Consider the following 144,179-nt stretch of genomic DNA (forward strand, 5'->3'; position numbering starts at 1 on the left):
GCTTATAAATACAACATATTGAAGATCAAACAAGAGCTTTTGAAGAGGATTCAAAGCATGGGCAGTTAGCATAAAGAAATCAGCTAGTTGAGAGCACAAGCCCTTGTGTGAGGTTACATGTGAGATGTACACTGTAAATGATAAATTCTTCACATACAATCACTCACATATATACAAGAGAGTTGAACTTCAAAGTTTAGTTGAGTGAATCTTGCACAAAGACAATAAACTTGTGTATGTAGTATTTGCATATGAGACATTAAACAATAAGCTGATTGTGAAGTGCTGCCTACAATCTTGAGTGCTAGGAGTTCAGTTTAGGCAGTGAGTAAGTCCTAGCTGAATGGGTTTGTACAAAGTGTTGTATAAATCAAAGTCTTCTAGTGAATCATTCCCAAGGGGAAGAAGGGATGACGTGGGAATATTTAAATCTCCGAACATCCATAAACAAATTCGTGTCTATTTGTGTATTGCATTTACTTATCATTTCCATAGTTTTAAAGATGCATTGTTGAAGCATTTTATGTGTTCTTCAAATTCCTAAATATTGTATACCAAATGTTTGATAAAATGCTTCAACTAAAATATTTTTTTCTCGTTCAACTTGCATATATTTTAAATGCTTTACAAAATATTTAATCGGTTTCTACGAAGGATTATTTCGAGTATCTTCCGCTTGATTTTTAACCAAACTCGATTTAATTCATCGGTGTTCAATATTTCAAGAACCGAGCTATTGTAGCTCAAAGATTATCCCCCTAGTCGATCCCAACATTAACATTCTTAGAACACATGCCAGTACACGATCTTTCAAAACTGAAATTAAAGGACACAAGATTTGTGAATGTGCGGAGATTTAAATGCTCCTACATCACCCTTCTATATCGAAGATAAGATATTTAATAAAAGGCTTTGACCTATAGAGCACTTTGTACAAGCCCACTTCATTTTGGACTTACACTGCCAAAATTGAACCTCTTAGTTTCAATAAATTTTTTATCAGTACTCAACTTATGTAATTTTTTAGCACAACTAATTTATAAAAGATCGAATATTACAACAATAATTGTTTGTGCTTTAGCTTAAAAAATAGCCTGAAAGCTATGAATAAATCTAATAGGCGATAGCTTCTTGTAAATGATAATAGTTTGTTGTGTGTTCTTTGATAGCTTGTGAATAACTTGGTAACTGGGTTAACTTAGTATTAGCTGATCTTCTCGGCTATTTATAAGCTCTGCTTCCAACCGTAACATTGAATGCGTTTGAATCTTTATATATGTTAGACACGTCAAAATTCTTCTGACAATCGTACATTGTAGCTTTTTTGAAATGTAGCGTTCCCACCACAAGTTGCAGTCTGTTTATGTACAAATTTTCACTTGATAGCTACATTCCTTAACTGATGATGTGACAAGCTGATTTATCAGTTGACTCTTTATAGCCGATATGAATTGCTGATTGTTGTGTAACTGATCAGTCTTAACTTATCATCTAGTTGACTACACAACTTCAATTACTTTGAACAATTCAATTGCCTTTAATAAATTGTGCATTTTGTCTTCAGTTCGGGCAACCATCAGTTACACATCTTCAGTTCAGTTGTCTTGATGAGTTCTTCAATCTTTTCACGCTCAACTTGTCAAACTACAAAATTATGATTCCAACAATAACATAATATATTTATCTAATAAACAAATTTCACGTAATTTAAGACTATACAGAGCTTGAGTATATTTATTTTTCTTCACAATGTCTTAACCGATAAAATAGTCTATCTTCTATAAATTGAGCTTGAAATAAGGTAGCCAATCTAACAGCTATCTCTCCAAGTGTTTTTCCGGCTAGGAGTGACTATTTTGTTTTTGCCGAGTCATGTCCCAATCGATTTAATTGATATCCCAACCGACTAGGAGCCATAATTTTGTACGATATTTTGAATATCTCTAATATTTCTCGAAAGTTTAGAGCAATCCGAGACTATTTTTAGGAATATGTTAGTTTGAATCATAATTTTACCTCCGTAATATGATCCTTTTATTTAGCTCCTGATATCTTATGTAAGGCATGAGATTTTATTACCGTAATCTGAAATTAATCTGAAATGATTTAGTGATTAATTGATGTGATTATAGACGGAAAAAATTAGACCGGAAAAGACGGAAGAAAACACGGAATATGTGCGAGAACAGAACACCTCGCGCATATGCGCGACAAGGAGCCGCGCATATGCATGTGGGTGGCAGAAGACCTCGCGCATATGCGCGAGACGTGTGCGCGCATATGGTCAGTTATGCAGAAGCTAATGGCCGAGTCCAGAGAGTTGGGTGCACATGCGCGGCGTGGAGGCGCGCATTTGCGCGAGTGTGCGTGTGCACGAGACAGTAGGTCTCGCGCATATGCGGGGCGACGGGGCGCGCATATGCGCGAGCCTTCGAGACACACGCGCCGAGATATTGTGTCTCGCGCATATGCGCCGATGTGAGTCGCGCATATGCGCGAGACGTGCAGCTTGAAGAAGTGAGCCACGTTCTTCTTGCATGCATGAGGTATATATATATATTGCCTCAATTTAATCAAAATGGTAGAGGAAGTAGAGGATAGCTCCAGAGAAAGCTTCAACTTCCTTCGACGTGAAGAATTCTGATTTTACAAAGATCCGTCCGTATGATTTGAAATCCGAGTACAACACCGAGTTCCTAGCGACAACAGCTACAACTGGACGTAAGTTTTGTTATATTCTGCTATCGTCTGAAATTATGCTATTGAAGAAATCTGATAGAATTTATATATAGCGTTCTTGAGGTAATAGACATTGTATAATCGAAGTCAGATCGAAGAACAGACTGTGTATGCAATTGTTATGATTTTCTGAAGCGATATGACTGAGATTGTACCGATTTAAGATTATGATCTGTTATTGCTGAGATTATGATTGTATTGATATTGATTATGAGTCTGATATTATATCTGAGATATTGAAACTGACGGGATTACCGAGACTGTATTATTATGCCGTTGAAACATCCGTAGATTGATTTTAATCAGATTCAGTATTGATTATGATTGTATCATTCTGTCGTGACATTGATCAGATTAGGTTTGATTTGAGTATTGATCAAAACAGGTTCTGGATTGAGTTGTATATTGATACGATATATTCGATATATCATTTCCAGATTGATATTGACAGGCAGTGAGTTTGAGAATTGGACAGAGTCAGATCGACAGGACAGAACGAAAGGTATAAATTGATGTTGATGCGGGATTGCACAACTCGAGTCCGATTGACTGGAGTTTCCCAAAATCACATACTTTATGTTATTGCATTGTTATTTGCAATTGAGTGTGAATGATATCTGTGGTCTATGGATTTATAGACAATGTATGTATTGAGTCATAGGCGGATGTGCCTAGTTGTATACATTTGATCTCGTGACATATGTGCCTGATTGTGATGGAATCGTCACTGGCCCATTGCACATTGTCACCGAGGTTTGCCTATATCGAAGTGGATAGAATTGGAGTTTCTTCTATTACTGATGTTCGATATAGACACCAGGGTCGATAGGCCCAGTCTGTGGCTGATTCGCCAAGACACCGGACGTTTGGCTATATCGGAGTGGATAGAATTGGAGTCACGGAGTGTGATTTTGAGTTTGTATTGAGTTATGTTTCTGATTTGATACATATTCAGAGTATGATTTACAGTTTGATATTGATTCATGTTTCTGATTTTGATACATGTTCTGAATATCTATTTCATGCTTTATGTTATTTATATGAAATGCATGTATACATGATTTATACTGGGAGTATAATTTTCACCGGAGTTATTCGGCTGTTGTCGTGTTCGTATGTGTGTATGGCAACATGTGGAACAAGATCGGATCAGGGTCGAAGAGATGGAAAGAGAGAGAGATCATGACTAGGGTGGAGACTACGGACTTGGACTAAAGATAGGGTTGAATACTTGACATGTAGTTGTCAAACCTTAGTTTTAAATGAATGTCATATATCTTGTACAGAGTTTGTAATTTTATACTGATATGTATATATTAGATTAATTCCATTACGTTCCGCATGTTAAAAAAATATTTAGACCCTGTTTACTATAATGAATTAAATTGTCCCAATGATGATTAGGATTGTGATTAGTGTCCGGGTCCCCACAACAGGTGGTATCGGAGCAATAGGTCCAGAATTGTAGGTTTTTGAGACTGAGATAGAAGCTAGTGAGAGGGGTAGAATAAATTTTCTTTCCTTGCATGTGAGTGCTAGCATGGTTTACTGCTTTGTTGATACATGTTACTTGATTTATTTGATTTGATATAGTAATATGTGTTACTGAGGTTGGACTAGAACCGACTCTTGATCAGCTGTAAAATGATCAGAGGAGGACTGAAACTTGAAACAGGTTGCGGTATCTGGTTACTAACCTTTGTGATAATCAGATTAGCTGCTCGAAGAATCCTAGAACCAGGGAAGTATCTTGATTGATCAGATGGATGTGTCAAGAACTCCGCTGGAAATACAGTTGAGGATGTTTCAGTCATTCCAACCGCCAATTTTGAAGGGTACTGAGACGATTGTTGATTGTGAGAATTGGCAGGATGATATAGAGATACTGTTTGATTCACTTGAGTACACAGATGAACGTAGAGTTAAACTGATTGGACATCAGTTACAGGAGGTCGCAAAGAGTTGGTGGATTACAACCAAAGGAGTCTTGGAACAGTGTGGTACGGTGATTACGTGGAAGATCTTCAAAATTGAGTTATATCGAAGATTTTTCCCAAGTTCGTACCGAGAGGATAAGAAAACAGAGTTTGAAAATTTGAAACAGGGTCAGTTAAATATTGAAGAATATGTTGCTCAATTTTCTACCTTGCTACGTTTTGCGCCTCACGTGGCTGAGAGTGATGAAGCTATGACTGATCAGTTTGTGAAAGGATTGAATCCTGAGATAATGACATTGGTGAACACAGGCCGACCCTATAGTTTTGTTGATGCTCTGTATAGGGCCAAGAGAGCCGAAGTCAGTCTGACAAGACAGAAAGGAGCTTCGTTTTTTCATCTAGTATCGAGACCACAGCAACCATCTCTCGGACCTGAGACTGGTAGTAGTAGTGGTGAAAAGAAAGACTATTTGAAAGCTCGAAAGAAGCAGTTTAAGAAGTTAGGCAGCAGTCTTTGTAGCTCCAGCAGTCTTTCTGGAGTGTATTGCAGCACCTGCGGAGGGAGACATCCCACTGAGCAATGCCAAGGAGTATTTGGTAGTTGCCGTATCTGCCGACAGTCAGGACATTTTGCGAGAGTATGTCCACAGCAAGGTTCCCGAAGATTCCAGGGAGCAGAGGCATCTGGTGATAGTGACCGAGGAACAGATCCAGGATGCACTTGATGATGTAGTGACATGTATCTGTTCTTTTATGATTTTGTTCCATATGTATTGGAAGATTCTCGTACATCTTCTACATGGTTTTTGAACGAATTGCATTGATGTATGCTTTATCTGTTGAGTCTGTATTTGCGGTAGTTGTTATCTCTTTACCCTTTTGGGAAGAGTCTTTATATCAGTGAATTCAGTGAGACATCGTATACTGCAGTAAGATGAGAATGAATTTGAATTAGCTTATGTGTACTTGTATTGTCTGATTGTGACTACATTTTGAATAATGAGATACTGACCAAGTATAGAGCTATTACAGACCGATCCCAGAAGATGGTAAGATTCGGATCTGATATGGCCGAAGGATTAATATGATAAGGTAAGGGTTCTGGATTTAGAATTCCTTTGATACCCGTACACTCTATGACTCGATGATTATCGAAGGGAGCAGAGGGACTCCTTATGTACTCAGTTGATTTACTGGAATCGAGTCTATTCTTGGCGTATTTACCAATGGCATGAGTGTTGCTACTGTTTTCAGAGGATATTTCAGGTTTGCCTTCAGTCAGGGAGATTGATGTCCACCTTGACTTGATACCAGAAACTGTGGTGATGTGAATCTGGAATGAGACAGATTATATTCAGAGTATGTGGCATCCAGAGACGATATATTTGTTGAGCTGAGTACAGTGAGGCTGCGATCAGTTGACCAAGATTGACGACAGTATCAGATATTTGCAGTTCTATGAGTTTAGCAAGCTATTATCTATGACTGGTGTTTTGGATTTAATTTGAAAGTTCGGTTGTTCTAAATGAATAATTGGGACAGATTGTAAACCATTGACATTTGATATTGTACCGGTCGAATCATAACGGATTTTCAGAATTAAAGCAGTTCAGAAAGTTGACCAGAATGTTCAGAGTTTGATATCGATAGTCAGAACAGTGTGTCAATCAGAATATCAGATAAGATTGGTTATGGCAGAATTTGTACTGAGGTGTCTATATTGGCCACCAATAGGAGAAAACGAGAGGAACCAGGAGGTTGGTTATATAAATAATTGATTCTTAAATAGAATTGGAGGTACATTTCTAATTTTGTAATGGAACTATTGAAATATTTCCAAGATTGTGATGTGATATGATTTTGATTGACAGATGCTCGAATCTATATATGTTATGTTGTACAGGAAGATGTATAAACATGATCAGATGACTGAGATGTATGTCAGAAAAGTGGGCAAATTGCACCGAAAGCCAAAGTTGATTTTATCATATCCTCGATTTTCGGTTAATTTTGTACTTTTCGCAGAATATACAACAAGATCTTTCACCTTTGTTTATAGATCAATGGATAGTCGGAGTGAACTATCCTAATACTGGAGGATATCCAGGAACTGTAGTGTAACGAACCGTACTCTTACTACTTAAAATTTGCGAAAAAATTTAAAATTTTCTTTTAAACTATAAGGAATGCGGAAATGAAATCAAATACGGTCGTCACTACATCCTTCATCAATAAAAATGTTTGAAATCGACATCACCAATAAAATTTGCTAAAAAGAAACACTTGCTCCAAAATTCTTGAAATGAAACATAACATCAGAGTATTTTGAACTTGCATAAAAATCGTAAAATAACATGGGCGGTCCTCGGGTTTAGCCTGCCGCTCAGTCCAAGCCTGCCCCTTGGTCGCCACCTCCCGTCTCTCCATCAACATACTCACCTGCATCGATCAAGTCAAGTGAGTCTAAAGACTCAACACGTATAAACTGGGAAGTAACAAGTACTAAATAATAAAGCCACATACAACTTTAAAATAGAACATACATAACTTGAAACTTGAACTAGCATAATAAACTTGAACATAAGTACGTACATAACTAGACGTGCTATCAACATAAACTTTCATAAACATACTGCATACTTAAACATACGTAACTTCATCATTTTGCGTAGAGGATGTTTCAAAGCAAGTGACCCATAACGTAATAAATGCCTGATCAGACAAACCACAGTACTGGGCTGACAGGGACGTATCCACTGCCACATACATAAGATCCCCGTTCATAATTTAACGGACTGGTTGGTCCCCGTTCATAATTTAACGCTTTCCAACCATGATCTAACCCGTTCATAATTTAACGGGCGGATTGGTCCCCGTTCATAGTTTAACGCTTTCCAATCCTAAACATACTTCGGTCACAAGACATTTAGCATACCTCAAAAACTTAAAATATTTTCTTTGCACGTCAACATACTTACTTGGCGTTGAGGGATTCGTTGGAACTTTGATCGAGGCCGTTGCTGCACACTAACATGAATTTGCATAACTTAAACGTAGAAATCATACTTACTCTCAAGTTCAATCATTACTTAGGGCATTCTAAAATTTCCCATAGCACGACCCTGGATAATCCTTGCACTAAACCATGACATCAAACCCCGAAAATAACTTACAAATCTTTCCCAAACAGTGAGTACACGGACCCCTACCCCGGGTCCGTGTACGGGTCCGTCTAGGTGCGGTGAAGTGATACTCAGAAGGAAGGAGGGACACGGACCCCGTGCTTACCTCCGTGTAGGGGTCCGTGTAGACTCGGGTGAAAGACTCCAGGAAAAAAGGTGGACACGGACCCCGTGCCAGGGTCCGTGTAAGGGTCCGTGCAGACTCTGGAAAGAAAACACTCCGGAAGAACAAAGGCACGGACCCCGTGTCAGGGTCCGTCCCCGGGTCCGTGTACCTGCGGGACCTCGAAGTTACGTAAAATTTTGTACATGTTTTGCTCAACTTTCTAGACTCGGTTGCACGGACTATGCAACGACACCCCGAGACCCATCCTAGCACGCTATGACATCAAAACAGTATTGTATCAGTTGCCAAAGCGACGACGCTCGCCCTATGACACATACCATTCAAAACGTGGCATTTGACATTAAAACGTTACCTACGACTTCTAGAGTGTACGAGTACCTATCGACACGAAACGACATGTCAAATAACAACCCAACGTCATAATAATCATACCTAGGTGCAACAACGATCGCCCGTCGATCTCCAACGAAGCCTGCAACAAATAAACTCGAGAACACATATTTTCATACAAGTCGCAGTTTGAGCAGTCCCACGAAAAACGCCATAACTCACTCAAATTTCGTCCAAAAATTTCGAATCATATATCAAATCGAAGGTATCGAAAAGTTATACAATTGTGTAATTGAAAGTTTTCTCAAAATCTCGACGGAAAAATCGCAGTTTTAAGAAGAACAGCAAAAACGAGTTTTGGATCTAAAAATCTTTCTTCAAAATCGATCCAAACGAATAACCGCTCAAAATACTACACTTCATACATGGTTTTACGAATAAAAATAACGCAACACATATTATGACATGATCGATGCATCAAGAACAGAATATATGTGCCTTTTTGATATTAAAAATACCGTGACGATGATACCGAAGCGAGAAGGAAGCGAGGCTTGATCCGGGACGAACGTGGCACCGATTTCTTGCAATAAAATCCACCGAAACATGCAGGGAAAAATAATAGGGGAGGGGCGGCTGCTCGAAGGAGAAGAACCCTAAACTTTTCTATCTTTTCAAATCTGAAAAATAACTAGTGTGTGTGTTGTGTGTGTTATACGTGAGTTTTAGTGTGTGTGTAAACATGTGTGTGTGTGTGCGTTTAGAAGGTAATTAAGGGGAGATAATTTAGAGTAATTAATAATTAGCACTAATAATAAAAAAGAAAATATACTAACTCTCCCTTAACTTAACAACACCTCTAATAAAATTAAAAGGGTACATAATCTAGACTTTAAAAGTTTTTAAAATTCAAAACTCACCTAACAATTAAATTAGACTTTTAAAATACCAAAACTTAATAAGTCATTCAAAATGCCCCCTCCTTAACTTAAAAATAAAATACCACATTTAAAAAAAATTGCCACCAATCGTCGCCGGTCTCTTTTCCTCAATCTCGCCTCGAATAATCGCCTGAAACATGAAACTAGAAAGACATTTTAACGTGCATCACATATACATAAATAATTTAAAATAATGCATTTAAATAAATCATGCATCGCTAACACTCATTTAAAATTAATTTAAGTGATTTAATAATTAAATAAATGCATGGGTTTATACGTGTATTAAATTTGGACACTACATGTAGTGCTAGATTTTATCACTAGTTGACATGATTTATTGTCATTTGTAAATTATCGTATAAAGATAGCTATCAAATGAGTATTAAGATAGATCATTCGAAGCATTGTACCGTGAGAACTGCAAATTTCCTTGTATGGGATTATATCTCGGTGATACCTGAAATTGGATTTGATGGGATCAGAGATATGAAAAAGAAATTGAAACTGATTCAGAAGAGAATAAAGACATCTCAGAATAAATAGACTGAATATGTCAACGTCGGATGATGAATGTTGATATTTGAGGTTCAATATTGAATATAACCTTGATTGAAATTATCAGATTGATGGGAGATGATAGCATTGATTTATTACGAGCTGTTAATTGGTATATACGGATGTTGTATCGCCAGTATTGTGAGATTGATTCTATCATCAGTTATTCAAGTGGTATTATGAGATTATACTTCGTGAAGCGTTGTTCCAGATTGAAATCAGAATCAGTAAAAGAAAGATGATTCAGAACGAAGATTATCCCGTTTGTGAAGGTTCAATGAAATCATTATGATACTGAAGAAACTACTTAGAAAACAGAATAGGAGATGAGACGAAGATTTCATAATTGATTATTGAGGCGGGTTTTCTGAATAACTTTTGTTATACATTTCTTCCTGGTTTGATATGATTACTTGTGATATAATTTGATTGCCTATGATTTCGGGGACGAAATCATATCTTAGGGGGGGAGAAATGTAAGACCCGAGATTTTATTACCGTAATCTGAAATTAATCTGAAATGATTTAGTGATTAATTGAGATGATTATAGACGGAAAAGAATTAAACCGGAAAAGACGGAAGAAGACACGGAATATGTGCGAGGACAGAACACCTCGCGCATATGCGCGACAAGGAGCCGCGCATATGCGCGTGGGTGGCAGAAGACCTCGCGCATATGCGCGAGACGTGTGCGCGCATATGCGCAAGTTATGCAGAAGCTAATGGCCGAGTCCAGAGAGTTGGGTGCACATGCGCGGCGTGGAGGCGCGCATTTGCGCGAGTGTGCGTGTGCACGAGACAGTAGGTCTCGCGCATATGCGCGGCGACAGGGGCGCGCATATGCGCGAGCCTTCGAGACACACGCGCCGAGATATTGTGTCTCGCGCATATGCGCCGATGTGAGTCGCGCATATGCGCGAGACGTGCAACTTGAAGAAGTGAGCCACGTTCTTCTTGCATGCATGAGGTATATATATATATTGCCTCAATTTAATCAAAATGGTAGAGGAAGTAGAGGATAGCTCCAGAGAAAGCTTCAACTTCCTTCGACGTGAAGAATTCTGATTTTACAAAGATCCGTCCGTATGATTTGAAATCCGTACAACACCGAGTTCCTAGCGACAACAGCTACAACTGGACGTAAGTTTTGTTATATTCTGCTATCGTCTGAAATTATGCAATCGAAGAAATCTGATAGAGTTCATATATAGCGTTCTTGAGGTAATAGACATTGTATAATCGAAGTCAGATCGAAGAACAGACTGTGTATGCAATTGTTATGATTTTCTGAAGCTATATGACTGATATTGTACCGATTTAAGATTATGATCTGTTATTGCTGAGATTATGATTTTATTGATATAGATTATGAGTCTGATATTATATCTGAGATATTGAAACTGACGGGATTACCGAGACTGTATTATTATGCCGTCGAAACATCAGTAGATTGATTTTAATCAGAGTCAGTATTGATTATGATTGTATCATTCTGTCGTGACATTGATCAGATTAGGTTTGATTTGAGCATTGATCAGAACAGGTTATGGATTGAGTTGTATATTGATACGATATATTCGATATATCATTGCCAGATTGATATTGACAGGCAGTGAGTTCGAGAATTGGACAGAGTCAGATCGACATGACAGAACGAAAGGTATAAATTGATGTTGATGCGGGATTGCACAACTCGAGTCCGATTGACTTGAGTTTCCCAAAATCACATACTTTATGTTATTGCATTGTTATTTGCAATTGAGTGTGATTGATATCTGTGGTCTATGGATTTATTGAAAATGTATGTATTGAGTCATAGGCAGATGTGTCTATTCGTATACATTTGATCTCGTGACATAGGTGCCTAATTGTGATGGAATCGTCACTGGCCCATTGCACATTGTCACCGAGGTTTGCCTGTATCGAAGTGGATAGAATTGGAGTTTCTTCTATTACTGATGTTCGATATAGACACCAGGGTCGATAGGCCCAGTCTGTGGCCGATTCGCCAAGACACCGGACGTTTGGCTATATCTAAGTGGATAAAATTGGAGTTTCTTCTATTACTGATGTTCGATATGGAAAGAGCCAAAGTTCGTAAATAAGAACATGCCACCACCCCGATCGGGAGTGTAGGTGGGTGTATGTTCTTATTCCGAACGGGATCCCTAGATTAGGATTGAGTCGAGTCAGAGTCGAAGAGTTACGGAGTGTGATTCGGAGTTTGTATTGAGTTATGTTTCTGATTTGATACATATTCAGAGTATGATTTACGGTTTGATATTGATTCATGTTTCTGATTTTGATACATGTTCTGAATATCTATTTCATGCTTTATGTTTTATTTATATGAAATGCATGTATACATGATTTATACTAGGAATATAATTCTCATCGGAGTTATTCGGCTGTTGTCGTGTTCGTATGTGTGCATGACAACAGGTGAGACAGGATCGGATCAGGGTCGAAGAGATGGAAAGAGAGAGATCATGACTAGGGTGGAGACTACGTACTTGGACTAAAGATAGGATTGAACACTTGACATGTAGTTGTCAAACCTTAGTTTTAAATGAATGTCATATATCTTGTACAGAGTTTGTACTTTTATACTGATATGTATATATTAGATTAATTCCATTACGTTCCGCATGTTAAAAAAAAATTTAGACCCTGTTTACTATAATGAATTAAATTGTCCCAATGATGATTAGGATTATGATTAGTGTCCGGGTCCCCACATCTTATCTTGATTAGATTTATTTGTTTGAAATACTCTAAAATATTATAATAAAACATGAAAATAATAAATCTCGAAAGTAGAATTAGTGTATAATGGGTCTTAAGGACTCAATCTTAAGGACAACATTGAGTCATGATCGAAAGTAGAAAGACATTTTTAACCAATCGATAAAAAAAGTGACGTAATTAAGAATCAACATAAACTATAAGGGTATTTTAAAATATTATTTTCTTATAAATGCATTACAACTATATAAATTGGAAATGAAATCAATTAAAATAATATAATACAAATAAAGAAGAAAAATAGCACCAATGCTACGTACGCCACCCTAAACTACAGACTGGTGCGGGCCTACAAAATTATGGCTGATTGCCAAGCACTAATCAGCCATGGCCAATATTTGGTGTAAATGTGCAGTGAGATGTACAGTTGTCTATACAAGACGTGGAGTTGTTATGGCAAATTTAATAACATAGCTGTCACACACATAATAAATACTAGCTACGAGAATTCCATTTTATAATTTATGAGGCCTAAACTTAAAAATTTGATCTGCTAAAATGGTATACATTAATGAGTGTGTCTCATGTGAGACCGTCTCACGGATCATAATCTGTGAGACGGGTCAACCCTATACATATTCATAATGAAAAGTAATACTCTTTGCATAAAAAGTAATACTTTTTCATGGGTGATCCAAATAAGAGATCCGTCTCACAAATACTACTTGTAAGACCGTCTCACACAAGTTTTTGTCTACATTAATATAGAAATAAATCATAAATATTTTAAATTTTATTTATATTATTAAAGAATCACTGGGTTTTATACTTTTGGAGGCCCCGGCAATGACAGCAAGAAAGTGCTTTTATTATTTACAAAATAAGTGGTTAATTAATGCCCACGTTGACGTGTTGGCCTCGGTATTTATTTTTGATCACATTCAAAATAATATCGAAAATCAAGAGTAAGCCTAAAATATCCTTACCATGACATGCCTTTTAGCAAATATTATGTAAGTTTGATACGTTTGTTACGAGGCCCGATGTTATCTTAGTGAAATATAGTTTAATTATAATATATATATATATATCTTAGTGAAATATAGTTTAATTATAATATATATATATATATATATGGGCCTCATAAGATACGTATATATATAGGGCTGGCTATGGGCGGTTGAGTGTAGAGAGGTGATTAAACAGGGATGGGGCACCAGAGATCAGTATCCGCCAATCCTTGAGCGCACTGCATCTTGCATAGGAGCATTGATTAATTGGGATGCAAATAGTCTTCGAGTATTCCAAAGAGACTTAAATCTAAACGGTCTCAACTAAAGAAGATGAAGACAAGTGCTCAGTGGATTGATAACATGTCGCGGATTAAAATACTCGAAAGTGAGATAGAGGATCTAGCAACCCAAGAGGAGATGTACTGGAGGCAAAGAAGCAGGATTTCTTGGCTTAAAGATGGGGATCGTAATACCAGGTACTTTCATTCAAAAGCCTCTGTTCTTCGCAATCATAATTCTATTACTGGTTTGGTTTCTAGTCATGGTGATTGGTGTTCAGAGAATCGAGGTATTTCAAAAATTGTGCTAGAATATTTTGAGACAATATTCACATCATCTAAACCAACAGAAGCCGAGATTGGGCATGTTTTGGAAACAATGAACCAATAGTTGACGATCAGATGAACCAAATTCTTTGTGCTCCTTTCACAACATTAGAAATCAGACGTGCTCTATTTGATATGCATCCTGACAAAGCCCCTGGTCCGGATGGGTTATCTACTTTATTCTATCAAAAGTTTTAGGATATAGTTGGCAATGATGTAACAGAGACAGTATTCAAGGTGCTTAATGATGGAGCCTGTAGTGACCCGTTCCAGAATCACCTACTAATCAAGAACTAAGCATGCAATTACCTTAGTTAACAATAATCAGAGATAACAGCGGAAATATGACCAACAACAATAGTTATACAACCCAATCGAAATCGAAGTCTAGACTAACTCAAATGACATATCCAGTACAACCATATCGAATCAAATGGAAAACACTGAAAACTAAACCAACCAGCTACTCAACGTCCTCCTCCTGCTCCTCCTGAGCCATCCAACCTGAGGCCTGCCCCGTGGGAATGGGGTGTCCAAGAATAAACAAAACCGAGGACGTGAGCGATAAGAACGCCCAGCACAAAAGTATGAGTATACAAACCTATATGAAATGCACATGCTATGATATGATACCAGGGTAGTCAAGAAACAGGAGTCACAAAGGATCTCAAAATGCTCAGTCTAGAGGCGCCAAGTGGATAGTGCCGCGCGGTCCAACCTCTGGGTCACTGCATCCACTACAAGACAGACGTGGACCTAAAATGTCCCGGACCACCGAAGCCCTCCCGACCCGTCGGCCACTGTGTACTCTCGGTGTCCTTGCGTCCACAAGATAGGGCTGAGCGGCCCCAAGATATATAGCTTATCTCGAAAGAGATACAGCTCAACAGTAAAGGCTATCTCGAAGGAGATACGGCTCAACGTGCAATGCAACATGCATCATAAAACGTGACATAATAGCATGCATCATTTGACATATAACAATGCACCACATAATCATGCAACACATATATGAATGTATACTCAACCAGGATATCTCGGATAGTACTTTCGTACCTCTATCACAGCAAGCCTAGCCTTAAGCAAACACCGCTAATCAGGTCTAGAACAAGCCTACGCATCAAAAGCATACTCAATGAACAATACTACCATGCTCGACTAGCAAAACCAGTACTCCCTAGTACTACCAAAGGTTTAGGGTTTACCTTCGTCCGTCGACAGCCCTTTGATGTCGATTGCCTCGAAACTCCGGCGTCGCTACACTACCAAATCCTGGCAGCTCTTGGCTATCGCTCGAACAACAACTAGCCCTAAAATCCTTCCAAAACTCTCAAAGAGGAGACTCAACTCAAGGAATGGCAAGTCACAAATGAGAAATCCGAGCACTATTTATAGGCCATGTTCGGATCCACCGAACCACACTTCGGAACGTCCGAACACTTACGTGTCCATTGGCTCTTGACAGCTCATGTTCGGATCCTCCGAACCTAGACTTCGGACCGTCCGAACTTGCATGCAAACTGACGTGTCGATCAACACTTGACACCTCATGATCGGATCCTTCGAACTACCTTCGGACCGTCCGAGCTCTTCGGTGCTTCCGAACCCTCTTCGGTCCGACCGATCATGACCATAGCCAAAATTACATCTTAAACCTTCTTAATCACCATTACTCCGTTAATTACCCAATTTGGAATTCGGGCTACTACATTCTCCCCCCCTTAAAAGATTTCGTCCTCGAAATCAGACTTAGAGAATGAACAAAACGAAATAACAACATCATTAATACATCTCAATTGTTGTTGAATACAACTGATACTATGATTACAACTGAAAACACAAACGTATACAAAGCACAACTCAAAAGAGCTCTGGATGCTCCGAACGCATACGACTCTCTAGCTCCCAAGTGGCTTCTTCAGTGCCTCTGCGCTGCCACTGAACTAAGACAAGAGGAATGATCTTATTCCGCAACACCTTGTCTTTGCGATCGAGAATCTGAACTGGTCGCTCTACGTAAGACAAATCCGAATTTAGTTGAACTTCAGAGGGATGCAAGATGTGAGACTCATCTGCTACGTATCGTCTCAACAAAGATACGTGGAACACGTCGTGAATACTGGATAGGTACGGCGGTAATGCAAGTCTGTAAGCCAAATCTCCCACACTTTCCAATATTTCAAATGGACCAATAAATCTCGGAGACAGCTTACCCTTGAGACCAAATCTCAAAATCCTGCGAAAAGGTGAAACTCGGAGAAATACTTTCTCCCCTGGCTGAAAATGAAGAGGTCGACGCTTGGTATTCGCATAACTAGCCTGTCGATCCTGGGCAATCTTAATCCGCTTCTTGATTACTGCAACCTTATCAATAGCCTGCTGGACTAACTCCGGTCCCTCAACATGTCGTTCCCCGACTTCATCCCAGAATAATGGAGTACGACAACGTCGCCCGTACAACGCCTCAAATGGTGCCATACCAATACTACGATGATAGCTGTTGTTGTACGCGAACTCAATCAAAGGCAAATGATCCTGCCAAGCGGTTCCGAAATCCATAACACAGGCTCGCAACATATCCTCAAGCGTACGGATAGTCCTCTCTGATTGACCGTCAGTCTCCGGATGATAAGCAGTACTCAGACTCAGTGTAGTACCCAAAGCTGACTGGAAACTACCCCAAAACCGTGAGGTAAAACGAGGATCTCTGTCACTAACAATACTGACAGGCACTCCATGCAAACGTACAATCTCCTGAATGTACAATCGAGCCATACGATCGAAAGTGAAGTCACGGTTGTAAGGCAGAAAATGAGCAGACTTGGTGAGTCGATCCACCATTACCCAGATAGCATCGCTGTTCCTCGACGATAATGGCAAGTGAGTAATGAAATCCATCGTAATATGCTCCCACTTCCATTCTGGAATAGGTAAGTTCAACAACAATCCTCCCGGTCGACGGTGCTCTGCCTTAACCTGCTGGCAAACTAGACACTTGGAAACAAACTGATAAACACTGCGCTTCATCCCTTTCCACCAAAATCGTGTCCTCAAATCTTTATACATCTTGTTGCTTCCTGGATGAACACTTAACTTGCTTCGATGCGCCTGAGACAATATCTCGTCCCTCAAAGTGTCATCCTCTGGTACTACAACCCGATTAGATAAACACAGAAGACCATTAGACTGATAATGGAAATTACTATCTCCACCTGCCAACCGAGCTAATCTCTGAATCTTGAGATCAGACATCTGAGCATCTCGAATCCGAGCGAACAAAGCTGGCTCAGATAAAATGGTAGCAACACGAATGCTCTCCATACCTTTCCGATGTTTGAAATTAAATCCCAACGAACAACAATCCTGGATAGTACTAATCATAGCACTGGTCTGAAGTGCAGAGGCTCTCACCTTGCGACTAAGAGCATCGGCTGTGAGATTCGCAGAGCCTGGATGGTACTTGATCTCGCAGTCATAATCTTTCAATAGATCCATCCAACGACGTTGCCTCATGTTCAACTCAGCCTGAGTGAACAGATACTTCAGACTCTTATGATCAGTAAAGATTTCAAACTTAACCCCGTACAAATAATGACGCCAGATCTTCAGTGCGAATACAATAGCTGCCAACTCTAGATCATGAATAGGGTACTTCTCCTCGTGAGATTTCAGCTGCCTGGAAGCGTAAGCGATCACATGACCATTCTGCGTCAACACACACCCTAAGCCTTGAAAAGAGGCATCGGTGTAAACACTGAAACCATCAGATCCTGACGGTAACGCCAAAACAGGTGCAGAAGTCAGAAGTCGACGAAGCTCTCTGAAACTATCTTCGCACTCAGATGACCACTCAAATGGAACATCCTTCCGAGTAAGTTGCGTCAAAGGTCTAGCTACCTGGGAGAAATTCACGATGAAGCGACGATAATATCCTGCCAGACCTAGGAAACTACGGATCTCGGCCACCGTCGTAGGACGTGACCAATTCAGCACTGCTTCAATCTTGCTGGGATCCACAGAAATTCCTTCCTTGGAAATCACATGACCAAGGAATACTACATGATCAATCCAGAACTCGCACTTACTCAGCTTAGCATACAATTGCTTCTCACGAAGAATCTGCAACACAATCCTCAAGTGCTGGACATGCTCCTCCACACTGTGAGAATAAATCAAGATATCGTCGATGAAAACCACAACAAACTGATCCAGAAAATCACGAAAGACTCGGTTCATCAAATCCATGAACACCGCTGGCGCATTCGTCAATCCGAATGGCATAACTAGAAACTCGTAATGCCCGTAACGAGTACGAAATGCAGTCTTGGAAATATCATCATCTCTGACTCTCATCTGATGATAACCCGATCGCAAGTCAATCTTGGAGTAAACAGAAGTACCCTGAAGCTGATCGAACAAGTCATCGATACGAGGTAATGGGTACTTGTTTTTGATCGTCACACGATTCAGCTGGCGATAGTCAATACACAATCGCATCGATCCATCCTTCTTCTTGACAAACAAGACTGGAGCTCCCCAAGGTGAAACACTCGGGCGAATATAACCTTTATCAAGAAGATCCTGCAATTGCTGCTTTAGTTCTCTCATCTCTGACGGCGCAAGACGATAGGGGGCACGAGAAATCGGTGCAGTCCCTGGTATTAACTCAATGCCAAACTCCACCTCTCTAACCGGAGGAAAACCAGGAATCTCATCTGGAAACACATCAGGAAATTTGCAAACCACTGGAATATCCTCTATACCAACACTACCTGTGGACGTATCAATCGCATAGATGAGGTAGCCTTCCCCGCCCGCCTCTAAAGCACGACAGGCTTTCAGAGCAGATACCACTGGCATCGGAGGTCGCGCTCCCTCACCATAGAAAAACCAACTAGAATTCTCAGTCGTACGGAACTGAACAAGCTTCTGGTAACAATCCACAGTAGCTCGGTAGGTAGTCAAAATGTCTATACCCAAAATACAATCAAAATCTTCCATTTCCAGAATCATAAGATTCGCAGTCAACTCGTTACCCTCAAAATCTAAAGGACAACCCATCACTAGACGCTTGGCTAAAACCGAATGACCCATCGGGGTAGAAACAGAAAGAATGACGTCTAGAGAAATATACGGTAACTTATGACGCTTAACGAATCGTGAAGAAATGAATGAATGAGATGCTCCGGTATCTATAAGAACAAAAGCAGGAATACCGCATAAATAAAAAGTACCTGCTATGACTCTCTCCGTCTCATCTGCAGCCTGATCCTGGTTCAGCGCAAAAACCTGACCTTGGGCACGAGGTCGAAGATTCGAACTACCCACTGCCTGACCCTGCCTCCTCTGCTGAACAGTCGCCTGAGATCCAGAACCAGATCCTGCTCCACCTCGCAACTGAGGACAATTCTTCTTAATATGCCCCATCTCTCCGCACTGATAACAAGCTCCTGCGGCTGCTCGGCATCGCTCCGATGGATGGTTCTTCCCACAATGCGCACAAGACTCCTTCTTACCAAAACGGAAAACACCGCTAGATCGAGATCCAGATCCAGAAGAAGACGAACCAGATTTCTTGAACGACTGAGATCGAGGCCTCAAAGTACTCGGAGGTCTGGAAGAAAGAATAGCCCTACCACGCTGGAGACCGATCTCTGCTTGGCGACACCGGTTCACTAATCCATCATACGAAGTAGGATTATCACAGACAGTGACTCGGTCAAAGATCTCCTGGTTAAGACCCTGGAGGAAATGATCATACTTGGCCTCAGAACTGCCACTGATATGAGGAGCAAAGGGTAACAACTCGAAGAATTTCTGCTGATACTCATCAACAGACATACTCCCCTGCTTAAGATTCAGGAGCTCAATTGTCTTCGCCTGGCGAAGGGCTGGAGGAAAATACAGCTGCATGAAAGCTGCACGGAAATCAGCCCAAGTCACCCTACCCTGGGACTGGACTATCGGCGCAGAAGTCGATCGCCACCACCTGCGAGCACGGCCCTCGAGAAGAAAACTAAGGGTCTCCATCTTCTGCTCATCGGTGCACTGGAATGCGCGGAAACAACTCTCCATGCGCTCTAACCAATCCTCCGCATCATCGGGAGTCTCACCGCCAACTAAAGGCTTAGGCCCCATCTGCATGAAACGATGCATATCGAAACGCCTAGGACCATCCCGACAATGACGATGCTCACGATGACGCCTATAATCATCCTGGTCGCCCCAACGACCTACACTCCCCTGACTACTCTCGTCATCAAAGTGGTCAGCCATCACTACAAGATAGAATGGGGAAAAATGGTAAAATGGTCAACGAAAATCCCAAAACAGAAATCTATATCCCAAAATCATAAGCATGCTCTGATACCATAAATGTAGTGACCCGTTCCAGAATCACCTACTAATCAAGAACTAAGCATGCAATTACCTTAGTTAACAATAATCAGAGATAACAGCGGAAATATGACCAACAACAATAGTTATACAACCCAATCGAAATCGAAGTCTAGACTAACTCAAATGACATATCCAGTACAACCATATCGAATCAAATGGAAAACACTGAAAACTAAACCAACCAGCTACTCAACGTCCTCCTCCTGCTCCTCCTGAGCCATCCAACCTGAGGCCTGCCCCGTGGGAATGGGGTGTCCAAGAATAAACAAAACCGAGGACGTGAGCGATAAGAACGCCCAGCACAAAAGTATGAGTATACAAACCTATATGAAATGCACATGCTATGATATGATACCAGGGTAGTCAAGAAACAGGAGTCACAAAGGATCTCAAAATGCTCAGTCTAGAGGCGCCAAGTGGATAGTGCCGCGCGGTCCAACCTCTGGGTCACTGCATCCACTACAAGACAGACGTGGACCTAAAATGTCCCGGACCACCGAAGCCCTCCCGACCCGTCGGCCACTGTGTACTCTCGGTGTCCTTGCGTCCACAAGATAGGGCTGAGCGGCCCCAAGATATATAGCTTATCTCGAAAGAGATACAGCTCAACAGTAAAGGCTATCTCGAAGGAGATACGGCTCAACGTGCAATGCAACATGCATCATAAAACGTGACATAATAGCATGCATCATTTGACATATAACAATGCACCACATAATCATGCAACACATATATGAATGTATACTCAACCAGGATATCTCGGATAGTACTTTCGTACCTCTATCACAGCAAGCCTAGCCTTAAGCAAACACCGCTAATCAGGTCTAGAACAAGCCTACGCATCAAAAGCATACTCAATGAACAATACTACCATGCTCGACTAGCAAAACCAGTACTCCCTAGTACTACCAAAGGTTTAGGGTTTACCTTCGTCCGTCGACAGCCCTTTGATGTCGATTGCCTCGAAACTCCGGCGTCGCTACACTACCAAATCCTGGCAGCTCTTGGCTATCGCTCGAACAACAACTAGCCCTAAAATCCTTCCAAAACTCTCAAAGAGGAGACTCAACTCAAGGAATGGCAAGTCACAAATGAGAAATCCGAGCACTATTTATAGGCCATGTTCGGATCCACCGAACCACACTTCGGAACGTCCGAACACTTACGTGTCCATTGGCTCTTGACAGCTCATGTTCGGATCCTCCGAACCTAGACTTCGGACCGTCCGAACTTGCATGCAAACTGACGTGTCGATCAACACTTGACACCTCATGATCGGATCCTCCGAACTACCTTCGGACCGTCCGAGCTCTTCGGTGCTTCCGAACCCTCTTCGGTCCGACCGATCATGACCATAGCCAAAATTACATCTTAAACCTTCTTAATCACCATTACTCCGTTAATTACCCAATTTGGAATTCGGGCTACTACAGAGCCTCTCTCGAGAATTGGAATGATACCCTTGTCACGCTCATACCCAAGACAAAAGATCTGATGCTAGTGAAAGACTATAGACCGATCGGTCTATGTAATGTATTCTACAAAATTGTATCTCGGTCCCTCACCAGTCGTTTCGAAAAATTTCTCTCGAAACTTATAGAGGATTCTCAGAGTGCCTTTATTCCAGGACGCCTAATTGCAGATAACATTATTGTGGGTTTTGAGGTATTGCATTGGTTGAGAAACAGAAAATCTGGTAGAAGTGGATACGCTGCCCTTAAATTGGATATGAGCAAGACATATGATAGAGTGGAGTGGGATTTTCTGCATATGATGATGATACGAATGGGCTTTCAACAAAATTGGATTGCGAAGGTGATGAATTGTGCTAAATCTGTCTCGTATTACTTCAGAATCAACCAAGAAGTGGCATGTCCTATTATACCGAGCCGAGGATTGCGACAAGGCGACCCCCTCTCACCCTATCTCTTTGTACTGTGTGCCCATGATCTCTCTTCTCTATTTAATTCGATTGAATCCAGAGGTTTATTCAGAGGTGTTAAGATTGCACCTACTAGCCCTTCAGCGTCTCACTTATTCTTTGCAGATGACAGTTTGGTATTCTTTAAAGCGACTATGGAAGAAGGAGCAAGGGTGAAAGATTGTCTTTCTTTATATGGGAAGGCTTCAGGGCAAATCATCAACTATGATAAGTTAGCTCTTTCATTCAGCCCTAATACTCATATGCTTCTTATGGATACGATAAAGAATATTTTTACTATTCCTGTCGTGCAAAAACATGATTTATACCTGGGTTTACCTACAGTATCTTTGAGAAGTAAAAGACTTCAATTTAAATATCTGGTAGACAGAGTGGTTCAACGTATCCAAGGGTGGGGTAATAAGTGGTTCTCCACAGGCGGCAAGGAATTTCTTATCAAATCAATACTTCAGGTAGTTCCCACTTTTGCCATGTCTTGTTTTAAACTACCATTATTGGTTTGTGACGATATTGAAAGTGAATGTGCAAATTTTTGGTGGGGAGTAGAGAATGGACGCAGGAAAATGCACTGGCAAACCTGGGACACTCTTTGCCAACCGAAAGGCAGGGGAGGCCTTGGTTTCAGAAAATTGGTTGAATTTAATAAAGCTCTTCTTGCTAAACAGCTTTGGCGTCTCATCCGCAATCCTGAATCTCTTGCTGGTCGAGTATTGAAGGATAGATATTTCAGACATGGATCGGTTCTAAAAGCGGGCTTGGGAAGTAATCCTTCCTACATTTGGAGATCGTTGGTATGGATTAAAGATCTTCTCCAAAAAGGACTATTATGGAGAGTTGGAGATGGTAAATCAATAAAAATCTTTGTGGAAAAATGGATACCTAGCAGGGATTCCATTCTGGGTTCACCATTAGTCCCTTGGGATCGTGAGTAAGAACTTTAATCAGGGAAGGAAAATGGGATACTGAATTAATATACGCCAGTTTTAACCCATATGTTGCTGGTGAAATCATTAAGATCCCAATTTCTGCAGCTAATGTGTGTGATTCTTTATTCTGGAGATATGATACCAAAGGCAAGTATACTGTGAGAGATGGATGTCGACTTCAACGAGGGCTTTTCTCAACACCGGAACACGAATCAGAACATCCTAATGAAGAATGATGGTCCTTTATTTGGATTCTTTCTGTTCCCCCAAAGATCTGCCTATTCTGGTGGCATATTACCCATGATTGTATTCCGACTAACCAGAAACTACTTCGGCATCATGTTCCGGTTACTGAATCTTGCAGCCTGTGCAACTTCCCCATGGATTCAACTTGCCATGCATTATTCTCTTGTGCAGCAATAAAACATTTATGGAAGAATACACCGTTTGCTTTCGTTCTACGGGGAGCCTCAAAATCGTGCACATTGGAGTTTTGTTTATGGCTGAAAAAACAACTATCTACGGCAGAATTTGAGGGATTTGCAATACACACGTGGGCGGTTTGGAGAGAAAAGCAAAATTTCCTTCATAGCGATATGAAGAAACCGTTAGCAGAGAACGTCTCCTGGAGTTCAGTGATACTTCCTAACTTCCAAAAAGCTCGGGCCAAGGAGAAGATAGAGGAAGCTACACCGAGGAATAAATCGAAAAGGTATGGAAACCACCAGTATCATGTACTTTAAAACTTAATGTGGATGCGGCTGTGAACGAGGATAGACATCAATTTGGCATTGGTGGAGCAGTTCGAGACAACCAAGGTCGTTTGATGCTAGCGTGTGGTAAACAGATTAATCAGCCCATATCAGGAGTACATGGTGAACTTCTGGCGATCCGGGAAGGCATTATTCTCCTATACGACAGAGGCTTTTCGGATGTTCAAGTAGCTACCGATTCCCAATTGGCAGTGCTGGCAGTCACTACTAATCAAGATGATCTTGGATATAATGGAATTTGTGCAGCAGATATTAGAGAGCGATTGAAGACCCCTGTGATATCAGAGATCATACATGTTAGTAGCTCGGCGAATAAAGTTGCTCATAATCTTGCTCGTTTTTCTTTTTCTTCTCCTTCACCTTTTGTTTGGGTGAATGGTGAATTTTCTTCTTGGTTGGTTCAACTTGTAATGGATGATTTTTAATCAATATATTTACGAGTATTTACCTTCAAAAAAAAAAGATACATATATATATATATATATAATATATACAACGAAAACAACCCCATATTATCTAAGTGATGTATAGTTTAATTAGCATATATAGGATTTATTTAGTATAAACAACAAAAACATGTAATTTTTTTTTATATAACCAAAAAATTTCTTCGGGTTAGGTTGGTGAGCAAGTTTTTACATGTGAGTGCTTGGGTCGGAAACAAAGGTTTGGATGGATCTACACAGACGAACAAAAGTTGAGGGTAACGAGAGTGTTTTCGCAATGGATTTTTCGATGCCTAAGTCAGTACTCAGATAAAGAGTATGAGAGCAAAGAGTACAATCGTCGAAATATTGGTTATGAGAGCGAAGAACTTGCAATCAAGCCACATGTGACCGTATCAAATCTCGACATATTTGTTCCTATCTCGAGTCATCGAAATTTTTTCCGTATCAATGGAGATTCTTACGTTTGTTCCACATTTATCAAAATTTTGTAGATTTTATTACCGATGTTATTCGGATAGTTCTCTGGTATGGCTTTGATAGGGGTCTGCTAGGCACGTGGTACTTCATAACCCCAGTTTAGGGGCTAGGCAGGAGATACTTCCCGACCCAAGGCTAGGATCTGCTAGGACAAGGTACTTCCCGACCTAAATCTTGGGTCTGCAAGGAACGAGGTACATCCCGACCTGAGGCTAGGATCTACTAGGATAATATGAATGTGGTTCTGTTATGTTTGGTCATGGTATGTCCAAAAATATGCTTGGGAATGTCAACAGTTCAGGAAGATGGTCTGGTTAATGAACGCGTGAGTCGAAACTGGTAAGGAATTGGACTGTGTAGGGAAAAGATAGGTTATGCTCCACATTACTTATATCTGTAGATGCTGATCTTCCTTGACCGGTATGAGTATGCATAGGAAAAGCAAGAATTTTTCTCGGGGAAATACCACACCCATTTACTTGGTCATCAATAGCATCGTCCTCTATTTGATCTAAACGAGTTTTGAAGTTTAATAGACCAAGTTCATAGAATATTATGTATGGTGATGATGGCGATCCTTGTTATGTGTATTCCCTAACCAAGTAAGGTTCTCAACACAAATAGGTCTTGATCATAAATAAACATGTTTAAATTTTTCTAAGTAGAAGGTTCTCACCAGAGTAGATCTACAACCGAATGGTGGCCGATCATAAATAAAAAAAAATAAATTTCAAGTGAAGAGCTTTTATACAAGAATGTTTACTATTCGAGTAGGGTGGTGATACCCCCCTAATAACCCGGGTCATAGATGACCCGATAAATTAATGGGATAGCCCACAAACCATAGTCAATATGCATAGTATTTTCCTCAGTAGCCGGGCGTGGAGATACCCGGAACATTCTTGTTAGAAACTGAATTCCGGTGTTTGACAAAAAGATAAACCAACTGAACTACACAACTGAATTTAGCTAACTGATCGACGCAACTGAATTATAACTGAACAACTAGCTACTCTTTCAGCTGGACAACTCCTTAGTCATTCTCGTCAACTAACTCTTTACCAGCTGATCTTTCAGCTGTACACATCATTAGTTGAAAGCAACAACCGACAAATAGTACAACTACCTGCAACTTATAGTGGAACGCCGCATTTCAGAAAAAGCAGTGTACGACTGACAGAGTATATCGACGTGGCAATCAACAGTTAGAATATTCAAATATCCTTTAATGTTACCGTTGAGAGAGAAGCCTATAAATAATCGAAGATAACAGCCGAAGAAACAACGACTGATTTCAGCTATTACATTCTACTTGCTGTTACGCTGAAAAAATATCTACTCACATTCAGAAGTTAAAAGCTCACGTTTACCAGTTATATCAGTAGCATTCAAGGCTACATTCTCGAGCTTAAATAGCATTGTGTAATATTTGATAAGCTTTTCTAAGTTGTGCGAATATCAGTTACCATCTGTAAAAGTATTATATACTAAGAGTTTCAGTTGTGGCAAAGTGATAAGTCCAAACTGAAGTGGGTCAGTGCAGTATCTTGTATTTGATCAAAGTCTTTTAGTGGATATCCTATCTTTGTGATAGAAGGGGTGACGTAGGAGTTATTCAAATCTCCGAACATCCAGAAACAAATTGTGTTATCTTTACTTCAGTCATTATTTTCTTTGTTAGATACTCTATCTTTCAGTCAGTTTATTTTCCGCAACTGTTTCATTCAGTTTAACTGATTGTCATTGACCGACATGATACCTAGTATCAGTTTTTAACAAAACTGAACTCAAATTGTCGAAGAATATTTAAATTTGAGGAGTGTTTATTCAACCCCCCCTTCTAAACACTCTTTATTCGTTTAACCGATCCTTTCAAGTGGTAACAGAGCAGTTGTATCTCTTCTCAGAATATCTATACTCAAATTTCTCATTATGTCTTCACTCAATAAGATTCCTATGTTCTCTAGAGAAGACTTCGATGATTGGAAGATCAGGATGCAGGCTCATCTAGCTGCACAAGATGATGATATGTGGTACGTTATAACTGATGGACCCATGAAGATTTTGAAAGCGAACACAGTTGTTGCCATTACTGATGGGACACCTCATCGTATAGAAAAGCCTAGAGAAGAATGGACCGCAGAGGATAAAAGAAAAGCCAACCTGGATAATGTGGCAAAGTATATACTATACAAGACGCTGGATAAAGTAACTTTCAGCAAAATCAAAATGTGCAAGACAACCAAAGAGATTTGAGAGAAGCTGATCCAGCTTTGCGAAGGGAACGAACAAACCAAAGAAAACAATCTTTCTGTTGCTGTTCAGAAGTTTGACAATATCAAAATGAGAGTTGGTGAAACGATGCATTATTATGATGAAAGAACCAGCTGCATCATAAATGAATTAAATGCACTTGGAAAAGTGTACACAAACAAAGAAGTTGCATTGAAGATAATCAGAGGTCTTCCCAAGGAGTGGGATGTGAAGACCATGACAATGAGGGAATCCAAGGATCTGAACAAAGTTGAGCTTCATGATCTATTTGCTGATTTGAAAGCCTATGAGTTTGAGTTGCAAACTCGAGAAGGAGAATCGTCTACTCCAGCAGCCACGACTGCCTTAGCTGACTGTACCAAACCAAAGAAAGACAGTCAAGGCTCAACTGAAAGAAGAAAGAAACCATATGAGCACAAAAAGAGATCCAAAGATGATAAGAAGTTCTCGAGGAAGAAGCATGAAGTGCTCTTGGCTGAAGAGAGCAAATCAAAGTGGGCAGACAGTGACAGCGAGGAGTCAGAACCAGAAACTTCATGCAGTTCTAGTGACAATGAAGAGGAAGTGAAAAGTCTGATGGCTGGTGACACAGAACTATAATCCAGCAGTCAACATGTATTTGTCTTTAGCTCAACTGATTTTACGAAAGAAGAATTTATTTCAACATTGCATGACATGGTCAGTGAGTATCATAAGCTTGCCTTATTATTTGAAAAGGCCAGAGCAAAGCAAAATGATCCTATTGACAATAAGACTAAAACTGATGTATCAGTTGACATGTTGAGTCTGAAAAAGAGATTGCTGAACTCAATACTGAAAGAAGCAAGGATCAGTTAATGATTCAAAAGTTGATGCTTGAAAATTCAAAGCAAACTGAGCTTATTCAGGCTTGGAACAAATCATCTGTTGCATTGACTGATATACAGAACTCACAAAAATCAGTTACTGATAAAACTGGTTTAGGGTTCAGTAACCAAGATGAAATGTCTCTCAAAGATACTCGACCAAAACTGAATATGGATAAAGGGAAATACATTCACTTTGTCAAATCAGTTATGGTACAAGAACAATCTCAGCCAAGTAAACTGATTGAACAGCCAACTATAAGTACGAACAAGGGCAAAAGATATGGTATTGGTTATAGCCCAAAAGTTGTGACTGACTCACGAAGTCAGCCACCAAAAATTTTCAGCAAAAATTACTCAAATAACTACTCAAATTACTATAACAGGAAGCCAGTTCAGAAGAGATACTAGCTGAACAATCGGTTGAAAAAGGGCAAATCACATGTTGTTTCTTCTGCACACCTTACACCAAGCACACACAGATCGGGAAAGACCATCTGGAATACAGCAACTGGACGGTCAGTTAGACTAATCCAAGTCTGGATTCCTAAAGGACTAATCAACTTTGGACTCAAGTAGAAAAAGGTACCAGAATCTTATCTTGTGTGTGATTGCAGGTAACAGGTACAAGCATTGAATAAATATGGTACTTGGATAGTGGATGTTCACGCCACATGACAGGAGAATCAGACCTATTATCTCAACTAATTAAGTACACTGGACCAAACATCAGTTTGAAGATAATTCTAAAGGTAAAATTGTGGGTAAGGGTAAGCTTATCAATGATAACTTCATCATTAATGACGTTTTATTAGTTGAGAATCTCAAGTATAATCTGATCAGCATCAGTCAATTATGCGATAATGGATTCTCAGTTCAGTTTGACAAACATTCTTTTTCAGTAAAAAACTCAACTGAAGAGATCATTCTAACTGGAAAAAGGTATGGAAACACTTACAAAGTCAGTTGGAATAATCAACCTTATGCACCAGTTTGTTTTGTTGCTTCAAATTCCACTAAAAACTGGTTGTGGCATAAGAGATTAAATCACCTAAACTTCAAATCTATTGCATATTTGAGTAACCACGATCTTGTTACTGGATTGCCCAAAATGGATTTTACCAAAAATAAAATTTGCTCAGCATGTCAGTTTGGTAAACAAATCAAATCTTCTTTTAAGAACAAGGGTCGTAAATATTCTTCCCGATGCTTAGAGCTGTTACATATGGATCTATTTGGTCCAATACCAGTCCTGAGCTTAGGGGGAATGGAATACACCTTGGTGGTTGTAGATGATTTTTCAAGATTCACTTGGGTTATATTTCTCAAGTCCAAAGACCAAACTGCTGCTCAACTGATTAAGCTTTTCAAAAGATTATTAAATGAAAAATCAGTGGGAATTGACAGAATCAGGTCCGATCGAGGAACTGAATTTATCAATCAAATTCTTTCAAATTATTTAGAAAATGCCGGAATTAAGCATGAGCTCTCAGCAGCTAGAACTCCTCAGCAAAATAGTGTAGTTGAAAGGAGAAATCGGACCCTCAAAGAGGCTGCTAGAACAATGCTTGTTGATTCCAGTATCTCTCAAAGGTTTTGGGCAGAGGCAGTGAACACTGCGTGTTACACTCAAAACAGATCAATGATTAATAAGAATCATATGAAAACACCTTATGAGATCTGGCATGGAAGAAAAAGTGTGGTTTCCTACTTCAAAATATTCGGCTGCAGATGTTTTATACTTGTCAATGGTAAAACTCATTTAAAAGCCTTTGATGCTAAATCTGCAGAAGGAATATTTCTTGGTTATTCTTCAGTGAGTAAAGCTTATAGAGTCTTCAACAAAAATACTTTAAATGTTGAGGAATCTATCCATGTTGTTTTTTATGAAATTGTACTAACTGATAAGCCAATTGATCAAGTTGAGCTAGCTGATAGATTTACTGATATAAGCTTGGATGATGATGATGAAGAAGACATCCATATCAATCAAAGCAACCTCCAAACACCTGAACCAGAAGTATTAGATCAACTAGAAGAACCAGAAGCTGTTCCTAATGATCAGTTAATAGAGCAACCAAATGGAATCAGTTGCCAACTGAATTAGCGTCAACAGAAACTGAAGACACTCAGTTACCTACTAAAGAAATTGCTGATATAGAAACAACAAATGCTGAACTTAGATGGAAGAAATAACACCCTCCAGAGTTGGTAATAGGTAATCCATCTGATCCAGTAAGAACAAGAAATCAGATGCTCAATCTATTCATTCATTCAGCTTTCGTATCACAACTAGAACCCAAGATGACTAATGAAGCTCTTGTTGATCCAAACTGGATAAATGCAATGCAAGAGGAGCTAAATCAGTTTATCCATAACAATGTCTAGAACTTAGTTCCAAGACCAATTTCAAAAACTGCTATAGGTACAAAATGGGTGTACAGGAACAAACTGAAAGAAGATGGTTCAGTTGTGCGTAACAAAGCAAGGCTAGTAGCACAAGGATATAGGCAGGAAGAAGGAATTGATTACGATGAGACATATGCACCAGTTGCAAGACTGGAGGCAATCAGAATTTTCCTTGCCTATGCTTCATTCAAAAACTTCAAATTCTATCAAATGAATGTAAAGAGTGCATTTCTAAATGGCCAGTTGCAGGAAGAAGTCTACGTTGAACAACCTCCAGGTTTTATCAATCATCACCTTCCTAATCATGTCTACCATTTGAACAAAGCCTTATATGGGCTTAAGCAAGCTCCAAGAGCTTGGTATGAAACCCTTTCGAAATTTCTAACTGATCACGATTTTTCTGTTGGATCAGTTGATAAGACATTGTTCAAATTCTCCAAGAATGATCATATTATACTCGTTCAAATTTATGTTGATGGCATTATTTTTGGGTCAAATAACCCCAATTTATGCGAGAAGTTTGCTAAGTTAATGCAGGAGAAATTTGAAATGAGCATGATGGGTGAACTGACCTTCTTTCTTGGATTACAAGTGAAGAAACTGGAGTCGGGAACTTTCATTAGTCAAACTAAATACACGAAGGAATTACTGAAGAAGTTTGGTATGGAATCGTGTTCAGCTGCAAGTACTCCCATGAGCTCATCAGTAAAACTGGATACTGATCAAGGGGGAATATCAGTTGAGACGACACTTTACAGAGGTTTAATAGGTTCATTAATGTACCTAACTGCTAGTCGTCCTGATATTGTATTTGTTTTATGTATGTGTGCTAGATTTCAATCAAATCCTATGCAATCACACTTTGCAGCTGCCAAGCGTATTTTAAAATATCTTAAGGGCACACAAAATGTTGGGTTATGGTATTCTAAAGATTCATCTTTCAATTTAGTTGGATATTCAGATGCAGATTATGCAGGATGTAAGTTTGATCGTAAAAGTACTAGTGGATCATGTCAATTTCTAGAGGACAGACTGATCTCCTGGTTCAGCAAGAAGCAAACATCCATAGCAACTTCCACAATTGAAGCAGAATATCTTGCTACCGGAGGTTGTTGTGCTCAACTGCTCTGGATTCAGCAACAACTGAGAGATTATGGAATTGATGCTAAAGAATCGCCCATATTCTGTGATAATACAAGTACGATTGCTATCACCTACAATTTAGTTCTTCACTCCAGGACCAAACATATAGATGTCATACATCACTTCATTAGAGATCATGCCTTGAAGAATAACATCAGACTGGAATATGTCTCAACTGAGCAGCAAGCAGCTGATATCTTCACCAAAACACTGGCTGAGACTAAGTTTTCTCATTTTCGCAATATACTTGGATTAATTGATTTATCCTAATCAGTTGTTATTGTTGTCTTGGTTCTTAATTCATCTTTCAGCTTTACTGTCATTTACTGATTCTTCAGTTAGTTGTTTATTCATATGACTCTCAACTGATGAAAGAAAAACAAAGTTTTCATTGAACAATAAATATTCGCTTGGATTACATTTTCATATTTTTCCTCTACATCGTCTATCCACATTCTCAACCAAACTGATAGAGCTGAGGAAGATGTCTTGCAAAAGCTGTGAGAAAAAGCTATGCGATTAAGAATCTCCAGTTCCTTTTGAAGTATCAGCTGATAGATATGACCATCTTTAAAGACGTCCACCCACACAGCTATATTCAAGTGCTCCCGCACTTCTGTCAACTGTGCCACCAGCCTGGGAGTGGTAGCCTCTCCAGAATTATACAGGAACACAAGCTCCTGTAACTTTTCCCAGTAGGGAAGACTAGTGTAGAAGACTTCATCTTCGATAGCAGCCTTCCTAGCTTCCAGAGAAAATGCCGAAACACTCGAGCAACTCGCATCTGCCATTTTTTTTTCTTGTATATTTTCTCTTTCTTTCACCAATATGACTGGAACTAACAATGTTATTTCTATTTATAGCAGACTATCAAGGAAGCTGAAGGGTCGTCAACGTTTCAGCAACAAATAATATCTCTGATATTTATTTATTCGCTTTAATTATTTTATGCACCAATTAAGGGGGAATAATGGTTTTAAGAGGTTAACTGAGAAGACAATTGTTAGTAAATTCTCAACTGAAAGGACACAGTTTTACAAACTGATCGTTCAGTTGAATATTTCACTAATCTTCTCATATAAGTTAACTAATTATTCATATTATATTCCAAATCTAGTGACGTGACTGACTGATATCTCATGATGAATCTCATTTTAAAACGTGGACACATATTAACCATTTAAATTTTACAGACGCTTATAGCACACGTACACACATTGTCATTCAAAATTTCTATGGACTAACACGTGTCCAGAATTTGAATCGTCACGTACATATGTACCATTCCCCGCTCCATTTCAGTTTTCTTTTCATCTACAAACTCCTGGGCGCAAAAACAAATTTCATCCTTCTATCCTTTTCTCCAGGAAATCATTCAGTTCCAAATGGCGAATCAAACTCCCGCTTATATGATGAATGCAATGGCTATCAATTTCGGATCAATTCTATCCTTCGGTGATGCTGATGTCAAGAAAGTTTTTCAAAAACTTGAAACTGCTGGATTAAGGAAATTATTGGAAAAATCATCACAAGAGATCTACTCCAAAGAGCTTCAAGAATTCTACTCTAGCGGTATGATCGATTCTGATGGAAACATCACTTCTACTATCAATGGTCATTTGCTGACCATCACTGAAGATTCCTTTGGAGAAATATTTTCTTTACCTTCTGATGGATTGGCACACCTATCGGATGTTAAAGCTTCTGATATTGAAGAAATGCAAACCTCACTTTCTGCTGATGGACGGAAAATCAAAGTTTCTGATCCAAAGAAAGAGCTGAAGCACGAGGTTCAGTTACTTGCTGATGTAGTCGCCAAATGGATTTTGGCGAAGGCTGGATCTTTTGTTGCACTCACGTTGGAGAAATTTCAAGCCATTTCAATCATTATGGCTGAGCGTAAACTCAACTGGAAAGCATATTACATTCAATATTTTGAAGAATATGTTTCTGTCTTCCAAACAGTCCAAAGGCTTCGCAGTGCAACTGAGCTATCTACTGAAAATAAAGGGGTTAGTGGCTGATGATTCAGAAAGATCATCAAAATTCAAAGTCTTCAATGCAAAGAATACTATGCCACTCAAGACCAAATTAGACATCTCTCCTGCTCAGTTTGTAAAGATAAAGTAGGAGATTGGAACTCAACAGGCGGCCCCTAAATCAGTGAAAAAGACCAAGACATTGGCTCAACTGAAGTCAACAAAAAAGGAAATTAGTTGTGGATGCATCAGATTCAGAGAAAACTCCTTCCCCAAAGATCGCCAAGAAACCAAGGACCCAAAGAATTAAGCCAAAAACTACAGAAGAATCTATTCCTACTGACAAGCCAATTTCTTCAAATGTTCAGCAGCCAATTGAAGCAGTTCCTCTGAAGATCATCCCACCAGAAAAATCAGCTGGTGCAAAGAAAGAAACAGTTAGTATCAAAGCTCCTCTGATTAATATTGCTCGTCCTACTGTTCTGGCACCTGCCCGACCCAAAGGCATCACTATTTTAAAACTGGTGGATGCTACTCGAACTGGTCTGGAAATCCACACATCCTCAGTTCTGAGAAAGGCAAGGACAAATTGATTGAAGAGCCTAGGCCTTCCAATGCCATTCAGACCCACATTGACCTTGTTTGGGATAGGGTTAACAATTTTGCAGCATCAAAACTTCAACTATATGATGCTTGAACAGCTTATCGTACTCATATTTTTGCCAAGAAACTGAAAAAGAAATCCCAGCTGAACAAGTTCATCAAACTGGAAGCCTTTGTCCTCAAGATGGTCAAAGCGGCAACAATTGTTCAAAATCTGGGGAGAAAAACTTATTTGTTTGATCAGATGAGAGCAAAGAAGTTAGCACAAATTCTTGACAAACTGAAGGCTAACTACGTTCCAACAAATCCTACTGCCTATGCTGATCATGCGGTGATAACTCAGCTAGACACCGATCTGATTGGTTTGCTTTCTCAGATAAAGTTTTGGGAAATGGATCAAGAATTGGTCCTTCATCAAGAAGATCCAGACGATGATGAAGAGGAAATAGTTGAAGAACCTTCCTCTCAACAGAAAGAGTCACCCTCAGAGCAGGCCATTATTCCAACTGAAGAGCCAGTTCAGGATTTGCCTCAATCATCTACGGGTGAGCTTCAAATGTACACTGAAGCCGAATTATCTTTCGCAAACATTGATGAAATTATCCAAGCAGTGGTGCAAGAATCCAAATTGAGTGAACTTATTTCTAATCCAGTTGATCACCCCGTTGATCAAATACATCCAGAGGTTCCTATCTCTTTAGAAGCACCAGTTCAGCAAGATCTATCTGCTGAGCAAGCTATTCCAACTGTTATGCCAACTGATTCCCAAGATCACTCTCTAGAAGCGCCAGTTTTGGCTCCATCACATTCTATTACTCTTCTAAGAAGCTCACCTACTGATCAGAATCCACCTTCTCCACCTCCAATTCCAGAAGAAGTTGCTGTAATCACGTCAGCTCAGAATGTTGCTGAAACAGTAGCAACTAATCAAGAGTTGATTGTTTTTTATCAAACTACAAGAGGACCGGAAACCTCTCATCAGTCTCCTCCTCCATCCTCATCAGATTTTGATCTTGTTCTCGAAGAAATTCAGAATATGCAAGATAGTATGAATCAGATGCTTTCAGCCATCACGAAGATTCAGCATACGCAACTGCCTCACACTCTAAAATTGGAAGACTCTCAACAGTTAAATTCCGAAAAGCTGAAAGCTATCCAAACTGCTGTTACCTCTCTCTCATTTGCAATTGAAGAAATCCAGAAGAATAAGGGGATAGCCTTGAGTCTCACTGCAACTCAAAATTCCATTAACAAACGAGTTGACAGTGTCGAGACACTCGTCTCCAGGAAGATAGATTTGCTGCAAGTCACAACGACCTTTGCTATTGAAAACATTTCCACCTCTGTCCGGCTTCTAGCTACTGACGTTCGGAAATTATCTGTCAAGATGGAGCTGTTTGACAAAAAGAGGGAAGAGCTCAAAGAGATTCTAGAACAACAGAAGAAATCTCTATAAGCAGCAGTCTTTCTTGTATTTGTGAAGCATATGAGTTCAGTTATTCTACCACTTATTTTATCTACTATGAAGCACAGTTATTCGATTACTCTAGTTTTGTCAAAACACCATAAAGGGGGAAATTGTTAGAAACTGAATTCCGGTGTTTGACAAAAAGATAAACCAACTGAACTACGCAACTGAATTTAGCTAACTGATCGACGCAACTGAATTATAACTGAACAGCTAGCTGCTCTTTCAGCTGGACAACTCCTTAGTCATTCTCGTCAACTGACTCTTTACCAGCTGATATTTCAGCTGTACACGTCATTAGTTGAAAGCAACAACCGACAAATAGTACAAATACCTGCAACTTATAGTGGAATGCCGCATTTCAGAAAAAGCAGTGTACGACTGGCAGAGTATATCGACGTGGCAATCAACGGTTAGAATATTCAAATATCCTTAAATGTTACCGTTGAGACAGAAGCCTATAAATAATCGAAGATAGCAGCCGAAGAAAAAACGACTGATTTCAGCTATTACATTCTACTTGCTGTTACACTGCAAAAATATCTACTCACATTCAGAAGTTAAAAGCTCACGTTTACCAGTTATATCAGTAGCATTCAAGGCTACATTCTCGAGCTTAAATAGTACTGTTTAATCTTTGATAAGCTTTTCTAAGTTGTGCTAAGATCAGCTACCATCTGTAAAAGTATTATATACTAAGAGTTTCAGTTGTGGCAAAGTGATAAGTCCAAACTGAAGTGGGTCAGTGCAGTATCTTGTATTTGATCAAAGTCTTTTAGTGGATATCCTATCTTTGTGATAGAAGAGGTGACGTAGGAGTTATTCAAATCTCCGAACATCCAGAAACAAATTGTGTTATCTTTACTTCATTCATTATTTTCTTTGTTAGATACTCTATCTTTCAGTCAGTTTATTTTCCGCAACTGTTTCATTCAGTATAACTGATTGTCATTGACCGACGTGATACCTAGTATCAGTTTGTAACAAAACTGAACTCAAATTGTCGAAGAATATTTAAATTTGAGGAGTGTTTATTCAACCCCCCTTCTAAACACTCTTTATTCGTTTAACCGATTCTTTCAATTCTCTTCCCGGGCAATCAATAGCCCGGGCTCTCGTGCAAGTACTCGGGAACTTTCTACCCGGCTGCCTCGAGATGCGCTATTGGTATGGGCAATTTTATCTGTCAGAACAAAAAATTCAGAACACACCTCACGCTCAGAAGAAAATAAAAGAAACACACCCCACACTCAGAAGCTTGAATTGAGCGCGAAATTGGAGATCTCGGTCGTGCTCTTTCTGGTCATCTTCGGAAGATGATTCTTAAATCAGAAGATGTGTGTCATATGATTATGAAATTCCAAGAAAATTTTTGGTTTCTAGATTTCTAGATTTACTCCCAGCTTGTATGGTTAAAAGAAATATTTATGAATTTAACTTTCGCATTTATTCTAACACAAAAATAGGTGGAGCAAATAGTTGGAATATGCATATAGTTACGTCTCTTGCTAGCAAGCTGTGAGATATATGTATTGAATTTAATCAGGAAAAATTAAAATGGAAAATAAATAAATGTTTCATAAGTAAAAAAAATTAAAGGAATTGCAGGAATAATATTTTTGTAATATTTTTTTGAAAGGGTTGGTATGACTACTGCAAGGGGCTACTCGATTCAATTTTTTGTTTGTGCCTCTGTGCAATAAGTAGTATGTGTAGAAATTTTAATTTTGTTATTTTCATATTTATAGAATGGAAGAAAACAGCGGCGATGAACTTTTATACATTCCCCAAGTTGGAGACAATAAAAAGCCAAAAATAGGGATGAAATTCGAATCTTTAGAAGAGGCGTTTTCGTTATTCAACCAATATGCACGAGAATCTGGTTTTAGTGCGAGAATGAGCAGTAGCAAAAAAAGTAAGAAAACAAATGAAGTTATCTGGAAAAAATTTGTATGCTTTAAAGAAGGACATACAGATGCAATGATGGAGTAAACAATCAGAAAGTGATGAACCAATAAAGGAAAGAGCTCGTGGTGAGATTAGAACTGGATGTAAGTCAAATATTTCAGTTGTGAAGGAACAAACTGGTCTTAGTCGGGTTGTTAGTGAAAGGGATCGATTTTAGGTGACTGAAAGCGCAACGGAAGCAACAAAAATTTCGGAAATCATATTTTAGCATGAAAATTTCGTCCACCTTGTGTACTAGGTGTAGCATATACAAAAACACAAAAATGACATTCATAGTGTGTTTAGAAATGTACCTATCAATCTCGTAAGATTGATGATGACTCCAACTAAGGTATAAACACCTTAGCTCTTGAATGGCAAGACAATCTTCTAGCTTCCCTTTGAGCCCATCTTGCTAGAATATTAAGCCCACCACCAACAAGATAGAACCACTTTAATTTTGCACTAGAAAAATTAGAGCATTTCTCTATGAGAAGTGTATTGTTTCCTCAACCAAAAATGGAGAGAAAATTGGAGAGAATTGTGTGTCGAACTCCTTGAAATTTCCGGTCATATCAAGTCTTGAATGGGGGAAAGGGAGACTAGCCTAGGAAGTGTAAAAAGTTGTGTTGGCATGTGTGACACATGTCTTGATTATTGAGAAAGTTGTCTCCCAACTCTTCACCTCCCCCATGCATGCTATTTATTTGATTTTTAACAATTAAAAATTCATGGACTTATTTTAATTATCTCAAACATATTTGAGACTAATTAAACACTACTTGAATTCAATCAAGTCACTAGTTGAATAATTATTTTACTATTGGGGCTCTACAAGACCCAATATGATTTAATTAATTAAACACTTGAATTAATTTAATTATTTGGACTTTACTAGACCCACTAGTGTTAAATTAATTCAACACTTGAATTAATTTAATTTAGTCCATAATAATGTTTATGAAAATCACAATTGTCAAAAACATTATTTATTTGGCCAACTTTTAATTTAGGAACACATTCATAAATTAAAATTTTATTTCCCTCATAGAAGTCATATTTCTATTTTTTCTTACGCTTATAAACTCCTTTATAAGCCATTCAACTCATTGAACTATTTTACTTCTCAACAGGATCTAAAAAGCTAGTACTTGTGTGGCCCTCAATGGTTCATTGATACAACTAGCCGTTGGTTCACATCTCTATGTGATTCGGACTAAACATGTCCTTATATGAGCAAACCCCAATTGCTCAATTCTTACTTATTAACTACTTGATAACAAGAACGTCAGAACTCAAGTCTGATAGTACACAACCAATCATGTTAAACGCCTAGCAGCATCGCTTACATGATTCCCTAGGTATCAAATGATAGTGACTGCAAGAACCATTCAATTATGGTTAGCGTACAGTACGGTCCCTTCAACTCATATATCCCAACCGATTCGACAACCATTGGTTTATCGAGAGTTGTCAATGAATCGATACTATGTGTCATGTAGTAGTTGCATCGATGGTGTAATCTAAGAAACCCCTTTCTTAATTACCACCATACTCTGATCAGAGATTACAACCTACATACACATGAGAACACATAGGATATCCATACCCAAAGGCAAGCGGTGAATCCCCGACTACAATGCATCGACTCCTATATGTTTCGACAGAACACCCAACCTTGCCACCTGATGACCCCATGAGAGTCGGTAAAAAAGTGAAAGTGTAATTCTAGCACATAGAGTCTCAATGTTGTCTCGGGTCATAAGGACTAATGGTGTACAACCATAAACTAGGACTTTTCCACTCGATAAGTGAGAACCACTTGGAAAGTCCTTTATGGAGGGTTGTTCAGTGCATTCTACAAAGAGCACCTATCTGCATGTTCGGACATCACAATATCCCCTACCAATGAAACATGGTACTCACATCGCAGATACTAGTCTCTAACTCGAGCGGCCTATATCCTTCTTAGTGGCGGCTGAATCGACTAGGAACTGTATAGAATATACAGTATTCCAAATATGAGTTTCACGATACTCATCATATGAGCATCTCATATTCTTTCTACTATTTGTATATTCAAGGACTTTATCTATGCAACTAGCATGGGTATACAGATAAAGAAGTGCCAAAACAATAAATTCAAATATTATTAAAATAAATATTGTTTTTACATAGAGTTTAAACATGAACCCTCGGCCAAAACTTGGCTCGACGGGTACCTACTCTAACAGTTAGTACCTTCATGGAAAGTCATAATCATCCACTATCAACTCCTTCGAAGGTGCATTTGTTACGCTCACATCGTACTGTTTATGCATCAAAGAAAGCACTGAGTCAACAGTTTGCAGAAGCGAATGTACCTACTTGTCAACAAATGCGATTGTTTGAAATAGAGTCTGGAGAGCCTGAACATGTAGGTGGCATAGAAAGAGGTATAAGAAAATATGAGAAAATGCTTAGGGATGAGCACAAGGGTATCGATGCCGAAACATTGGTTGATTTCTTTCTGTCTGAGAAAGACAAGAGTTCAAATTTCTTTTTTGATTACGAGACTGATTCATACAATAGATTTACTCGGTGTTTTTGGGCGGATCCTGTATCAAGGAGGCATACACTGCATTTGGTGATGTAGTAGTGTTTGATACAACGTATAACACCTACAAATATGGGATGATTTTCGCACCATTTGTCGGAGTTAATCATCATCATCAGTTGTGGATTTTTGAGTGATGAGAAAACTGATTCTTTTGTTTGGTTGCTTAATAAGTTTCTAGAAGCAGTTCGTAAAGGTGCACCAAACTTGATCATAACTAACCAGGATCCTGCTATGACGAAAGTCATAGCTGAAGTTTTCCCTAAAACAATACATCGATATTGTTTGTGGCACATTCTAAACAAATTCCCAGATAAATTGAACCCAGTGACTTTTCGTGACCACTATCAAAGCATAAAAAAATGTCATTGTACATTCTACGACATCTATTGAATTTGAGAGATCATGAGAATAGGTTATGAATTGTTCTAACTTGGTAGAAAATGATTGGCTGTCATTGATGTATGAGTTGCGACATAAGTGGGTGCTGGCTTATTTCAACCATGTATTTTCTGCAGGAATGTCAAGTAGTCAGATCTGAAAGTTCACATGCATTTTTAAAGAGGTACGTCTGTAGCAAGAACTCATTGATGTATTTTATAATTCGTTTCAATAAGGCACTTCGACACCAAAGACACAATGAGTTAATTGTCGATCATACTGATATGAACGAGCGGCCAAAGTTTAAATCGAGCTGGCCAATGGAATTGCAAATGGTGAATGTGTACACGAAAACAAATGGTTGGAGTTTCCAAATGAAATTAGTCTGAGTCATGGTTATTATGTGCAACAAGCATCTATCAGAATTGAGTTTGCGGTTTACATTGTCATTAATTTTCAAGGTTATTCTTCTGCCAAACATAGGCTGCTTACGCATGACATACAAAGAGACGATATATCATGTAGTTGCATGAAATTTCAATTGAGGGTATTCCGTACAGGCATATGTTAGCATTTTTTTGTATCAACCAAGTGTTCCACTTACCTGATAAGTATATACTCAAACGGTGGACAAAAGATGCAAAGATTGGCGTACTATATACTATGGCTGAGCAAAATGCAGTTGACGATCCAGAAAGGTGTTTGATGTCTAGACATATGAGTTTATCTTGTAAAGCTTCAGCTTTAATTGATGTTGCATCTTTCAGTGATGAGGGGACAAACTTCTTGGATGAACAGTTTGATTCTATTGATAGCAAAATAAAGGATATGAATATTAATAGAACATTAAGCAGTGGAATTCAAAGTAGGAGAACCATGGATGGAGCCATTGGTATCATTTATCCTTCAGAAATAAGAACAAAAGGACGTGGGAAGAGACTAAAATCATCGAAGTAGAAGTCAACATCAAGGGGCAGACAGTGTCGTGGATGCGGGCATCGAGGTGTGTCACATGACAAACGCAATTGTCCAAATTTGCAAGACGGGTATGTATCAATTAATTTTTAAAAAAGTAAATTATTTCTTTAATATTAGTACGGATGACAAAGTTCGTTTACCAGGTCAACTGTAAATAATGATAACACAGATGAGAACTCAGATGAAGAAGATTTTGGATCAATAAATTAAAATACATAAATTATTTTATGTATTTCAATTTTGTTTCATTGATAATATTTCACTAATAATCGTCTTCATATTTAAAGGTTGTAACAACATGTGGACAACTGGAATGGGCTTCGATGACTGAAATTAATCTGTATGTATTTTTGTTTCTGCTGCTGGTGGTTGTATGGTGCTAAATTTTGATAAGATAGTGCTCTACTAAAATGGTTTGTGCTATATTAAAGTTAAACTTTAATTACATATTTTGTTGGAAAAACCTTGTGAAGTTGTGTTCAGATTCCTTGAATAATAAGATAGTGCTCTGCTGATTTCTGAGGCAACTGCTGCTGCAGGAATGAGGCTGATCGAGCTGAGGAATGTTGTGCTACTGAATTACTGGAATGTTGTGCTCTGCTGATTTCTGATAAATAACATTGCTAAAATGTTGTGCTACTGAAATTTTTTAACTATTGCTCTGTAAACTTTTGTGTTTTCCGCAATTGTTGACTGCTCGCTACTTGTATCTGTTAATCTCCAGAATATCATTTAACTTCAATTGCAAGCTACTGTAAAGAGTAGCACGCCAGTCTTGTACCTGTTAATCTCCAGAATATAATTTTACCATTTGCCAATTGAGTAAATGAGTTAGGTTAGTATTGAGTTTCTGCTTTTGTAATTTGTGAATGAGAAATCATCACATAGTTTGCTTATTGACCGAAAATAAAAGGGCGGCGTTGAGAAAAGAACTTTCATTTTGCTTCAGCTTTTGTCATTTACTCATAAAAATGCAGCCTTTTTTTGAATTCCACAATTCACAACTTAGGTAGAAAATCCCTTTGTTGCTGCAACTCCACTAAGAAATACAGACTTACTGTGTTTGCTGCAGCTCAACTAAGAAATACAAACTAAAATAGCAACTGCACAACAGTACATTACATGTGTATGCCCTTTGGAAGATGGAGCATCTTTGCTCGGACATGAACTTATCAAAAGAAAAAACATTTCAAAGTACACAAATTCCACAATTCACCAAAATTTTGCAAAATCATTCTTAAATATAAACATCACATACCAACATGTCTTTGGTCTTACCCATTTATCCTATGCTCCTTACTGCGGCTATAAGTACGTAGAAAATGTTCTAAAACATGATAATGTATTTTCCAATTCAACAAAGGTAACAACTTCCAACAACATATTTAATCATGGTCACTAATTGGTAGAGATTTCAAATTCTCTACAATCGCTTCCAAATTCTTCTTTATCTCATCCAAGTTCTGTTCTATCCCTTGCAACTTTTTTATTTGTTCAGTCTACGAAACTTTTCCCCTTGTATTTGAACTTGAAGATGTAGTTGGAAGAAGTGCCTACAGCTTGAATTACCATAAATGCGTCACAAGCTCTTTCTGCCTCATCTCTATTTTGAAAGATTGGTGGACAACACCCTTATATCCGGTAACTTTAGAAGATGCTTCTCCCCACGTATCATAAATACCTGGTTCTCGCCCAACAAAGACAACATATGTTTTCCCCTAAAATGTACAAAAATTCACAAACTTTTTCAACACGCAGACACAAAATATTATAACTAAAAACAATTAAAAAATTTTAACTCACCATTGTTAAAACTCACCAAAACAAGTATAGCAATGATTCTGGTCATGTGCATAGCAAAATGAGTTGGAACTAGAACATGTATAGTATTTCAATCCAAGAATGTAATCACACGTACAAAGGAATTGCATGGGACAAAAGAATTCTTACCATTCAATTTTTCCAAATGTATAATATGGCAATCCAAGCAATGGATTTCACACCTAACTAGCGTTAAACATATGTAGTCACACAAAAAATCCATCAAATATATATAATTCTAAATCGAATTTCACTAAACACTACAAGAAGCAGAGGCTTCAAACTGCACCTTAAATCGAATTTCACACAATATATATCACAGGCTTCAAAATCCACATTTTTCGAATCCGATATTCGAAAGAAAATTTTTTTTTTTGGTATTTCACATACAAGATTTACCTTCAGAATCCGAAATTCCCAAAATCTTTGGAATAAGAAATTTCCAGCTACCAAGATTTACCTTCTAATTTTAGAATCTTGGAATTTGTTCACCGGAAAGAGCACGGTCGAGAAGTGTACTCTTCTAATTTAAGAATCGTCTTCCGAAGATGACCGGAAAGAGCACGGCCGAGATCTCCAATTTCGCGCAAGATTCATTCTTCTGAGCATGAGGTGTGTTCTGAATTTTTGGGCGTGGATAATGGCCCTGTTCTCTTCATTTTCAACCTGCTAACTTTAGCATCAGAGTGGCTACGCTGAACACTCCGCCGGCGCCCATTCATGAGATCATTTCTCGTTTGCAGGTGTTATTGAAGCCATTATCTTTACTCGAATTCCCTAAACACATAATTAACTTCATGATCCAGTGAATTGCCAACATATATTGTACCTGATTCGCCCGGATATCATTATTGGTGCCGTCTGTGGGAAATTGAGTCTGAGACGTTGATATGGCTCCAACAAGAAGAACTAACCAGGACACTTCCCGGGCTCCTTGAGATGGTGCGCATACTTCGGGACAAGGGGGTGTTCCTCCCACAGGACCAAATATTATTCCTGTGTCCCCGGATGAGTTGGCTAGGATTGTAGCTGAAGTAGTGGATAAGGTGGTAGCCATGAGAAAATCTTCTCATCACGTTACCCTACCCGGATAGGAGCAGGAGCAGGAGCAGGAGATGGAGCAGGGAGAGGGAGAGGAGGAGGAAGTGAGAAGAGAAGATGGGGAATCTAGTGTCGGGTCTAAATCTCCGACTGTGGCGAAGGAGTTGTTGGAATTGAGGCAAAAGATGAAGGTATTGGAGGGACAGTTGGAAGGTCCACGTCTTTCTCGGGCAGTTGTCAGAGGATGCCCATTTGGTGAAATTATTGTCTGAGAACCTCTTCCCGGGAACTTCAAAACTGGCAAAGTTAAAGATTACGACAGCAATGCTTACCCCGAGGAACATCTGGCCAGATTCGAGAATATGGCCATGTTGCACTGATCATATTAAGTGCAATGTGTTCTTGACAACTTTACTAGATTCTACCCAGAGGTGGTTTGAGGGGTTGGCCCCTCAGAGTATTCATTCTTTCAAGGACTTCCAGAAGGTGTTTTTACTCTATTTCAGCAGCAGCAAAAAGTACAAAAAGACTGCATTAATCTTTTTGAAGTCAAGAAAATCACAGAGGAGAGTTTGGGGGCTTACATCAGGAGGTTTAATAGAGTTGCTCTAGATGTTCCCACTTTTGCCACCGAGACAAAGACAACTGCATTCACCCAGGGCTTGAGGGAGGGTGAGTTTTTCCGATCACTAACAAAGAAGGTGCCCGAGGACTTTGAGAATTTGTTGTCCCGGGCAGAGAATTATATTAACATGGAGGAAGCACAAAAGCAAAAGAGATAGGTTGTAAAAAGGGAGAAAGGAGACCGGGTATCTAAACCCGAGGAGAAGGGATATATGAGGGGTAATCCGGGGAATTTTTCTCACCATGTACCCTTAAAGATTATCTGGGATAGGGAGGTTTAGGAGTGCAGCAGAGATTTGGCCCCGGATCATCAGCTTACCCGATTTTAGAAGAGGGGATTTTGTACCTTCCATAAGGTGTGTTACCACAACACCGAAGATTGCAAGACACTGAAAAGAGATTATGTTCCACTCTCTGTCCAGGGGCATAATCAATCCAATAAAAAGTCGAGATTGCCACCATGGACATCTCGACAGTCAGGACCAAGTGCCAGGGGAGATTCCAGGAATGCCCCGAGAAGTGATCCGAGTAGAAGAAGAGATCTGTAGCTCGAGAGGAAAAGGACATCACCCCCTGTCATGGGAGTAATCAAGATGATATCAAGAGGCTCCACTGAAGGAGATTCTAATCGGGCTAGGAAGTCGAGAAGTAGGCGAGATTGCATCGAAGTGGAAGAGGTGGAGTTTGACATATTTTGAAGAAAGATGAGAAGTAGAGATAAATTACGATGATGAGAGATTCACGAAAGATTTTTGAAGAATTCTTGAACGGAAGTTCGCCTGAGCGGAGATTAGCACCGTGCGTCGGAGAGCTAGGGAGAGAAATTCGAAAAAGTGACAAATGAAAGGGGTGTGTTGTTATATATATGTGGAGGGAATTAATCTCCACCGTTGATCTAAATTTGAATTGGAAGGCTAGGATAAATTTTGGAAATTGTGCCAGAGTATGAAAGGACGTGCACGAATATCGAGGCGTCAGACTCATTATTACTTCAGAATACAAAACGATTCGGACCGTTGGAATTCTAGGGCATGCGTAATCATGACATCATCCTAATTGCTCGAGAATACTAAACGACAAAATATTTAAAGTCCGGGAGACATGAAGCCCCGGCATCTTATTCATAGTTCGGGAGATATGAGGTCTTGGCATCTTATTCATAGTCCAGGAGACATGAGGTCCCGGTATCTTATTCATAGTCCGAGAGACATTAGGCACCGGCATCTCATCTCCTCTATGGCATATTTGAAAACCCCGATGCTTTTATAATCTGGAATTGATTATCTTTGTATTGGCCAAGAAGGACTGATCGGGACAACGAGTAAAACTCTAGCCCGACTATTTAATGGATGGGTGGTGATACCTCCATAAGAACCCGGGTCATAGATGACCTGATACATTAATGGGATAGCCCAAACGATAGTCAATATGTATAGCACTTTCCTCAACAGCCGGGCGTGGAGATACCTCGGACATTCTCTTCCCAGGCAATCAAGAGTTCGGGCTCTCGTGCAAGTACCAGGGAAATTTCTACCCACGCTGTCTCGAGAAGCGCACCACACTCGAGTTTATTGGTATGGGCAATCTTATCTGTCAGAACACATGGGTTTGGCGTAAGAGAGAAGTCATCAGAAATTATGTGCAGCCTACTTGCCATACTCAGCAGATGGACACTGAAAAAAAGGTAATGATGGGATCTCCTCCTATAAATAGCAGGTACATTTCTCATTTACAGATTTTGGATTTTTGAATTCTCAAGCATACATATATATTCTCACATATATTTCTTGTATCCTTCATTTTCATCCTGCTGATTTTAGCATCGGAGTGGCTACGCCGGACACTCCTCCAGCGCCCATTCACGAGTTTTTTCTTGTTTGCAGGTGTTATTGAAGCCATTATCCTTACCTGAATTCCCTAAACACATAATTATCTTCATGATCCAGTGAATTGCCCATATATATTGTACTCAATTCGCCCGGATATCATCATAGGGCATTCGTCTAAATAAACAGAGTATTGTGCTATTGATTGAGTTGGGTTTGTGCATAAGTAAAAATACCAACACTTTTCTAATTAATGGGATCTTTGACCGACCCAGGTAGAGTCTCTACTCAAACCATAATTAAACACGCTTAAAATTTACCAATAAGTTTTTGCCCGAGCAGTGTCTCTGCCCGAGTCATAATCGAATAAACCTATATATTCTAAAATTTGACCAAGTGATGGGCTCTTTGTCTGATCCGATAAGGGTATTTTCTTGAACCATAACTGAGCAGTTGCAAATATGTTATAATTTTACCGAGTAATGATAACTTTGCCCAAACCGAGAAGGATCTCTTTCCGATCAATAATTGAACATAATATACTAAATTTTACTAGGTAACAAAGAATTTACTCGAGAAACACCTCTACTCCAACCATAAACCACAAAGAATAAGATATACCAAATTTTTTGCCAAGTGTCGGGTTATGCGTGCATAAGTGAGAGTAGTTCTGGTATGTGTGACCTCCTGGGAAGTTCTCATGCTTTAAGTTGCTGATGTTGCGCTGCTTGATCTGGTTGGCTAAGTGAGTCATAAAAGAGTGACACTAGATCTTAACGGGTATTACTGTCTCTTTTAGGGATAAGACCGACTGTAGAGAAAGGGTAAGACTATCTCTAAGAGATATGAGACAATACCAACAGATAGAGGCATATCTTCCTGGAATCATGAGCCTAAAAACCCGAACCATTAGCACCAAGTAGGTGCACTCTGTGCTGCCACAAGTATGAGGAAATAAAATTGCGACTTTCCTAACAGCTATAGCTTTTGACTTAGTGGTAAGTTCTTGATCCTAACAATTGAAATTAGAGCGAGGTCATGGGTTCAAGTATACCAAGAAGCATATTTCTATACTTCTTGGGGGGGAAATGTTGGGTTAAACGTACATGAGTGAGAGTAATACTGAGATGGGTGACCTCCTGGGCAGTTCTCATACGTCAAGCTGCTGACGTTGTGCCGCTTGATCTGGTTGGCTAAATGGGTCGTAAAAGAATTACACCAGATCTTAACGAGTAATACTGTATATGCTAGGGACATTGCCGACGGTAGAGAAATGGTAAGATGATCTCTAAGGGCTATGAGACAGTATCAGCATATAGACACGTACCTCACCAGACTTATTGGCCAAACAGCTTTATCAATTAGCACCCAAGTAGGTGCACTCTATGTTGCCACAAGTATAATGAAATAAAGATGAGCTTTGGATAACAGCTATATATTTTGGCCTAATGGTAAGCACTTGATCCTTACAAGAACTGTTGGGATTACTGGTTGCCGAGATGTTTCGTCATATGTATTTGCCAAGAAATGTTGGGCTTATCATGTGGTGAGCTGACCAGGCTTAATGTATTTGCAAAGAAGTATGGGGATTAATTGCTGCCGAGCTGGTCGGGCTTATTGTATTCGACAAGTAGTTTTAGGCTTTATTGTTTTCGAGTTGGTTGGGTATATTATATTCGCCAAACAATATTTGGCTTAGCGGGTGCTGAGGGGGTTGGGATTATTGTATTTGCTGAGTAGTGTTGGGTTTAATGGGTTCCAATATGGTCGGGCTTATTGTATTTACCAAACAGTGTTGGGCTTATTGTGTGCCTAGTTTTTCGGGCTTATTGTATTTTCCAAGTATTGTTGGGTTTATTATCTACCGAGCTCGTCCGGCCTTATTGGGTTATGAGTTGGTCAAACTTATTGTACACTTCAAGTAGTGTTGGGCTTAATGGTTGCATAGGGGTTGGGATTACATTGTAAAACACATTCAAATTGAGGTTTGCATCCATTGAATAAGTAATAGACCCAAAAAACATACATATAAAAAATAAAATGGTTAATAAAATTTAAACAAAAATACTCACTTAGATTATGATTTTCTAAGGCCAACCGGTCCCCCAATTTCATATGTATCCTTCAACAAGCTTCGTGTAATGTCTTTGTTTGTTTAATCGTGTTAGAAAAGGTCCTAATATTATTTCTTTCGCCTTCTTTCTTCTTTGGTGATCGGGACTGCATTTTCAATTCCTGTCTGACCATATCTATCACACACTAGTCAGATAGGATGTTGGGCTTTGACTTCTTTATGTCAGCTCTGATGATCACCACACAATAATTCCTTACTACCGATCAATTTTTGCTTTACTGACTATGTTTCTTAACGGATATTTCAATATTCAATGTGGAGCAAGGGAAATTTCTGCGCAAAAGGTCATAATTTGTTTTCCCAATATTCTTGCTCTTCCAATTACGCTTGCCTAGAGGGTTTCCAATCAATCTTGATCATGTGGTTGGGTGGATACAAAGAGCTACTGGTTTGACTGATAAGAGATACCATGAGTTTTCTGGAGAATAACTATGATGAGATGTTCGGAGTATGAATAGAAGCTTTTCTAAGAAATACAAAGACAAATATTTCGGAGGAAGACATCAGCTACTGAGAATGGCCTGAAGCGGCTCTTATAAAGATGAACACGATAAGATCTTTTGAGAAAGACTGGAGCGAGTTCTTTTGAGAATGTCAACGAAAGACTCTTCTGAAGATGACCATGATGAGCTCGACTGGGGATTAACATGATGAGCTCTTCTAAGGAAGACTAGGGAGAGATATTTCGAGAATGTCTAGAAACTGATCTTCTGAATATGAATATGATAAACTATTTTGAGGAAGATTGGACTCGACTCTTCTGATATTGACCATTATCAGCTCTTCTAAAGATGAACATGTTGAGCTCTTCCGAAGAATGATGGATGTTCGGATGAAGACCAAAAGCTCTTATGAGGTTTAATATGATGAGCTCTTCTATAGAAGACCAGGGCGAGCTCTTTCGAGAATGACCAGGAATGACTCTTTTGAAGGTGACCATGATGAAAACTTATGAATAAGACCAATGTTGGCTCTTATAATAATGAAGAATAGCAGTTTTTCTAAAGATGAACATGATGAGATTTTCTGAGGAAAACCGGGGCGAGCTCATGATGAACTTTTCTAAGGAAGACATACACCATCTCTTCTAATAACGACCATTATCGACTGAAACCCATGATGATATGTTCAGATGAAGACGAGGAGCTCTTCTGAGAATGACCAGGATCGGATCTTCTAAAGATTGTAGAATGAACTCTCATGAGGAACATCAGGATAAAATCTTCTAATATTAATGATGAGTACTAGTTCTTATAAATATGAACTTGGTGAGCTCTTCCTAGGAATAGCGATGCAAGCTTTTTCGAGAATGATTATGAACGACACTTCTAAAGATGAACATGATGAACTCTTATGAGGAAGACTAGGATCGACTCTTCTAATAATGACAATTATCAGATCTTCTGAATATTAACATGATGACATCTTCCGAGGAAGACAATGATGATTTTTTTGGATGAAGACAAGGATATCTTCAGATAATGACCAGGATGGGCTCTTATGAAGAAGAAAAAGATGTGCTTTTATGAGAAAGACTTGGATTCCGTATGGGGATTGTAAGAACCAAGATTTTCCCCACCATATAATTAATTAATTGTAAGGAAAATTTAGCATAAGATCTTGTTTTGTATTAAATAAGATTTACATGTTGGAGAATATTTTATATGGGATATGTGATGATACTCTTGGAGATACAACATTAAATTGATATGTTATGTATGGGCATGCAATTTTCGAAATATGAGGAGAATATTTGCAAGTTTGGTGTGTGATACAAGCTACAAGAAAATTGGGAAGTAAATCCCCTCATTTGACAACCATATTTTCGAGATTTGGCAAGAATATTAGAGCCAAAATTTTGAGATTTATGTCAATTTTGAGCATGATTTTGTGCCTTAATTAAACCCTTTTCCCTTACCTATAAATACCACATCAAAGCCTAGCATTCCTACACTAATTTTCGAAAATCCCCTTGCTACATATTTTCAAAATTCAGCAACCTTGTCCTAGCCGAAACTCTGCACAAAATCGTCCAAGAATTTAAGCCGAAGTCCCACCGAGTGAGGAGCAAGGATACGACCCACCTCCCGAAGACAATCATCCACGTTTTTAGCAAGAAAATATGCTGTAAGTGGGCTGTTTTAAATTTTGGTTTTGCGCATATGAAATTTCGGTTTTTTGGTTTAAAAATACGGTCGAGTACCGTCGTTTTATCTATACATTTTTACGAAATTTTGGTACGTTTATGTTTGACACTGTGAGAATTCCCTGAAAATGGGTGGAATTCCAACATATGGCCCTTAACAGTGGGATAGAACTGTTTTATGGCCTCGCCCCCTTAGAGGATTAAAACTTAGGGACTGACGTCAGTAAACCGTTAAAGGTGAAAAATCGCAGGGTTATTATGTTATGGAATTTATGTTACGATTATGAAAAGCATGATGTACGTTTATGACATGTTTCGAAAATGTTATAAAATTGTTATGTTGTGTTCAAAGTCCCCCACTTACTGAGTATTACCAAAATACTCACCCCCTTACAACCCTTCCCAGATAAGTCCGAAGGACAGATTGAGGAGGAAGAATCCGAGCAGTTTTGGGGATGGTGAATGCAAGGAAATCGATTATGTTTAAGTTATTATTAATTAGATTTACGTTTCCGCATTAAAACTCTGTCGTCTTAATTATTTCAGTTTTGTAAAGACAATGTTATTTCATTGAAATTATGATATATAAACTGGTTCGGTTTATATTGTGCTACGAAAGGCTTGTTGTTTCGATTGTGTGATTGCTAAACAACGCCGGTGTCAAATCCCGAGTTTCGGGGCGTGACAGGGATATTTCTTTTCCTGGATATCATTGACTTATTATGTTGATTTAGTACCTTCCCTAATGTGAATGAAATAATTTGAGTGATATTGAGACGCCGGATGCTGTTCAGATGATTCAAGCATCCTCAGGGATGTTCTTCATGGTGTTCCTCTTCGTGGTGTTCATCTTTATGATTCCCATTCTTAAGGTTCTCTTGCGTTGAATCATCTTCAAATATATTATTTGATTTACCATATTTTCTTTTTATTTTCCAGTTCCCATAGATGACACAATGGATGTTTCTAAAATTCTATCTTTGTTTCGCTCTGGGGAGAAATATTCTACACTTGAGGGCTCAAATCGACAACAATAGGTCTGGATAAATTTTCATAGACAAACAAGGGTTATTGGGTTCCAGGAGTGTTTTTGACGTGGCCAACTTCAATGCTTAAGCCAATGCTCGGATCAAGAGTATGAAAGCAAAGAGTGCAACAGAATGAGAAATAATATGTAAGAGTGTAAATCCGTAGTGCATACCTGAAATTTATAGGAATGGAAATGACATGTTACCTTATCTAGGTAGGACTCAAACTTTTTTTGTTTCCTGGAGAGACGATTTGATTATCGAATTTGTGATGCTCAGTATCAAATCTTGATAGATTCATCTGTATCCGGGATCTTAGGTATTTAATCTTTATCAATTGAGATTGATGTAACAATAAAATTACTTCGCTTTCGGTCAGGGGAGAAAATATTCAATAACACAGGGCCCAAAAATTTCAAAGTCTAGGGCCGGTAATGAGGTGAGCCTGCACAGATAAACAAGGTTAGGTGTGCAAATATTTTTCCCGAAATAACCCCTTCAATGCTCTTATAAAGTCATTGTTTGGACAAAACTTAAAAGTGCAAGAGATTAGTGCTAAGAGATGACAATAGGTGAAAGCCGTAAACCTTAGGCGCATACCTGGTTTATATAGAGTTCGGAAAAGCAAGTTACATTGTGGGGGTAAGGACTCTAGTTAGGAAAGATCCTTCACATAGGTGATTTTTTTTACAGATTTATGTTGTTCCGTATAAGATTCAGGTGCAAATGCATTCACGTCACGAGATCTCCTGGATCTCTCACTTATCAATGGAGATTCTTTGGTGTGTTCCATATTTATTAAAAAAAATTAGATTTTCTTACTGATGGTCGGGATATGGTGCTCAGGTAGGGCTTTGGAAAGGGTGGGAGCTCTTTTAATAGTTCTCAGGCAGGGCTTTGAGAGTGGTCGGACCACATGAGGTCGGGTGCTCGGTTAGGGCTTTGAGAGGTGTCACACTACATGGGGTCAGGTGCTATTTTGATAGTGCTCAGGTATAGCTTTGAAAGGGTTTAGACCATCTAGAACTAGAAGAAAAATGATTTTTCAAGGTATGGTATCAACGACATGCATTAAAAAGTACGTTGATTATATTATTTTCTACGATGTGTGTTTATATTTTTCAACTTAAAAAAAAATGACGTACATTAAAATCACTGTGCATAAATTACTTTTTATGGAATCCAATTATGTGTGAGTTGTTAATGACATTGTATAAGTGACTACGTGATTGAAATTCTCTTCGCAGATATAATTTTTTACAATGTGCACCAATATATGCACAGTTAATATTTTAATCCAAAATAAACATATATTTTAATGTCTGACCAAAGATATACACACAATATAATTTGGTAAGTAAACACGAATCACATCTCCCTCAACCATCCAAATATGACTGACCAACCACGGTAACAGCTCGACGACCACCATCGGTTGCAAACAAAACCTAGATGACTAGAATAGTGGTATTAATTGAGGCTTGTGAACTCCGACGTCTTATCCATTCGATTTCTGGTTTTTTCTGTGATTTTATGGTGGGAATATGTTTTTCTTGAACTTGAGGAACTATTTCGAAGTTATCCATGCCTCGTTTTTTGCATTTAGCTATTTCTATCCGTGATAAGCTACTTCTCTGGTGAGTTATAGTTGTGTACCATTGTTGTTTCAAGCTCTGCTCATTGTGATGCACTTTTTAAGAGCTTTAGAGCAACTCCAACCATTCTCCATTTTGGAGAAAATCTCCAAAATGGAGTATCAATCTTGCTCCAATCATTCTCCATATACCTACTCCATTTTGAAGTGATGAATAGTGATTCTCCAAAAATGGAGAATCTCAACTCCATCTCCATATATTTTGGAGAATGTCATTATTTACGAAAATGTCATTCTCCAAAATTGCAAATACACCCTTTAATTTTTTTTTATTAATTTCATATATTTAAATGTTTATTTCAATACTTTTACTAAATTTTAATGATTTTTTGGTATTATTTAATTTATTTCATGTTTTCTCATTTTTTATTATTTATTTATTGTAATTGAATTATTTTGATGAAAAAAACAAATGAAAATAATAATTAAATAAGATTGTGAAATGATACATTACATGTTTTTTTCAACACAAATCGAATTAGTTAACTTGAGATAAATTAAACATGCATACACATTAAAACATAAAAAACAGTTTACATTAAAACATATAAAATAGACGATCATAAAACAAACCAACAACTTAAAACAAACACTCACAAGCAATACACATTGTCATATTTTTATTCCACTGCAATGATGACTAAACACTAGTACTCTCCTAGATCGGACCCGGATGGAGAAGTTCCGCCGACGAACTGGCCAAACAGATTAGAAGATCCGTGGGCTCCATCACTTTTTGCTGCTCTTTTCTGCCAAATGTTTTGTTGTTCTTTGAGCAAGTATGCACGGAATGATTCATCAACAGACATAGGGTTCATCCGTAATATTTTATTTTCTTCTTTCCAAGCCAATAGAGCGTTCCTTTCTTTCTGAACGTCAATGAGTTGTTTTCGATGGGTCTCGGCATTCTCCATTGCAGTCATCATTTACTCACTGCATTTGGCCATGGTGGAAATATCGTTTGAGTAATCTTCAGTGGCTTTTCTTTTGGCTTTTGCTTTTTTTATGCCGGTTGGTCGCTGAGTACTCCCTGATGGGCTATCTTCATCTAGGTTTACATCAAACCCAGATAGTCCCGGAAAATCTGGTGTTGGGGATTCTGTGTTGGGTGAGTAATCAGACTGGGAGGAGTTCATACGGTTTGATATGAAACCAGGTAAGGTAGCGTTGGATGACCTAAACTTCTCCTGGTCTTTTAGTTAAGACCAAACATGATCCAATCTCCATGTTGACCCAGATTGCTTAAATAATTCTTTTGCTTCATCAAGCTTTAAAAACGTGTTAGTTGTATGTTATTTACACACTAAAAATTAAAATATTTAAAGAATATTTGAACATTTGTACTCACAATGTCTTTCTCCGATGCACCACTTTGGTGTCTAAGTTCCACTTGACGAATACATCCACTAAAACTTTGGACAGCACTACTTATGTTGGACCATCGACATTGAAGGGCCCTCATAGTACGATGCTCTGTTGACGGACTAGTGAGTTGCTCGTTGTAACTGGCTGCCACTCGAGACCACAAGCTATCATTTGACTGGTTTATGCCAATAATAGGATTTTGGGAGATGTCGAGATAAATTGTCACAAGAAGTTTGTCCTCCTCAATTGAGAAACCAGGACCACGTCGAGATGAATTCATTATGCTTGGAGAGAATGAATTAGGGATGGAAGAGTATTTTATAGAAGGATAGATGTTAGTAGGATAGTGGGTAGTGTGGATGTCATTCAAAGGCTTTAGTGGGTAGTAATGGGATAGTGGGATGGTAGGATGTGACAACTCGATAGTGGGATGGTGAGAGTGGGATAGTGGGATGTGACAATTCGATAGTGGGATAGTGGGAGTGGGATAGTGGGATGTGACAATTCGATAGTGGGATAATGGGAGTGGGATAGTGGGATATGGGATATGGGATATGGGAGTGGGATAGTGGGATGTGACAATTCGATAGTGGGATAGTGGGAGTGGGATGTGTCAATTCGATAGTGGGATAGTGGGAGTGGGATAGTGGGATGTGACAATTCGATAGTGGGATGTACCCTTATTTTTGGGATATTATGATGCAACACTGACAGTATTTAAGATTAGTAAATGGTGATAGAACTGTTATCTCACCATTTCGTAATCCAACTCAATATGAATTTTCATGAGGGAGGTCCTTCAAATTTTTCTTTCATTGCATCATCGTCCTCATCTGACGGAGACGAGGAGTCCGATACCATGATAAACAATGAGCTTCAACTCATTGACCAGCATCAACAAATGTTGTCTTTCCAACTTACAAGCAATGCTACTCTCATCTCCACTTACTTCCAAACACTAGATAACACGCACCATGGAGGATCAATTCATGGCCATGCGGTGATTAATCGAGATAGAGCGGCCGCTGAGCAACGCTTATACAATGATTATTTTTCTGATTCTCCAATGTATGGAGAGGAAATGTTCAAGAGACCTTTTCGAATGTCACGTCGCCTATTCCTACACATTATGACATCCATTCAAGAGCAGGACAATTACTTCGTACAGAAAGCGGATGCGTTAGGTCGGCCTGGGTTGACACCATAACAAAAGATAACTGCTGCAATGCGGATATTGGCATACGGTGTGGGGCAGATGCGACAGATGAGTATACTAAAATCGGAGAGTCCATTGCGATTGAAAGTGTAAAGAGATTTTGTCGAGCAACGATAGAGGTGTTTGGCGACTTGTATCTTCGCTCTCCTAACGCGGAGGACATTGAAAGACTTCTCCATATTGGAAAACAACGTGGATTTCCGGGAATGCTTGGAAGCCTCGATTGTATGCATTGCAGGTGGAAAACTGTCCAACGGCTTGGGCAGGACAATATACTGGTCGGAGTGGAAGACCAACAATCATTTTGGAGGCTGTAGCTGATTACGACATGTGGATATGGCATGCATACTTTGGTTTTCCAGGTTCGAACAACGACATTAATGTGTTGTCAAAATCACATCTCTTTGCTAATCTAGCCAATGGAGTAGCTCCTCCTGCTAATTATATCATACAAGGAAAAGAATACAACATGGGATACTATCTAGCTGATGATATATATCCAAAGTGGGCCACTTTAGTTCAAACATTTCACAATCCACAAGGTCCAAAGAAGAAATACTTTGCAGCACGACAAGAGAGTTGTAGAAAAGATGTGGAACGAGAATTTGGTCTATTGCAATCAAAATGGGCGATAATCACTGGCCCAATTTTGATAGTGCTCAGGTATAGCTTTGAGAGGGTTTAGACCATCTAGAACTAGAAGAAAAATGATTTTTCAAGGTATGGTATCAACGACATGCATTAAAAAGTACGTTGATTATATTATTTTCTACGATGTGTGTTGTTTATATTTTTCAACTTAAAAATAATGACGTACATTAAAATCACTGTGCATAATTTACTTTTTATGGAATGCAATTATGTGTGAGTTGTTAATGACCTTGTATAAGTGACTACGTGAATGAAATTCTCCTCGTAGATATAATTTTTTACAATGTGCACCAATATATGCACAGTTAATATTTTAATCCAAAATAAACATATATTTTAATGTCTGACCAAAGATATACACACAATATAATTTGGTAAGTAAACCCGAATCCCGTCTCCCTCAACCACCCAAATATGGCTGACCAACCACGGGAACAGCTCGACGACCACCGTGGGTTGCAAACAAAACCTAGATGACTAGAATAGTGGTATTAATTGAGGCTTGTGAACTCCGACGTCTTATCCATTCGATTTCTGGTTTTTTCTGTGATTTTATGGTGGGAATATGTTTTTCTTGAACTTGAGGAACTATTTCGAAGTTATCCATGCCTCGTTTTTTGCATTTAGCTATTTCTATCCGTGATAAGCTACTTCTCTGGTGAGTTATAGTTGTGTACCATTGCTGTTTCAAGCTCTGCTCATTGTGATGCACTTTTTAAGAGCTTTAGAGCAACTCCAACCATTCTCCATTTTGGAGAAAATTTCCAAAATGGAGTATCAATCTTGCTCCAATCATTTTCCATATGCCTACTCCATTTTGAAGGGATGAATAGTGATTCTCCAAAAATGGAGAATCTCAACTCCATCTCCATATATTTTGGAGAATGTCATTATTTACGAAAATGCCATTCTCCAAAATTGCAAATACACCCTTTAATTTTTTTTATTAATTTCATATATTTAAATGTTTATTTCAATACTTTTACTAAATTTTAATGATTTTTTGGTATTATTTAATTTATTTCATGTTTTCTCATTTTTTATTATTTATTTATTTATTGTAATTGAATTATTTTGATGAAAAAAACAAATGAAAATAATAATTAAATAAGATTGTGAAATGATACATTACATGTTTTTTTCAACACAAATCGAATTAGTTAACTTGAGATAAATTAAACATGCATACACATTAAAACATAAAAAACAGTTCACATTAAAACATATAAAATAGACGATCATAAAACAAACCAACAACTTAAAACAAACACTCACAAGCAATACACATTGTCATATTTTTATTCCACTGCAATGATGACTAAACACTAGTACTCTCCTAGATCGGACCCGGATGGAGAAGTTCCGCCGAAGAACTGGCCAAACAGATTAGAAGATCCGTGGGCTCCATCACTTTTTGCTGCTCTTTTCTGCCAAATGTTTTGTTGTTCTTTGAGCAAGTATGCACGGAATGATTCATCAACAGACATAGGGTTCATCCGTAATATTTTATTTTCTTCTTTCCAAGCCAATAGAGCGTTCCTTTCTTTCTGAACATCAATGAGTTGTTTTCGATGGGTCTCGGCATTCTCCATTGCAGTCATCATTTTCTCACTGCATTTGGCCATGGTGGAAATATCGTTTGAGTAATCTTCAGTGGCTTTTCTTTTGGCTTTTGCTTTTTTTATGCCGATTGGTCGCTGAGTACTCCCTGATGGGCTATCTTCATCTAGGTTTACATCAAACCCAGATAGTCCCGGAAAATCTGGTGTTGGGGATTCTGTGTTGGGTGAGTAATCAGACTGGGAGGAGTTCATACGGTTTGATATGAAACCAGGTAAGGTAGCGTTGGATGACCTAAACTTCTCCTGGTCTTTTAGTAAAGACCTAACATGATCCAATCTCCATGTTGACCCAGATTGCTTAAATAATTCTTTTGCTTCATCAAGCTTTAAAAACGTGTTAGTTGTATGTTATTTACACACTAAAAATTAAAATATTTAAAGAATATTTGAACATTTGTACTCACAATGTCTTTCTCCGATGCACCACCTTGGTGTCTAAGTTCCACTTGACGAATACATCCACTAAAACTTTGGACAGCCCTACTTATGTTGGACCATCGACATTGAAGGGCCCTCATAGTACGATGCTCTGTTGACGGACTAGTGAGTTGCTCATTATAACTGGCTGCCACTCGAGACCACAAGCTATCATTTGACTGGTTTATGCCAATAATAGGATTTTGGGAGATGTCGAGATAAATTGTCACAAGAAGTTTGTCCTCCTCAATTGAGAAACCAGGACCACGTCGAGATGAATTCATTATGCTTGGAGAGAATGAGTTAGGGATGGAAGAGTATTTTATAGAAGGATAGATGTTAGTGGGATAGTGGGTAGTGTGGATGTCATTCAAAGGCTTTAGTGGGTAGTAATGGGATAGTGGGATGGTAGGATGTGACAACTCGATAGTGGGATGGTGGGAGTGGGATAGTGGGATGTGACAATTCGATAGTGGGATAGTAGGAGTGGGATAGTGGGATGTGACAATTCGATAGTAGGATAGTGGGATATGGGATATGGGAGTGGGATAGTGGGATATGACAATTCGATAGTGGGATAGTGGGAGTGGGATGTGTCAATTCGATAGTGGGATAGTGGGAGTGGGATGTGACATTTCGATAGTGGGATAGTGGGAGTGGGATAGTGGGATGTGACAATTCGATAGTGGGATGTACCCTTATTTTTGGGATAGTAGGATGCGACACTGACAGTATTTAAGACTAGTAAATGGTGATAGAACTGTTGTCTCACCATTTCGTAATCCAACTCAATATGAATTTTCATGAGGGAGGTCCTTCAAATTTTTCTTTCCTTGCATCATCGTCCTCATCTGACGGAGACGAGGAGTCCGATACCAATGTAAACAATGAGCTTCAACTCATTGACCAGCATCAACAAATGTTGTCATTCCAACTTACAAGCAATGCTACTCCCATCTCCACTTACTTCCAAACACTAGATAACACGCACCATGGAGGATCAATTCATGGCCATGCGGTGATTAATCGAGATAGAGCGGCCGCTGAGCAACGCTTATACAATGATTATTTTTCTGATTCTCCAATGTATGGAGAGGCAATGTTCAAGAGACGTTTTCGAATGTCACGTCGCCTATTCCTACACATTATGACATCCATTCAAGAGCAGGACAATTACTTCGTACAGAAAGCGGATGCGTTAGGTCGGCATGGGTTGACACCATACCAAAAGATAACTGCTGCAATGCGGATATTGGCATACGGTGTGGGGGCAGATGCGACAGATGAGTATACTAAAATCGGAGAGTCCATTGCGATTGAAAGTGTAAATAGATTTTGTCGAGCAACGATAGAGGTGTTTGGCGACTTGTATCTTCGCTCTCCTAACGCGGAGGACATTGAAAGACTTCTCCATATTGGAAAACAACGTGGATTTCCGAGAATGCTTGGAAGCCTCGATTGTATGCATTGCAGGTGGAAAACTGTCCAACGGCTTGGGCAGGACAATATACTGGTCGGAGTGGAAGACCAACAATCATTTTGGAGGCTGTAGCTGATTACGACATGTGGATATGGCATGCATACTTTGGTTTGCCAGGTTCGAACGACGACATTAATGTGTTGTCAAAATCACATCTCTTTGCTAATCTAGCCAATGGAGTAGCTCTTCCTGCTAATTATATCATACAAGGAAAAGAATACAACATGGGATACTATCTAGCTGATGATATATATCCAAAGTGGGCCACTTTAGTTCAAACATTCCACAATCCACAAGGTCCAAAGAAGAAATACTTTGCAGCACGACAAGAGAGTTGTAGAAAAGATGTGGAACGAGCATTTGGTCTATTGCAATCAAAATGGGCGATAATCACTGGCCCACTTTTGATAGTGCTCAGGTATAGCTTTGAGAGGGTTTAGACCATCTAGAACTAGAAGAAAAATGATTTTTCAATGGATGGTGTCAACGACATGCATTAAAAAGTACGTTGATTATATTATTTTCTACGATGTGTGTTGTTTATATTTTTCAACTTAAAAAAAAATGACGTACATTAAAATCACTGTGCATAAATTACTTTTTATGGAATGCAATTATGTGTGAGTTGTTAATGACCTTGTATAAGTGACTACGTGAATGAAATTCTCGTCGCAGATATAATTTTTTACAATGTGCACCAATATATGCACAGTTAATATTTTAATCCAAAATAAACATATATTTTAATGTCTGACCAAAGATATACACACAATATAATTTGGTAAGTAAACCCGAATCCCGTCTCCCTCAACCACCCAAATATGACTGACCAACCACGGGAACAGCTCGACGACCACCGTGGGTTGCAAACAAAACCTAGATGACTAGAATAGTGGTATTAATTGAGGCTTGTGAACTCCGACGTCTTATCCATTCGATTTCTGGTTTTTTCTGTGATTTTATGGTGGGAATATGTTTTTCTTGAACTTGAGGAACTATTTCGAAGTTATCCATGCCTCGTTTTTTGCATTTAGCTATTTCTATCCGTGATAAGCTACTTCTCTGGTGAGTTATAGTTGTGTACCATTGCTGTTTCAAGCTCTGCTCATTGTTATGCACTTTTTAAGAGCTTTAGGATCGAATTATAGCCTTTTCTTGAGTCCTTGAAGGCTGCCTAGGTGAGGTTTTTGTCCGCTAGATTTAATTCGAGTTTTGGTTCGGATATGGCGCAAATGTTTACTTAATGCAACTTATGTGTGCTTGATACTTGGTTTCTGGACTTTGGCTTAGCAGTGTTATTTGTTTGTATGATTCAAGTACTTGGTCAGCAAGTAATTTGAATCACAATCATACATTTTTTGACAAGTCTTGTGTTGGAGAAATAGGATATATAGTATTTTCTCCTTATCTTTTTGTTGGATTATGAAGGATGAAGCTAAAGAAATTGGAAATCTAAGAAGTGAGAGATTGGAAAATCTGATTGGATTTTGCATCAAAGGTGAGGAAAGAATGCTTGTGGCAGAGTTCATACTGAACGGAACTCTTGCTAATCACTTATTTCACTGTGAATTACCTAATCTTATTCTCATGAGTCTCAGAATTGAAGATTTGATTATAATTTTTTTGAGTCGTAAGCTATGTATTAAAAATGTTTCAACTTATCATGGATTAATAACTTTCATAGGCGAGAACCAGTCAATGAAATGGGTAATGAGATTGAGGGTAGCCTTTTACAGGAGGATCGTTGTATCACGATCTAAATTTTTATTGAGTCTTGTTTGAACAAAACATTAAGGCACGCCTTGTATCACTCTTTTTCTCATCATTCATGCTATGTATGCTGATATATATGTATATGCATGAGAACTCCTTTGATTTATCATGTGGTGCCATTTTTGCAAAGGTTTGACACTGAAAGTTCTGTTTCCACAGTGTATGTGTGAGTTGAGAGTGAGTGTTGTGTGTTTCAGAATATAGGTGTTGTGCGTAGGTGTTGTAACACCCACGACAACATGCATCGGAAGTTATAATTTTAACACACCTATACGTAGCTGGAATAAAGATAATAATAAGAGAGACGAGATATAAATTATGCACAAGTATCAAATACTTGTGCGGTGCCTCAGGGCAAAATAATTCACTAGAAAAACTTGTAAGTTTACAAAAAAACCAATACTTGTGAAAGAATCAAACAACTCCCTTATAAAGGCGAGTAACAAATTGCATCCTACACCTCTAACAAACCGTATAACAAAACTATATCGGATGCATCAACCGAGAAGTGACAAAAGTCTTCAACACTCAACACACTAATCAACACTGTGATTAGGTGTTGTCTTCGGATGTTGGCAGCACTTCACAGCAACACGTTATCAATCACGAGATGGCTACAGTCTCGAAAAGCCCTTCAAACTCCTTCGTATGTCGCCCACTCCTCTTTTTCTCACCTCACCTATTAAAGCACCCACAGAGTTTTATTAGAAAAAAACTCCTTCAAAAACAAAGATCTCATATCTTCAAGATATAAGATTCCATATATCAAAGATATTATGGCTCCCAAATCTACACGAGATCGCATCATAAATTAGAGATTATTCTCAAATCTAGAAAGGCAAAACTTTAGAGATATTAATAAGGAAATTATATCAAGGAATTTAATTCCTTTCAATCTCCCCCTTTTTGCCTTTCTGGACAAAACACCCCAACATAGTTATACAGCTCAACTTCCCCTGAATTAGTCGATCAATGACTCAGCCAACTTTAGTTGACTCCCCCTGAATTCGACCGGTAAACCTTTCCTGAAATCAAACATCAGTGTTGTATGTTAGAAGTTACAGCACTCGAATCACAACATCGAAAAACAGTTCAGTAATTAGGGAAAGTTAACATTTTCTAGGGAAAGTTAACATTAGAGAAAATGCAAATACTTATTAATAACTACAGCCATAAAACAAAACTACAGCCACAAAAAAACTCAAACTATCTCAAACTCTCATTCTCCATTGTTACTGCCATCATCATCATTATCAGTCAGGTTAGCTCCACTGGTGCCGGCTGTATTATCTCCCCCTTTTTGTCCAGAATGGATACTCGCAGCAAGTAGAAGCTCATAATCTGCCACTTGATGTTCGTAATGATCAATGGTCGCTTTGGCATTTGCAATTTGTTGCCGACCATAGGCAATCTGCTCGCGAATGTAGGAGAGAGATAATGTAACATAACCAGGAGGAGGTGCAGGGGGCAGGCTAGTCAAGTCAGGCAGAGATTCCGATGTTGCATCAGTAGTGTTGTCAACATCCGGAGCAACACTGGAAGTCACCCAAGACAGATCAATCTGTCTGTTGCCTTTAAAATACACAGGAGAAATCTTCAGGGAGTCTCTAACAAGGCAGAGATCTTCATCAATGTCCCTAATGAACCCTTGAGACTCCAAGATCCTATAGATCAGTGAGGGATATGGTAGCTTAGTCTTCTTGAAGTCCCCTTCAGCATATTGTAATGCTGTCCTGAACACCAACCTCCCAAAATTAAAGGGCCTTCCAGTGCCAATATTAAACAAGACCAGGGCTTGAGATCTGGTCACAGTGGTGGAATTTGTTGACGGGGTCCAATTCCAAATGGAGGTCTTATGTAGGACAGAGTAGAAGGACGTGAGATTAGCGGCGCTCAGCTTCTTGGGGTAGTCGGGGAATACTTGGAACACACCTCCGGTGAGCACAGATGTGACAGCATGTATGTCAAGATCCTCATCAGCTTCCTCAAGATCCGGAGTGTTGTAGAATTCATTGATTACCGATGGAGAGAACTTGTAGATATGATCCCGAACAAACACTCGCCCATATTTCACCGATTCCTCATGTCCAACACTGCGCAGAAGATTGCAGTAGAATTCTAACACCACACGGCGACAGTAGGGCATAACAGTGGTGACTGTGGATAGCAACTTTCTGTTTTTGAGAAACTCAACCAGGTTGTATTTCCCATAGGCAGTGACATCAATATTTTTCTCCTCAACCAACTCTCTCTGAACGAACAGCAGCCATAGTGCCAGGGCATGCTCAGAATAAAATTTGGGGGAAAAAGACTTACTCACATCATAGTCAGCAGAGTCAATGTTGTGCTCGGTGTTGTCAACATCCACTTCAACACCGGCAGCAGCATCAGTAGCATCATCTTCAGAAGACTCGCTAGATTCAGAGTCAATGTCCTCAGATGCATCATCACCTTGTTCTTCAAATTTAAAGTCAGATACAGACGATGAGGAGGAGTCATCAGAGGCACCAGGCCGATTTTGCTCGAATTCCTTCATCATTTCCGAGTCAGGTTCATCCTCCTTAGCCATTTGTTTTCGGGCGGCCTTATCTTCTTTGAGCTGAGCAAGAAACTCTGCCAAAGATTGTTCATCATCTCCAGGTTCACCAGGAGATTGTTCTTCTGCAGCTTCATGAGAGTCCGTGATGGGGTTTGGTTTTTGACTACCGGAAGTAGAACCAGATTCCTTAGCAGCAGCAGGTGGTTTGGGGCGAGCCACCAACTCAAAGTCATCATCATTGGAGTCGTCTCCAGATGAGAAATCAGGGTCCAGAATAAATGGGACGGTGGATGCCCTTGGTTTCTTGGTAGGGACAAAGTCAGGATCGAACCCTGCTTGTCTTTTCGACCTTCGGCGCATAGGTGCAGGGGGGAAGGCTCTATTCACGGCCTAAAAATTTGGGGGATCCTCGACATTGATTTCGTTCCCAGGTTCACCAGGAGCGATCATTTCCAACGGGATTGGTTCTTCTGGTACAACCACAATTTCCATGCCCACAACATCGGTTGCGGCTTTGGGTGTTGTGTCAGGTGATTTGACGCCCATGCTTGCAGCCATTTCACTCCTAATGTCTTGAGGATCAAAGCCAGCCATCTGCGAAAGAGAGAACAACAAAGTAGGGAAGTTCGAAGAAGACAGAAATTTACGAAGATCACAGATACTTTTGCGCGAAAAAGAAACCAAATAGTTAGGGTAGGAGAGATTTTAGAATATGAGGGAAAATAGTACGCCGTAAAGTTGTTCCTTATTTATCCCTAAATATTTATGCACACCCCTCCAACGGTAACATTTTGATGAGTCGCAACTCCGGCATCTTTCCAAATCTGTTTTTACTCCAACGGTAACTTTCTGAGACAGTGTAATCATTCTTTCAAAAAGATCAGGCAGGATGAAACGCCACATCGAATTAACCCCACTAACCGTTAGATATCAAGGTATTCCAAAATTAAGTTGGTTAGGTTATTTTTCAAATTTCATGAATTAAAAGCTGGTAGCCCACTGGTCATGATGAATTCACAAAGCAGTAGTATGAATGACTTAAGTTTATGCCTAAAATATGATCAAAAATGAAATATACACGCATGTGATCAAACTGTGATCAGTCTGTAGTTAGGTGTTGGCAACACCTCTTGGCAACACTCACAAGTTGGACTCAAACTTTCTTAAACATTTTTATTTCAGACATGGTAGCTCCCACTCTAGAAAAACGGTCTTCATGGGACTCCTCTAGGTAGCTTTTTCCATCTGGATTTTGACTTAGAAGTGGTAGCTCCCACACTAGAAGAACGGTCTTCATTGGACTCCTCTAGGTAGCTTTTTCCATTTTCTTCTAAACAATGTTTTTGTTCCATTTTTTTTTTAAATTCTTCTCCTCTTTCTATTTTTCGCCTCATTGCTCAAGAATTTTCTAAGTCATTGTCTATTTTGGACATTACCATGTAGTACATGAACATCCTCAACATCTTTACGACTTAGATTGAGCATACTCCATACTTTAGAGAATTTCGATAGAAAGTTTGATTCACAACTGAGAGCGCACCATTCAGTATCCTTCACTTGTACAGGCTTCACACAGAACAAGATGTATGCAATATGTCTAGCATCCTAAAAATAAAATGCACATGCATGCTGAGTGTTGTCCACAGGTGTTGTAACACCGAGGACAACATCCGTGAGTGATCATTGTGTACACAAGCTGAGAGACTTCCTAAGATTGGAAAATCTCTCAAAATCCAATGGTTTTGTAAAGATATCAGCCAGTTGGTTCTCAGTTCCAACAAATTCCATTCGAATCATACCCTTTTCAACCAAATCTCGAATAAAATGATGTCTAATGTCAATGTGTTTCGTTCGAGAGTGTTGCACTGATATTTTGAAATATCAATTGCACTTGAATTGTCGCAGTATACAATTAAGGTGTCACTGTTGAATCCATAATCTTTAATCATTTGATTCATCCACAGAAGTTGTGAGCAGCAACTAGCGGCTGCAACATACTCAGATTCAGCAGTGGACAAAGACACACAATTTTGCTTTCTACTATACCATGACACCAGATTGTTACCAAGATAAAAACACCCACCCGTGGTACTTTTCCTATCATCTAAGTTTCCAGCCCAGTCAGCATCACTAAAGCCCACTAAATTGGTGTTTGTTTCTTTGGTGTACCATAGACCTAAGTCAACTGTTCCAGATATATATCTCAAAATTCTTTTGACAGCCTTTAGATGAGTGACTTTAGGATCAGCCTGGTACCTAGCACACAAACAAACACTAAACATGATGTCGGGACGACTTGCACTTAAGTAAAGAAGACTGCCTATGATGCTGCGATACTGGGTGTTGTCAACACCTGCCGCAACATCGTCTTTGGACAATTTTTCAGTCGACCCCATTGGTGTTTTTATGTGCTTAGTGTTCTCAGTAGAGAATTTTTTCACCAAATTCTTGGCATACTTGGATTGACATAGAAAGATACCATCATGCATTTGTTTAATTTGCAATCCAAGAAAGAAACTTAATTCTCCTACCATGCTCATTTCAAATGTGGTAGACATGCATTTAACAAATTCATCAACATGCTTTTGAGAAGAAGCACCAAAAATGATGTCATCCACATAAATTTGACACACAAGAATATCATGCTTCTATTTTTGAATAAAAAGAGTTTTATCAACCTCACCTCTTTTGAAGCCTAAGTCAAGCAGATATTCAGTAAGCCTTCCATACCATGCTCGAGCTCTTGGAGCTTGTTTAAGTCCATAAAGTGCTTTCTTCAACTTGTAGACATGGTTCGGGTGGTGTGGATCTTCAAATCCTTTAGGTTGGCTTACATAAGCTTCTTCTTTCAAGATGCCATTCAAAAAGGCACTTTTCACATCCATTTGATATAATTTTATGTCCATGTGGCATGCAATAGCAAGTAAAAGTCTAACCGATTCAATCCGGGCAACATGGGCAAACGTTTCATCAAAATCAATTCCTTCAATTTGAGTATATCCTTGAGCCACTAGCCTAGCTTTATTTCTCACAACAATTCCAGATTCATCAGTTTCGTTTTTAAAGATCCATTTGGTTCCAATAACATTCATATTATCAGGTCTGGGAACCAAATCGCACACATCATTCCTAACAAATTGTTCAAGTTCCTCATGCATTGCATCAACCCAAAATTCATCTTTTAAGGCTTCATTTATATTTTTGGGTTCCATGAGTGACACAAAACAAGAGTGACTTACTTGAGAGTACACGGACGTCATGCATACTAGTCCCATCATTTTGCGATAGTCTACCTTCTCCTTTCTTCTCGTTTGCATTCCTCCAAATGTTTCTCCAATGATCTGAGATAATGGATGATTTTTCTGAACATTGCTGGGAATATCAATCTCTTCATCGGTTACACTGTCATCATTCTCAGTATACTTTCCTAGTTCATCAGTTGATTCTGCCAGTGCAGGTGTTGTCTCCGGTGTTACAACACCGGGTGCAACATCAATGTTAGGCAGTGTCTCACTTTCGTTCAGCAGCCCATCAATATCATCCTCGATTGATTTTCCCGTTAGATCTGCAAGATCATCAAAAACAACATTAATAGACTCCATAGTCGTTCTTGTTCTCAGATTATACACGCGATAGGCACGACTATTAGATGAATAACCAACGAATAAACATTTGTCACTTTTAGAGTCAAACTTTGCAAGATGGTCTCAGTCATTCAAAACATAACATACACACCCAAAGACATGAAAATACTCGAGGTTCGGCCTCTTTCCCATGATGATTTCATAGGATGTCATAGTAGAACCACTCCTTAAGTACACACGATTTGAAATATGACATGCTGTGTTCAAGGCCTCGGCCCAAAATCTCTTTGAAATATTCTTTGAACTTAACATGACCCTAGCCATTTCTTGCAGTGTCCTATTCTTCCTTTCGGCTATTCCATTTTCTTGAGGAGTCTTAGGGGCCAAAAATTCATGAGTTATCCCTCTCTTTTCACAAAATGATACAAAGTGTGAGTTTTCAAATTCTTTACCATGGTCGGTCCTTATCTTACCAACCCTCAGATTATGTAGATTAGTAATCTTAGCATGTAATTTCTTGAAAACATCAAATGTATCGGATTTTTCTCTAAGAAATCTTACCCAAATAAAGCGAGAGAAATCATCCACACAAACACATGAATACTTCTTACCTCCAAGACTTTCCACTTCCATTGGACCCATAAGATCCATGTGCAAGAGTTCAAGACACCGTGTTGTCCCAAAGTGTTGCAACACTTGATGGGGAACACGTGTTTGCTTACCTTTTTGACATGCACCACAAACATACGGAATTCCAGAGGATAAATTAGTCATACCTCTCACAGCATCGTACTTACCAAGATTCTTTAATGTCTTGAAGTTTGCATGTCCCAATTTTTGATGCCACAAGTTTAATTCGCTCACCTTTGAATGATTGCATAATAAATCTTCTCCAAGTTGATAACAATTATCAGCAGACCTTGTACCTGTCAAAATACGAGTATTAGCATTATCAAACACTTCACAATTGTCTTTGTCAAACTTAACATGCAAACCGTCATCACAAAGTTGGCTTATGCTTATTAAGTTTGAGTTAAGCCCTTCGACATAAAGCACATTGTGTAGATTAGGTAGTCCATCAACATTCAAGGTTCCTTTGCCAGCAATTCTTCCTTTAGCACCACCACCATACGTCACATGACCAATCCTCAGTTCAACATAGTCAATCAAATGGTCTTTAGAACCTGTCATGTGGCGTGAACAGCCACTGTCAAAGTATCATATTCCTGCAATGTTAGTCTTTAATGAAGTATAAATAACGGAACATTGAATCTTAGCCTTTGTTACCCAAACCCTTTTTACTGTCGGTTTTCTGTTGGTAGTGTTGCGCCGGGTGTTATGCAACACCGGTGGCAACACATGATCTGATTCTCATCTCTTGTAATCATCTCTCAGTTTGAAGCAGTAGGGTTTGATATGACCAGGTCTAAAACAATAGTGGCAGATAAAGTGACGTTTTCTGGATTCGGACTTCTTGGTAGATATTTGCCTTTTAGATGGAGTACCTTTTTCAGTTTGTGTAGCATTTGAGGTTTCAACACTTCCTTTGACAAAAACAGTTGGTTTTCTCTCAGTATTGGAAGATTCTCCAATTTCGAACAGACTATTCGGATAACCAAGTCCAGCTTTGTCATTCTGTTCAGTCATCAAAAGTGAGTCAAGTTTGGATGAACTTGAATTCATCTTGGCAAGAATCTGAGTTGCTTCTCCAAGTTCCTCTTTGACTTTGCATAATTCCAAATCTTTCTTGCTTAAGATTACTTCAAGTCGTGAAATTTGTGACTTTAGCTCAGCATTCTCTTTGGATAGAATTGCATTTCCTTTAGTTCTTTTGATCCAGTCTTCATATAATTCTTCGTACATCGTCTACACACTTTCTAGAGTGACTTCATCATCATCTACCTCTTGAGTTTCAGACTCACTTGCCTCCGCAAGGGTTGTAGATTTAAGACATACTGAATTCGAAGAGGTGTTGCGGCCAAGTATTGCAACACCGGTGGCAACACCCAAAGGATTGATTTGCATTGAGCGTTTTTCTTTGATCACAGAAGATAACGATGTGTGATTTTCAGATTCACTTGATCCTTGATCATCATCAGAATCTTCATCACTCAGGGTGACAGTCATGCCTTTGTTTTTCCTAAGTCGATTGGCACACTCATTGGCATAGTGTCCATATCCCGAACACTCTCTACATTGTACAGAGTCCAGATTTCTGACATTAGATTGGATTTGCACTTCGGTCTTTGGTCGAAACTGTCCTTTCATAGGAGTAAACTTTTGAGCTTTTGCAAAAGTGGAGTTATTGGGCAGCTCAGATTTTTGTCCAATTTTCTTCTTTTCTCTCATAGTCTTCAAATAATAACCAAATTTCTTAGTAAAAAGTGAGATCGATTCTTCACCTAAATCAGACTTATCCACCTCTTTAGATATTTGAAGGATTTCATCATAAGATTCGGTTGAGGCTTCAAAGGCTATTGTCTTCCCTTTATCCTTCCTTTGTAGATCAAGATTCATCTCAAAAGTTCTGAGAGAACTCATTAGTTCATCCAAGTTGATCGTTGAAGTGTCTTTAGATTCTTCAATAGCTCAGACTTTGACATTGAATCTCTCAGGAAGAGATCTTAGAACCTTGTTCACCAATCTTTCATTTGGTATGGGATCTCCTAGGCCATGTGATTCATTTGAGAGTTGTCTCAACCGGCAGTCATACTCAAGAATAGACTCCTTGTCCTTCATTCTCAAACTTTCGAACTTTGATGTCACCATCCTTAGCCTAGTTTTACGCACACTTGCGGATCCTTCACAGTGCTTCTGGAGTATCTCCCAAGCATCTTTGGCGCATACACAAGTGGTGATTAAGTTAAACATCCTTGTGTCAACAGATGAAAATATAGCAATGAGAGCCTTGGAATTAAAGTTTGAAGTTTGCACTTCATCGACAGTCCATGTACTTTCAGGTTTGAGCCGTGTGTCTCCATCAGCATCCTCGAGTTTTGGTGGACTCCAACCATCAAGTACACGTTGCCAAGCTCTTTCATCAATGGATTTAATAAAAACCCTCATCTTTACTTTCCACAATGCATAGTTTGATCCATCCAACACGGGAGGCCTAAAAACAGTATTTGTTGATCCTTCCATAATTCCTTTTCACTCTGAAAACAAAACAAAACAGGATCTCACCTAGTAGCGTCAAGTGGAGGCTCTGATACCAATTGAAAGTTCTGTTTCCACAGTGTATGTGTGAGTTGAGAGTGAGTGTTGTGTGTTTCAGAATATAGGTGTTGTGCGTAGGTGTTGTAACACCCACGACAATATGCAGCGGAAGTTATAATTTTAACACACCTATACGTAGCTGGAATAACGATAATAATAAGAGAGACTAGATATAAATTATGCACAAGTATCAAATACTTGTGCGGTGCCTCAGGGCAAAATAATTCACTAGAAAAACTTGTAAGTTTACAAAAAAACCAATACTAGTGAAAGAATCAAACAACTTCCTTATAAAGGCGAGTAACAAATTGCATCCTACACCTCTAACAAACCGTATAACAAAACTATATCGGATGCATCAACCGAGAAGTGACAAAAGTCTTCAACACTCAACACACTAATCAACACTGTGATTAGGTGTTGTCTTCGGATGTTGGCAGCACTTCACAGCAACACGTTATCAATCACGAGATGGCTACAGTCTCGAAAAGCTCTTCAAACTCCTTCGTATGTCGCCCACTCCTCTTTTTCTCACCTCACCTATTAAAGCACCCACAGAGTTTTATTAGAAAAAAACTCCTTCAAAAACAAAGATCTCATATCTTCAAGATATAAGATTCCATATATCAAAGATATTATGGCTCCCAAATCTACACGAGATCGCATCATAAATTAGAGATTATTCTCAAGTCTAGAAAGACAAAACATTAGAGATATTAATAAGGAAATTATATCAAGGAATTTAATTCCTTTCAGACACGAATCATGCACTTTATGGTTTCTTACTCACGTTTTTTGTGATTTAGGTGCAAGGGGGCTGCCGTCTTGGGTAGCTATGAAGCTGATAATGTCGAGAAGGAAGAGGATTAAGGTCTGGAGTCAAATCTTGGGCGGTTTAGGTGATAATATATGAGGGCCGATCAGTGCTTGAGAAAAACATGAATTAAACCACACAATGACACAAAACTCCCAAATATAATACAAATAATATGGTCATCTCCTTGGTAAATATATAACGGCTCCATAATACAAATAAATATTTAGGATTCTTGATGACTCGATCCAACCTCATCAGTGACCTACCATGGTGCTCAAAGAGCAGCCACAATAGCCCCACCAGAAATAACCGATGTTAGGTTTTTTGTATTAAATAACAATAATAATAAAACTAAATCATGCATAAACATATCTATAAAATGAAATATGAAATGCATGCAACTGTACTCAATAATAAGTGGATAACTACAGTCAATAAATGTTATTATAACAACAATAATTATTCTCGAGCAACAGCACACAAGGGAGCTACATTGTCATACTGCTAAACTGTCATGCCGAGTGAGATACTCCGTGTTATGCTAAGACAAACACCCAGGACTCCGCTCACGACAGATATCAAACGATACAATGGAATGACACAAACTTAATAGAACCAGATAATACAACCCGAAGGACTGTGCACATTGGCAGGAATGCACAATTGTATCTATAGTGTCGGGTGTAACGATAAAAGTTATATTAGTTGCAATATGATCTCGAGATAAATAACAAGTGTCGAGTAGTTACATAAAACAATATAGAATAAACAAGAACGATAGAGCTCAAGATGTATATCATAAATGTCATGTCATATTCCAAATTCCATAATATATAACAAAAAAGGAAAATTAAATCCACTGAGGAATTTAGAAACAATAAATAATACAAATAAGATAACTACACATAATAAAACATAAATACTCATAAAAGATAATTTATGTCTTACCGTCATATGTTAACGAATTGTTACATACATATACAAACACAACAATTAATAATCAAATTTCCATGTCATCGCCTTGGCCTATATTATTTAAAATATTCAAAGACTGGAGAAATTCATAAAAAATCAACAGCTTGAATAGTTCAATTGATATTCTAAAATATTCAAAGTTGTTATATTCTTACAAATTCACAACTAGCTATTTAAACTCGTCAAATTTTTCACACTAGCTTAAATAATTCAAATAGTATTTCTAAGTCTTCAAAGTTGAATTATTTAGCTCAACATCCAACTGGACGAATTTATATCGAAACTTTGTTCTAAAATTCCCAAAACAAATTTTTCTAGTTCAAATATCGCAAAACTAGGATTTATAAAATAAAAAATCCAAGAATTCCTTAAAATCTCAACTTTGCCAATTTACTTGTTTATCATTTTCATCTTGTTTCAAAATTGAATTATTTAGCCCAAAATCCAAATCGTCAAATTTATATCTAAACTTTTTTTCTAAAATTCCCAAAACAAATATTTTTAGTTCAAATAAAAAAAAACTAGGATCTATACAATTAAATATATGAGAATTCATGAAATTACAATATTTGCCAGTTTACATGTTTACCATTTTCAGCTCGTACATAGGCTCGGTTTTAATGTCATAATTCAATATATACTTATTCAAAATATACATACATAAATGGTTGTAATTCTAACTCAATTTCCCATATTTTATCAGAAGATGTCGAAGTGAAGTTCAATCATTTCGACAAGCTAATTCACACAAAACAAAATCTCCGTGAAACATATTTTCGGTTCGTCACTTGATAACATTAAATTCATATCTAATTCGTTTTTTTCTCTAATAAAGTTGTGCCAATTGGAAATGAAATATAACTTGATTTTCTAACTTTGTATAGTTCACTACAAAAAAACGGACAGCATAGCGACGGTTTTAATAAAATCGTCGCTAATATAGCGACGTTTTTCAATTAACCGTCGCTATATAGCGACGGTATTTAATAAACCGTTGCTTGTTTAAAATAGCGACGGTTTTTAGAATAACGGTCGCTAAATTAGCGACGGTTTTAAATAAACCGTCGCAATTTAGCGACCGGTTTTCACAAACCGTCGCTCATATTGCGACTGTTTCCAAAAACCGTCGTTATTTAAAGCAACGGTCTTTTTACCCGTCGCCATTAATAAAAATGGAGACGGTTTTACGAAACAGTCGCAATATTATAACGACGGTTCTAGTTAGACCGTCGCTTTAAAATAGCGACGGTTTGGAGTAAATGGTCGCTAAATAGAATAAGCAACGGTTTTTAAAAACATAGTCGCTATTATAACGACAGTTTCTTTACACCCGTCGTCATAATAGCGACGGGTTTAAGACAACCGTCGCCGATTTTAAATCGGCGACGGTTTTGAAATAACCGTCGCCGATCTAGTTTGGCGACGGTTTTCTACAAACCGTCGCTACATGACGACGGTGAATTCATAACAGTCGCTATATAACGACGGTTTTATTCATATTCGTCGCTATATAGCGACTGTTCCTAAATAACCCGTCGCTATGTTTGTATATAATCAGCCCTCCCCGAACATTTCTTACACGATTTCATCTCTGTTTCGTTTTTTTTTCGAACTCTATCAATTTTTTTCTCTGTTTCGATTTTTTTATTGTGTACTTAACATTTTTTCGTATTTATGTTGTAGATTTGATTGTCGATGCGATCTTCCAACGCTACGTGGGAGCTGCAAATCTTCGCACAAATCAGGTTTTAATTTACTATATATAAATACCGTTGTTTATATATTAATTTACTATAAATACCGTTTATATATTCGCACAAATCTTCACACAAATCTTCGCAGAAATCTTCGCAGAATCTTCGCACCCCGTTTATATTTTGATTTTTGCGATAAATCCCGCCGCTTTTTATGCGGCGGGATTTTTTAAAAAACCTCCGAACAAAATAGCGACGGTTGTTAAAAGACTGTCGCTTCAGATAGCGACGGTCTTTTTATTTAATCTGTCGCTCCATATAGCGACGGTATTTAATGTTCGTCGCTTATAATGGCGACGGTTTTTAGAATAACCGTCGCTAATATAGCGACGGTCTTCTTCAAGAAACCGTCGCTAATATAAGCGACGGGGAGCCAAACCGTCGTCTTTAGAAGACGACGGGGCCTCTGGTCACGTTTAATAAAACCGTCGTCTTTACCGTCGCTAGGCCTAATTAGCGACGGTTTGACCGTCGCTAATGGCCCAATTTTTTTGTAGTGGTTGGGATCATTTCGAAGATAAAACATAGCTAATATAATTTAATTAGACCATCAACTCAAGACTCCAAATCAAAGCATTTCAGAGTTCATTTAAACACATGACTAAAATTCGAACATAAACAAAAATTTCCGAACTTACCTCCAAGTCTTCAAACTCTTAACCAAAACCAACAATACGACATATATCAATCATTGAACACAAAATTAAATTTAAAAGTATAAATTAACTCCAGGCTTTTGGAGGTACCTTGAATCAAGCTCCTACGTACTCAAATAGATTGGGAATCGCACTCTACAAGCTCCAAGGAACAAGAAAATGGCTAAAAAGAAGCTGGAGGATGAAGTATGACCTGTTTCCGATAGCAGAGCCGGCCCTGGGGCAGGGATCCTGCCCAAGGCCCAAAATATACCAAATTTTTGTGGCCCAATATTGTTATATATCGGCTTCACAATCCTCCTCCTAACTCTCAATTCTGAACACAATTCTTTTCAATTTAATTTTATGGTGAACTTGTAACATAAACCTGGATTATGACACCTTGAAATTTGAATAAATGATTGTCCTTCTCACAAGTTAATTGTATGTTGTCACTTTTCGCTTGTGGAGCCTTTCAAGGTCGATGTTTGGAGGTGTTACGGTTGGTGTTGTACAACACTCTCGGCAACAATATCCGATTTACTTCGTTGTATATGTGGTCTTCCTTGAACTTGAAATAGTAGGGCTTCATATGACTAGGTTTGTAATAGTAATGACACACAAAATAGCGTTTCGTTCGCTTCGGCTTTTGAGCAACATCTTGGCTTTTTGATGGAGTTCTCTTGGTCGTGAAGTAACTGACAGTGGTTTCGATGTACCCATGTTTTCTTTCACAAATACAGTTGGTTTTGATGATTCTCCAATTTCAAACACACTATTTTTTAAAGCCTAATCTAGTTTTACTATCTTTTTCCATCATCGGTATGGAATCAAGCTTGGATGTACTCGAGTTGAACTTAGAAAGTTTTTCAGTTGCCTTTTTAATTTCATCCTTGGTTTGACGTAATTCCAAATTTTTTTTTCTTGAGATCACTTCGAGTTTGGCAACTACAGAATTTAGCTCAGTATTATCTTTTGAGAGAGTTGTGTTCAGCTTGTTTTTTTTATCCAGCCAGCATATAACTCCTCATACATCTTTTGTATACTTTCTAGAGTGATTTCTTCATCGTCAGCTTCCAAATATTCCAGAGCACTTAAATTTCTAGAAGTTACAGAGTTAAAGCACATTGATTCTAGATAGGTGTTCAAGCCAGGTGTTGCAATATCGGAGGCAAAACCTATCAGATTAACTTGTAACCAGAGTCTTTCTTCCAAAAGTACAGTCAACGACGTGTGATTTTGTAATGTCCAAAAATAAGATGATGTAATTCAACTGCATGCAAATCTAGGGAAAATGAAAAATAACTAATTAAATAGTTTTAATGACATGAATTAACTATGATATGCATGAGTACATGTTTAAAAATAGGGTTTATCGTTAGGATGCATAAAATTGTATTATTTAAAGGTTATTCGATATATAATCGAAGAACGGAGACCGATGACTAAAAAAAGGAAAATATTTTTATTAAATAATGTTTTTAATTATTTAGAATACTAATGCTATATAATATTTTTGAAAAGGAGGTGTTTTGAGGTGATTTTAGTCGTAATTTTTAATAGTATTCGATTTTCGACGAAAATATGAACTTTTTAAGAACTCGACTAATATTTCCACAACCTTTTATAAATAAAATATTTTAAATATTAATTAATGAGCTTAATGGGCCTAATATACTAGACTAATGGTCTTAGCTTACACCATGTGTTTTAATTAAAATAAAAACTAGCAAACCTTACCCTAAACCCCATAACTAACGTCCCCCACTCCCCTTACACAAACTAGGACTCTCTCAACAAGACCACACACACACACACACACACACACGAAGGTTTTGAGAGGATTTTGGCATGGAGTTGAGGAAAAATCAGCCTAAGGTTTTCTGCGTCGTCGTTCTTCGTATCGCCAAAACGTTTTCGTGTATAAATTATAGGCGAAGGCACGCCTTAATCTCTTTTTTCTCATCTATCACGCCATATTATTGAATTGAATTATGTTTGCATGAAAAAAATGGTTACCATATTTTATTTTCGTTTTTGACATGATCAAAACTCGTGTTTGTATGATTTAAAACTTATGTATATGTTGCATAAAGGGGCTGCCATCCTAGGTAAATAAAAAGGGGCAATTTTAAGAGGGTTTAAAGGCCTAGACAGCCTGATGCAAGGGCTTGACATGCAGGAGGAAGCTCGGTCAGAAATTCACAAAATTGTGCACAAGGGTTCAGCTAGTAAGGAGCAGCACGTGCGGCTCGACTAGGGCTCGGGCTGGACATGATTAGGGGTGAGAAATAGTCCTAGCCATGCTAGGACTATAGCGCGACAACGGGGGAAGAGCCCATGTGCGATGGGACTCTTCCCATGCAACCGAGGGTTGTGCCGTGCAAAGGGGAACCACGGCTTGGCCAAGGGGTCCAGGCTAGGTCTAAGAGTTGTGTAGGGAGGGTCTCGAGGGTCTGGGCTCGGGTGGTGGCTTGGGGAAGGAGCCCTCGATGTGTAGGAGTCCTAGGCGCAAGAGAACTATCGTGCATGCTCTTGTTCGGGCATGAGGCTGCAGCATGGGCTAGGGGCTGGTTCGAGGGGTCAAGGCTGGTCAGTAAGGTCCATATGTGTTCTGGTCAAAGTTTGGCTCTAGTTGGCTCGGGCATGGCTCGATGAAATCTCGAGATGGCTCGAAAGATTCTCGCTAGGGTTCGGTTCTTGAGTTTAAATGGCTAAGGGGTCTAACCATGGTCCACGGGGGTCTATTCATGGTTCATGAGGGCAATTTAGGTATAAAAGGTATATGTGTAAACTTGGGATTAAAATATTAAAGTTTGAATTAATTCGGGGATTTAACGCCTTACGAATTAATAAATATAAAATAAAATTGAAATTCTCTAATTTAAGCTAAATAAAAATATTAGAGATTTAATTTAAGCTTAAATAATTATTTGGGATGGTCTAGAGTCAATGAAAGTGAGAAAAAATCAAAATCGAGAAATTCTAAGTCTATGGGTAAAACTGTCATTTTACACCTAAAAAAAGGATAGACGTCCTGAAAGTGCCTTGAATGCTCTAAAATAGGTTAATATGTTTATTTTAAATGTTCATGAAATTTTATGATGAAACGTTAATTCTAAAAGATAAGTTCCATGTTCGGTTTAAAAAAAAATGATTTTTATATGCTTTAATTTTTAGTTGAAGGAGGTAAAGTGATTGAGACTAATACGATGATATGTAATGCCAAGGCTCAGTTGACGAGTAATACTGTCGCTGATTTTCCCGCCGCCCAATACTCTGGTTACACGTAGATGGATCCATCGACCTTCAGCTGATACGAAAGTCACAATTAACGATCTGAATTCAATAAAAGGGAAACATATACGTATATGATGAGAAGGAAAATGCTTATGATGAATGGAAAAATGTTTAAAGTTTATGCATGTTCATGAAAAGTATTTTAAGTAAAAGTATTTTCACTGTTACTTGTGATTGTATATGTATTACTTGTTATCATGGTTACGCTTTGCTGAGTTAATAGACTCACTAGGTGTGCTCGATACAGGTGATCATGATATTGATGTTGTTTAGGGATTTGATGGTTGATCTTACTGGACTGAAGGTGCACACAACCCGAGGACCAGCGCTAGTTTTCCGCATTTAGATTAAGTTGATGATTTAAGTTTACGTTAAAGATTTTATGACTTTTATGATGCTTTTGAGAGGTTTTTGAGATAATGTTAAAGTTAGTTTTATTTTGAAATATTGTTGTGTTTAGGTTTTGTAAATGATTGATGATTTATGTTTTGACTTACTTTCCTTTGAATTTTCCAATATAATTGGTTGTTTTATTTTTAAAGATTGTGCAAAGTTAATTTAAAAATATATGTCTATATATATGTATATATATTCGGCCAAAGTTTTTTAAAAAATATTTCTAGTACTTTTTAAGAAAACGAGTAGTGGACATTTCAGTTGGTGTCAGAGAATGTTCCTGCAAAGAGTTGTGCCACTGTCAGTTCCGGAAAGCTCAGTCGTCAAGCCTCAAATCTGTAAGTTTAATTGCTTTACATGATTTTATGATGATACATGCATGTTTACATGGATTGTACGATTACGTTACATGTTTAATAGCTTTTTAAGGATAAATGTTATATATGCTTAAAGTTGCTCAAAAAGATATAAGTATATGTTGCATGATTAGAAAACTTAGATTTAAATGCATATTGGTTACGTTCAGAGAAAATGTTCAGATATAATGTCTCCTAGATGCGCATCCAGTACTGATAGGCAATCTGAGAATATTGAGGATCGTCAAGGGAATTCACCCCCACCTCGTAATGGGGATGCTGCTATTCGTGCACTGGAGGGCATGGCAGGCTTCTTTGAGCAGCAGTTTCAGCAAGCTCCAAGGCCACAACACGATGTTTATGATCAGTTCCGGAGGCTATGCCCAAGGAATTTTCTAGCACCACTGATCCATTTGCTGCTTAGGGTTGGATTCGACCACTGGGGGTGCACTTTCGATATCTGAATATGGGAGAGTTGACCATGTTAGGTGTGCCACACATATGCTAAGAGATGGTGCTTCCCTTTGGTGGGAAGGGGCAGAACATGGATTCATTTGGCTATACTTACTTAGGTTCGATTCAAGGAAATATTCTATGAGAAATACTTCACTGCTGACGTCCGAAGATGCTTGAAGAGAGAGTTCATGAGTCTCCGCTAAGGGGACACGACTGTGGCCGAGTTTGTGAGGAAGTTTGATAGAGGTTGTCACTTTGTGCCCCTCATTGCTATAGATGCTGCAGATAAATTAAGGCACTACATGGATGACCTTCGACCTACTATATGTCGTGATGTGATGATGATGCGACCGGCAGAGTATGCAGCTGCCACTGACTATGCATTCCAAGCTGAGCAAGCCTTGAAAGATATTGATTATGAGATGCAGCGCAAGAGTCAACAACACTGGCAGAGCTCTCAGCCAAATAAGAAGCCATTTATGGGGAACTACTAGAGCTCATGGGCAGGAAAATCACCAAGGGCAAGTGAAGAAGTCGGGACAGTAGGCACCTAGGCCACAACATGACGTATATGATCAGTTCCAGAGGCTAAGGCCGAAGGAATTTTCTGGCACCACCGATCCCTTTGCTGCTGAGGCTTGGTTTTGTGAACTCGAGGTACACTTTCGCTATCTGAATATGGGGGATTCTGACCGTGTGAGGTGTACCACTTACCTGTTTAGGGATGATTCTTCTTTATGGTGGGAAGGAGCCGATCATGGTGTTAATATTGCTACACTTACTTGGGATCGATTCAAAGAGATATTCTACGAGAAATACCTCACTGCTGATGTTAGAGGGCGATTGAAGAGGGAATTTATGACTCTCCGTCAGGGAGACGTTTATGTTGCTGAATTTATGAATAAATTTGATAGGGGTTGTCACTTTGTACCCCTTATTGCGAGGGATGTTGCTGAGAAGCTTAGATACTTCATGGATGGTTTACGACCTACCATTCATAATAATGTTATGATGATGCGTTCTTTTGATTATGCTACTGCTAATACTTATGAATTCAAGTCTGAGTAATATTTGAAAGACATTGAGTTTGAAGTGCAGCGCAAGAGGAACCGTGCCCAAAAATCGAATCAGCAGAGTAAGAAGCCTTTTATGGAGGCTAGCAAGGGTCAGGGTCAGCAGAAATTGGGGGCGCAAAAGAATGATGTGAAGCCTTTGTGCAAGGAATGCAACCACCACCATTATGGCAAGTGTCTCTCTGGAAAGTGCTTCAAATGTGAAGAGCGAGGACATATTTCCCTCAATTGCCCTAAGCTACAGGCACCTGCAACTGGTAGGGCATACGTCATTCATGCTAAGGAGGCTGAAGCAGAGCCAGACACGACTTTGATTACTGGTAACCAAGTTGTTTAATGATTTTACATTGCTTTTATACATAAAATATTAATTTGATTATCGGAATTGATTAGTAAAATGAGGAACATAGAGGAAAATAGGTTGCATGTCCTACTTGAGCTGGATTTAAGAAATGACATTGAAAATTTTAGAAATTGAGCATAAAATATAAGCTTTAATAAATTAAATGAATAATTGAACCAAATTAATAATTTTTGGCCTTAAGTATGGAGGAATGAAATTGGGGTGTCGATTGTAAAGAAATAAAAAATTTAGGGACCAAACAATGAATTTCGAGAAGTTTAAGGCCTAACTAATTGAGCTCGAAAATTTATTGGGAAAGAAATGCAGTTTTTGAGATTTTGAGGACCGAAATGCAGAAAGTTAAAAACTTTAAAGGCTGAAATGATATCTCCGAAAATTAAGAGGGCTAAGTGTGATAATTTTCGAGAACGACTCTAGGTTCCTAGTGGAGATTCACTGAGAGAGATTGTTATGGAGGAAAATCATACACCCCGTACTCCATTCATCTTGGAAGCGCGAAGATGTATAAGGATCTGTAGCAATTGTATTGGTGGTCGGGCGTGAAGCAAGACATCTTGCATTTTATGTCTGAATGTTTGACATGCCAGAAAGTAAGGCAGAGTATCGGAATACGCAGCACAAGTGTGATAGGATGCAAAACTTAAGCCAATCAGATTAAGTATGAAGTGAATGAGGGAGACTAAGCTTTTCAATAATCAAGACTAGAAAAAATTTCGAGGAAGAAATTCTATTTAAGGAGAAAGGAATTGTAACGCCCGAACACACTAACTACATGCATGCATTAAAAAATATTTGAAATTTATTTAAATGAGTGGTCTAGAAGCATGTTTAGTATTTGCATGGTTTAACAATGATTGTGTAATCGCATGTTATGAATGTAAACTGTATGTGGTCGAATACGCGATGCACGGAAAAGGCAAGAGAATCGGGACGATTTTAATAAAGTTTCTATTTTTAGAAATTTATAAATAAAAATTTCTATATTTAGAAAGTCTGAATTAGGAAAGCGGAAATTAATTTATATTAATGGACGAATTTAATCAGTAACGAACTTTTACGAAGAAAAATAGTAGTTTCGGGCGTGCAATATTAGAAACTTTTAAATATTGTTGGGACTCTTAGTAAAGATTAATTAAGTATTTAATTAATTGCTTAATTGGGCTTAGAGTAGGAAATATTTAATTAAATAATTAGGGCTCATCATGTAAATTAAACCCACTATTAACTTATTTAAAAGAATCATACCCTACCACAAACTCCTCATTCAAGTTTCCCCTATCCATCAGCACACACTCACACACACTAGAGTCTTAGGAGGCCGAAACCTAGAGGAAGCAAGCAAGGAAGGAAAAATTCGCACCCAGTTCGTCTCTTGTCGCACCTTCCTCTCATATCTAGTAAGAAATAAGGATCAAGGCATGTTTTCTAACCCTTTTTCAAGCACCATTCACTCCATATTATTGCATGTATCTGATTTGTTGTGAAAAACTTGTGAGGATTATGGTTTTAAGCTTCCTACATGTACGTTTCATGTTTTCATAAAAGATTTTTTATGTTTATTAAATTGTTGTGGGAAGGATTCAAAACTATGGTTTCAAGGGCTGGTCTAGACGATTAGGAAGATGTTTGTAAGGACAATAGATGAGCCAAACCAACACATGGGGTTGCTGTCCCTGCACACAATCGTAAGAGACCAAGAAGTGGGAAGGGTTCGGGCTTTAGCTTCCTTGAGCCATGGGGGCTGCATGGGATTCTACCCATGGTCTGGAAGGTTTTTTAGGGTCCTAAGAAAGTCTAGGAGGTTCTTCGGCTGCACATGAAGAAGCGTTCGTCGTGCGGCTGTTGTGGGGAGGTTGGTGTGCTGAGCGTCTGGTCTGTGTCAAAATGGGCTTGATCATGGTCTTATTTAGTGTGTACGGAAGGGGTATAGAGCCTAGTTTGAGGTCGTTTCGAGCCGTAGTCCGTTCGAGGTCGTAAATTGCCCAAACGTCTCAAAATAGGAGCGAAGTGAGCCTAGGTTAAATTCTAAATCCTTGTTTCGGTTTTGGCTTGGGTTTGGGGACTTCCTCCAACTTATATTGAGTCTTAGGATGTTAATAAAGGTCTGGTCTCGGGTTGGTTCTAGTCAGGAGGGTAGTTTGGTCATTTGTTTTACCGGAAACGCGAAAACGGTGGTAAACTATTCATCCGGTAATCAAATTGAGTCGTTTTTGAAACGTAGGACCTAAGATTAAATTTCCAGCAAGATACTGGATATTTTGGAGTATTTTAAAAGTTTTAAAATCTATTTGTCTTCTTGGTTCAAAGTCTAAGGTCGTCCGGATACGTATATCGTTGAAACATGTGCGATCAGTTCGAGAAAAGTCGAGGTTGGTTTGCAACTTCCTAAAAGAATTCCAAATCATTTTAAATTTTATTTTATAAGTTTTAAAGTATATGCATGATATATGCTATTTTTAGAAGTTTTAACGTATTTGCATGTATTTGTTATTGTTGGCAATTTCGATGTATACGAATGATATGAGCCATTTTTGGTAATATTAAATAATATGGAAAGTCATGAATGTTCTATGAAATTAAAAGTTAAAGGGAAATATTTTTGAGCAATGTGAATTGATCGTGATGAAAAGTTAGTAAGGGATCCATTGAAAACGTGAACGGTAAACTTGAAATGACGAAAGAGAGTGAACCGTTGAAAACGTGGGCGGGAATATCAATGAGAACGGATCCGTTGAAAACGTGAACGATGAATTTATGTTTATTATAGCCGGTGGGATCGTCGAAAACATGGACGTTGAACCCGACGGCCTAGTATTATGGTTTATAGATGGATCATTCGAATAAAAACTGTCACTTTCGAAGAGCGGACTTCACATAAAAATGATAATTTTAAAAGGAAAAATTTCATATTTAAGCATGATTTCAAAAGTTTCATATTTTGAAGGTTTCATGATAGCATGAAAAAATTTATTTTCAGCAAAAATAATTTTTTATGCATGTGATTGTATAGTTATGTACTTGCTACATGAGGTTTGAGTATGCTCAGTCATTAGACTCACTAGGTTTGAATGGTTGCAGGTAATGGTGATGTTGAGTCTTGAAGTGCGAACTATTGAGGTATCCAGAGGGCGAAGTGCATACCCGATGACCTAGAAATTCCGCATATGTTAGAGAGTTTTGATAATTTTATGGATCATCGCTTTTATTTATAGGCTATTAGGGTGCTAGAATTATTGAGCTAAATTTTGGACTTTTAATGCTTATTTTACTTATTCCACATGAATGATTATGGATGACATGGAGTTTTGTGTATTTTATTATTAATGCTAGTTTATTTATGATAAAATAATTATGCATGACTTTACAAAAAAAAACTGGTATAAATTAAAATGAATTAGAAGTTAGGGTCGTTTCATACACACTCATTCATATCCGAGACTTCGTCAAGCGACTAAATATTATACCTGAGGGATATGATATTGGGTTTCAAAGTTTCTATTCATTCTGATGATCAAATTATCACTTCGAGAATTGTAAAGAATCTGGAGCTTCGTTTGCAAAAAGATGTGGTTCGGGCAGATCTCATTGTACTCCCTATGCCTGAATTTGACATCATACTTGGCATGGATTTTCTATCATTGAATTGAACTTCGATAGATTTTCGGCAGATGTCAGTGTTTATTCGACCACCCAGCGGGAAATATTTTGTTTTTTCAGCAGCGAAGAACAAGCAAATGCCGCACATTATCCCTTCTATGTGCGCGAGGAATCTTATGAGACGAGGATGCCAAACTTTTCTAGCATGTGTTACTACATCACATGCTCCTATCAGTCAGAAGCTAGAGGATGTTGAGATCATAAGAGACTTTCCTAGTGTCTTTCCTGAGGACGTTTTTGGCATTCCACTAGACCATGAGGTGGAATTTTCTATTGATTGATGTCGGGCACTGTACCAACTTCTAAAGCATCCTATCATCTAGCACCTGCTGAGATGAAATAGCTAAAAGATAAAATTCAAGAGTTGTTGGACAAGGGTTTTATTCACCCTAGTTGTTCTCCATGGGACGCACCGATATTATTTGTGAAAAAGAAGGATGATAGTATGCAACTCTGCATTGATTATCGAGAGTTGAATAGAGTCACCATCAATAACAAGTATCTCTTACCGAGAATTGAAGACTTATTTGATCCATTACAAGGAGCATTGATATTCTCGAAGATAGATCTTCATTTGGATATCATCAGTTCAAAGTGAAAGAGTCTGATGTTCATAAGACAACATTTAGAACTCGATATGAGCATTATGAGTTTATGGTCATGCCATTCGGATTGACCAATGCGCCAACGATCTTCATGGATCTCATGAATTGCGTATTTTACTTGTATCTGGATCAATTTTTTTTAATCTTCATCGATGACATTTTGATCTATTCAAAGAGTAAAGTGGAGTAGCATTTGAGGACAACACTGCAAATACTGCAAGATCGTAAATTATACGCAAAGTTCAGAAAGTGCGAGTTTTGGCTCGAGAGAGTGGCGTTCTTAGGCCACATTATTTCTAGAGATCGGTTTGAGGTTGATTCGAGTAAAGTAGAGGTAGTGAAAGAGTGGCTCGTACCTAAGAGCTTAACCGAGATCCGAAGTTTCTTGGGTCTAGCTGGATATTACCGAAAGCTTATTCAAGGATTCTCATCTATTGTGGTACCCATGACTGCCTTGACAAAGAAGAATACAAAGTTTATATGGGGATCCGAGTGTCAAGAAAGATTTGACGATTTGAAGCAAGCTTTGATTTCAGCGCTAGTTTTATCGATGCCATCGGGACAAAGAGCGTATGTTCTTTATACAGACGCTTCAAAATGTTGTTTGGGTGCAGTTCTGATGCAAAATGACCGAGTTATTGTATGGGGAGAAGTGCAAGATTTTCACCGGCCATAAAAGTTTGAAATGCTTTTTCATAATAGAAGAGTTGAATATGAGGCAACGAAAATGACTAGAGTTGATAAAAGACTATGACTGTGACATTAGCTACCATCCAAGAAAAGCTAGTGTTGTAGTGAACGCATTGAGTAGGAAGGCGGTAGTTATTACTCAATTATCACTTCAGAGAGCTATGCATTCTGAGATTCAGCGATTTGAGCTTACAGTATATGCTAGGGGCGAGGCCCCTAATCTTGCCACCATGACAGTATAGTCGACTTTGAGAGATAAAATCCGTGAGAGAAAGTTTACTGATGAGCAATTGCACAATAGGAGATTGAGAGATGAAGCTAAGCGCCGGAAGCTGTATTCTGAGATGGATGGTATAGTTCGATATCTAGATCGACTTTGGGTTCCTAGTGGTGATTCTTTGAGGGAAGTCATTATGAAGGAAGCTCATGATACTCCTTATTCTATTCATACAGGATGCACAAAGATGTACAATGATTTCAGTTATTGTACTGTTGGCCGGGTAAGAAACGAGACATCCTGCAATTTGTATCTGAATGTTTGAAATGTCAGCAAGTTAAAGCCGAACATCAGCGGCCAGCGGGAAAGCTTAAGCCACATCCTATTCCCGAGTGAAAATGAGAAAATATTATCATGGATTTTGTTGTGGGATTGTCAAGGACTATCAAGGGATACAATGCCATTTAGGTGATAGTTGATCGTCTTATGAAGTCAGCGCATTTTTTACCTATCAAGACTATATTCACCATGACACAATATTCAGAGCTGTATATTCGAGAAATAATTTGACTGCATGGAATTCTCGTGTCTATCATTTCTGACAGAGATCCGAGGTTCACAACATCTTTCTGGAAAAGTCTTCATGCAGCAATAGGGACTAAATTATTATTCAGTACATCATTCCATCCTCAAACCGGTGGTCAGTCTGAAAGAGTGATTAAATTTTGGAGGATCTACTTCGAGCTTGTGTGATTGATTTTCAAGAAAGTTGGGAACCGAAGTTGCCTCTAGTGGATTTTACCTATAATAATAGCTATCAATCATCAATAGGATTGATTCCTTATGAGGCACTATATGGAAGAAAGTGTAAATCACTCATACATTAGGACGATGTTGGTGAAAGAGAAGAATTTGGTCTGGACTTGATCAAGCAAACAGCAGAGCTAGTAGTCAAAATTCGAGATAGGATGATACTGTATAAATCCGACAGAAAAGCTAGGCCGAAAAGCGACGAAAAGAGCTAGAGTTTGTAGTAGGAGACCACATATTTGTGAAAATATCACCTATGAAGGGTGTTATGCGATTTGCCAAAAAAGGCAAACTTAGTCCAAGATTCATAGTTCCATTTGAGAATTTGGAGAAGATTGAAACAATAGCCTATAGAGTGGCGTTGCCACTGATGCTAGCTGGAGTACACAATGTGTTCTACATCTCGATACTGCGAAAGTACATGTCGAACCCTTCACATGTACTAAATCATGAGCCACTGCAGTTGACTCTGAATATGTCATACGAGGAAAGACCTATACAAATTTTGGGTAGGCAAGAAAGAATACTCTGAAACAAAGTTATACCAATGATCAAGATCAAGTGGCTAAATCACTTGGAGGAAGAAGCTATTTGGGAAACCGAGAGGGACACGAGGAGTTGCTACTCTGAGTTATTCGTTAAGTTCTAATTTTGAGGACGAAATTTTATTTAACGGATGGAGGAATTGTAAGGTCCAAAAATAAGATGACGTAATTCAACTGCATGCAAATCTAAGGAAAATGGAAAATGACTAATTAAATAGTTTTAACGACATTAATTAATTATGATATGCAGGATTACATGTTTAATAATAGGGTTTATTGTTAGAATGCATAAAACTGTATTTTTTTAATAGTTATTCAAGATGCGATCGAGAACGGAAACAGAGGGCTGAAAAAGAGAAATATTTTTATTAAATAATTGTTTTTAATTAATTAAAATAAGGTTTAAGCTATATGATATTTTTGAAAATAAGGTGTTTTGAGGTGATTTTATACGTCGATTCGTAATTTTTAACGGTATTCGATTTTCGACGAAAATATTAACTTTTTGAGAATTCGGCTAATATTTTCACAACTTTTTATGAATAAAATATTTTAATTATTACTTAATGGACTTAATGAGCCTAATATACTAGACTAATGGGTCTAGTCTTACACCATGTGTTTTAGTTAAAATAAAAGCTAGCAAACCCTACCCAAAATTATTTGCAAAGGCACACCTTAATCTCATTTTTCTCATCTATCACACCATATTATTGAATTGAATTATGTTTGCATGAAAAATATGGTTACCATCTTTTATTTTCATTTTTGAAATTCCATGATCAAAACTTGTGTTTGTATGATTTAAAAATTATGTATATGTTGCATAAAGGGGCTGCCATCCTAGGTAAATAAAAATGGGCAAGTTTAAGAGGGTTTAAGGGCCTAGACAACCTGATGCAAGGGTTTTATATGCAGGAGGAATCTTGGTCGAAAATTCACAAAATTTTGCGCTAGGGTTCCGCTAGTAAGGAGCAGCGCGTGCGGTTCGACCAGGGCTTGGGCTGGACGTGATTAGGGGATAGGAAGAGACCTAGCCACGCTAGGACTCAAGCGCTACAGCGGGAGAAGATCCCATGTGCGATGGGACTCTTCCCATGCAACCGAGGTCTGTGCCCCGCAAAGGGGAACCACGACTTGGCCAGGGGGTCCAGGCTAGGTCTAAGAATGGTCTAGGGAGGTCTCGAGGGTATGGGCTCGGGTGGTGGCTCTGGTGAGGAGCACCCGAGGCGTAGGAGCCCTAGGCGCAAGGGAACTATCGCACTTTCTCTTGTTCGGGCTGGAGGGTACAGCCTAGGCTAGGGGGCTGGTTCAAGGGGTCAAGGCTGGTCAGTAGGGTCCATAGATGGTCTGGTCAAAGTTTGGCTCGAGGTGGCTCGGGCATGGCCCGATGAAATTGCGATATGGCTCGAAGTATTCATGCTAGGGTTCGTTTCTTGAGTTTAAATAGCTAAGGGGTCGAACCATGGTCCACGATGGTCGATTCATGCTAGGATTCATGCATGCTCACTTGGACATATCCTCGAATTTAAGCTAAATAAAAATATTAAAAATTTAATTTAAAGATAAATAATTATTTGGGATGGTCTAGAGTTGATGAAAGTAAGAAAATGTCAAAATAGAGAAATTTAAGTCTAGGGGTAAAAGGTCATTTTAATACCTAAAAAAAAGATAGACGTCCTGTCAGTGCCCTGAATGCTGTAAAATATGTTAATATGTTTATTTTAAATGTTTATGAAATTTTATGATGAAACGTTAATGCTAAAAGAAAAGTTGCGTGCTTGGTTTAAAAGAACAATGATTTTATGCTTTAATTTTTATAAGTGATGAAAATATGAAAAGTTGAAGGAGGTGCAGTGATTCTGACTAATAAGATGATACGATGATTATGATGATACGATTATATGTAAGGTCAATGCTCAGTTGACAGGTGAGAGTGTCGCTGATGTCCATGCTACCTAATAATATGGTTACACGTAGATGAATCCATCGACCTTCAATTGAAAAGAAAGTCACAATTAACGATCTGAATTCAATAAAAGGGAAACATATATGTATATGATGAAAAGGAAAATGTTTATGAGTAAAGAAAAAATGTTTAAAGTTTATGCATGTTCATATTTAGTATTTTAAGTAAAAGTATTTTCACTGTTGCTTGAGATTGTATATGTATTAGTTGTTATCATGGTTAAGGTTTGCTGAGTCAATAGACTCACTAGGTGTGATCAATGCAGGTGATCATGATATTGATGTTGTTTAGGGATTTGATGATTGATCTTGCTGGACTGAAGGTGCACACAACCCGAAGACCAGTGCTAGTTTTCGCATTTAGATTAAGTTGATGATTTAAGTTTACGTTAAAGATTTTATGATTTTTATGATGCTTTTGAGAGGTTTTTGAGAGGATGTTAGAGTTAGCTTTATTTTAAAATATTGCTAAGTTTAGGTTTGGTAAACGATTGACAATTTATGTTCTGAATTACTTTCCTTTGAATTTTCAAATATAATTGGTTGTTTTTTTTTTAAAGATGGTGCAAAGTTAATTTAAAATACAGGCCTATATATATATATATATGTATATATATTTGGTTGAAGTTTTAAAAAAAATTCTAGTATTTTTTAAGAAAAAAAGCAAGTAGTGGACGTTTCATATTTTCTTCTTCATTGGGTTCTTCTTTCTCGTCAGATTCCTCATCGCTTAGGGAAATATTGAATCCTTTATTTTTGCGAAGTTTTCACACATTCGTTTGCATAGTGTCCAAAACCATTACATTCATTAAGTTGCACAGAGTCGAATATTTTGGAACTAAATTAATATGTACCTTCATTCTTTTGCCGAATTTGACCTTCGTTAGGAGATTCTGGATTTTTTCTGAAGAAGTCAGACTAGGAAACTTATATTTTTTTCATGTCTTCTTTTTTTCTTTTACTCTTTTCAAATAATCTCCAAACTTCTTCGTGATATAGAAGATAGAATATTCATATAAATCCGACCCATTGACTTCATGTGACAGTTGAAGAATATCATTGCATGAATCATTTGATACTTGGAAAGCAATTGTCTTATCTTTATCCTTTTTCTATATATCTATTGTAGAGCCCAAAATCAGTACACGTAAATCTCATGCATTTATTTAATTGCTAAATCTTTAATTTAAATTTAAAATGAGTTTTAGCGATGAATGATTTATTTAAATGCAATACTTTAAATTATTTATGTTTTGTAATGCACGTTAAAATATTTTCTCGAGTTTCATTTTTCATGCGATTATTCGATGCGGGATCAAGGAAAAGAGACTGGAGACGATTTTTGGTAATTTTAAAACGTGGTAATTTATTTTAAGTTATGATTGGGGCATTTTTTTAAATGATTTATAAGTTTTTAGCATTTTTAAAGTATAATTGATTTATTTAGTAATTTTAATATTTTAAAACTTTTAAAGTCTAGCACATGTACATTTTATTTTAATTAAGGGATATTAGTAAAGTTAGTGCTTGACTACTATTTAATTAGTGGTTAATTTATAATTAAGTAATTTTTATTCCATAATTAAACCCAACTCACACACACACACACTTTCACACACACTAAAAACCGTTCACCCTCACACACACATATTTCATTCAAACTTTTATTATTTTTTTTTTGAGAAGAAAAAACCTAGGGTTTTTCTACCTTCAGCAGCCACCCCATTCCTCTGAATTACCAGCAAGTTTTCGTCACTTTCGTTGTAAGAAAATAGTGCCATGTTCGCCCGGGATCAACCTCGCATCTTTCTCCTCTTCGATGTCGTCGTTTGGTAATGTTAAAGATTTAAAGTCATGCATATTCTATTTTTCCTGCGTCGATCTCGTCATATTATGCGTTGTGTTGTTTATTATGCATAAAAATCCATGTGTGATGTTCAAAGTTTGAGCAAAAAATTGTTGGATCGATTTTTGAAACATTTAAGATATAAAACTCGTAATTTGCTGTCATTTGAATTACTGTGATTTTTTGGTTGAGTTTTTGGAAAAACCTTCAACATATAAAGCGTAGAAATTTTCGATACCTTCTATTTGACAGTAAATAAAAATATTTGGATAAGAAATGAGTGAGTTATGATCGTTTTCGTGAGCCTGCTCAAACTACGACTTTTATGAAATATGTTCTTGACATGTTCTTGAAGTTATTTGTTGTAGGTTTCGTTGGGCACCGACGGGCTTGTGTTACTGTATTTAGATATGTTATGGGATGTATTTAGGTGTTATTTGGTGGTTCTTTTGGGTCGGGATTCGCTTGGGATGTAATAGAAGTGGTAGGAAGCGAAACGATGTCGAATTACGGGTTATTGTTATATTGAAGTTGCTTGTCGATGCTTGGGGACGTTTGGTGTGTTTGTACGAGTTTGAATCAATGTAATAGCATCTTAGGATGAGTCTCGAGGTGTTAGTTCATGGTCCCTAAGCTTGGATTGGAAGAATGAATCAATAAGTTAGTGAATTTTCACGAGTTTGCAAGTCCAGAGGGTACCCGAACCCTTTCCTGGACCCCGGCACGGAGTCCGTGTCCATTTTTACTTCAAAATACGTTTTTCCAGCATCCACACGGACCCCAACACGAACCCTTACGCGGGGTCATGTCCCTTTTTTAAAAATAAATTTAAAAAATAAATTTTTTATTTATTTTTTTTAGGGATCGTTTTGAGGTTTTGATGTCATGATTTAGTACAATGATTAAATGAGGTCGAGTCCCGAGAGATTTAGAATGTCATAATGAAATTTTTCATTTTTGGGTCTGAGCATGACTATACGTCTAAGTTATGCAAGATAAGTATTTGAATTCATGTTAGTATGTGCGGCAGTGGCCACAAGCGAGATCCAACGAAACCCTCAACACCAAGTAAGTATGTTCAACGTGCAAAGAAAATATTTTTAAGTTATGCTAAATGTCTTGTGACCAATTTATGTATGGGATGTAAAATAGGTAAAGCATGACCAGGGACCAATCCACCCCGTTAAAGCATGAACGAGTTTAGATCAGGATTGGAAAGCGGTAAAGCATGACCGGAGACCAATCCACCCATTAAAGCATGAACGTGGATCTCATGTATGTGGCAGTGGATCTTCACTGTCAACTCAGTACTGTGGTTTAGTCTGATCAGGCGTATTTATGTATTTGTCACTTGCTTTGAAACATGCATCTACGCAAAATTATGAAGTTATGTATGTTCAAGTATGTACAAGTATGCAAGCATGCTTGAAAAAAGTTTCACGTTATGGCAAGTCTATGTATGTACGTAAGTTCAAGTTTTTATAAGCAAGTTCAAATTTCAGTATGCATGTCCTATTTTAAAGTTGCATGTGATTTTATTACGTATTATGATACCTCTAGTTTATACGTGTTGAGTCTTTAGACTCACTGACTTGGTCGATGCAGGTGTGGATGCATTTGAGGAGACGAAACCCGAGGACCGACATGTTTTTAAGAATTTATGAAATTTTCAAATACTTTGACTTCATGTTTGTTTACGATGTTCTAAAACAAGTATTTTCGTTATCAAAATTTCTATGGCGATCTTTTATTGCAAATAATTTTAGATGGTTGGCAACCTTGAGTGTGGTTGGTTTGTGGCAAATTTTTTTAGACAAACAATATATTTTAATGCAAATTCGAAAGTTTATTTCATATTTAAGAAAATTTTTATTTTCCCGCAAATTTTAAGTAGTGTAAAGTACGGTACATTACAGTTGGTATCAGAGCGGTGTTCTTGTAAAGGGTTATGCCCACTGCCAGTTGCAAGAAGCTCACGAAGTCACACCTCATGTATGTAAGTTTTAAGGTTTTGAATTATGTTATGTATTAAGAATTAAGTCATGATTTCAGCATGTCTATGTTTTAAGTTCAAATTACGTGCATGGTATGTTATTGATATTATTTTTATGCATATTGGGTTTACGTGTTGGGTAAATTATTGGAACAGTGTGCATCCTAAATGCTTGATTAACCGGGAAGCAAGAAAGGAGGACAGGGAGACTCACGATGGGGAGAGAGACGCTCCTTCCCCTCCACCGCCAAATATGCAGGTGCAGATGCTTGCGTTATGACACAGTTTGCGAGGAACAAGGCTGCAGCGAATGCATGGTTGAGGCCCCGACCAGAAGCGGTGTATGAAAGATTTCAGAGAATGAATCCGAAGGACTTTGCGGGGACGTCTGACCTGATTGTGGCAGAGGGGTCGATTAAGTCCATCAAAGTGATTTTTCACTTCATGGAGCTGCAGGATATAGACTGGGTCAGGTGTGCCACATTCCTTCTAGCAGGAGATGCCAGACGGTGCTGGGAGAGCGCGTCCGTATCAGTCAATCTCCAGGCTTTGACCTGGAATGGATTCAAAGTGGTGTTCTTCTCCAAGTACTTCACTGAGGAAGTACGGTCCAGGTTGACCAGGGAGTTCATGGCGCTGTGGCAGGGAGACATCAGCGTAACAGATTTTGTGCAAAGTTTGAGAGGGAGTGTTACTTTGTACCCCTGATAGCTAATATTGCCCGTGAAAAGTTGAGGCATTTCATGGATGGGTTGCGGCCGATCTTGCGCCGATATGTCCGAGTACCTGGTCCTACTACATATGCAGTTGCCGTGTCTAGAGATTTGACGGCAGAACAGGATCAGAGGGATATTTAGGCTGACAGGCAGGGCAAGAGGCCCTATCAGGCTCCACAGCAGCCATAACAGCAGCAACAACGACCTCAGTTTAAGAGGCCGTTCCAGGGGCAGCCAGGGAAGAAGCCATATCAGGGACCGCCAAACGGCAAGGGTCCTATGCCACAGCAGAAGGCGCCACAGAGGCCGGGTGAACACCCAGTGTGCCCAAAGTGAAACCGCTAGCACGCGGGACAATGTTTATATGGGTCAGGAAAGTGCTTTAAATGTTGAGCCAGTGACCACATGCTAAAGGATTGTCCCCAGTGGAGGCAGCCAACTCAGGGCAGAGAGTCGGTCATGCATGTTCAAGAGGTGAATCCAGACACGACGTTATTGACTGGTAAACTATTTAATTAAGCACCGTATTACTTTGCCATGCATGTGTTGGAATTTCATTTGGGTTTATTAGTGTGCTAGTAATATTTTTGGGTGTCATGGGATATAAATTTTTTCTATGCATGAGATTAAAGTTAGAATTTTGAGGAGATAAGTTTTGTGTTGTGCTAACGTCTCTCAGGAAATATATTCATAAAGAGACTAGCCATGAAAGGCCTGATAGACTCAGGAGCCACCCACTCTTTTATTTCGGAGACATTCGCTAGTCACTTGGACGTCAAGTCAATTGGACTCGACGTGAGCTATTCAGTGACAGTCCCATCAGGGGAAGAATTTTCAGCTACTAGCGTGGTCAGAAACATCGATCTGGAACTACAGGGCCACCTAGTGTACGCCGATATGATTGTGTTGCCGATGCCAGAATTTGATATCATTCTGGGAATGGACTGGCTGACGAAGAACATAGTTCTTATCGACTTCCAGAAAAGGTCAGTGTTAGTAAGACCTTTGGGTATGAAGCAGTTTCTCTTTGAGCCAGCTAGATGGAGGAGTTTTCCTCGCATGATCTCTGGCATGCAGGCGCGGGGACTCATTCACAAAGCGTGTCAGGATTTCTTGGCCAGTGTTGTTTCTGCACCTGACGTACCCACTCCGTCTATATCTGAAGTACCAGTAGTCAGAGATTTTCATGACGTCTTTCCAGATGACATTACAAGTCTCCCACCAGAGAGAGAGGTGGAGTTCGCCATCGATCTTATACCAGGCACTGTGCCAATATCGAAGGCACCGTACCAATTAGCTCCAGCGGAGATGTTAGAGCTCAAACAGCAGATACACGAGCTTCTCAACAAGGAATTTATCCGCCCTAGTTTCTCACCTTGGGGCGCACCAGTATTCTTCGTAAAGAAGAAATATGGGAGCATGAGGCTGTGTATCGATTACCGAGAACTAAACAAGGTAACGATCAAGAATAAATACCCGCTTCCATGGATCGAGGACTTGTTTGATCAGTTGCAGGGAGCCACAGTGTTCTCAAAAATAGATCTTCGATCGGGGTATCATCAGCTGAAGGTGAAAGATGCCGATGTTCATAAGCCAGCCTTTAGAACCAGATATGGGCATTACGAGTTCTTGGTGATGCCGTTTGGACTGACGAACGCTCCAGCAATTTTCATGGACCTTATGAACCGAGTATTTCAGCCTTACTTAGACCAGTTCGTCATATTATTCATTGACGACATTCTTATATACTCGAAGAGCCACAAGGAGCACAGTCAGCATTTGAGGACAGTTTTACAGATCTTGTAGAGTCGCAAGTTATTTGCGAAGTTCAGTAAGTGTGAATTTTGGTTGGAGAAGGTAGCGTTTTTGGGCCATATAATATCTAGTAGTGGTATTGAGGTGGATCCAGCAAAGGGGACAGCCGTTAAGGAATGAGTTGAGCCGAAGAATGCTTCAGAGATCCGCAGTTTCCTGGGTTTAGCAGGTTACTACCGTAAGTTTATTCAGGGGTTTTCGTCAATAACAGTGCCGCTCACCTCACTGACAAAGAAGAATGCTAATTTCATGTGGAGTGACGAGTGCCAGAAGAGTTTCGATACTTTGAAGCAAGCTCTTATCTCAGCACCATTGTTAGCCATGCCATCAGGGCAAGGAAACTTCGTGTTATACATGGATGCATCTAAGCTCGGTTTAGGCACAGTTTTGATGCAGCATGGTCGGGTGATTGCTTATGCTTCTAGGAAGTTGAAGGTGCATGAGAAGAACTACCCGACTCATGATCCTGAGTTAGCCGATGTCGTCTTTGCGTTGAAGATATGGAGACACTACTTGTACTACGAGAAATTCCAGATATTTACTGATCACAAGAGTCTCAAGTATTTCTTCACGCAGAAAGAGCTGAATATGAGACAGAGACGATGGTTGGAATTGGTAAAAGACTACGATTGTGAAATTAGCTACCATCCAGGAAAAGCTAATGTTGTGGCAGACGCCTTGAGCAGGAAAGTTGCAGTCGTAGCGCAGATGCCAGTGCAGAGACCTCTTCAGGCTGAGATTCAGAGGTTTGATTTAGAAGTTTATCATAAGGACAGATCTCCTAGACTGTCTAATCTGACAGTCCAGTCTTCTTTGTTAGACCGAATCCGTAGAAGACAGTCTTCAGATGAGCAGTTGAAGAAATTGAGACTGAAGGATGACGCCAAGGGCAGTGTACTCTGCACAGTGTCTGATGGTATTGTGAGATACAGAGGTAGAATGTGGGTGCCTAGTGTTGATTCGATCAGAGAGGATATTCTGACAGAGGCACATGCATCTCCGTATTCTATTCACCCAGGAGGCACCAAGATGTACAAAGACCTGCAGAGTTTGTATTGGTGGCCAGGTATGAAGTGAGACATCCGTCGGTTTGTGTCTGAATGTCTCACTTGTCAGAAGGTGAAGACAGAGCATCAGAAGCAAGCAGGGATGCTTAAGTCACTCCCTATCCCCAAGTGGAAATGGGAGAATATCACCATGGACTTCGTTGTTGGATTGCCGAGGTCAGTTAGGGGATCCAATGCTATTTGGGTCATAGTGGATCGGCTTACTAAGTCGACACATTTCTTACCCGTGAAGACGACTTTCTCCATGACGCAGTATGCGGAACTCTATATCAGGGAGATAGTCCGATTGCACGGAATCCTAGTTTCTATTGTGTCCGACAGGGACCCGAGGTGTACATTGTCCTTTTGGAAAATTTTGCATGAAACCATGGGGACGAAGTTGCTATTTAGTACGGCTTTTCACTCTCAGACAGATGGCCAGTCTGGGCGAGTGATTCAGATTCTGGAGGATTTATTGCGAGCCTGTATGATCAATTTTCATGGGACTTGAGAATCTAAGCTACCTCTAGTGGAGTTTACCTACAACAACAGTTTTCAATCATCCATAGCTATGGCTCCCTACGAGGCATTGTATGGAAGGAAGTGCAGATCGCCGATTCATTGAGATGAAGTCGGTGAAAGAGCAGAACTTGGTCCAGAGATTGTTCAGCAGACTGCAGATGTGGTGGTCAAGATCCGAGACAGGATGAAGACCGCACAGAGCCGTCAAATGAGCTACGCTGATAAGAGAAGGAGATATCTAGAGTTTGCCGTAGGAGACCACGTTTTTGTAAAGATAGCACCTATGAAGAGTGTTATGAGATTTGGGAAAAGAGGCAAGCTAAGTCTGAGGTTTATTGGGCCGTTTGAGGTTCTTGACAGAGTTGGGACACTAGCTTATCGTGTTGCCCTTCCGTCGAATCTGGCCGGGGTTCACAATGTCTTCTATGTCTCGATGCTGAGGAAATACCTAGCTAACCCATCGCATGTTTTGAGCTACGAGCCGTTGCAGTTGGCTCCAAATCTGTCATATGAGGAAAGACCCACCCAAATCCTAAACAGACAAGAGCGAAGGCTTTGGAACAAAGTGACCAAGTTGGTCAAAGTCCGATGGCTAAACCAATCAGTGGAGGATGCCACTTGGGAGACCGAAACAGACATGAGGAATCGCTACCCGGAGTTTTTTGGTAAGATTTAATTTCGAGGACGAAATTTATATAAGTTGGGGAGGAACTGTAGAGCCAAAAATCAGTACACGTAAATCTCATGCATTTATTTAATTGTCAAATCTTTTATTTAAATTTGAAATGATTTTTAGCGGTGAATGATTTATTTAAATGCATTACTTTAAATTATTTATGTTTTGTGATGCACGTTAAAATATTCTCTCGAGTTTCATGTTTCATGCGATTATTCGATGCCGGATCGAGGAGAAGAGACTGGGGACGATTTTTGGTAATTTTAAAACGTGGTAATTTATTTTAAGTTAGGATTGGGGTATTTTTTTTTAAATGATTTATAAGTTTTTAGCATTTTTAAAGTATAATTGATTTATTTAGTAATTTTAAGATTTTTAAAACTTTTAAAGTCTTACACATGTACATTTTATTTTAATTAAGGTATATTAGTAAAGTTAGTGCTTGACTACCATTTAATTAGTGGTTAATTTATAATTAAGCAATTTTTATTCCCTAGTTAAACCCAACTCACGCACACACACACACTTTCACACATTCTAAAAACCGTTCACCCTCACACACACATATTTCATTCAAACTTTTATTATTTTTTTAGAAGAGAAAACCTAGGGTTTTTTTACCTTCAGCAGCCGCCCCCTTCCTTTGAATTCCCAGAAAGTTTTCGTCACTTTCGTTGTAAGAAAATAGTGCCACGTTTTCCCCGGATCAACCTCGAATCTTTCCCCGCTTCGGTATCATCGTTCGATAACGTTAAAAATTTAAAGGCATATATATTATTTTTCCTGCGTCGATCTCGTCTTATTATGCGTTGTGTTGTTTATTATGCATAAAAATCCATGTGTGATGTTCAAAGTTTGAGCAGAAAATTGTTGGATCGATTTTTGAAATGTTTTTATATCTATAACTCGTAATTTTATGTCATTAGAATTACTGCGATTTTTTGGAAACGTTCAACATATGAAGTGTAGAACTTTATTGATACCTTCGATTTGACAGTAAATTTGAATTATTTGGAAAAGAAATGAGTGAGTTATGATCGTTTTCGTGGGACTGCTCAAACTGCGACTTTTATGAAAATGTGTTCTTGAAGTTATTTATTGCAGGCTTCGTTGGGCACCACCACGTGTTACTGCATTTAGATATGTTATGGTATGTATTTAGGTGTTATTTGGTTGTTCTTTTGGTTCGAGATTGTCTTGGGATGTAATAGAAGTCGTAGAAAGCGAAACGATGTCGAATTACGGGTTATTGTTGTATTGAAGTTGCTTGTCGATGCTTGGGGACTTTTGGGGTGTTTGCACGGTTTGAATCAATGTAATAGCATCCTTGGATGAGTCTTTAGGTTTTGGTTCATGGTTCCTAAGTTTGGATTGAAATAATGAATCAATAAGTTAGTGAATTTTCGCAAGTTTGCAAGTCCAGAGGGTACCCGGACCCTTTCCTGGACCCCGGCACGGAGTCTTCCAGCATCTACACAGACCCCGACACGGACCCTTACACCGGGTCCGTGTCCTTTTTAAAAACAAATTAAAAAAGAATTTTTTTTTAGGGATCGTTTTGGGGTTTTGATGTCATGATTTAGTACGATGATTAAACGAGGTCGGGTCCCGAGAGATTTAGAATGTCATAAGGAAATTTGTCATTTTTGGGTGTGAGCATGGCTATACGTCTAAGTTATGCAAGATAAGTGTTTGAATTCATGTTAGTATGTGCAGCAGCGGCCCCAAGAGAGATCCAACAAATCCCTCAACACCAAGTAAGTATGTTCTACGTGCAAAGAAAATATTTTTAAGTTTTTGAGTTATGCTAAATGTCTTGGGATCAATTTATGTATGAGATTGGAAAGCAGTAAACCATGACCAGGGACCAATCCACCCCGTTAAAGCATGAACGGGTTTAGATCAGGATTGGAAAGTGGTAAAGGATGACCATGGACCAATCCACCCGTTAAAGCATGAACGGGGATCTCATGTATGTGGCAGTGGATCTTCCCTGTCAGCCCAGTACTGTGGTTTAATCTGATCAGATGTATTTATGTATGGGTCACTTGCTTTGAAACATGCCTCTACGCAAAATTATGAAGTCAAGTATATACAAGTATGCAAGCATGTTTGAGAAAAGTTTCACGTTATGGCACGTCTATGTATGTACGTAAGTTCAAGTTTTTATAAGCAAGTTCAAATTTCAGTATGTACGTCCTATTTTAAAGTTACATGTGATTTTATTACGTATTACTTGATACCTCTATTTTTATACATGTTGAGTCTTTAGACTCACTAGACTTGGTCGATGCAGGTGAGGATGCATTTGAGGAGACGAGGGGTTAGGAACATTGAGCTGGCTTGGACTGAGCGGGAGGCTAAACCCGAGGACCGCCATGTTTTTAAGAATATATGAAAGTTTCAAATACTCTAACTTCATGTTTGTTTTCGATGTTCTAAAACAAGTATTTTCGTTAGTAAAATTTCTATGGTGATCTTTTATTGCCAATACTCTTAGATGGTTGGCAAACTTGAGTGTGGTTGGTTTGTGGCAAATGTTTTTAGACAAACGAGACATTTTAATGCAAATTTGAAAATTTATTTAATATTTAAGAAAATTTTATTTTTCCTCAAATTTTAAGTAGTGTAAAGTACGGTACGTTACATCTATATTCATCTCGAAAGTGCGGAGTGAACTTATCATATATTCCAGTGCAATTTGAGTTGTGTCTTTTGCTTCATCAATTGCTCAGATCTTGATATTGAATCTTTTGGACAAAGATCTGAGTACTTTGTTAACAAGACATTAATTCAAGATTGGTTAACCGAGACTAAATGCTTCGTTAGAAATCTCTCTCAGGCGACGGTCATGGTCAGTGATTGTTTCAATCTCTTCCATCCTTAGATTTTCAAATTTAAATGTTAACATTCTCAGCTTTTTCCTTTGCACACTTTTAGATCCTTCACAATGTTTTTGAAGGATTTCCCATGCATCCTTAGCCGATACACTTTTTTAATCAAATTAAACATGTTTAGGTTGCCTGAGATGAAAATGGCATTTAGGTCCTTTGAATTGTGGTTTGAAACTTGTATTTCATTAGTTGTCCAATAATTTCTGGTTTTTTCAGACTATCATCATCTTCATCTATTCTTTCCAGAGGACTCTAGCCACTAAAAACTCGTTGCCAAGCTCTTTCATCTATGGACTTAATATATATATTCTGGTCTTGACCTTCCATAGACTATAGTTGGATCCATCCAAAATAGGTGATCATAGTGCTACGTTTGCAAGTGACGTCCATTAATTATGTTGTTAAACAAAAATAATCAAGATCAACACTTAAACAAAAATAATCAGGATCAACACTTAGTATATCAAGATTAGACTCTTACACCACTTGTCGAGATTTCTGTTCAACATAAACTGTAAAATGTTTTATGTATTAGAGATAAATGTTGTCTTAGATGTTGTAACACTTAATGACAAAACGAAAGGAAATAATATAACATAAAAATAAATAACTTTAACAAAAACAACTTGGAGATAATTGTGCACAAGTATAAATATTTGTCCGAGGCCTCAGGGTAATATAATCACTAGAAAAACAACTTGAATTTACAAAAACCAACACTAGAGATTCTATGAAAAATATCTTCTTTAAAACGTTAGGAATCAAATTGTATCCTAAAACAAATTATCAGATTAAAAAGTATTCAAGGAACACAAGTAGTATGTCGAAAACTGGATCAACAAAAACATGATCTCCAATCAACACTTTCACAAGTGTTGTCTTCAGATGTCTCCAACAAGCACGGCAACACATTGTAGCGACGACGCTCTTCAAACGACGACGCTCTGAGACTTAATCCTTCTCTCTGATAATATTTCTCGTCGTTCAAAGTCTCTTTACAGCCACTGCATTCTTCTCTTTATATAGAATTCTTTTCTCCTAGAGTTAATCCCAAAAATAAATCCTACAAAATTTGAAAACAAGAGTTTTATTAGAAATAAACTCATTTGAATAATAATATCATATCATGAGAATCTTAACATAATTATCTAAGATTTAGAGAGGCAAAACCCTTAATTAATTATTTCACACAATCTTATTAATAAAAAAAAAGATAATTTAAGGAATAAATTATATCTTAGAAACCAATAATTATTTTTCCTTTCAACCTACCATCAAGTAGCGGATTTTTAACATCATTGAAATTTTATAATTTTTTTAATCTCAAATGAATAAAACCGCCTAAATAAACCATCGAACTAATGACTAACAATAGTTGGTATTGTTGAAAAATATATTTAAAATGTGTGTATTGAATATTTGAATGTTGAATATTTGAATGTTGAAAATAAGAGTTGTAAATATTGAAAATTAGTGTGTGATGATGTAGGTAATGATGTATTTTATTTTTGGATTATTTGTAAAGATTTCCTATAAATAAATCTCTCATTTGTGAAGAAAATCACAATTGAGTAGAGAGAAAAATATTATAAAGTGTGTAGTTTGGTAAATTTTAAGAGTTTGAGATTTTTACTTTTTACCATAAATTTTTACTTTTTCACAACACGTTATCAGCACGAAGCTCTAAAAGTCCTACATACTTTTCCAAGCTCCAAACAGAAGAAAAAGGTAACAAAAGTAATTATATTTATTTTACTTTTATTTATTTATTGTGTATTTATTTAATATACAATATAATGTTATTATTAGAAATAATAAAAATAAATTTTTCATAAACTTGTTATAAATCCTGGGAGGATGTTAAGACGACATCCCACACTCCCGGTAAAGGATACGACAAGTATAAAAGACTATAAGGTTTTTAAACAAAATAAATTTATGACACTCATTATAATATTATGATATGATATACATAATTATTTAAACATGTCTAATATTATATATACCATATTATTACCATAAAATTATACAAATACATACCTTTATTTTTTTGTACACCAATGGTCATAAATGGTAAAAAACGGCTAGTTTTTGCCCTATAAATATGATCTCACAAACACATTCAATCACTCCAACTTTCTCTTCTTCTCTAAAAATTATTCATCATCAAATTTTTCGAAGAAAAAAGAAGATGGCTTTCTCAAGGATATTTTAAATTATTTTTGTTATCATACTCACGAGTCTTTTGTATTTATCGGAGAATATCCTCCTCGTGCGTTTTTTTTATTTTTACAAATACTTGTACTTGTTGTTTATCCGTTACTTTGTATTGCAATATTTATTAACTAATAAAATGCATCGTAATTTTTTTTAGTACCACCATGTCAAATTTAACAAAGCTCGAATTTGTTGCGCTCGACATCACGGGAAAGAATTATATACCATGGACTCTAGATGTAGAAATCCATCTTGAGTCATTGGGTCTAAGCGAGACCATTAAAGAAAATGGCATATGCACGTCACAAGAAAAGGCAAGAGCCATGATATTTTTGCGTCGACATCTCGACGATGGATTGAAATGTGAATATCTGACTGAAAAAAATCCCATGGTTTTGTGGAAGGGATTAAAAGAAAGATTCGAACATATAAGAGAAGTTATACTTCCGACCGCCCGGGATGAATGGAATACATTGAGATTCCAAGACTTTAAAAAAGTCAGTGATTACAATTCGGCGATGTATAGAATAATCTCGCAATTAAAATTTTTGGACATGAGGTCACAGAATCTGAGATGCTTGAAAAAACCTTTTCCACGTTTCATGCATCAAATATTACTCTACATCAACAATATAGAGTACGTGGATTCGCGAGATATTCTGAACTCATCGCCTGTCTTCTTGTGGCGGAAAAAAACAACGAGCTATTAATGAGAAATCATCAGTCCCGACCCACTGGATCAACGGCATTTCCAGAAGTAAATGTTGTAAGTAAAAATGAATTTAAACCTGGAAACCAAAATCAATTTCAAAGACAAGGTTTTGGTCGAGGTCGAGGTCGTGGACGTGGACGTGGACGTGGAATTGGTCGTGGTCGTGGACGCGGCCGTGGTTTTGAAAATAATAGATATAGTTATTTTTATAACTCATCTCAAAAGAGCGTCCCAAACCATCCACTGAAAAGGCATCATGAGAATACAAGTGTTAATGATAATCACTCAAAAAGATATGAAAGTTCTTGTTACAGATGTGGTACTCCAGGACATTGGTCTAAAGTTTGTCGAGCCCCTGAGCACCTTTGTAAACTTTATAAAGAATCATTAAAGGGGAAAGAAAAGGAGACCAACTTCACTGAACGCAGTGACCGTTTGAGTGATTCAACTCATTTTGATGATGGTGATTTTATGAATGATTTCTCTGGAAATGATCAATATGTTGGTGGGATAGAAATGAACAATATTGATGCTGCAGATTTTCTCAACGATTTCTCTGAAAATGAACAATATAATGGTAGAATATAAATGTACAATAATTTATTTTTCATGTATTCATATAATAATGTTTTATTGTATAATTATGATATGTGTTATATTTAAATATATATTGCCAGTAATTTATTTCATTGCATATTTTTTTGAAGTTCAAATATGGAAAATGCTATGAGCAAAACTGAAGTTTGCATACCCGATAGTGGTACAACGCACACTATCCTCCGAGATAAAAGATATTTCTTGGAACTAAAACCAACAAAAACAATGGTGAATACAATATCAGGTCCTGTATACTTGATTAAAGGATGTGGTAAAGCACAATTTTTGTTACCTAATGGTACAAAATTTTTTATCAATGATGCTTTATATTCACCACAATCAAAAAGAAATTTGTTGAGTTTTAATGATATATATTCCCATGGGTATGATACTCAAACAATGAATGAAGGGAATGAGAAATATATGTGTCTTATCACATATAAATCAGGAAAGAAATATGTGATTGAAAAACTACCAATGCTCCCTACTGGATTGAATTATACACATATAAGTCCCATTGAATCAAACATGGTAGTTGATAATTCTTCGATATTAACCAATTGGCATGATCGATTGGGACAACCTGGTTCAACAATGATGCGAAGAATTATAGAAAATACACATGGTCATCCACTGAAAGACCAGAAGATCTTTCAGAATAATAAGTTTCAATGTAAAGCATGTTCTCTTGGAAAACTTATTATAAGACCATCACCAGTCAAAATCCAAACTGAATCACCAATGTTTCTTGAACGTATTCAGGGTGATATTTGTGGACCAATCCATCCACCATGTGTACCATTCAGATACTTTATGGTATTGATTGATGCCTCCAGCAGATGGTCACATGTATGTTTATTGTCAACTCGAAATGTTGCATTTGCAAGATTACTTGCTCAAATAATAAAATTGAGGAATCAGTTTCCCGATTATACAATCAAGAAAATTAGACTTGATAATGCTGGTGAATTTACTTCCCGGACTTTCAGTGATTATTGTATGTCTATGGGAATCATTGTTGAGCATCCTGTTGCTCATGTACATACACAGAATGGATTGAATGAATCATTGATTAAACGTCTACAAATGATTGCTAGACCAATGATTATGAAAACAAAGCTCCCTATTTCTATATGGGGACATGCAATTTTACATGCTGCTTCATTAATTCGCATCAGACCAAGTGTATATCATAAATACTCCCCATTACAGCTTGCATTTGGTAAAGAACCAGACATTTCTCATCTGAGAATTTTTGGATGTATGGTGTATGTGCCTATTGCACCACTACAACGAAAGAAAATGGGACCTCAAAGAAAGGTTGGAATTTATATTGGTTATGATAGTCCTTCAATCATTCGATATCTTGAACCTCAGACAGGCGACATGTTCACAGCACGTTTTGTTGATTGTCATTTTAATGAAGAAATCTTCCAAATGTTAGGGGGAGAACAGAAACATACCGAAAAGAAAATTACATGGTATGTATCATCATTGTTACATCTGGATCCAAGAACAAAACAATGTGAAAAAGATGTACAACAAATTGTACACTTGCAAAGAATAGCAAATCAAATACCAGATGCATTTGCAGACACAAAATGGGTAACTAAATCATATATACATGCTGCAAATGCCCCTGCTCGAATTGAAATTCCAAAGAAACAAATGGAAGTTACTCATGATGTCATTAAACGCCTGAAGCGTGGAAGGCCAGTCGGTTCCAAGGATAAAAATCCTCGAAAAAGAAAATTCATAGAGAAACACGATGATCACAAAATAAAGAATGATGTTTCTGAAGAAACACATGATGTCACAAAATAGAGAATGGTGTTCCTGAAGAAACACATGATGATGAAAATGTTCTGTCAGAACCACAAACTGACGAGAATCATGAAATCTCTATCAATTACATTAATACTGGAAAAATATGGAACTGAAAAGATATAGATGAAATTGATGATATATTTTCTTATAATGTGGCAATCGACATCATAAATGATAACAAAGATCATGAACCAAAATCTTTTGGTGAATGTAAAAATCGGCAGGATTGGATAAAATGAAAAGATGCCATCCAGGTTGAATTAGATTCGCTAAATAAACGTAATGTTTTTGGACCTATAGTCCTTATACCTGAAGGTGTAAAACCTGTTGGATACAAATGAGTTTTTATTCGAAAGCGAAATGAGAAAATTGAAATAGTAAGATATAAAGCTCGACTTGTTGCACAAGGTTTTTCTCAAAGGCCTGGAATTGATTATGAAGAAACGTATTCTCCTGTGATGGATGCAATTACGTTTCGGTATTTGATTAGCTTGGCGGTATCTGAAAATTTAGAAATGCGTCTTATGGATGTTGTTACAGCTTACTTATATGGATCACTTGATAGTAATATATATATGAAAATCCCTGAAGGATTTAAGATGCCTGAAGCACAAAGTTCAAAACCCAGGGAATGTTATTCTGTGAAATTACAAAGATCATTATATGGGTTAAAGCAATCAGGTCGAATGTGGTACAATCGACTAAGTGATCACTTGATGAAATAGGGATATGTAAATAATTCAATATGCCTTTGTGTTTTCATTAAGAAAACAACATCCGGATGCGTAATTATTGCTGTATATGTTGATGATTTAAACATCATTGGAACGAATAAAGAAATTCAAGAAGTTGTGTCATACTTGCAGGAAGAATTTGAAATGAAGGATCTTGGAAAAACCAAGTATTGTCTGGGTTTACAAATTGAACAAAAATAATGTGGAATGTTTGTTCACCAGACAAATTATACAGAAAAGATCCTTAAACGTTTTAATATGGATAAATCAAATCCTTTAAGTACTCCAATGGTTGTTAGATTATTAAACATAGAAAAGGATCCATTCCGTCCATGTGAAGATGATGAAGATATTCTTGGTCCAGAAGTACCATATCTAAGTGCCATCGGTGCCCTTATGTACCTTACAAATTGTACAAGGCATGATATATCTTTTGCCGTGAATCTATTGGCAAAATTTAGCACATATCCAACAAAGAGACACTGGAACGGAATTAAATATATATTCCGTTATCTACGAGGAACGACAGACTTGGGACTTTTGTATTCAAAAGATGCTAATCCAAGTATAATTGGTTATATTGATGCTGGATACTTATCTGATCCACACAAGGCACGTTCCCAAACTGGATATGTATTTACTCGTGGAGGCACTGCAATTTCTTGGCGTTCACAGAAACAAACGCTCGTAACAACTTCATCAAATCATGCCGAGATTATTGCACTACATGAAGCAAGTTGTGAATGTGTGTGGTTAAAATCAATGACCCAACATATTCAAATCTCATGCGGATTATCATTCGACGAGAAGCCTGTGATACTATATGAAGATAATGCTGCATGTGTTGCTCAAATGAAAGAGGGATACATAAAAAGCGACAGAACTAAACATATTCCTCCTAAGTTCTTCGCATTCACCAAGGAGCTTGAGAAGAATAAATGTATTGATGTACGTCACATTCAATCAAGTGAAAACTCATCAGATCTCTTCACAAAGGCACTTCCTACGTCAATATTCAGAAAGCACATATATAATATTGGGATGCGCAATCTACGAAATTTGTGAAGAATTGTTCATGTCAACATCAGGGGGAGTTTACGTGACTGCACTCTTTTTCCCTTACTATGGTTTTTATCCCAATAGGTTTTTCCAAGTAAGGTTTTTAACGAGTCAGTATAAAAACACGTAATGAATACAATCATTATGATCATCATCACAAGGGGGATTGTTGAAAAATATATTTAAAATGTGTGTATTGAATATTTGAATGTTGAAAATAAGAGTTGTAAATATTGAAAATTAGTGTGTGATGATGTAGGTAATGATGTATTTTATTTTTGTATTATTTGTAAAGATTTCCTATAAATAGATCTCTCATTTGTGAAGAAAATCACAATTGAGTAGAGAGAAAAATATTATAAAGTGTGTAGTTTGGTAAATTTTGAGAGTTTGAGATTTTTATTTTTACCATAAATTTTTACTTTTTCACAACAGGTATAATCTTTTTTCAGTTGTCAAAGTTGAGTGCACCATCAAATCTTTGAGTTTAATACAGATTTTTATATCATAACATTACGTCATTCAATGTTTCATGTTTTTGGATGCAATGAAACTATTCTGTGTGGTTGACTTTATTCAAATATCATAATCATTTTCTTTATTAAAAAAATTTGAATAAAAAATATGTTTATTAATTAGTTTAACAAAATTAACAAGATCCATATATAAAGAAATCAAATTGAAATTTTGTTTTTGATTAGTTTCAAAAAATTGAAAAGTAAGTTGAATATTGTTTCCAAGCCCACCAAATTAATAATTCCCCTTTAGCTTAATTCGTCTGACCATTCATACCAAAACACTAGAGAACTCCAGATTTCCTAGCCCTTACTTAACCACATCACCATCTATTATACCCAAAAATTTTTTTTTATCATTCTTCTGTTTTGTGGTATATTTATTATTAACGTAAAAAAGTTTTTAATAATGTTTAAATTAAAGATAGATAAATCTTTTATCAAATGACAGATACTAGAGGTGTTCATCGGTCGGGTCGGTTCGGTTCGGTTCGGTTCGATTTTTTATTTCAGTTTTTTCGGTTTTTGGTTTTAGAAATATATAATCCGAATCCGAATCCGAATCCGAACGATTTTTCTTCGGTTCGATTCGGTTCGGTTTTCTACCAAAACGGTTCAGTTATTTCGGTCGGTTATTTCGGTTTTGGTATAATTATTTAAATTAATAATATAAATATATTATAAAATATAATATGTTAACTTTTTATATGTTTTCTTAGTAAAATATTTAAATATAAGGTCTAAATTATTTAAAAAAAACAACAATCAACTAAAAATTGTTCAAAATGATTTTTTATTCACTAAATATCATATCAAAATATATAAGATAAATAAAAATATAAAAAATTATTAATTTAATGAAATTTCGGGTTTTTCGGTTTTGACATATATAATCCAAAACCGAACTAAATAAAATTCGGTTTTAACATTTATATCCAAATTACAAAATTCGGCTTTCGGTTCGGTTCAGTGTTCGGTTTTTTCGGTTTAGATTTTCGATTTTTTCGGTTTTATCCGAAGTTTGAACACCCCTAGCAGATACTGAAATCCAATTTCTTGTGAAATCTCGATACTTGGATGGCAAAAACTTATGTGAGACGGTCTCACGGGTCATATTTTGTGAGACGGAAGGGTATTACTTTTTATTGTAAATATCGGTAGGGTTGACTCATCTCACAGATAAAAATTTCATGAGACCGTCTCACAAGAGACCTACTCTACTTGAGTTTTTACGATTTAATTTGGGCCTAATTATTTATTTCTTGATAACGTACGAAAGATTTTAACTGTAACAAATATCGTGTTTTTGTTATAGTGAGAATAACTATGTGTAAATATTTTATTTTCCCATGAATATTTTTAAAATATGAATCTCTAAAAAAAATATATTATACAATCAAATTCTCATCCTACCACATAAAGTACAAGCGACTTTTCACGAGACTTTCTTTTTCATATATAGCAATTCAATTAGCCTAATCCTACTTGGTTCTCTAGAATATAAAACTGACATCTCATACGCATTGCCTAATTAGAATAATCTTTGGTCAACACTTGTTAATCTTATCCACGAAGCTGTCAAGCAAACTAGGGGAAATAAAAATGTATGAAAACCCCAACAAATTTTCAAACTTTCAGCTCTCTTAGAACACTCTAGACCATATAAATTACACGTTCTTTTAGCATATATATATATATATATATATATATATATATATATATATATATATAAAAACCCCATCCACGTTTTCCATCCCTTGAATCCCACTTCATTTTTCTCCCTGTCTCCTATTCTCTTTTCTCCCTAAACACGAGGCACAAATATCAACATGGGAACTCTTGTAGGACATGTGGCGCCCGGTTTTGGCTTCTTTGTGATAGGATTATGGCATCTCTTCAACCACGTCAAACTTCATGCTCTGAACCCCAAATCCTACACCTCTTCACCATGGTTCCCGACTTCAAGAATCAAGTACTTGGAGCTCTACTTGATCATGGTGGGAAGCTCCATCTCCATAGCCATGGAGCTCTTTATAGGGCCGGAACGACATCAACCGCTTGACCCCGATGGAACCATCCCTTCGGTTCACCTCCACAACTTCGAACATGCCAATATATCTTTATCTTTCTTCGCTTACGCATGTTTATCAATTGTGCTAGATAAGATTGCCCCTCCAGCACAATATGGGCTCACAAATTTCCTCGGCGCGGTGGCATTTGGGCAGCAACTCCTACTCTTCCACCTCCACTCATCGGATCACATGGGGGTCGAGGGCCAATACCATTGGCTTCTTCAAATTGCAATACTTTTATCACTTTGTACAACACTTTTAGGCATCAACTACCACAAGAGTTTCTTGAATAGCTTCGTCAGGTCTACAAGTATAATGTTTCAAGGGGTTTGGCTAATAGTAACGGGCTACATGTTATGGACCCCTAGTCTAATCCCTAAGGGCTGCTTCATAAACCTGGAGGAGGGTCATGAGGTGGTCCGGTGCCACAAACATGAAGACCTCGAACGTGCCAAATCGCTAGTCAACGTTCAGTTCAGTTGGTACGTCGTTGGGTTGATAATTTTCGTGGTCGCGATTTATCTAGTCATGATCAAGTTATACTCCAAAAGAATCCAGTATCAATCCCTATCGAAATTTGTCATACAAGATGATGATGATGATGATGATGATGATGTCGAGGCGCAAAAAAAATTAGACAATATTAAGGTAGGAGATCAAGTCAAGAGTTTTCTACAAATTGGGAAATCATTTACCCCTATGGACATGGAAAGGTAGAAGGTGAAAAGGGGAATTTGGAGATGAAGTTGGTTGTGTATAAAAATTGAAGTTACGACGAGTAATTTGTTAGGTAATCCCTTTGTTTGATTGATTAAGCCATCAATAACTTTGTCTTGGGGTTATGTTCGTTTGTCATATATTTTCCTATACAAGTGGGAGTTATTTTGTTTAATCTCTGCTTTTTAAAAAATAAAAATAAAAAATCTTACGCAATCAAAACTCATAATCATTTCTTGAAAGACGAAAACACCTGAAGTGTTACTTTTTTTTATTTTGATTGTACATATGTCAGTTTGGTTTGGTTTGATTTGGTTTGATTTGGTTTTTTCAATTATTTTGCGACAAAAATATTTTTAATGATTTGGTTTGATTTGATTTACTTAATTTTTCAATTATTTTGCGACAAAAATATTTTTAATTTTTTGATGGAACGATATATATCTTCGATTTTGAGATTTATTTGGTTTAAAGAAAATAGACAAAATTTGTGTGAGATGATCTCACGGATCGTATTTTGTGAGACGAATCTTTTATATGGGTCATCCATGAAAAAATATTATTTTTTTATATTAAAAATATTATTTTTTATTGTGAATATCGGTAGGATTGACCCGTCTCACAGATAAATATTTGTGAGATCGTCACACAAGAGACCTATTTTCTTGTACGTTAACTGTTATTGTAGTTAATGTAACTTCTCAAACTATCTTTAATTCTAAAAATGTATGCTATATATTTTAATTTCTGTCACTGTCATCTATACTCAAATTATTTAATTTATAAAGGTTATAAAGTTTCAAACGCAACCGTTTTTATGGCCCGTGCTCATTATAATTTCTAAATAAACAAACAAATGTTAAATAGACTCGAATTGAGCCTTTACGCAACTCGACAATTTTAGAAACAAATTTAGTTAATATAGGTGATTTGACTATATAACATGTGGAGATAAAAAGTTATATTATTGATTGATGTGTTTGTGTACTGTTTTCTCGCATCCAAAACAAAATGAAAATTTTAAAATTTTTGTTTTGACGTTTAAAAAATTATTGAGCATAGTATGATTTAAAATTATTGCATATAGATTTGATTTACTTTTGCGTATTTAACTTCATCTACAACTATATCGATGTTTAGGTGGTAATAGCACTTCTTCTAAATCCCTACGAACTTTCTCCAACATTTTAATCAGATCCACGATAAGAGGCTTTGTTCTTTTCCTAGATTGGACTAGAAAACTATGAGAAATTTACGTCGAGATGATTGCGAGAATTTTCAAAATCTGACGACGGTGCGGTGGCGTTTCATGGCAGGGGAGGGGAGAAGCTCGACTGAGCCTTGTCAAAAAGGGACGACCAATTTTTTCCTTCATTGAGGGTACAAAAATCTCGTTCATATAATGAAAAATAAAAATTTTGAATACCGAAATTTTTAACTGATCCATTTTTAACAGTTGTCAGTTTTGTGGACGTATTCATTGAAACAGACAGTTTCACTCTTTTCAATTAGTCAGCAGCTAAGCTAAATTTGACAGCTTTCAATAATAGATTCTAATCGTAAACTCCTTTTATAAGAAATTTACTTGATCTCCATCAAACTACAATCGTCAAATTCAACCACTTGAATTCGACTATCTCAATGGGACTACATAATCCAATACTTGTGTGACTCTCGATAGTTTAGGGATGCAGCAAGTCGTGGGTACACAATTTCTTATGATTCGAAACAATATTTGTTCATATTCGGGCTTATCCTAATTAGCCACATTCTTTTTATCAAATCTTGAACATGAACGTCAGAAACTCGAGTTTAATTGCACGAATAGGATCATGATAAGAATTTCTAGTAGCATCGTCCCATGATCACTTATGTATCATTGATAGTGCCTACAAGAACCTTAAGCTAAAGTTAGCGTACTATACGGTCCCTTTAACTCATATATCCTGATTGAATCTGCAACCACTGGTGTATCGAGAATAACAAATGAATTGACAACGATGTGATAAAAATGACATGGACATGGTTTGTGCAACAGAGGAAATACCTTTCCAAAATCAACATATCTTAATCTGGTCAAATATTCTTTGCTCTATTAACTCATCAGGTCACATAGGATATCTTCACCGTAGGTGAGTAGTGAATCTCTGACCAAAATGCATTGAATCCTACATATTTCAAAACTACACACAATCTTGTCACCTGATGACCTTCAATTAAGTTGTTAAATGGATCAAATTGCATGCTAGTACGTAGAGCCTCCACGTTATCTTGGATCAAAGAACTAACGGCATACAACCATTATCGCTTACTACTTCACTCGATAAGTTATAATAACTTAGAAAGTCTGAGTAATGGTTGTTCAGTGCATCATAAAATGATCAACTATCTGTATGAATGGACATATTCATGTTCTTATCAATTAAACATGATATTTACATAACAGATATTAGTCTTAAAATCGAGTGCCATTTATCTTTATTTCAGGCTACTGAATCGACTATGAACTAGTTTAAAATATACAATACACATTCTAATGAGTTTCTTGATCTTACGTTGAGAGAAAAATCTCATTATACCTATTGTAAATTCAATAGCTTTATTTATGCAGCTTTAATGGATATACAGGTAATGTAAATGTCATAACCGAATATAATAATAAAATATTATTAAAATAAATATTTTTTATATAAAAGTCAAGACACAAGTTGGCTCGCTAGAAACGTACTCTAACACGATGAAGGATCTTAGTGCATGCCTGAAAATGAGGTAAAAAAGTTTATCTTTAAAATCACAAAGAGTTGTGATACTAAGGTTAGTATATATTTAAATCATTGTGGATCACACGTACTGACTGTGATCCACTAGACATGCTAGATAAATTCAACTCAACAATTGAATTTAAAGATTTGAAACTTAATATGATTACATATCCAACTTATATTAGTGATTATCATAAAAATGTTTTTAGACTAAAAAATCACTATTCATGTCGCTATTCCACGAGGGAAACATGTGTATTCGAATATTTCCTGTGGCCGTTTTCTTGATCTTCAAGTCACCTATATGTATCATATATCATTTCTATCATGTCTTCGATACTATTATAAATATCTTGTTCAAATAAATCCATATATTGTATAGTGTCAATATATCGGAGGCATATCCAATTTGTTGTTGGATCGTATAAATTGACGGTTCATGTTCTTTTTAATGTATTTAATTTATGTATGAATGCACGCCGATTGTGGACTTTCGGTAGGGAAGTGTATAATCTTTTAGTTTATAAAAGATAACACAAATACGAATTCAATAGAAAGTCACAGTCTTAACTCATTTCTCACTTTTCATCCTATTTGGAGCCCTGAAATTCTCTACTTGGAATTTACAATTGAGACGTCTGCTTAATCGTTTTCTTAAAAAGTACTAGAATGTTTTTTTTTTCCCTTAATCTCCATAATTAAAAATATATATATATATATATAAATACTTTAAAATATCTTGTCACCATTTTAAAATAATCATCCAACTAATATTTGAAAATCCAAAGAGAATAGTCAAACAAGAAATCGTAAATCGTTTTACCAAACCTAAAAAGTAATAAATATTGAAAAGTGTAGGCCATACTAAATCTTTCAAAATTTCTCAAAAAGCATAAATAAAATGTAGTAAAAATCTTTAACTTAAAATCGTAAACTTAAATGCGGAAATAGAAGCGCTGGTCCTCGGGATATGGGCACCGACAGTCCAGCAAGTCACCCATCAAGACCTCCAACATCATAGTTATTAATATCATCTGCATCATACACACCTGGTGTGTCTAAAGACTCAACACGTCCATCCTTGATAACAAATAATACGTAATACAGTCAACATATAATAGTGAAAAATATTTGTACTTAAAATATCATTTTCATAACAAATGCATAAACTTTAAAATTAAACATTTTCAAAAACGTAATCATATCATATCAACATATTCATATTCATATCCATATTCATATTCATATTCCATATTCGTATCCATATTCATATTCATATAATTGTTCATGTTCGTGTTTGTTGAATTCGGATCGTGATCGTGACTCGTATTATTGATCGTATTGGGCGATGGATCCATCTAAAGAAAATTACAGTACTGGGCAGCAGGAGACACCAGGAAACACGATCGTCGGGCTCCCACTGAGACCATAACCCTCACGATATTTCTAACATGTAGTAATCACAATCCCTTCACGTACTTCAACATGTTATCATCACTTAATAAAAACATGCATATAATATCATTTTTATTTTTAAACCAAGCATGCAACATGTCTTTTAAATGTCCAATTTAACCCTTAATAATTCGTGAACATTTAAAAATCATATTTCAACATATAAAAATTCATAAACATGTGAAATAATCATATTAGCATATAAAACAGCAAATAGGACACTGCCATGGCGTTTACTAATTTTCTGTGTAAAAAGACTGTTTTACCCCTAGACGTATAATTTCTCGTTTTTGACATTTTCTTAATTTCGTTGACTCTAACATGTCCCAAATAATTATTTAAGCCTAAATTAAAATTTCCGTAATTTTATTTAGCTTAAAAACTAGGCTTTTTAATTAATTCGTAATTAGACGTTTTGAAGGCGTTTTAATTCCGAAAAATCCCAAACTTTAATATAAAATTTCTAAATTCCAAACTTTTTAGTCCCCATGAACCACGACTTGACCCTCGTGAGCCGTTTTTCAAGTTTTTAAGTTTAGGAAACCCTAATATGACACATAATCTTCGACCCAGAGCCATCTTCCGATTTTCTCGAGTCACCCCCAAGCCACGTTGATCGAAACTCTGACCAACACACTAGAGTATCCTACTGTACCCAAGGATCCCACGGAAACCACCCCCAAACTCAAAATCGAACCCTAACTTTTGGTACATGCACTGGCCGAGAATTGCATATTGACAAGGACTCTTGTTCTAGCTTCCAGGACCCTACCAACGAACCCAACCACTGAACCAACCTGTTTTGCACCCAATAAGGACCCTAAGGACTCAACTTGACCTAGCTCAGGCCCCCTGGACCGAGCCCACAAGCTTGCACAAAATTCAGAACTTGCGTGCCCCCCTTAGCTTCTCTCGGGTAGGAGTCCTTGATGTCAAGGACTCCTCCCAGCCCCTTAGCTCGAGTCATATCCATGATAGGGCTCTTCCCTTGACTCCCTTGTGACCTTGGCTAACCCCTGGAACCAACCGAACCAAGCCCAGGCCTTGTACTCCCAAAATCGTGAACCAACAAGATACAACAGGCCAAGTGTGGTTCCAGCTTTCGTGTTTCATGATTTTCCATGTTTTTGTGTGTTTCTAGGACTCTATATTCATGTTAAACAATGTCTAATCATGTCCTGATCATGGCAGCCCCTTTAACACATATAAAACATGAATTTAGAAATTTAAAACACTAATTTAGAACCCATAAGCATGTAGTTACAAAAATTTATCTTGTGTGCTATATTTTTCCCAAAAATCATGCATAAACAAATACTATGGTGTGATGATAAGTAAAAGGAGAATATGGCGTGCCTTTGCGTTTTAAACGCACAATTATTCGTTGACGATAACGAAGAACAGAGCAAGACCTTGGCTTCGAATTTCCCTTGAGCTTCCACCGATTTTCTTCCTCCCAAAGTGTAAGTTGTGTGCCGTGTGATGGTGTGGAGATTTTTCAGAATTGAAGGCGTGTAGATTGTGGGGTTTGGGGAGGGTTTTAACATATTTAAATACTAATTAATCAATAACAAGGCTTTAGGCCTATTAAGCCAACAATTTAGGCCCATTAGTCTTAATTAGGATTTAATTAAAATATTAAAATAATTTTAGTAAAATTAAGTTTGTGAATTTAATATCCGGGTTGCAAAAAAGTTCGTATTTTTGTTTAAAAACCAACACCGATAAAGTTTACGTCCCGGCGTATAAAATCACCTTAAAACCCCTTATTTTCAAAAATAAGAAAAAACCCACAATCGTATTTTAAATAATTAAAAACAATTATTTAATAAAAACATTTTACGTTTTTCAGCTCTCAGTATCCGTTCTTCGATCGCTACTTGAATAATCCTTAAAAATACAGTTTTATGAAAAATGACAATTAAATCATATTTAACATAAAATCATGCATGTCACACAAATAATTAATTAAGCAATTAAATCAATTAATTACTATTTTTCATCTTTCCTAGATATATATACGGTTGGGTTACGTCGTCTTAATTTTGGACCTTACAACAATAAATCGAAATAAAATAGAGGTTAATTCTTTAGAGACTTAGTGAAGGAATAAAATTGAGATTATATATTTATAACAAGTCAAACGGAAGTTATATGTGCAGTAATTTAATAAGAGATGACATGTATCAGTAATAGTGTATCGTTATAAAAATATCTTATTATACAAAATGCAGTGACTGGTCAAGACTCTGAAGTGAATATCATAGGATAAAGAGTAGCTCTCACCAAAAGAATTGGATCCCACCAACATTCATTGTAGCACTTTTCCCCACATAATCAATGTTGGAAACTTAATTCCGGTGTTTTGACAAAAAGACTTACCAACTGAACACATCATCTGCTGAACTCAGTCCACTGTTCGATACAACTGAAGTTCACTTTCGGCAACTGATTCTCTCCCAGCTGATCTCTCAGCTATACACGTCAACAGTTAAACGCCGCATTGCAGAATGAACAGTGTACGATTGTCAGAATATATCGACGTGGCAATCAACGGTTAGAATATTCAAACATTCTTTAATGTTACCGTTGAGAGGAGAGCCTATAAATAGTCGAAGGCAGCAACTGAAGAACCCCTGACTTTCAGTTATCTCATTCTACTTGGTGTTATGCTGCAAAAATATCTACTCACAATCAGAAATAAAGCTTACGCTTATTAGTCATATCAGTAGTATTCAAGACTATATTCTCGAGCTTAAATAGAACTTTGTAATTGTTGATAGATTTTCTAAGTTGTGCTAAAGATCAGTTACGATCTATAAAAGTGTTGTATGCTAAGAGTTTCAGTTTTGGCAAAGTAATAAGTCCAAACTGAAGTGGGTCAGTACAGTGTCGTGTATTTGATCAAAGTCTTTTAGTGGATATCCTATCTTCGTGATAGAAGGGGTGACGTAGGAGTTATTCAAGTCTCCGAACATCCAGAAACATATTGTGTCATTACTTCAGTTTTCATTTTCAGTTAGATACTCTATCTTTCAGTCAGTTTATTTTCCGCAACTGTTTTATTCAGCTTAACTGATTGTTATTGACCGACGGGATATCAGTTTCAGTTTGTAACAAAACTGAACTCATATTGTCGAAAAATATTTTAAATTCGAGCAGTGTTTATTCAACCCCCCCTTCTAAACACTCTTTCTTCGATTAACCGATCCTATCAAGTGGTATCAGAGCAAGTCATATCCTATCAAAGATTATCTATACTTAAATTGTTCACTATATCTTCATTCAACAAGATTCCTATGTTCTCAAGAGAAGACTTTGACGATTGGAAGATCAGGATTCAGGCTCATCTAGCTGCACAAGATGATGACATGTGGTACGTTATAACTGACGGACCCATGAAGATTTTGAAAGCCAATACAGCAGTTGTAATCACAGATGGGGCACCGCACATAATTGAAAAGCCTAGAGATGAGTGGACTACTGAGGACAAGAGGAAATCAAATCTAGATAATGTATCAAAGGACATATTGTACAAAACACTGGACAAAGTAACATTCAGTAAAATCAAGATGTGCAAGACAGCCAAAGAGATTTGGGAGAAGTTAATTATGCTTTGCGAAGGCTACAAAAAAACCAAAGAAAACAAACTTTCTTTTGCCGTGCAGAAGTTTGACAACATCAGAATGAAAGTTGGAGAAACAATGCATGAATATGATGAAAGAACCATCTGCATCATCAACGAACTAAATGCACTTGGAAAGGTGTATTCAAACAAAGAAATTGCATTGAAAATAATCAGAGGTCTTCCCAAGGAATGGGATGTGAAAACCATGGCAATGAGGGAGTCTAAAGATCTGAACAAAGTTGAACTCCATGATCTATTTGCTGACTTGAAGGCATACGAGTTTGAACTACAAACTCGAGAAGGAGAACCATCTACTCCAGCAGCTACTACTGCATTAACTGCTGTAAAAACAGAACCAACTGGTTCAGTTGAGAAAGCTGCTGATCAACTAAGCAATGATGCCATGTCATTGTTCATTAAGAAGTTTGGAAGATTCATGAGGAAGAATCAAGGAAATTTTCAGAAGCAATATCAAAGAAACAACTCCAGAGAAGAATCAAATGTATGCTACAACTGTGGCAAACCAGGTCATTATATTGATGACTGTCCCAAACCTAAGAAGGACAGTCAAGTTTCAACTCAAAGAAAGAAGAAGGTGTATGAGCACAAGAGGAGATCTAAGGACGACAAGAAACCTTATAGAAAGAAACATGAAGTACTCCTAGCTGAAGATAGCAAAGCCAAATGGGCAGACACTGACAGCGAGGAATCAGAACCAGAAACTTCATACAGTTCTAGTGACAATGAAGAAGAAGTAAAATGTATGATGGCTGCTGATACAGAACTAGAGTCCAGCAGTCAACAGGTATTTGATTTTAGTTCAACTGATTTTACCAGAGAAGAACTTATTTCGACATTGCATGACATGGTTAATGAGTATCAAAAGCTTGCTTTATCGTTTGAAAAAGCCAGAGCGAAGCAAAATGATCCCAAAGACGATGAAACAAAAACTGATGAATCAGTTGATATGTTGAGTCTAAAAAGGGAAATTGCTTAACTCAGAAATGAAAGAAGCAGGGATCAATTAATGATTCATAAGTTGTTGCTTGAAAATTCAAAGCACACTGAGCTTATTCAGGCTTGGAACAAATCGTCTGATGCTTTAACTAATATACAAAATTCTCATAAATCAGTTACTGATAAAACTGGTTTAGGATTCTGTAGTAAAGATGATTTGTCTTCCAAAGATACTCAGCCAAAACTGAATATAAACAAAGGGAAATACATTCACTTTGTAAAATCAGTTATGGTACAAGAACAAGCTGAGCCGAGTAAACTGATTGAACAGCCAACTCAAAGTATGAACAAGGGCAAAAGATGTGGAATTGGTTATAGCCCAAATGTTGTGACTGACTCTCGAAGTCAGCAACCAAAAATTTTCAGCAAAAATTACTCAAATGGCTACTCAAATTACTACAACAGTAAGCCAGTTCAGAAAAGATACTGGCTGAACAATCAGTTGAAAAAGGGCAAATCACAATTTGTATCTCCTGCACACCATATATCAAGCACACACAAACAGGGAAAGACCATCTGGAATACAGTAACTGGACGGTCAGTTAGACTGATCCAAGTCTGGATTCCTAAAGGACTAATCAACTTTGGACCCAAATAGAAAAAGGGGTACCAGAATCTTATCTTGTGTGTGATTGCAGGTAACAGGTACAAGCATTGAATCTATATGGTACTTGGATAGTGGATGTTCACGCCACATGACAGGAGATTCAAATTTATTATCTCAACTGGTCAAATACACTGGACCAAACATCAGTTTTAGAGATAATTCTAAAGGTAAAACTGTGGGTAAGGGTAAGCTTATCCATGGTAACTTCACCATTAATGATGTATTACTAGTTGAGAATCTTAAGTATAATCTGATCAGTATCAGTCAATTATGCGATAATGGATTCTCAGTTCAGTTTGACAAAAATTCTTGTTCAGTCAAAAACTCAACTGAAGAGATCATCCTAACTGGCAAAAGGTGTGTAAACACTTACAAAGCTAGTTGGAATGATCAACCTTATGCACCAGTATGTTTTATTGCCTCAAAATCTTCTAAAAACTGGTTGTGGCATAAGAAATTAAACCACCTGAATTTCAAGTCTATTGCATATTTGAGTAACCACGATCTTGTTACTGGACTGCCCAAAATGGATTTTATCAAAGACAAAATTTGCGCAGCATGTCAGTTTGGTAAACAAATTAAATCTTCTTTTAAGAACAAGGGTCGTAAATCTTCTTCCCGATGCTTAGAGCTGTTACATATGGATCTATTTGGTCCAATACCAGTCATGAGCTTAGGGGGAATGAAATACACCTTGGTGGTTGTAGATGATTTTTCAAGATTCACTTGGGTTATATTTCTCAAGTCCAAAGACCAAACTGCTGCTCAACTGATTACGCTTTTCAAAAGATTATTAATTGAAAAATCAGTTGGAATTGATAGAATCAGATCTGATCGAGTAACTGAGTTTATCAATCAAATTCTTTCAAATTATTTAGAGAATGCCGGAATTAAGCATGAGCTCTCAGCAGCTAGAACTCTTCAGCAAAATGGTGTAGCTGAAAGGAGAAATCGGACCCTTAAAGAGAATGCTAGAACAATGCTTGCTGATTCTGGTATCTCTCAAAGGTTTTGGTCAGAAGCAGTGAACACTGCGTGTTACACTCAAAACAGATCAATGATTAATAAGAATAATATGAAAACACCATATGAGATCTGGCATGGAAGAAAAAGTGTGGTTTCCTACTTTAAAATATTCGACTGCAGATGTTTCATACTTGTCAATGGTAAAACTCATTTAAAAGCCTTTGATGCTAAATCTGCAGAAGGAATATTTCTTGGTTATTCTTCAGTGAGTAAAGCTTATAGAGTCTTCAACAAAAATACTTTAAATGTTGAGGAATCTATTCATGTTGTTTTTGATGAAACTGTACTAACTGATAAACCAACTGATCAAGTTGAGCTAGCTGATAGATTTACAGATATAAGCTTGGATGATTATGATGAAGAAGATATCCATATCAATCAAAAAAATCTCCAAACACCTGAACCGGAAGTATCGGATCAACCAGAAGAACCAGAAGCTGTTCCAAATGATCAATTAATAGAGCAACCAAATGACATTCAGTTACCAACTGAAACTGCTCCAACTGAAACTGAAAATGCTCAGTTACCCACAGAAGCAGTTGCTGATTCAGAAGCAATAAATGCTGAACTCAGATGGAAGAAATCACATCCTCCAGAGTTGGTAATAGGTAAACCATCTGATCCAGTAAGAACAAGAAATCAGATGCTCAATCTATTTATTCCTTCAGCTTTCGTATCACAACTAGAACCCAAGAAGACTGATGAAGCTCTTGCTGATCCAAACTGGATAAATGCAATGCAAGAAGAGCTAAATCAGTTTATCCATAACAATGTCTGGAACTTAGTTCCAAGACCAATTTCGAAAACTGTTATAGGTACAAAATGGGTGTACAGGAACAAACTGAAGGAAGATGGTTCAGTTGTGCGTAACAAAGCAAGGCTAGTAGCACAAGGCTATAGGCAGGAAGAAGGAATTGATTATGATGAGACATATGCACCAGTTGCAAGACTGGAGGCAATCAGGATATTCCTTGCCTATGCTTCATTCAAAAACTTCAAAGTCTATCAAATGGATGTTAAGAGTGCATTTCTGAATGGGCAGTTGCAGGAAGAAGTCTACGTTGAACAACCTCCATGTTTTATCAATCATCACCTTCCTGATCATGTATATCATTCGAACAAAGCCTTATATGGTCTTAAATAAGCTCCAAGAGCTTGGTACGAAACTCTTTCAAAATTTCTAACTGATCACGATTTTTCTGTTGGATCAGTTGATAAGACCTTGTTCAAATTTTCCAAGAATGATCATATTCTACTCGTTCAAATTTATGTTGATGACATTATTTTTGGGCCAACTAATCCCAAATTATGCGAGAAGTTTGCTAAGTTAATGCAGGATAAGTTCGAAATGAGCATGATGGGTGAACTGGCATTCTTCCTTGGTTTACAAGTGAAGCAACAGGATTCAGGAACTTTTATCAGTCAAACTAAATACACTAAGGAATTGCTGAAGAAATTTGGTATGTAATCATGTTCAGCTGCAAGCACTCCCATGAGCTCATCAGTTAAATTAGACACTGATCAAGGGGGAATATCAGTTGAGACGACACTTTACAGAGGTTTAATAGGTTCATTATTGTACCTAACTGCTAGTCGTCCTGATATTGTATTTGTTGTATGCATGTGTGCTAGATTTCAAGTAAATCCTATGCAATCACATTTTACTGCTGCCAAGCGTATTTTGAAATATATTAAGGGCACACAAAATGTTGTATTATGGTATTCTAAAGATTCATCTTTCAATTTAGTTGGATATTCAGATGCAAATTATGCAGGATGCAAGCTTGATCGAAAAAGTACAAGTGGATCATGTCAGTTTCTAGGAGACAGACTGATCTCTTGGTTCAGTAAGAAGCAAACATCCATAGCAACTTCCACAACTGAAGCAGAATATCTTGCTGCTGGAAGCTGTTGTGCTCAACTGCTCTGGATTCAGCAGCAACTGAAAGATTATGGTGTTGATGCAAAGGAATCTCCTATATTCTGTGACAACACAAGCACAATTGCTATTACCTATAATCCAGTTCTTCACTCCAGGACTAAGCACATAGATGTCAGACATCACTTCATCAGAGATCATACCCTGAAGAAGAACATCAGATTGGAATACGTATCAACTGAGCAGCAAGCGGCTGATATCTTCACCAAACCACTGGCTGAGACTAAGTTTTCTCATTTTCGCAATATACTTGGATTAATTGATTTATCCTAATCAGTTGTTATTTTTGTCTTGGTTCTTAATTCATCTTTCAGTTTTGCTGTCACTAACTGACTCTTCAGTTAATTGTTTATTTTTATGACTCTCAACTGATGTCAGTTAATCTTCTATCATTTAGCGTATCATCAGCTCTTATGTTTGTATAGTATCTCACAAAGCTTATTACGTGCAGGAACAAGAAAAACGACGATAAAACAAAATAAACATTTTATTTAACCATAAATATTGGCCAGGACTACATTTTCATACTTTTCTTCTACAACAGCTATCCACATCCTCAACCAAACAGCTAGAGCTGAGGAAGATATCTTGCAGAAGCTGTGCGAAGAAGCTATGCGATTGAGAGTCTCCAGCTCTTTTCGAAGCATCAGCTGGTGGAGATGACCATCTTTGAAGATGTCCACCCTCGCAGAAATGTTTAAGTGCTCCCGCACTTCTCTCAGCTGTGCCATCCGTTTGAAGGTGGTAGCCTTTCCAGAGTTGTACAGGAGCTCAAGCTCCTGTAACTCTTCCCAGTAGGGAAGACTAGCATAGAAGACCTTGTCTTCAATGGCAGATTTTCTGGCTTGCAGAGAGAATGGAGAAACATTTGAGCTACTTGCACCTTCCATTTTTTTTATCTGCTGATATACTTGTGACTAACTCTTTAACTCTTATTTATAGACCAGGTCGAGGAAGATGAAAGGACAATTTTTAATGACGATTACTCTACCAAGCATCAGGATTTCCTTAATTAATCTTGCTTATATTATCATCATTTTCTTTAATGCATTTATTAAGGGGGAATATTGGTTTTTAAGAGGTTAACTGAGAAGACAATTGATTAGTCAGCTCTCAACTGAAAGGACACAGTCTGACAACTGATCGTTCAGTTGAGCGTCTCACTAATCTTCTCATATAAGTTAACTCATTAAACCTATTATATTCAAAATCAAGCGACGTGACTGTCTTTCAAGCATTAAATGCTGTTTTTCAGTAAATGATTAGTGTCAACGTGGACACATTTGAAACCGTTCAAATACACACGCATTTGGCACACGTACACACGCTGTAATTCAGAATTTCTATGGACTGACACGGGTCCAGAATTTGAATAAGTCACGTACATATGTACCATTCCCCGCTTCATTTCAGTTTTACTTTGCATTTATCCACAAATTTATGAGAGCAAGAACAAGTTTCATCCTTCAACTTTTCTTTCAGGAATTAAATCAGTTCGAAATGGCAACTCAAATTCCCGCTTACATGCTAAATGCTATGACTATCAATTTTGGGCCAATCCTATGTTTCGGTGATGATGATGTCAAGAAAGTTTTTCAAAAACTTGAGACTGCTGGATTAAGGACATTTTTGGGTACATCATCTCAAGAAATCTACCCAAAATAACTTCAGGATTTCTATTCCACCGGTAAGGTCGACTCTGATGGCAACATAATTTCTACTGTCAATGATCAGTCTATGACCATTTCTGAAGACTCCTTTGGAGAAATTTTCTCTCTACCTTCTGATGGATTGGCACAACTCTCGGATGTTAAAGCGTCTGATATTGAAGAGATGCAAACCGCACTCTCTGCTGATGGACGGAAGATCAAAGTCTCCGATCCAAAGAAAGAACTGAAGTATGAAGTTCAGTTACATGCTGATGTTGTAGCCAAAGGGCTTTTGGAAAAAGCTGGATCGTTTGCTGCCCTTACTTTGGAGAAATTTCAAGTCATTTCTGTTATTATGGCTGATCGTCAATTCAACTGGAAGCACCTTATATTTAATGTTCTGAAGAATATGTTCCTGTCTTCTAAACAATCAAAGGGATTTGCTGTGCAACTTAGTTATCTACTGAAATTGAAAGGATTAGTGGCTGATGACTCAGAAAGATCATCAAGGTTTAAAGTTTTTAATGCGAAGAACACTAAGCCACTGAGAACCAAACTGGACATTTCTCCTGCTCAGTTTATCAAGATCAAACAGGAGATTGGGACTGATAAAGCAGCCCCAAAATCAGTGAAGAAGGCCAAAACTTTGGCTCAACTGAAAATGGCTAAGAGGAAATTAATTTTGAGAACTTCTGACTCAGAGAAAACTCCATCTCCTCAGATTGCCAAGAAACCAAGAACCCAAAGGGTTAAATCAACAACTGCCGAGGTATCCATTCCTACTGATACAATTATTTCTTCAGATGCTCAGCAACCAATAGAAGCAGTTCCTTTGAAAATCATTCCACCAGAAGCTTCAGTTGGTGCCAAAAAGGAATCAGTTAGGACCAAAGCGCCTCTGATTCAAATCACTCGCCCTGCCACTGTGGAACCTGCTCGACCCAAAGGGATAAAATTTATAGAGGTGGTGGAATCAACTCGAACGGGATTGGAAATCCCTCACATTCTGAGCACTGATAAAGGCAAGGGTAAGCTGATTGAAGAGCCCAGACCTTCGAATGCCATTCAGACACATATTGACCTTGTTTGGGCAAAGGTTAATAGCTATGCAGCTTCAAAAATTCAGTCCTATGATGCTTGGACAACCTTTCGCACACAAGTTTTCGCCAAGCAACTGAAGAAGAAATCTCGGCTGAACACCTTCATCAAATTGGAAGCTTATGTTCTAAGAACGGTGAAAGCTTCAACAATTGCTCAGGCGATGGAAAGGAAATCTTATTTGTTTGATCAGGTGAGAGCCAAGAAGTTGGCTCAAATTGTTAGCAAATTGAAAGACAAATACGTTCCAACAAACCCTACTGCATTTGCTGATCAAGTAGTAATTACTCAGCTTGATACCGATTTGCTTGGGTTACAATCTCAAATCAGATTTTGGGAAATGGATCAGGAGTTGGTTCTTCATCAAGGAAAATCAGATACTGATGAAGAAGATACAGTTGAACAAACATCCTCAGAACAGGCTTTGGTTCCAACTGAAAAGTCAGTTCAGGATATGCCTCAACCATCTCCTGCTGAACAACAACTGTACACTGAAGCCGAGCTTTCGTTTGCAAACATTGAGGAAATTATCCAAGCAGTGGTGCAGGATACTAAATTGAGAGACCCTATGACTAATCCAGTTGATCACTCTGCTGATCAAATCCATCCAGAGGTCACCATTTCTTCAGAAGAACCAGTTCAGCAAGATCCAGTTGCTGACCAAGATATTTCGACTGATGTGCCGATTGGTTCTCACGTTCACTCTTTATAGGCAAAAGTTTTGGTCTCATCACCTTCTGCCATTCATCTAGCCAGTTCTTCTGCCGATCAGAATCCACATCACCGCCTCCAGTCCAAGGAGAATTTATTGTAACTGATGTTCCGGTTCAGAATGTTGCTGATACAGTTTCAACTGAACAAGCTTTAGTCATTTCTGAACAGACAACAAGAGAACCAGGAACATCTCATCAGTCTCCTCCTCCATCGTCATCAGATATTGATCTCATTTTTGAGGAAGTTCAGCACATGCAGGAAAGTATGCAACAAATAATCACTGCCATATCAAAGATTCAGAACACTCAGCTGTCACACACTCTGAAGTTGGACTCTTCCCATCAGTTCAACTTAGAAAAACTAAACGCCATACAAGCAGCTGTTACCTCTCTGACCTTTGCAGTTGGCGATATACAAAAAAACAAAGGGATATTTTCCAGTCTCAATGCCACTCAAGACTCTATCAACAAACGAGTCGACAGTGTAGAATCTCTTGTTACAAGAAAAATCGACTTGCTTCAAGTTGCAATGACTACTGCTATTAGCAATATTTCCGACTCTGTTAAGCTCCTATCTATTGACGTTCGGAAATTATCTTCTAAGATGGAGCTGTTTGACAAAAAGGGGGAAGAGACTTAAACTGATTTTAGAAAAGCAGAAGTAGAAGTAATCTTAAATTCTTGTATCTATGAAAAATATGAGTTCAGTTGAATCTACATCTTATTTTATCTACAAGAGTTCAGTTATTCAGTTATTTTTACACTAAGTTTTGTCAAACACCATAAAGGGGGAAATTGTTGAAACTTAATTCCGGTGTTTTGACAAAAAAGACTTACCAACTGAACTAAGCAACTGAACTGATCATCAACTGAACACGTCATCTGCTGGACTCAGTCAACTGTTCGATACAACTGAAGTTCACTTTCGGCAACTAATTCTCTCCCAGCTGATCTCTCAGCTGTACACGTCATCAGTTGAAAGCGACAACAGACAAAATAGTACATATACCTGCAACTAGTAGTGGAACGCCGCATTGCAGAATGAACAGTGTACGATTTTCAGAATATATCGACGTGGCAATCAACGGTTAGAATATTCAAATATTCTTTAATGTTACCATTGAGAGGAGAGCCTATAAATAGTCGAAGGCAGCAACTGAAGAACCCCCGACTTTCAGTTATCTCATTCTACTTGCTGTTACGCTGCAAAAATATCTACTCACAATCAGAAATCAAAGCTCACGCTTATTAGTCATATCAGTAGTATTCAAGACTTCATTCTCGAGCTTAAATAGCACTTTGTAATTGTTGATAGATTTTCTAAGTTGTGCTAAAGATCAGTTACGATCTATAAAACTGTTGTATGCTAAGAGTTTCAATTTTTGTAAAGTGATAAGTCCAAACTGAAGTGGGTCAGTACAGTGTCGTGTATTTGATCAAAGTCTTTTAGTGGATATCTTATCTTCGTGATAGAAGGGGTGACGTAGGAGTTATTCAAGTCTCAAACATCCAGAAACATATTGTGTCATTACTTCAGTTTTCATTTTCAGTTAGATACTCTATCTTTCAGTCAGTTTATTTTCCGCAACTGTGTTATTCAGTTTAACTGATTGTTATTGACCGACGGGATATCTAGTTTCAGTTTGTAACAAAACTGAACTCATATTGTCGAAGAATATTTTAAATTCGAGCAGTGTTTATTCAACCCCCCCCTTCTAAACACTCTTTATTCGATTAACCGATCCTACCAGTCAAGTTGAATCCTTCAATCAATCATTTACGAACCAAAATGAACTCACATTTTTTGACCAAAGTCACGTTGTTCAGATTAAAAGTATATGAGGTCTTAAACATGTTGTTCATTGGACTCAATTTCTGGGTCAAATGCGCATTGACTTGTGGACTAGCAATCTAGTACATAGACCATTGTCCAAGCTCAAGTCATTCAATCAGTAATACCGGATCAGTAACCATTCAAGAACCAACGAATCCACAAATCCAATATGAACTACAATATAACCATAAATTGAGAAATGCGCAATACGATACAATATATGAATAAATCAATATGAAACTTTACTGTAAATTGTAGGACAAATTTCAAACTCTATTATTGAAAAAAACAGTAGAAATCCTCACGGTAGATAAAACCTCAACTAGTTAGCTTACATTAATCGTTGTTTCAATCCCAAGCCAAGTTAATTTCATATGAATATAATTTGAGTTTCATGAATCCAACAAACATGGTGCGAGATTTTATAATTAATAACGAGAAAAAATTTCAAAATTAAAATATCTCATTTTTTATAAAATTCAAAATTTATATCAAGCCTATATAGGAAAACTAAACACAGCTTAAATTTTCCTTACCTTCTATCAAAAGTGGTTGCATGATGAACGTTACCAGTGGTCAGTGTCTGATTCATATTATTGCGAAGGCCTGATGTCGGAAAGCTGTGATTTCCATTAACATGCTTGATGTGAACTCAGTTTAACTTCCATGAATATTATTGGAGATCTCATGGTAAGCATTTAGTAAGGTTCAATATTGATAGGTTTTGCTAGACATGTGAAGAGAAAGGGTTTTATATTATTGGCTCTTATCGAACGTGAGACAAAATACGTGAGGATTTCGAGATGTTGCATTGAGCTCTATCTTTTGAAAATTATGATTGGCTAACATTATTCGACATCATAATTTATCAATTGGACATTGAATACTCACTAGAGAAATTGAATTTCTCTTTTAATCAGAGAGTGGTAAAAATGTCAAAATAGTGTGAGAAAATTCATAAGAAAAAAGTTCATATTTTATGTTTTAAAAAATATTTAAAATGGGCGGAAAAGATGATCTGTTACATATTCAATATATTTTTTATTTCATCAAGTAATCCATTTTTGTTGTTACTGATTAAAACAAATTAACCGAACTCCAATTTTCAAGATTGGTTAAGAAATATTATTTTGAATTTAGAGAAAAATGCCACACTTTGATGTCGACTTTGCTGAACTGGTGAAGCATGGGACCATAGTATGTAAGCTAAAATATAATATGTTTACTTCTATATCAAATAAACTGTAGAGACAATTTGAGGAAATAATGAATGATGCTGACATTCGAATACACACGCAAGAGTTTTATGGTGATGAAACTCGTAAAGTGATGCACACTAATTTCAAGGATCTCATGACTACATGCATACAAGATAAGGTATCGACCCATGAGCGTGGTGTACATATGATTGGGCTGATTAAGAAGGTAGTGTGTCGTGAATCGATTATTCCCAAGGAGTTCCATGATGACATCGTCTTGTTATCACTCATTCCTCATTTGAGACTCTTATTTAGGAACAAAAAAGATGCTTCAAAATAAGGAAAAGAACTGTTTTGCACTTTTAACATTTGGAACAAAAAATACGCTTCAAAATAAAGGAAATAATCGTTCCGCATCTTGAAATAAAAACAAGCACAATAAGAAGCGTGATCTCGAGATACTTAAAAGAAATTTATATGTCTCAACCTGAAGGATCATATCAATAGAAATTGAGCACAAAGTATCCAAACTTCATATCTATGGACTCAAACATGCATCGAGGAGTTGGAAACTCATATTTGACAACACTATCAAAGAGTTTGACTTTGTTAAAAAACTGAGGAACCTTGTATATAAAAAATGGGTTAGTGGGCGATGACATTCCTAATACCTTATGTTCATGACATAATACTCATTGGAAATGATGAATGGATATTGCAATTAGCTAAATTTTGGTTAGCTAATAAATTCTCCATGAAGAATATGGGTGAAACATCTTATGTATTATAAAAACATATTTGTAGTAATATATCAAAAAGGATGCTAGGACTCACCCAATATACGTATATCGATATCATACTGAGGATATTCTATATGGAGAATTCTAAGAGAGGATATCTCTCAATGTGTCATGGAGTGACTCTATCGAAGTCTATGTGCTCTAAGACTTATGAGGAGATAGAAATCATGACTTGCATTCCATATGTATTTTTCATTGATAGTATTATGTATGGAATTATATCTACTCGACCTAATATTTCATTTGCACTGAGCGTTGCGAGAAGATATTCATCGAATCCTATCCATTTCATTGGAAAGTCGTGAAAGATATTATTAAGTATTTAAGAAGAACAAAGAATTTATTCATGGTTTATAGGAAGAGACAATTAAAATTGAAAGAATTTACTTCTTCTAGATTTGAATCAGATGTGGGTGATTCTAATTCAACCTCTGGATTTTTATTCAAGATTCAACCTCTGGATTTCTATTCAAGATCAATAGTGGTGTTGTCTCTTGGAAGTGATGTAAGCAAGACACCACAGTGGATTCAACCACTGAGTCCGAATACATAGTTGCATCAGCTGTAGAAAAAGATGTTGTTTGGATGAGGAATTTAGAGTTGGATGTAATTCCTCAAGGATTCGATGTTGTCCCGCTCTAATGCGGCAACACAGCGGTGCTGCATCGCAAGCAAAAACACCGAGGTCTTATCAACGATTCAAATGTATACTCAAGAAGTTATACATAATACGAGAGATTGTGGGAAGAGACGATATACCGGTAGAGTGATTCGTATCTGTAGATAATGCTGCTGATCCACTGCCAAAGCCCTTGTCAGGATCATTATTCGAGAAGCAATATGAAGTAATGAATTTGAGATCTATGGGCAGTTTGTTATTGGAAAAGTGGAAATTGTTAGAGTATGTCTCCAGCGAACCAACTTGTTGCTTTTGCTTTTATTGAAACTCATGTGAAAACAATCTTTATTTTAATAATATTTTACGGTTTTACCTAATTATGGTATTTACTTTCTCTGTATACCCATGTAAGTTACATGGATAAAGTCTTTGAATATACAAATAGGTATTTGTTGCGTGTTTTCACTACCGCAAGTGTACGGTGTCAAGTTTTAGTATTGGTTAGAGTACATATATCGATCCCACGAGGAGTGCGTATAAAAAAAAGTATATCAGTGCTCGTAATTAAAATAGTCTCAACTTTATTTAGAAAAATTAATTAAAAGATTGGTTTGTTTGAACGAAATAATTGAAAACAATGAATTAATTAAATCACCGAATTGAAAGATAATTATGAGAGAAGATATCTAGAGAAATGATTTCACAAAGTTACCACGATAATTATTCACAATTGAATTTATATTTCTGAATTCCAATCATTTAATGGCCAAGAACACTTAGATTGTTTTATTCCCCCTTTCCCAAGTGACAAATAACTGTAACTATCAACTTCGATTCAATTGTTCCTAATTAGAATCTAAGTTTCATAGATAAATGCAAACAATGTTCTTACTAAGCCTCGCTAAAGTTATACGCCTTCCGAACGCTATAAACATTTAACGATGTGTTCTAATGATCTATAACTCTAGTCCCTATCCCGAGTTGTAGAATTAATCAAACAACAGACAATTTATGGCCAGTAAATTGCAGTGCAGTAAACACAGAGAACACAAATAAACATAAAAATGGAATTCAATCCTATAAAATAACCATGTCAAATTATCGTGTCCACAAAGCTACATCATTCTCTAGAATGGGAGATTAGTTCATCACGAAATCGAAATACAAACAGCGCATACTCAAAGTTTTAGACATTGACATGTGAGAAAATAGAAATGCAAAAGACAGATAACAAATCCGAAGTGTCGTCTCTGTCCCCAGATTCGTCGCTCTTCGTTTTCGTAATCGATCTTCGCGTGTCGTGCCTTCGTCTCGCCTTCGCTCCGAGTCTTCCCTCTGTATTTTCGCCCAAAACGGCGTGTCTTACTTCTGACCTAGCGGCGCGCATTATATAATGATTTCTGGAACGCCGTGTGCGCGGGTGCGCGTGATATCGCGCTGCTGCGCGCGCTACTCTGTTTGGTCGTGCATGTGTGCGCGCGGTTGCGCGTAATCTCGCGCGGGCGCGTGCGAGCTTCTGATCATTCGCTTCTTCTGTGTGCGCGCGGATACGCGTGATTTCGCACGGTGGCGCGCGATGTTCTGCTCGGGTGCTTGTCTTTACGCGCACGGCTGCGCGCGATGTGGCGCGATGGCGCGCGCCTCACTGGTCTTGCACCTATTTACCTGTGCGCGCGTGCCTGCGCGTGATGTCGCGCGGCCGCGCGCACACATCTGTCCGGTGGCATGCTCATGGTTGTGCGCTTCTTGGTCCACTTGCCTTCGTGTTCACTATTTTCCCCTTTCCTGAAATGATAACAGAAACAAACCAAAAACGCATAATTCTGTTCGAAACAAGCATAATTCCAAATGGATTCTAATATAATTTAAGTGCAAATCCTGTACTTATCAAACCCCCCAAACTTGAACTTTTGCTAGCCCGAGCAAAATAGAATAAAACCGGAAGTCAATTAACAAATAATGAAACTCTTAGCAGTCATGGATTCGCAAAAAGTGATATTTGCCTCAGACTTATCTATTTTAATGTAATTCATGATTTCCCAAGAGTCACGTGCATGTGTGATATGTCAATGTTTATTTACCCAATCGAATGCTCAGATAGAGTAATAATGCCCATTCGCCTTACAGAATCAAGAAATCCTCAGTTTAGTTCAACTCACACTTCATCACAATACCAATTCACATTCATAGATCACATAAGACTTTATTGGTGATTAATTGGCTCAATGAATATTCAACAAAATTATGCCAAAGATGAAGTCACACAACGAGATGCTTGCAAGCAAGTGATTAAAGTTTATACTTGATGACTATGTTTTTCAGGTATCCATAGGCTTGACTTGAACAACTTTTCTCCACTAGTTTATTGGATACATGTGACAAGGTTAATAGGTCTTGTAGGCTTGTAACGTTAGGCCACGGCTCACGGCTACAATAAAGGTATGGAAATCAAACTTTGAGAGAAATATTTGAACTTCATCAACTTCACTCATTTTCATTTTCTTTTCAACCACCACCCACTTTATTGTTTTCTTTTCATTCATATCCTCCATTTCCCGTATTTTCTTTCTTGCTCAACATTTTTGATTCATTCTTTTCATTGTTTTTCTTCTTCTTTTCTTTGCCAACTCCTTTTTGCGTACTTTAAATTTTTCTTTTTATTTTTCTTTTCAAGGAGCATTTGAATCATTACAACACCACTGAATTTATTTCTCTCAAAATCATGTAGGAAATTAAGTGTATAAGCTTCATTTGGTAGTTGTTGTGGGATATAGAATAGATACAAGTGGGGGCTAATTGTATGTCATTGACATACGCCACTTGATTTTTAATAGGCTCAAAATGGGACACTAGGGATACTTCATGTTCAGTTGGTAGGCTCGAAGGCTTAAAACGGCTTCAAAGATCGCCTAAATCATTCCTCTGTCACATATTATCCGTATTTCGCCTCGAAAAGTGTTCGAACAAGTTCTAGATTACCGTCAATCCATTAATCATCTCATACAAACCAGTCACATGCAATTTTCAATCAAAATGATATATGAAATAGGCGCATGAAGAAAAAGTAAGCATATCAATTAACTTTGAAGCTCAACGGGCTACAATTGACAATAAGCAAAGAACACAGGCCCAAGGATGTTGTGAAAGACTGCCTAGATCATTTCTAAGTATGCAAAAGTGTCAATCAATGTCATGCAAGTTTTACCAAGAATCGGATCTCCCTCATCTATTTAGCATCATAGGCATGCAACTTGTCTGTAAGCAATGATAGTATCAACAACACGACCGTGCACAATAATTGTGACTCCGAGGTTATCATGAACACATATATATTTCAGGATTGCAATTCAGTTTTCATCATTGGTTACACATTTTGCTTATCCATGACGCTACTTAACAAGTTCTACCATGCAATAACAAATCAAATTAACTAATACTACGCAATAAATAAAAAAAACTAACTAACAAAGCAATTAAACTAACTAACAAAGCAATTGCACCCCCCCCCCCCCCCAAACTTAAAGTATGCATTGTTCTCAATGCATAGAAATGAAAAACATGACAACACATACCTCGCTTCCAAGTGTCAAAACTCGGGGCTCGAATCATCATTCCCAGTATCGTCGGCATCTTCATCCTCATCCATGTGCTGCGGGGGTGAAAGATCTGGTGGTGGGTACTGTGGTGGCCATACTGGATGTGGTGGAAAAGGAACATCCGCGGGTCCAGTAATGCATAGATAAATGCAAACAATGTTCTTACTAAGCCTCGCTAAAGTTATACGCCTTCCGAACGCTATAAACATTTAACGATGTGTTCTAATGATCTATAACTCTAGTCCCTCACCCAAGTTGTAGAATTAATCAAACAACATACAATTTATGGCCAGTAAATTGCAGTGCAGTAAACACAGAGAACACAAATAAACATAAAAATGGAATTCAGTCCTATAAAATAACCATGTCAAATCATCGTGTCCACAAAGCTACATCATTCTCTAGAATGGGAGATTAGTTCATCACGAAATCGAAATACAAACGACGCATACTCAAAGTTTTAGACATTGACATGTGAGAAAATAGAAATGAAAAAGACAGATAACAAATCCGAAGTGTCGTCTCTGTCCCCAGATTCGTCGCTCTTCGTTTTCGTAATCGATCTTCGCGTGTCGTGCCTTTGTCTCGCCTTCGCTCCGAGTCTTCCCTCTGTATTTTCGTCCAAAACGGCGTGTCTAACTTCTGACCTAGCGGCGCGCATTATATAATGATTTCTGGAACGCCGTGTGCGCGGTTGCGCGCGCGCTACTGTGTTTGGCCGTGCATGTGTGCGCGCGGTTGCGCGTAATCTCGCGCGGCGTGCTCGAGCTTCTGATCATTCGCTTCTCCTGTGCACACGCGGGTGCGCGTGATTTCGCGCGGTGGCGTGCAATGTTCTGCACGGGTGCTTGTCTTTGCGCGCGCGGCTGCGCGCGATGTGGCACGATGGCGCGCGCCTCACTGGTCTTGCACCTATTTACCTGTGCGCGCGCGCCTGCGCGTGATGTCGCGCGGCCGCGCGCACACATCTGTCCGGTGGCATGCTCATGGTTGTGCGCTTCTTGGTCCACTTGGCTTCGTGTTCGCTATTTTCCCCATTCTTGAAATGATAACAGCAACAAACCAAAAACGCATAATTCTGTTCGAAACAAGCATAATTCCAAATGGATTCTAATATAATTTAAGTGCAAATCCTTCACTTATCAAACCCCCCAAACTTGAACTTTTGCTAGTCCCGAGCAAAATAGAATAAAACCGGAAGTCAATTAACAAATAATGAAACTCTTAGCAGTCACGGATTCGCAAAAAGTGATATTTGCCTCAGACTTATCTATTTTAAAGTAATTCATGATTTACCAAGAGTCACGTGCGTGTGTGATATGTCAATGTTTATTTACCCAATCGAATGCTCAGATAGAGTAATAATGCCCATTCGCCTTACAGAATGAAGAAATCCTTAGTTTAGTTCAACTCACACTTCATCAAAATACCAATTCACATTCATAGATCACATAGGACTTTATTGGTGATTAATTGGCTCAATGAATATTCAACGGAATTATACCAAAGATGAAGTCACACAACGAGATGCTTGCAAGAAAGTGATTAAAGTTTATACTTGATGACTATGTTTTTCAGGTATCCATAGGCTTGACTTGAACAACTTTTCTCCACTATGTTTTGCAAGAAAGTCACATGCAATTTTCAATCAAAATGATATATGAAATAGGTGCACGAAGAAAAAGTAAGCATCTCAATTAACTTTGAAGCTCAACGGGCTACAATTGACAGTAAGCAAAGAACACAGGCCCAAGGATGTTGTGAAAGACTGCCTAGATCAGTTCTAAGTCTGCAAAAGTGTCAATCAATGTCATGCAAGTTTTACCAAGAATCGGATCTCTCTCATCGATTTAGCATCATAGGCATGCAACTTGTCTCTAAGCAACGATAGTATCAACAACACGACCGTGCACAATAATTGTGACTCCGAGGTTATCGTGAACACATATATATTTCAGGATTGCAATTCAGTTTTCATCAATGGTTACACATTTTGCTTAACAATGACGCTACTTAACAAGTTCTACCATGCAATAACAAATCAAATTAACTAATACTACGCAATAAATTAAGAAAAACTAACTAACAAAGCAATTAAACTAACTAACAAAGCAATTGCACCCCCCCCCCCCCCAAAACTTAAAGTATGCATTGTCCTCAATCGTTATCGATTTCATTTGTAATTCTCAATATACCATTGGTTGTAAATTCGATCGTAATATATGAGTTGAATGGATCATATTGTATGCTAACCATAATTTAAGGTTTTTGAAGGTACTATAAGTAATACCTAGGGAATAAGGGGGCAGTTCTACTAGACGTCTTACCATGATCCGATGGGCAATCAGACTTCAGTTCTGACTTTCTTTATTAAGAGATCGATGAAAAGAATGAGGCTAATTAGGGTAAGCCCTAATAAGAACAAATGTAGTTCTGGTACGCCCCAATACTTGAACTTCATTTGTATACAAAATCCATAACGGGAAATACATTTGTTCAAAACTTCAAAATAAAGTATTGGATTTTGTTTTCCCGTTGAGATAGTCAAGTTCAAGGAGTTGAATTTGACGACTGTAGTATGATGGAGATCAAAGAGATTTCTTATGAAAGAGTTTATAAGTTGATTCCGTGTAATGGAAGTTGTCAAATTAGCTTAACTGTTAGTTATGTGAGGATAGTGGTAATGCCTGTTTTATTGAAAGAGTTCACAAAACTGGCAGCTGCAAAACATGGATCAGTAGAAAATTTTGTGCTTTGAAATTTTGTTTTTCATTATGTGAACGAGATTTGTACCATCGATACATCGATGATGTCTAATTACCAAGCGATATTATAATGAGTTCAATTTTATTTATTTAATAAATTTAAATGTAAAATCCAGGAAGTTCGATTTGCATAACCTGAATACATGCAATCTAGGGTTTTATTTAAAAACATGTGTTTAATGAATTTTTATGTATTTCATACATGATTATTGCATGGGTAGAGTTTATTTCAGGATTTTTATTAAGTTTCATGCATTAGGGTTTTAAGTGGCATTTCGCGCTCGAACGAGGAACGGAGACCGGGGACAGTCAGGAAAAATAATTTTATTTATTTAATATGAAATGTTTTAAAGGGCATTTTCGAAAAATGGGCCTCGGTGGGTATTTTTACTCATCGGGTCATATGGTTAACCTATACGCAAATTTTATCGACTCGGAGGAATTTTTGAGGGTTTGAGCATCATTTTCAAAAAAGTACCTAAACGAAATATTTTTCGGGAGTGTTATTTGGTTTGATGGGTTTGTTTTAATGCTTAATAGGCTCAAAACCCTTTTAAATTACAATTAGGGCCCCCTAGTGTGGTAATCATCTGCTTAAACCTTACTAAACCAAACCTTAAACCTAACCCTAATACAGAGCTGCCCCCTCCCTCCCTCATTCAGCAGCATTTATCAGCATCTTTTCAAAGAAAAACCAGCAGCCTCCATCGAGTTCTTCAAGGATTTTCAAAGAAAACTTCTTCCCCTCCTCTCCGGTTCACGTCCTGCGCGTAGTTCTTCGAGTTTTCAAGCGTATAATAATCAAGGCACACCATGTATCTTCTTTCTCGCATCATTTACGTCATATATGTGTTGTGATGTGTGCCAAGACACCACAGTGGATTCAACCACTGAGTCCGAATACATAGTTGCATCAGCTGTAGAAAAAGATGTTGTTTGGATGAGGAATTTAGAGTTGGATGTAATTCCTCAAGGATTCGATGTTGTCCCGCTCTAATGCGGCAACACAGTGGTGCTGCATCGCAAGCAAAAGAACCGAGGTCTTATCAACGATTCAAATGTATAATCAAGAAGTTCTACATAATACGAGAGATTGTGGGAAGAGACGATATACCCGTAGAGTGAGTCGTATCTGTAGATAATGCTGCTGATCACTTGTCAAAGCCCTTGTCAGGATCATTATTTGAGAAGCAATATGAAGTAATGAATTTGAGATCTATGGGCAATTTGTTATAGGAAAAGTGGAAATTGTTAGAGTATGTCTCCAGCGAACCAACTTGTTGCTTTTGCTTTTATTGAAACTCATGTGAAAACAATCTTTATTTTAATAATATTTTACGGTTTTATCTAATTGTGGTATTTAATTTATCTGTATACCCATGTAAGTTACATGGATAAAGTCTTTGAATATACAAATAGGTACCATGAGTTATGTTTCTCAACGTAAGATCATGAAATTCATTAAGAAGCATACCGTATATATTCTATACCGGTTTCTACTAGATTCAGGCGTAAAAATAAAAATAAAATTTGTTCGAGCTTGAGACTAGCATCTATGATGTAAACTCCATGTTTCATTGGTAAGGGCGTGAAAATATCAATTCATTCAGATAGGTGATCATTTGATGATGCACTACAAATTCCTTCCACGGACTTTCCAAGTGCTTATCAATTATTGAGGGGAAAAGTCTGCGGTAATGGTTGTACTTCATTAGTCCTTTGATCCGGAACAACGTGGAGGCTGTGCATACTATCATGCATTTTGTTCCGTTTACTGACTCCATTGAGGGTCATCAGGTGGCGAGGATGAGTCTAGTTTTGAAATACGTAGGAGTCAATGTATTGTAGTCTTAGATTCACCACTCACCTACGAGTGAAGATATCCTTTGTGATTTGATGAGTTAATTATACAAGGAATCATTAGCAAGAGTAAGACATGTGCATTTTGGAAAGACGTTTGCATATACCATATCACAATTATCAATCAAAGATACATCACATCGTTATCGATTTCATTTGTAATTCACAATATACCATTGGTTGTAAATTCGATCGTAATATATGAGTTGAATGGATCATATTGTATGCTAACCATAATTTAAGGTTTTTGAAGGTACTATAAGTAATACCTAGGGAATAAGGGGGCAGTTCTACTAGACGTCTTACCATGATCCGATGGGCAATCAGACTTCAGTTCTGACTTTCTTTATTAAGAGATCGATGAAAAGAATGAGGCTAATTAGAGTAAGCCCTAATAAGAACAAATGTAGTTCTGGTACGCCCCAATACTTGAACTTCATTTGTATACAAAATCCATAACGGGAACTACATTTGTTCAAAACTTCAAAATAAAGTATTGGATTTTGTTTTCTCGGTGAGATAGTCAAGTTCAAGGAGTTGAATTTGACGACTGTAGTTTGATGGAGATCAAAGAGATTTCTTATGAAAGAGTTTATAAGTTGATTCCGTGTAATGGAAGTTGTCAAATTATCTTAACTGTTAGTTATGTGAGGATAGTGGTAATGCCTGTTTTGTTGAAAGAGTTCACAAAACTGGCAGCTGCAAAACATGGATCAGTAGAAAATTTTGTGCTTTGAAATTTTGTTTTTCATTATGTGAACGAGATTTGTACCATCGATACATCGATGATGTCTAATTACCAAGCGATATTATAATGAGTTCAATTTTATTTATTTAATAAATTTAAATGTAAAATCCAAGAAGTTCGATCTGCGTAACCTGAATGCATGCAATCTAGAGTTTTATTTAAAAACATGTGTTTAATGAATTTTTATGTATTTCATACATGATTATTGCATGGGTAGAGTTTATTTCAGGATTTTTATTAAGTTTCATGCATTAGGGTTTTAAGTTGCATTTCGTGCTCGAACGAGGAACGGAGACCGGGGACAGTCAGGAAAAATATTTTTATTGAATAATTAATTTTATTTATTTACTATGAAATGTTTAAAAGGGCATTTTTGAAAAATGGGCCTCAGTGGGTATTTTTACTCATCGGGTCATATGGTTAATCTATACGCAAATTTTATCGACTCGGAGGAATTTTTGAGGGTTTCGAGCATCATTTTCAAAAAAGTACCTAAACGAAATATTTTTCGGGAGTGTTATTTGGTTTGATGGGTTTGTTTTAATGCTTAATGGGCTCAAAACCCTTTTAAATTACAATTAGAGCCCATTAGTGTGATAATCATCTGCTTAAACCTTACTAAACCAAACCTTAATCCTTACCCTAATACACAGCTGCCCCCTCCCTCCCTCATTCAGCAGCATTTATCAGCATCTTTTCAAAGAAAAACCAGCAGCCTCCATCGAGTTCTTCAAGGATTTTCAAAGAAAACTTCTTCCCCGCCTCTCCGGTTCACGTCCTGCGCGTAGTTCTTCGAGTTTTCAAGCGTATAATAATCAAGGCACACAATGTATCTTCTTTCTCACATCATTTACGTCATATATGTGTTGTGATGTGTGCCATGTAAGAATGCTCGATCATTGCATGTTAAAACGTTTTCTACTACGGTTTGTCATGAAATACGTATGTTTATGCATATATCTCACGTTTTTCATGTGCTTGTGCAAGGGGGATGTCGAAAGGGATGTTAGGGGAGGTAAGGTTTGTTATGGTTAGATCGAGAGAAAGTGATGGAAGCATCAAGCATGGGCTCGGTCCATGCATGGCTCAGACCCTGGTGGGTCCATGTCAAGGCTGGGAAGGGTTAATAGACTGTTGGTCGTGAGGCTAGGGGCGATACTAAGGGTATGTCGGTGATTAGAGTTCGAAGTTGGTGATCTCAGGGGAAATATTGTGTAACAGCGTGTATGGGTAGAAGTTGGTGATCTCTAGGGTCCTTGGCTAGATTGGTCCAGGAGAGGTCCAAGGTGAGCTAGGAAGTGTTGGTTCGATGCTGTTTCTGTTTGGTTGAGAGTAGGGTAGAAGTTTGCTTTGAGGTGTTTGGGATGCCTTTCAGCCACAGGGTTAGCGCCGCGGCACTTGTGCTTCGAATTAGGAGCGCCGCAGAGATGATTTTGGGCACCAAGGCGCTAATCAAGCGCCACAGTGTCAAAACCTAGGCACTTATCCTGGGTTTGAGGAGCTTTTAGGTTTAAGTGTTATTGTCTCGTTTTGGTATTAATACGTCGTTATGACCAAGCTTAGTGAGGGTTAGATTAGTTGAGACGAATCTTGTTAGGTACCTTTGACCTATGATTTAAGTTTGGTCATCTTTGGGTAGAGTTAGCAGTCTTGGCAGCACCCTAAACACGATTTTATATGTTTTAAAAGTTTATGATATTATGGATACAAATTTTTATGTAAATATGAAAAATACATTGCATGCGTATTTTGAAGGAAAGTTTAAGTAAATGCATGTTTTTATTAAGTGATTAATATGATGACATGTTTTTGAAGGAAGTCAGTTGCTTGTGACTAATATGTTGACATGCTAATACGATGATATGTAAGGCCAAGGCTCAGTGGATGGGTAATACTGTCGTTGATGTCCCCGTCACCGGGTACTGCGATTATACGTAGATGGATCCATCGCCTAATACGATGATACGAAAGTCACAGCTGATGAACGAAATTCAAATTATGAAAACGAACACCTACACATCGATATGTTGATATGTTATGAAATGCTTATGCTTTAATAGAACATGATTATGCATACGATCTTGTAAGTTCATGAAATGTATTTTTATTACAGTACTTTTCATTGTTGCATGTTATGTATATGTACTTGCTATTAAAGTTACAGGTGTGTTGAGTCTTTAGACTCACTAGGTTTGAATGATGTAGGTGAGAATGGTGATCATGAGATAGGAGGTGTCGAAGATTGAGTAGGCAGGGCTGGGTGTGTGCAAGCTAACCCGAGGACCTTATTTCTTCTGCACATCATGTTTTTATGAGTTCTGAATAGACATGATCAGTTTATACGTTGGTTACGATATGTTGGTGATTTTACTGGATTTTTACTT

The 144,179-nt window shown here is 37.7% G+C and overlaps 6 protein-coding genes and 1 long non-coding RNA gene across 7 annotated transcripts; 4 read left to right on the plus strand and 3 right to left on the minus strand.

The window, feature by feature from the left end:
* The first annotated feature begins 40,057 nt into the window (after positions 1-40,057).
* LOC140842884 (uncharacterized) lies at positions 40,058-40,447 on the plus strand. Its single transcript, XM_073211087.1, has one exon. It carries the CDS (start codon positions 40,058-40,060, stop codon positions 40,445-40,447), a length of 390 nt encoding a protein of 129 aa, XP_073067188.1.
* Positions 40,448-43,312: 2,865 nt separating this feature from the next.
* Positions 43,313-44,201, minus strand: LOC140803882 (uncharacterized). Its single transcript, XR_012111968.1, has 3 exons — positions 43,988-44,201; positions 43,801-43,911; positions 43,313-43,770 (listed from the first exon to the last, which is right to left on the minus strand). It is a non-coding gene; the product is annotated as an uncharacterized lncRNA (long non-coding RNA).
* Positions 44,202-58,384: 14,183 nt separating this feature from the next.
* On the minus strand, positions 58,385-59,798 carry LOC140803770 (uncharacterized). The gene is made up of 2 exons (XM_073159653.1): positions 59,300-59,798; positions 58,385-59,219 (listed from the first exon to the last, which is right to left on the minus strand). Exons 1-2 carry the CDS (start codon positions 59,594-59,596, stop codon positions 58,599-58,601), a joined length of 918 nt encoding a protein of 305 aa, XP_073015754.1. The 5' UTR covers positions 59,597-59,798; the 3' UTR covers positions 58,385-58,598.
* Positions 59,799-59,849: 51 nt separating this feature from the next.
* On the plus strand, positions 59,850-61,232 carry LOC140842885 (uncharacterized). Its single transcript, XM_073211089.1, has 2 exons — positions 59,850-60,749; positions 60,962-61,232. Exons 1-2 carry the CDS (start codon positions 60,061-60,063, stop codon positions 61,230-61,232), a joined length of 960 nt encoding a protein of 319 aa, XP_073067190.1. The 5' UTR covers positions 59,850-60,060.
* A 10,045-nt stretch (positions 61,233-71,277) lies between these two features.
* LOC140842886 (uncharacterized) lies at positions 71,278-71,829 on the minus strand. The gene has a single exon (XM_073211090.1). It carries the CDS (start codon positions 71,827-71,829, stop codon positions 71,278-71,280), a length of 552 nt encoding a protein of 183 aa, XP_073067191.1.
* Positions 71,830-81,271: 9,442 nt separating this feature from the next.
* Positions 81,272-82,003, plus strand: LOC140842887 (uncharacterized). The gene is made up of 2 exons (XM_073211091.1): positions 81,272-81,572; positions 81,672-82,003. Exons 1-2 carry the CDS (start codon positions 81,272-81,274, stop codon positions 82,001-82,003), a joined length of 633 nt encoding a protein of 210 aa, XP_073067192.1.
* A 29,445-nt stretch (positions 82,004-111,448) lies between these two features.
* On the plus strand, positions 111,449-112,571 carry LOC140803768 (uncharacterized). The gene has a single exon (XM_073159651.1). It carries the CDS (start codon positions 111,521-111,523, stop codon positions 112,478-112,480), a length of 960 nt encoding a protein of 319 aa, XP_073015752.1. The 5' UTR covers positions 111,449-111,520; the 3' UTR covers positions 112,481-112,571.
* Positions 112,572-144,179: the final 31,608 nt, after the last annotated feature.

The sequence above is a fragment of the Primulina eburnea genome, chromosome 10 (genome assembly GCF_022965805.1).
Source record: "Primulina eburnea isolate SZY01 chromosome 10, ASM2296580v1, whole genome shotgun sequence".
Taxonomy (NCBI): Eukaryota; Viridiplantae; Streptophyta; class Magnoliopsida; order Lamiales; family Gesneriaceae; genus Primulina; species Primulina eburnea.

Excerpts from the sequence above, each read along its gene's own strand:
- LOC140842885 (XM_073211089.1), top strand. The coding sequence starts at position 60,061 with ATGGTGATAGAACTGTTGTCTCACCATTTCGTAATCCAACTCAATATG. Across the intron at positions 60,750-60,961 it reads GGAAAACAACGTGGATTTCC|AGCCAATGGAGTAGCTCTTC; the intron begins GAGAATGCTTGG and ends CTTTGCTAATCT.
- LOC140842886 (XM_073211090.1), bottom strand. The coding sequence starts at position 71,829 with ATGGAAGGATCAACAAATACTGTTTTTAGGCCTCCCGTGTTGGATGGA.
- LOC140842884 (XM_073211087.1), top strand. The coding sequence starts at position 40,058 with ATGGAAAGTCATAATCATCCACTATCAACTCCTTCGAAGGTGCATTTG.
- LOC140842887 (XM_073211091.1), top strand. The coding sequence starts at position 81,272 with ATGGGGGATTCTGACCGTGTGAGGTGTACCACTTACCTGTTTAGGGAT. Across the intron at positions 81,573-81,671 it reads GCTTAGATACTTCATGGATG|ACATTGAGTTTGAAGTGCAG; the intron begins GTTTACGACCTA and ends AATATTTGAAAG.
- LOC140803768 (XM_073159651.1), top strand. The coding sequence starts at position 111,521 with ATGGGAACTCTTGTAGGACATGTGGCGCCCGGTTTTGGCTTCTTTGTG.
- LOC140803770 (XM_073159653.1), bottom strand. The coding sequence starts at position 59,596 with ATGAATTCATCTCGACGTGGTCCTGGTTTCTCAATTGAGGAGGACAAA. Across the intron at positions 59,220-59,299 it reads GTGCATCGGAGAAAGACATT|CTTGATGAAGCAAAAGAATT; the intron begins GTGAGTACAAAT and ends ACGTTTTTAAAG.